This window comes from Onychomys torridus, chromosome 9, assembly GCF_903995425.1.
Source record: "Onychomys torridus chromosome 9, mOncTor1.1, whole genome shotgun sequence".
NCBI lineage: Eukaryota > Metazoa > Chordata > Mammalia > Rodentia > Cricetidae > Onychomys > Onychomys torridus.
This window is the reverse complement of record NC_050451.1, coordinates 5,854,762-5,998,940: the sequence shown is the minus strand read 5'-3', so window position 1 is coordinate 5,998,940 and position 144,179 is coordinate 5,854,762. Positions and strand designations below refer to the sequence as shown.

General features: G+C 45.6%; 2 protein-coding genes across 2 annotated transcripts; both read right to left on the bottom strand.

The window, feature by feature from the left end:
• Nucleotides 1-8,359: 8,359 nt before the first annotated feature.
• Drgx (dorsal root ganglia homeobox) lies at nucleotides 8,360-37,409 on the bottom strand. The gene is made up of 7 exons (XM_036199956.1): nucleotides 37,356-37,409; nucleotides 37,021-37,139; nucleotides 33,234-33,331; nucleotides 31,895-31,996; nucleotides 28,891-29,069; nucleotides 28,692-28,804; nucleotides 8,360-9,306 (listed from the first exon to the last, which is right to left on the bottom strand). Exons 2-7 carry the CDS (start codon nucleotides 37,052-37,054, stop codon nucleotides 9,041-9,043), a joined length of 792 nt encoding a protein of 263 aa, XP_036055849.1. The 5' UTR covers nucleotides 37,055-37,139; nucleotides 37,356-37,409; the 3' UTR covers nucleotides 8,360-9,040.
• A 27,295-nt stretch (nucleotides 37,410-64,704) lies between these two features.
• On the bottom strand, nucleotides 64,705-140,596 carry Ercc6 (ERCC excision repair 6, chromatin remodeling factor). The gene is made up of 21 exons (XM_036199750.1): nucleotides 140,531-140,596; nucleotides 134,742-135,174; nucleotides 133,042-133,162; nucleotides 130,583-130,694; nucleotides 123,980-124,709; nucleotides 108,167-108,295; nucleotides 102,268-102,426; nucleotides 96,352-96,487; nucleotides 87,170-87,340; nucleotides 86,372-86,548; nucleotides 82,545-82,661; nucleotides 80,080-80,175; nucleotides 77,145-77,360; nucleotides 76,712-76,822; nucleotides 75,995-76,114; nucleotides 75,484-75,578; nucleotides 73,832-73,977; nucleotides 73,063-73,752; nucleotides 66,811-67,015; nucleotides 66,189-66,261; nucleotides 64,705-65,227 (listed from the first exon to the last, which is right to left on the bottom strand). The coding sequence occupies exons 2-21, from the start codon at nucleotides 135,158-135,160 to the stop codon at nucleotides 64,811-64,813; spliced, it is 4,440 nt and encodes a 1,479-aa protein (XP_036055643.1). The 5' UTR covers nucleotides 135,161-135,174; nucleotides 140,531-140,596; the 3' UTR covers nucleotides 64,705-64,810.
• Between the last annotated feature and the right edge of the window lie 3,583 nt (nucleotides 140,597-144,179).

Here is a 144,179-nt window from a genome sequence, read left to right as displayed (position 1 = left end):
GACAGGGGACTCTTCCCAGATTATATACTTTAGAGGGGAAAAAAAGCAAAGACCAGAGGACATATCGGCACACACATCTCTGACAGCATGCAGATTCTGAGAAGAGGGGCAGAGAAGAGGAGCCTGGCTATACCCTTCCTTACTGTGTGAGTAGATGGGAGCAAGAGGTCCGGGTTCAGAGAAAGTTCATGTGCCCTTATGTTACGCTCCAACATGCTCCAGATTGCCTTGAAGGCAAGCAGGCTGGCATTCCTTCTCCTCTTGATAAATTGTTCCAAAACGTTAATAAGACATTGCCACAGTCAATGTCACATTCTTCTGCTTCACACTTTCAGGATCCCCATTCGCTTAGCTTTTTCCACTTTGAAAATAATTTCCTCCAATCAACATCACTAATCATTATGGAAATACCAATCAAAGTCACACCCACTAGCATGCTCACTTTAGAAATGAAACAAATGCCGAGTGTGAAAAGCGTACTGAGAGCCTGGAACCCTTACGCACTGCCAGGAGAGATGGAGGAGGGTGTGACCAAATGGAATGCAATACGGTACCCTCACAGGAGTAAAAGAAGAGCTTCCGTGAGGTTGACAATCCCACTCGTGGGTATACACCCAAAAGATGTGAAAGCAAAACCCTAAACAAATAGTAGTACAACTGTCTTCCTAACAGTGCTATACACAAAAGACAGAGGTAACCCAGGACCCAGCAGCAGGTGAATTCATAAGCTACATCTGGCACCTAGCTATAGTAAAATATTCTTGAATGTTTATCTCTTCAAAAAGATGTATGTTGAAGCCTTAACCCCCAAGTCTAGCAGCATTGAGAGATGGGGGTTCTAAGGGCAAAGTGAAGATGAAATAGAGCCCAGATCTGATAGAACAAATGTCCCTGTAACAGACAGTGGAGACAGTGCTCCCCCCATCCTCTCTGCCCTCACCTCACTCATTGTCATTCATGCACAAGGAGGACAAGCCACATGGAGACCATAAGAAGATCGTCTACAAGCTATAAAGGGATCAACCCACTGGTGCCCTCATCCTAGACCTCCAAACCTAAATCTCTGTTGCTTAAGCCACCCAGCTTGTGGTGTGATGTTTCAGCAGCCTGAACTAATAAATGTCTGGTCTGGTTAATGCCAACTTGCCATGTCTGATGTCTTAAATCGCCACGAGTAACAAATCACGCTCAACACTTTTAAAAACTAGTTGATACCTGCTTCAGAATTCCATGTATAAAAGTCTCAAAATGAAACAGATTGATGAGGAACAGACCTAGTTGCTAGAAGTGGGGTTGTCATGCAGCAGTTCTGCACCGCCGCTGAAGAACAGTGAACATGAACCTGCACACGCAGGTGGGACACCATCCAGCTGTTGCCTGACCCACAAAATGAGCTGAAGTAAAAAGTGACGTCCTAAAGATGTACAGATCGCCAGTGCCAGTGCCAGCATCTTGCCCAAGCCTATGCAGTCTGCTTTGAGGGAACATGGGTGAAAAGAACACGGGAACACTGTACCATGTCTGCAAGTTTTATGAGTCTAAAATTATTCCCAAACAAAAAGCTGTTTTTCTATTGGATTTATTTCTGGGAAGTCCTTGCCTGAGCCTATGTTCTGAAGTGCTTTACCTATGTTTTTCCTTTAGTGGCTTCAGAGTCTTGGGTCTTACATGAAGGTCTGTGGGTCCTTTTGAATTGAAGTTTGTGAAGAGCGGGAGACACGGGTCTAGTTTTGTTCCGCTAACTGTGGTAATACAGTTTTCTGACATTGTTTGTTGGTGAGGCTGGCCTTTCTCCAAAACATGTTTTTGACACCTTTGTCAAAATCAGCAGTGTGGCCTCTAGTCTGATAAGATCAGGTTTGTTTGGGGACCAGAGAGATGGCTCAGCAGTTAAGAGTACTGACTGCTCTTGCAGAGGACCCAGGTTCAACTCCCAGCACCCACATGGTGGCTCACAACTGTCTGTAACTATAGTTCCAGGAGACCCAACACCCTTCCACAGGCAAAAGAGAACACCAATGCACATGGGGGGGGGGGGGAGGAGGAGAACAGAGCTGCAGGAAGAAGAAACCAGCTGGGGGAGACAGGGTATGGAGGAGGGCCAGGGGGTGGTAAGAAGGAATGAAAACAGTCTAAGGACCTGTGTGAGAAGGTGCCTGATGGCATCCATTACTTGTATGCTAACCTAAAAAGTAATTTCAAAAGGAAAGAAAATTGTGACATTTGCAGGAAAATAGATGTAACTAGAAATCGTTGAATAAGTCAGACTCAGAAAGACAAACAGCACACTGTCTCTTATTTACAGAACTTAGCTTTTAAAGTACGCGTGTTCGAGAAGAGAGGCAGCATTCTTTTTTTGAGACAGGGTTTCTCTGTGTAGTTTTGGTGCCTGTCCTGGATCTCACTCTGTAGACCAGGCTGGCCTCGAACTCGCAGAAATCTGCCTCCTGAGTGCTGGGATTAAAGGCGTGCACCACCACCGCCCAGCCTGAGAGGCAGCATTCTTAAGGGAATGAGAAAGTGAGATGGGGAGGGAATACACAGAATATGAGAAAAAGCAGAGGGAGTACTCCTCTGGAAAAGTGGGGGAACCCGCAGGCTGGGGGAGGGGCATAGAGGAGGAGGGGGGGGCAGGATAATTAAGGAAAAGTATACAAACAGCAATGCCATAATGAAACCAGTTTCTTCATATGCTAACCCAAAAGGCTATTAAATACCGGGCCAGTGAGACAGCTCAGCGGGTAGAGACATGTGCTGCCAAGCCTGAGGACCTGAGTTCAATCCCCAGAACTCCTGCCAATTGTCCTCGGCACTCATACATGAGCAGCGGCATGTGTATGTGCACACAAAATAAAATTAAATTTGAAAAAACTATGAAATAACTAAAAATATTTTTGTTTTGTTTTAGTATATTCAATCCTTGGAAAAGTAGCCATTTTTTTGTAACCCTTGGCGACAGAGCCCACTGCATAATGTGTTGGCATGCTGTTTCCATGCACAGAGTCAGCACAGCTCCAGACACGTTCCAGGAGAACACTCAATGAGTCCATCTCACAGATGGGAAAACTGAGGCTTGGAGAGGTCAAGGGACTTGTCAAAGACGCACAGTCAAGGGATGATGTGGAATCCTTGTTCCCTGGGTAGAGCTGGATCACCCCCTATTAGCCACCTTGACTGCCACCTGCAGGCTGCCCTCTGGCCGCAGGTGTGAGACAAGCTGATAGGAACAGGGAGCTAATTCGAGGCTGGGAGCAGAGCAGCTGTTCCCAAGTCCCAGCAGCCTGCAGCCTGCAGCCACGCTGCTCTAACGTTCTTGTAGATAAAGTGCTCCACTTAGGAAAAGCGATCACCCGCTCTCCCGCTGCAGAGTCATTAGCTCACTGACTCCTGGAAAAACCATTTGGCCCTTGCTGACAGATGCGGCCATTACATGATCACTTAGTCCCTCTCCCTGCCCCTCCCAACCTTGGGGGAGGAGGGGAGCTCAAAGCAGGCAAAGCCCTGGGGACAGTCCGGGCCCGTTCACTTCCTGCCTCTGCCTCCTCCCCAGTCCTAGGCTGGCTGCATCTCACCAGGCCACACTAAAGCAGGAGGAGGTAGCTCCAGACGCTGCAGGAAGCGGCCAATGACCTTGGCCTCCTGAGACCCACTCCGAAGCTGCCTGCACCTTTGCTTCTCCTTGCCTTGCTGGAAATGAGGGTTATAACAGTCACTCCACAGGTATTGGAGAGGAGCGGGGAGTTGAGCTGCCCCAGGTCACACAGGTAGTCATGTCAAAGCTCAGATTCCCAGACCTGTCCTGCCTCCCCAGCCCCAGGCGGCCGGCCAGTCCTATAGGGATGCTAATGTCTATGGGGACTCCAGTGGGGGAGTCCAGGCTAGGGCTAGAGCAAGGGCCATTTATCAGAATCCAACAGATGGAATGAGCTGCTGGGCCTGGTTCTGGAGGGAGAACAGCTCATACTGGGAGGGAGAATGCGGCCACAGTCAGGACAGAGAAAATGCAGGCCCGGGGTATGTCACACATCATTTCTTTGGAACAGCTGTTGGTGGTGCTGCGGCTCCATTGGTCCATCCCCCCATGCAAGAGCTTTGTTGTCACTGGAAGGGCCATCTGGAGGCAGGTGGGAGCAGCTGGGTGCTGTGTGGCCACAGAGTCCAGGAGCCTCCTGGATTTGAGCAGACATGTTACACGTTTCATGCTTCTGTGTGGATCTGAAGCAGTGGCCGAGTCCTGCTATGAATTATGAGGAAGTGGATTTCCTGTGTCCTAGAGTGGACCCTGGGTTGGGGCTGTGCTGCCTTACTTTTTTAAGTGGAGGCGGGTCAAACAGCCCAGACTGGCCTTGAACTTGCTGTGTAGTAGAGGACAACCTTGGAGCCCTGATCCTTTGCTGGCACTTCTTGAGAGCCAGGACAGGCAAGCATCACCACGCCTACTTTTATGTGGTCCTGGGAATCACCCCCAGGTCATCATCATGACCACAAGGCACACACTCGGAGCTTCACCCGGAGCCCTCAATGGCCATTTTATAAGTGAATCTCTCAAATCACTCTTTAAGGAATGTATCATCCATATGATGGTTCTTTCCACCACATCTACCCTTCCCTGCCTCTAACGCAGCCTGCCCTGAGAGGCTCTATCTAGATCCCGAGGATCTGTCTCCCTCAGGTAGGGCAAAACCTGGGCAGCCCTGATTGGCCACACTCCTTTGGACCAGGAGTATCTGCTGGGCCCTGTTTGGATTGATCAGTTCCACTACCCAAGCGGTCCAGATGAAGCCCCACAACTACCATGAACCAATCAATGTCCAGGTGAATGAGACAGAGTAGAGGTGAAACAGGGGCTGTGTGGCCCACAGCAGATATCAGAGGCCTCTCTGCAGAGAGCCACAGAAAGAAATAGGGAGACCCCAACAACTTCCTGGTTCTTGAAACCTGCCCCCCTAAAATCCACGATGAGTCTGAGACATATGAAGTTACCTGGTATCTCTTTGACTTACTGGTTTCAACTTAGCACGAAACTAAGAACCTGTACTAGGGCTTCCTCATTGCTCCCAGAACCCTGCTTCTACCTGGCTCAGTGCTGAGGGTCAAGTGCAAGCCCGAACATATGCCTCCTTCTAGGTGGAAGTCCTGCTCTTCCATGAATTTTGCTGGAAAAGGGGTCTGGTGAGCTCCTTCATCCCCTTTCCCCCCTTTCCTTCTTGAGGACATGAAGTTTCCAACTAAGAAACAATTTCCAGACCCTGCTACCTACGAGATGTGGTGGGAAGAGAACCAGCCTTCACACTGTGCTTTCTCTGCACCAGGTGCCATTCAGAAATGGATCCAATCATCATCTTCAAAATAACCCCAAGAGTCTGTTGCCATGGTTACAGAAGAGCTACAGCACAGAGAGGTGAGATGTCTTGTCAGAACCACAGAGCCAAAAGAGCTGGGATTTCAAACACGTCAAATGGGTGCCTTGGCAAGACTCTGAACTGGCAAAAGTTTTATTGTTTCTAGTGAAGCCAGAAAGTTTCATTGTGTGCATTGGTTGAGTCCCAGCCTGACTGGTGGTAAACACCCTAGAAAAACCATCTGAGGTGCCCAGGAGCTCTCATACCATCCTGGCTGGGAATCCCTGCTGGGTATGTCCCCAAACAGACTTGCACACACCAGGAGGCTAGTGCTCTGGCCCAGAGGCAAACCAAGAGGGAACAGGCTGGCCTCTGCTCTGCTAGGCTGAACCCAGGGAGGCCTCCTCCCTTCCCACAAGCCTTCAGGCCAGAGTCCATAGACAGCAAGCAAAGCAACAAAGCAGCCCCACTTGCCATCTGTCAGATTTCTGCTACTCACCTGCTCTCAGAGGCCACCTGTGCCCCAGTGTAGGAGCAGGGCCACTAAGCACTGCTGTGTGCTCAGCAGTGAGCCCCTGTTCCTCCACTGAACCTCACCAGGCAATGCCACTCTAGAGACGCTAGTCAACCTTCCTGCCCTCAATTTTTATATCCATTAAATGGGTATAGGAATGTCTCAGATGCTTGTGGCCAGAAGCGTTTGAGATTTGAGACGTCTTCAGATACTGGAATGTTTTTTTTTTTTTTTCATAAATATAATGAGATGCTTTGGGGAAAGGACCCAAACGAAACCACAGGTTTGGTGCTCATAAACTCTTTACATAGACCATACATAGCTGTTTCAATGATTTTGGGTACGAAGTGTGGAATGGAAATTTTCCACTTCGGTATTGTCAGCACTCAAGAGCTTTTGGGTTTTGGAACATTTTGGACTTTGGATTTTCAGAGAGGGTTGTACTGGAGCAGGAGCAGTACGTACCTTATGGGTGGATTGTGATGGTGTAATGCATTAACCCCTGTTGTGTTCCCAGCCAATGGGACAGTGGTGTCTAACAAAGCTCTTGCTACCCAGTTGAGAGACCCACTGCACTGGATAGTCCTAAATAAATGCAAACTGAGAGAGGGAGGAAGCCTCCTGGGAATGGCCCAGTGCCTTGTACCACGTCACCCACTATGATACCCCTGGGGCCCAGCTATTGCTCCTCGGCCCAGAACCATCACCCTGACCAAGGCTGGCCACTACCCATGTCATGGCTATAGTGGCTTCTAAGCTCTATTACCATAACCCGCCCTCCATTAAGATATGCTCTTTGGAATGTTTCAACTAATAAATTAATAATAGTTATTAATCAATCATCAATCAATCCCTAGAGCCTGAATCTCCTTCCCAGACCAAAGCTGGATGTCTTTTTATAGTCACATTATGAACTTGTGCAGACAGGGCAGCCCACAGGGGCTCCATCTATAACTGCCCCAAAGAGCACTTCGCCAATGATGGCCCTGATTAGGACAAGGTGGGGCAGGTGGCCTGAGTCCTGAAGACCTGAGGGAGAACTCTGGATTGCACAGGGGCTTCAACCTGCTCCAGCATCTGCTAAAAGGTTCTTGTGCCCGAGGCTTCCAAGTCCTCCTCCTGCAAGCTTCAAGAACATTTCCATTTGCACGGGGGCCAACTGGAGTATCAGAGAGCAGACTCCACCCAGCCCGGAAGCTTAGGGATCAGGGACCAGGAAGGAGAAAGAGAAGTCAAGGGAGGTCTTTAAAGTCTAAATTTATTCAGGTGTTTAAACGAACAGAAACAGTATCATGCATCGGTTACCTTTTCCCTTTGTACAGCAAAACTAAGTGCTCAGATATCTCTGCAGAGGTTTGGCGCTCACTTTTTTCCCTTTCTTTCCAGAACGTCAGGCAGACTTTTCAATGTTATCCAGTTTTGCACAGTCACTGGAGTGTCGCGTCATGAATTATTAAATCAGTGCTTCGTGGTAATACATAATTTCTTATCAATTATTCATGCTAATGTGTGTGTAGTTTACTTAATTGTGTTATTGACGATCAAAAGTAATTTCCTGAAAGTCCTCAAGGACACAAAATTTAATCAGCATAACTACTTTTCGGATGCAATGCTGTTAAGTATTCTTAATTTGCCCAACAGTTCACTTATTTATGTACCTTTCTGGAGGAAATACGAGTTTAATCAAACAATTAGATTGAAGAGTTAGTGCGCATAAGGGCTGGAGCATACATTGCTCAACCAAACCTTCGTAACTACAGGCAAATGGAAGCAACTTGGCCGCTTTTTGGCAAATCACTTCATCTTTGTACTCAACAAGCAAAATACAGCAGGAACAAGGATCTGGCTTTTTTTTTTCTTTTTCTTTTTCTTTTTTTAAAGGAGACAGTGTGTTCTAACAAATGCATTGCAGTAATTGTAAGTGAGGTACGGTACACTTAGGAGGCTTATAGGGGTAGGGGCTCCTGAAGAATCAAGGGGAGGCAGAGGGCCTTTCAATGATGACAACTGAAATGAAACCAGCAACTGTTTGCATGGAAATGTCATCAGCAAAAGCTGCTGTGCTGCAGACCACCACCCTTCCAGGACCGGAGGGGGCGGGGCTCACACTATTGCACTTCTCCCTCTGATCTCTTCCGGGTCACCACCCATGTGAAAGAACACAGGCACACCAGACTGAGGCAGAAATCTCTATGCAATGTGGCCTTTGGAATCCATTCTCTTCCACCACAAGGAATCATCTTCCTGGGTTTCCTGTCTGCACATTGACACATCGGCCTGTCTCATCGGCCCCTGCAGACCCCCTCCACATGAAGAAGAGCTGTTGACTTGTGCGTGAGTATTTCAGGAGACTTCCTGGGGCTCTCTTCCCTCTTCAGGGGCTCTTGGCCTTTCACAGGCCACAAAGCTCCTTTCTGGTTGGTGACCTACCCAGCATTCTTTACCATTCTTCTGAAGAGACACAGGGCCTGGAGGTGGACACTCGAATTGCAGGGGACCCACATTTGCCCACACCCGCAGTATGGAGATAGCAGGCCCCTGGTCACAGAACCGACAGGCTGTGTGACTGGGACCAGCCAGATGTGTCCAGGGAACCCTGCCAGAGTCAAGACCACTGTGCAGTCACCCCACAACCTATCACTTCCTACCCAAAACCTTCAAACAAGAGAAAGGGGGTTGTTGCCAGTCTTGGCTGAGGGAGTGAGAACCGGTAGATGTTCTACTAGTTCTGTGGTTCTGGAACAATATGAGTGACTGTCTCCTTTCCTATCATGAGATGTCACTTCTTGGTGTCTTTCAGAGGTGATCTATGCCACAGTCCTCGGAGTTGACAAGAACTCCCCAGACAGCTCAAGAAGAGTGCTGAGGGGAACGAACATACTTTGTCCCAATGCTGCTTGGCCTGGAAAACAACAAACAAACAAGCAAACACCCAAGAGCCTCACCATAGAGCAGTCTCCAGAGCCACTCAGTGCCATTGGGAACTGTCACCAAGAAAAGCCACAACAACGCAGCCCACCAGCAGAACTCTAGAGTGACTCTCTCCGGGTGTCAAATGGCTGCAGGCCCCACTTTCCCTGCCAGATCCATGAGGAGGTGGCCACTCCTTGTGGTTCAGAGAGTTGCAGGGCTGAGGCTGAGAAGCAGGAGGTGGGCAGGGCTCCAGGCTGGGTACTTTGGACCCTCATACACTCTTCTCTCCCTCACTCTGTTCCTTGGTTGGGGGGGTCTTGTCCTGGCTGCCTTCTGGAGGTGCCTGCTTGGAGGCGGGGCTGGGGCTGCTGCTGGTCGACGGCAGGAGATTGGCTGACTGCAGAACCGCTTCTGAATGCTCGCGGGCCTTCATGCGCAGGGCAGCCACGCTGGCTGTGCGGTTGCTCTGGCAGCCGTAAGTGGGGAGGAAGGAGAGCCCCATGGGGTCTGGAACACAGCAAGAGCACAGTGGGCCTCCTAGAGGAAAGAAAACAATAGGCTCCATCAGTGTCCACACCCTGTTTCTTAGGGCTGGGGAGGGGCTGGGCCCCAAAAGAGGGACATTAATTCCTTTTGGTTCCAGACACTAGACTGAGGACAAAACCCCAGGTCACCAAGGATGCATGGCTCTAGGCATCCAGTTGGTTGTCCAAAGCATCAGGAGACCTGATCAGTCTTGGTCCTCTCTCTCACCAGCCATCTGTGTTGTCTTATTCCAGCATTGGCTTCTCTGAACCTTAGCTCCTACTTTGGTGAGGTGGAAATACATACATACATACATACACACACACACACACACACACACACACACACACACACATATGTATGTGTATATATATATATATCCAGGATTGTTATGAGGGTCTGATGAAGTCATCCCACACTCCCAAACTGTGTGACAAGTCACCCATGACAGCTCAGTGTGAGGCTTTGCTGGGTACCCAGCCACTGTGCCAGCTGCTAGCTCGAAACCATTCACAGCTTCCATGTGAGACCAGAAAACAACCCATCCAAGAAGATCAAATCTTTGTGAACCATGACTTTGCAGGGACCACACGGGGGTTGGGGGAACCACATGGGATATAAAATGAAATGGTGGTATGGTCTGCCTGCAATGTTGGAGAAGCTCACCATGTGCACCAGCTCATTACAGGTGTCAACTGCTTAAACTGATTATCTTTCCAGTTATAAGAATTCTTCTCCAAATGCCTGCAAAGTTGCTGAGAAGACATAATGCTCACTAAGTCAGTTGGATCTGGCCATTCGATGAAAAGAACTGTTGGCTATTGCTTATGGCCCCAGGGCTGAAAGGACTGAGCTCTGGGGCTCTGAAGTAGTTGGTGGAAACACATTTAGCACAAACCCATGCCATGGGTTATTATTCTTCCTCACTTGTGGCCTATTGGCTGGCAAAGATGAGACATACTGCACTGGGATTCCTGAAGGGTCCCAAGCCAGAGCTGAGAACCATGGAAAGACTAGAACCCCCTGTGGCCCTGTCCCCCACCATCTGGGACATGCCCATAAGTGCTTGTGGCTGATTTTCCACTCTCTGAGCATGGCTTGAAATACCCTCTTCAGGCCACCTCAGAGCAATAATCCAAATATAATTCCAGTGCCCACTTAGCCTTCAAAGTCATGAAGGGGTGTATCTCAGAGAGACCAGCCTCTGGGGGTGACCTCAGCAGTAGGCATCTGGAAGGCCTCCACCCTCCTTTCCAAGGGACAAGCTTTGTCTCTCAATGCCAGGGCTGGGCAACCCTCCTCCTCTTCAGCATATTCAAGGATTTGCCCTTCTTTGCCCATCCTGCTCAAAAGCAGCAAGAAGATCCCCTTGGCCCTGCTCCCCATCGCCTCTCATCATCAGTATGGCCCTGAGAGGAATGAGTATTCTTCCTTGCTCTCTCCAAATGAAGACTCAGAATCTCCATGCTTTATAGAGGTGGGAACAGCCGATTCTGGCGCCTTGGTTTTTAAATGAGGACCTGCTACACAGGCAGCAGCTACCAAGATGAGGGGGACACATACCACCAAGGCCAAGAGCACAAGGGAATTCTGAGAACCATTTTCCAAACCCTGACTGCTTGGCTGGAATCTAACCCGAGGTGCGTTTGATCAAGCTCTGAGCCCTGCCTGTTGCCTATTCCCAGGGGCTTCACACAAAGTGGTATGCTGACACATGCCATAGTGAGATGTCACTGCAGAGACTCCGTCTTCGGTGGGAAGGATGTCTGTGCTGGCGCCATGATCTGGGGACCTCCCTTAGGAGGCCTTCTCCCCTCCAAGTTCCCTTCCCAACAAGGTACTTGTTGTCTAAGAAGGTGTGAAGAACCAAAGTTGTGAAGAGACCAAAATACTAAGAATTTTGATCGCTTTGGGCAGAAGGGATAACAAAGAATTTGTGGTTTTCTCAGTTTGGAATGTTACACTGTTTTTTTTTAAGCTTTATTTATTTATTATGTATACAGCATGTCTGCCTGCAGGCCAGAAGAGGGCGCCAGATCTCATTACAGGTGGTTGTGAGCCACCATGTCCTTGCTGGGAATTGAACTCAGGACCTCTGGAAGAGCTCCTCTTAACCTCTGAGCCATCTCTCCAGCCCCACACTTTTCTATAAAGATCACAAACTTCATTTAAACCTAGAAACCTTTGTTAACGACTAGTAAAAAGAGAGAAGACTGGAGAAGATCCAGCCTTCCGAGAGGAGGCCAAGCGGCATGGAGCCCAGGGTCGCACACAAGCTGAAAGTCCCCGAGAGTGAGCTGGGGACCTGGAAGAGGCCATAACTTCAGGCTTAACAGGCTCAGCCCTAAGCAGCCACTGTTTTGAGCTACTTAAGGAAGGCTAGTTTTGCCACAGAACAGGACTTGCTCCAGCGTGTCATGTGAGATAGACGCTCTGTGACTCAGGTGACAATTTCCTTCTGTAGAATACAGAAGTGACAAAGCTTCTCCTGAGGCCACAGTCTCCATGCCCTAGGTGACACCAACAACGGTCTCAACAGTCTCCAATAACTTCAGTCCTGGCCCTCTGGCCCCAGATTTAGAGGTGAATAAAAATAATTCAGAACATAGTTTGTGGCCCAGTTCTCATCCCACCCCCACCCTAGACAGATGGGGAAACTGAGGACCAAATGAAGTCAAAGGCTCTAGGGGACCCTATGATTAAAAACTGTAAGTGCTACACACTATGGAGTGATGTTCTTCTTTGGAAGGAGACACTGACCCATGTCACAACAAGAAGGGACCCCAAGGACTTGATGAGTGAAATTAGCCATTAGGAAGACGGTGTTCCAGGATTCCAGTCACAGGGCATGCTAAAGACAATCGACAAATCGCTCTGGGACTGGGGCAAGGAGGGACAGGGGCTACTGTCTAATTGACACAGGTCTAGTTTTCTGAGAGGAAAAGACTTCAAAGATCTCACAAAGTAAACAGTCATCCCTCAGCATTCATGTCAGACTACCTCAACACCAAAACCCAAGGATGCCTTAGGCCCTTATAAGAAAGTGATAGTGTTTGCACAGAACCCATGAGCATCCTCTCACACACCTCCTCTCATCTCTGGATGATACAAGCGTTAGGCAAGTAGCCATCATACTGTATTGTTTAGGCAATAATCACAAGAAAAACGTGTGCCTAGGTCTGCATAGATCCAAGTTTCTACCTGCAGGTGGTTGAATTGAGGAATGTGGAACTCTGTACATCCAGGTATGGTTGCATATTTGACAACATTGAAATGTACACTTAAAAGTGATGAAGGTGTTGGAGATCTGACTCCACAGTTAAAAGCAAAAAATGCTCTTGCAGAGGACCCAAGTTCAGTTCCCAGAACCCACATGAGGTGGCTAACAACCACCTGGAACTCCAACTCCAGAGGATCTGACACACTCTGGCCTCCAAGAGCATAGCACTCAAATGCATATACCCCTCCTGTAGACATACATACATATATACATACATACATACATACATACATACACATCATTAAATTAATTAAAATAAATCTTTTTAATGTGGCTAAGACAATAAAATTAGTTAAATGCACTTTTCCATAACTAAAATAAATTTTAAAAATTGACAGGTTCAAAGGATGGGTCCAACTAGTAGTCCAGGAAGATAAGGACCACAAGAGACTCTTTTCAAATTCCTACAGTGACTGAGGACTTCTAAAGTCCCTGGGGCAACCCCACACTGGCCTAGCCATACATCTTCACACCCACTGGCTAATTCCCTCAACCCTGAAGGCTTGGTGGGTCTTTGACTAAAGCAGCATTGCAGGGTTGTAAACCTCGTCAAGCTGGTACATGCCTACAGATGAGACTGTGAAGCAGGGCACCGATTCTCAGATGGACACTGACCACTGGGTTCCTAAGGCATCCATCAATGGTCAGGGTATCTAAATTAACTCACAAATGCCTGAACCCCCATCCAGGAAAGCTGAAGCATGAAGCCTCGGCAGAGGAAGAATGTCCAGTGGGGTATCCAAAAGGGTCTTCCCCTTGTCCTGCCCTGCCCTGCCCTGAATAAAATCATGGAAGATGTGACTAGCCAGGATGGAAATGTGTATGAGACAGACAGGAGACTGTCTATGTGATAGCATCAAAAGCAAGCAGAAGACAATGGAGTCAGGATGGGATTTAACAGGGAGAAGTGTAGAATCTGTGATCTGTGACCAATGATCCAGTTGTCCAAAGTGAAACCTGGTTTGTCCCTGAGTACGTTGTCAATGTGACTTTATGGGAAACTTGTTGTGACCACATAATGTTATAAGCTGCCTTAATAGAGGCAGAATCCACAGGAATGAGGATGGCAAAATCTTCTTCCTCTCGGGTGGCTATACTTTGCCTTTAGTCCTCCATCAACAGATTCCTGCCATCACTCTAGGAAAAGGGGGTGACACTCCATATTGCTGGGTACACACACACATATTCATTTAAGTTGCCATCAGCCAACATCTCCCTTAAATTTCACAGCCATTTTTAAACAAAGAAAACAATGACTTCCACGTAGAATCCCTATAAAACTAACTCTTGATTTCTCAGTAATCTTGCAAATGAGGACAGGCCACCAGATGTCTCCACAAGTCATCATCCCAAATAGCTTCCATGGCCAAAACACTCCCGAGAACTTGAGACAACAATGGTGAACTTCATCCTCCCTGTTCCCAGAGCAGGTGGTCATCAAAGAGCTAAAGTGGAAACACTCAGGCCAAGACTCAATGCCCATGAGAAGTCCATTCAAAGCCTTTCCCCGGTGCTTCTGGGTTCTTGTATATGCATTTCTGGCTACAATTGTCTGATTTAGAAAGCTATCACAAACAGGGGGAAAAAATGTGACTGTTGACAGCAAACATGTAGGTGGGTAATATAGAAGAGACAAGATTATATAAACAGCCTTAAAAAAAAAAAAAAAAAAAACTCAACACATAGAAACCTAAGGCTCTTTAGTCCTAGAAAAGTCTACAAAAGATTATCTGAGGACGAGGGAGGGAGCCCGTGGGTAACATGCTTGCTGAGTAGGAATAGGGACCTGAGTTCAGATCCCCATGACCCACAGACATACACATAGAAAAACATGTGACATCGATTTGGCCAGAAGAGAGGCTCAGCGTTCTTCTCTAGTGCATCAAAGAAGTAACAAAGGCATTCAGAAAATGCACACAGCAAAATCAAGTCATCATTGGAGTTCAGAAGCTCAAGGATAAAAGGATGTCTCTCGGCCTGTCGAATTAGAAGAAGGTAGTTTTTGAAGTATGACCCTTGCCCAGTGATGCAGCCAGGACCACAAAGGTTCCCCTGTTTGTGATGGGGTCGCACACCAATGAACCCAGCACCAGGGAAAAATAACACAAGTTGAAAATGCACCTAATAGAGCCAACAACCTAGCTCAGCCTGACACCTGCACATGCCCAGAACATGTGCCATAGTTGGGCAAAAACATTCAGCACGCGGCCTATCAGAAAGTGTTTAGTCCTTCAGACAGTTTCATGAATACCATACAGAAGATGAGAATGAAATCATGACTCCAAGACCTTCCATCATTCAAGCTTCTTAATTCATTCCTACTTCATAAGTTACCACTGAGATCTAGTCTAGAAAGTAGGGTGCTAAGTCCTCAAACAACTATAACTTCCATAAATCCTGAACAAAGTAGAGGGCAAGTGAAAGTCCCAGCTCACAGCTTCCTCCAGTTTTCTGTTCTAATCGGCCTGACTTGTTCCGAGTATCCAGAGGATGGCCCCAAGAACAGGAGATGGGCATCAAGATGCTCCACTGAAGTGACATTCCCATCTATAATTTCCCTACCTGTCATGGGGACAATTCCTGCACTCTTTCGGCCATGTATATTCCTCCACCAAATTTTCCATCTGCCCCAGAAACAGAATATTCATTCTGTTATGAGAAGTTTGAGAAGATAAACAGATGTTCAAAGCTCCTGATTTCTAGACCCGGGGAGTCAGAAGGGATTAGCTAGAGAAGTTATCATTCAATCTTTTTTTTTCCCTTCTTCTTCCCATCTTGTTTTGGTCTTAGTTTACCGAAATCCAGCATCGTGATTGGGCCAAAAATTAAATTCTCTACAAAAGAAGACATTCTGGTGTGACACACGGCAATGAGAACTGTGAGTGGCCTACTGGTCAATACTATATCCAGAACATGCTGCTGCTGTGTTGAACTTGCACTGTAGGAGAATGGCTAGTGCCATGGAAAAGACAAGAACTAAATATCAAGCTAAAAGCAGGTTTAGGGACAGGAAGTCAGAGTGTTCCAGCTTTGACATATATGTGAGCCCCCCCAAATCTGTATATTGAGGTCCTAATCCTCACAGTGATGTCACAGGGAAGCAGAGCCTTTGAAAAAATGATTAATTCACAAGGGAAGCATTCTCCCTGTAGAATCTCAAAGGACTTGAAAGGTGATGGGTAGATGATAGATAGATGATAGATAGATAGATAGATAGATAGATAGATAGATAGATAGAAGATACATACATACATACATAGATGATTAATAGACAGAAGGAAGGAAGGGAGGAAGGAAGGAAGGAAGGAGGGAAGGGGGAAGGAAGGAAGGAAGGAAGGAAGGAAGGAAGGAAGGAAAGGAAGGAAGGAAGGAGGGAAGGAAGGAAGGAAAAAGAAAAAAGAGCACACACAGCTGTGCACAGTATCTATGGGGATTGGTACCAGGACCCCTGAGGATAGGAAAACCCATGGATGCTCAAGACCTTTAAATAAAGTGGCATAATGTTTGTTATTTTTCACACTCCTCCCCTAAACTGTAAATCATTGCTAAACCGTTTATAACAAATACCTAACAAAATGAAAGTGCTGGGAAGAGAATTGTGCTGTATTCTGTACATACAACAAGAAAAAAGTCTATGCATGCTAGTATAGAGACAATTTTCTATTTCTTCCTCTGTGGGGTTGAATCTGTGGGTGTAGAACTCTCAGTTACAGGAATCCAATAACATGCATATAGAATATTTAAAATTATATACAGCATGTTGACTTTGTATCACAGGTATATATAAATTTAGAACATTTAAAAAATTTTAGAAATATAACATTTATTAATTTTAATAATAAATTTAAATGTATAAATAAGTTACAGGGTAAAAAAAAAAATGTTGCACAAATACCAAAACAAAGAGGTTGGTTCTTTTTGCTGGTTATGTATCATCTTTTATTTGCGTTGTATTGTATTTTCTAAGCTAACCAGGTATTGCTCTCATCAACAGCATGTCTGGTACTTCTTGTGGCCTCTGCTTTCCGGCCTGCTCCCATGCAGACAATGGGACAGATGTTGCTCCAGTCCCCCCTGAAGCTGCAAAGGAGTAAAGACTGTCCTCAGCTCCCAGCAAAGACTCTGAATGGCTAATGGCCTCCAGCTGCACCAGACTATTAGTACAGACATGAAATAAAGCTGAGGATGCACCATGAGAATCACCCAGGAACACTCCATACATCTCCCACTCGGTGAGAATTGATATACCTAAGTCCTGTCACATGGGACCCAAGCAGCCCCCAAGCCTGCGACACCCCCCAACCTCCTCCCTCTAGCCCACCAACTTCTGCCATCATGCAAATACGTGGTCCTTACACACAGCCTGAGAATTGTTTTGTTTGGGAAAATACTACCTCCTGGACACTAAATTAAAACATACAATTAGATTTCCATTAAGTTACAGCAAATTCTGCTGAACTGCTCTAATCGGCCTCTATCCCTATATGACATCATGCTTTAAAGGCTTGGCCTGAACATAAATACTTAATGTAATAAATACAGTCTGAAATATTTGATCTTCTTGGCAGCTTAATTGATCTACTACAGAGACTGACAGGAAAAATTAAGTTAGCGCTGTCTGGTCTCTGCCAATAGCACAGTTTCCTCCTAAAGGGCCATGTGACCCATGTGGGTGGCAGGTAGTGCTCTGCTACACTGTTTCCTTGTTGAACATTCCAGTTAAATGTAAAGTCGAAAGAAAGCAGAGATGCACCGACTAGTGAGACATTCCTTACCAATGCTGTAGTCCCTTTTGTTCCTAACCAGATAAATAAATGAAGAACCATATTTCTGAGCCCCATTACCTATTCCCTGAATTCTCGAGGAGAATCTGTATGGGTCTGTGAGTAGATGCCCGTGATATTTTCAGCCTGGTTTTAGCAGCTGTGGCTAGGTGTGTTTGTCATAACCAGCTACACTGCAAAGCCAAATTCATGCTCAGCCACTGTCTCCTACTATAGACCCCTGATTTTGTGTTCCTGGTCCTGCCCTGTAGTGTTTCAGCCTTTGCACCGTGAGATATTTGCTTGTGTGTTTTCATCACGCTTCCAAGCTTGCTGTAATACCCTTCTCCACCCCGTGATCCCAGAACCAAAGGGTCCCATTTTCATACAAAGTAAACACTCGGGGAATATTTAGGGGATGGAGAAAGCGAGGAACAATCTGTCCTTTCTAGTGAGTTGGCCCATGTCAGTCTCTCAAGATTTCTATGGTCCAGGTTCCAAGTCTCCTCATGGAAGGAAACCCCGTGGCTACAGCAGAGTCACACACTGTGATTGATACCAAGAGCACAAAGCTACTTTGGCAAGTTCCTATAGTGCTACTAACTCTGAATCACACACTACCTTGATGCCCTCTACCACATATAAATCCAAAGTCTCCACATTCACTCATCATTCAGAAAACATTTGTAGACAGGGGCCAATTCTACTCCCAATCGCCATCAGGTTTTTGATGCTGTTCCAGAGTTAATGAAGGCATCCTATTTCTACCTGAATGCTTTTCCAGAGGTTTTGTTGTTGTTCTTGTTTTTGTTGTTTTGTTTTTTGTTTGTTTATTTGTTTTTCTTTTAAATACATGAGCAGCTCCCAGATCTGAGAACCCCTAGCTAGAGCATGTATAGGCTGTTTTTTTCTGGCTGCCTCTCTCAGCCTCTGGCACCAGCTGAACACTTCCTCTCAGCTCCCTGCACTCCTGGGCCCCATTGATTAGCAGGAAGGGCAAACCCATCAGCACCCATAGGAAATGACTTCCAGAAAATGAACTGTAGGTTTTAAGCTAGAAGATGACAGCAGGTGCCTGACAAAGAAACAGAATCAATCCGAGAGCCTGGCCTGGGGTCTCAGAGAGGGACACTCGGGTGTCCCTCTGACTTGGCTTGCCACTAGCAGATGTACTCTGTGACCTTGAGCAGTCCCATTGCTTCTGCTGGCCTCAATTTCCCCCACTGCTACATGGAGAGATGTTCACCAAGGAGGTTCCTTACAAATCATGAGTGTCAGGTTCTCTACCCCTCCAGAATTTGAATGTGCACCCCGCCACACACCGCAGCAAAGGTCCATGTATTAGTAAAAGTTGGTCCCCAGCCTGTGGCACTGTTGAGATGGTGGGAATTTTAGGGGGTGAGACTATGAGAAGAAGTTAGGCCATTGGGGACATGTCTTTGAAAGGCAGATTGAAATGCTTACCCCCTGCTCTCCCATCCCTTTGCTTCTCAGCTGCCATGAGGCACAGGCCTCCTTCACCACATGCCCTTGCTGAGACGTTCAATGCAGCCAAAGGCTCAAAACAATAGTACAAAAGGACCAAAACTTCAGAAACCAGGGGCTGAAACAGACTTCTCTTCCTTTTAAGTTTAGTGTCTCAGATATCTGCTCACAATCCCAGGAGCTAGCACTGATATAAATAATGAACAATAGCCAGGCAGAGAGGGAGCTAGGGCTGACCCAATCACTTTCCTCATGAAGAATGACCATGTTCTGTCCCTCAGGTTTCCCCGTTCCCCTAAACTCTTGTACTAGGGAATCCTGCAGGGCGGCAACTTTCCCAGGGCATTGTGCACTGCCCAAGCACCATGGGCCTCTCTCACTGCCTCCTGGGGGCCAGGAGGCCCTTCCTTGGGTGAGCAAATATTTGTGGGGTGTAAGTTCCTCTGCCCCAGACATCTAAACCCAAGCTCTTATCAGACCCAAAGTGACCTCTGCTCCTTGTCATCTTGACTCTAAAGGCAATTGCTATTACTAACTGGAATTGCTGTACCAGGCTTGGAGACATGCCCACTTACCATAGCACCGCTATGTGTGGCCATGATGACCTCCTTTCACAGGTGACCCAGTAACGAGAAGGAGGAGCTGCTGCTAGTCCATGTGTCCCAGGAAGCCCTCACCCCCAGGAATCTCCTGTAGCTCTTTCAAACCTCCCTTACTCCTCTGCAGAACAAGTTCTTGTCATTTGCATATCTCTCTTTGCATATCTTTGTTTAAATCTGTCACCTGACTCAAGGATTCCTAGCCAACTTAACTCCCTCTGCACCTCCAGGCCCCTAGCCTAGGATACGCCTAAGCCATTGCTGGATGCTTAGCCCTTAGAGTGGTCTGTGGTGTCCTGCTGATGATACTGGATGATGAAGGCTCAGGGGTTTGGAGGAACACAGACAGCCTACAGTACAGGCTAGGATCAATATCCCTAGACCTTCCTAAAGAGCCTTTCTCCACTCCTGGAGTACCTTGGGCTTCTCTCCTGCTTTACCCAAGCTTCATTACCTTCCACTCTGCAAAGATTATGCTGGGGCAGAGGTGAGTGTCTTAGAAGGATCTAGAGCAGTGGTTCTCAACCCCTTCCACAGGGGTTGCCTAAGACCATTGGAAAACACAGATATTTACATCATGATTTGTAACAGCACCAAATTACAGTTATGAAGTAGTAACAGAAATACTTTTATGGTTGGGGGTCACCACAGCATGACGAACTGTACTTAAGGGTTGCAGCGTTAGTATGGTTGACAACGCCTGATCTAGAAATTAGTCCAGTATAACCAACACCTTCAAAGTGTGTATAGTAAGGACTGGGAAGTGAGCTGAGTTTAAAAACAAATGTCCCTAATTCATGTCACAAGATCAATGTATCCCTTATAGCTATGGTTGTTGGTCTCCAAAGAAAGCTTTCAATGAAACATAGCTCCAGTACTGAAGCCCTGGGAAATTCCCTCCCCCAAGGCTGAGCTGGCCCTGGGATTGGTTTCCATCACTACAATATAGCAAAGACAGTACCCATCCAGTGTGTGGGCCAGGTGTGGAAGGCTCGGCAACTCCTGCTTTTACACTCTTGGAATCTTACTACCACCGAATTTAAGCCCAGCCTAGAATGAGAGGAACCTCAGAGAGAAAGAAAGGGTGCCCCTGCTCCCCCCTGGAAGATGCCAAGTAAAAGCAGCAGAACCACCCATCAGAGCCCAGCCTGTCCTCAGGACTCGGGGAGAATGAAGCAGGTTTATTATGCAATAGGCCCACTGTATCTGTTCCTGGATTCATCAGAGGAAACATATTCTCTGCTGAACACATCCAGACATTTTTCTTATAATCACTCCCCACACAATTTGACAAGCATTCAAATTGCACTAAGGACCAGCATAAGTAACCTAATGATGGTTTAATGCAGATAGGAAGGTAGTATAGGTTATAAACAGACACAACACCGTTTTATTTAAGGGACTTCGCATCTACAAACTGTGATGTTCATGGAGGATACTGGAACAATCCTCATCAGAAACCAAACAAATGTGCTAAGATTTGGGGTAATCATGACTAAGCAAAGCTAAACCAAAACCTAGATTAGAGATTCTAAGAAAATAAAACCAGCCAATGCTGGTGAAAATTCAGGAAAAGCAGAACAAATATTCCTTGCCCGTGAGAATGTAAACTGGTGAAGCCACTGTGGAAGTCAGTACAGATGCGCTAAAAGAAACAAAATAGAAAGATCATAGGAGAGGGTCCACCGGAAGGACTCTGTGTGAAAATGCCAAAGGAAACCCACTACTCTGTACGCTAATGGGAAAGAAACGGCGAGGCACAGAGCAACCTCTCCATGATAATAAATGCAGAAAGCCTAAAGAAAATATTAGCAAATCAAATCTAGCAATCTATAAAAAGGATAACATGCCACATCTAATTTGGGTTTACTTTGGGAATGTGAAGTTGATTTAACATTTTAAAAGCCAATCAACATAATTCATCATATTAATGCAAAGAAAAAGAAAAACCACGGGACCATTTCAGCAGCTGCTGAAAAAACATCTGATGAAGCTCTGCGTCCACTCACAGCACTGGTTTTTAAATAATAAGTTAGGACAAGAAGGGGAGTAGCCATCTTTGGTAAGAGGCTTCTTGAAAAAGTAAACACAAGCCAGGCACAGTGGCACATTCCTGTAATTCCGGTATTTGGGAAGCTGAGGCAGGAGGAATTTGAGCAATAGCATATGTGAAACTTTTTTCTTGAAAAATCAAGGGCTGAGACCATAGCTTTGTGGTCAATCACGTGGTTAGTGTGGGAGACCCTGAGTTCCCGTCTTAAGCACTACAAATAGTTAAGCAAATAAGGATCATAGACAGGCTTGTAAGGCCTTGAGAGCTTTTCCAGGGGAGCAAGAATAGGCAAGACAGGTAACATCAACAGGACAGGAAGTTGGAGTTGAGTGTGATGGTGCACGACTTTAATCCCAACACCAGGGAGGCAGGAGGGAGGAGCTCTGTGAATTCAAGGCCAGTTTGGTACATAGTGACTGCAGAGTGAGATCCTGTCTCCAAAACAGAGATGTAATATTGAATGAGTTTGTTGATTTTAAAGGTCTACAATAGCAATCTCAAAATGTCTACATCTAAGTGGACAGGGAGTCTCGGAAGTGAGGAAACCAGGACGTGACCGCCAGAGGAGCTGGGAAGATGGTTACAGTGAAGGCTGGGTAGCTCAACTAGTTAGCTGTATCTCAACAAAACTTAATTAGGAAGTCAGTCCAGCACAGGACTGCCTGATAGGATCACTTCTACTCAAGATTATTTGAGAAGCAAAGACAGGAGGGGAACATAAGCCCAGGAGTTCAAGGTGGTGGAGGCAACATAGCAAGACTCTATCTAGAAATAAAACAAGAGATTAATATACCAGGAATTCTAACCAGCAAATGCAGATGAGAAAAGGAGGAGTATATGATTGTGAAAAAAGAAACAAACTATATGCTTAGAGATGACCTTCCCAAGTGTATGACCTGTCACGAAGAATCTACAGCTAAACCTAATTACCCAGCGCAACACTGAGCCTGAGAAAGCAGACTCCCCCAAATGCACACTGTATGATTCATGTTCAGTAACATGCCACTTGAAGATGGGGAATTTATTCTGAGAAACACACAGAAAATTTCACCATGGTGTGAATGAACATCATGTGATGCACCTGTGATATGGTGTGTGTGTGTGTGCGTGTGCACAATTCAAATGGCAAAAACTACAGTATTCCAGAATGCCCACTTCAATGGGAAAGCTATCTCATCCTAAAAATCAGCAGGTTGACTGTATTTAGCGTGAAGCAAGGTGATGTGACTTCCTTGAGGGAAGGTCTCCTGTAATGCCACTGGCCAGCCCAGAGCAAGCTTGCTGGACAGAGCACAATGTGAGTCCTGAAAACTCCCTCCTGGCACACTCTATTCTGTGAATCACAGGTTAGAGGCATAGAGCTAAGCAGTTCAGTCCTCCAGGGAGCTCCTCCCTCTGCTGCCCTAAGCCCTCTAGCCCCGAGCAGGGGCTAGTTCACCTGCAGCCAGCACTTCCCCAGAACAAACCCAAGTGCCACTGTGGCCATTAATAACCTCTTCTACACATGAATCCTGATCCCAAGGCTGTCTGTCCGTTAAGACAACACAGAAAAATTCTTGCTGTTGTCCTGAACAGAACCCATTGCTGTTCTGTCGACCTTCCCTGTCCACGCAGGGTCCTGTGACTTTCTAAACTGACAATTTCCATCAAGAGCCACACTATGTGTGAGCCAGGCCAGCTACCTGACCCATGTGAGTCCTCTCGAAGCATTCTGTAGGCAAAGCTCCATGACACCGTACAAGGGTTGTTAAAGACTTTTGACATTGTCAAAACTTAGAGTTATGGAAGATGTGAGGCAAGGATTGGTGGGAGGGGCATCCCAAGGAGAGCAAAGCTCCAGGACATTGAAGTCTTGGGAGCAGACTTTTCTGAGGGTCTGTGAGAGATGACCAGGCATGCCACAGGGTGAAATCACAGGACTCTGAGCAGTAGTGGCAGGCAGTATTCAGTGAGTACCTCCCACATGCTGCCAATCATCCTCACGCATGGCCTCCACATTCCATCCCATGTACACACTCCCCTACTCTACTAACACACACACACACACACACACACACACACACACACACACACAAGTTTGGTTTTTTGGTTTTTGTTTTGTTTTGTTTTGTTTTGTTTTTAATTTTATTTTAAGGACTTACAAAAAAAGGCCAGAGAAAGGGAAAGCCCAGGCTGCACCGGCCAGGCCATTCCAGAGCTCTTACTTGGAATCCGTGCTATCCTCTGCACACTGATTAAGGAGGAACATGCCTGGGTACAGTTTTCTGACTCTGTCCCTGGTGAACAGTTTCCCGGCCAAGAAAGCCAGCTGCTTCACTCTCTCATGGTGGCTACTCAGTGAGCCTGGAAGCTGGTCTCCCACATCCCCTCTGCACATTCCTCAAAACTGCCACACTAGAGCGTCCACAAGCACCTCCTACCAAAGGCTGTCATCGAGCACTTTCTATATGCCTTCTGTTTCCATCGCCAGCGTCCCCCAGCTGACCAGCACAACTGTGTCCTAGTGCCCTACATCATCCCTAAGGTCACAACACCAAGCCTCCCCTGTATGCATTGTAGCCCAGAAGCCTGCCTGGCTCCAGACAGCTCCGCCAGCGCCAGAGGACAGAGCGGGAGGCATGGGATGCTTTCTGCCCTCACCTCTGGGCCTGAGACAGGGCCATCAAGTCCAACCTTCAGCACATGCACAGAAATGATGAGATGTAGGGATTTTTCAGACAGTGGCCAATGTTGGCTTTTCCAGCCTTCTGGCCAAGTTCCAGGCTCTACCCTCAACAGGAATTTCCAAAGAAGCAAAATTGGTCCCTCTGATTTTCTAAGGAAGCTACCATCTAGAATTACCTGCTACTGGCTGCTTAGACTGAACACAGCCCAGAGGATGACTAGAAGTCCCTCTGACCTACATACTTTCTGGACCATCCCTTCCCTCAATGACCTTAACTTTCAAGAATCAGGTGGAGATATATCCCCATGGAATTTTCCACAGGATCAATGAAAATGCTCAGGACTATGGACACTAAGCTGCTGGGGTCCAGCCTGCCTTTCTTACTCACCAGGGAGGGATGCTTGATAATGGCTTTGCCTTAAAAGTGCCCTTTGCCCACTTCTGCTAGAGCCAAACATCTGCCCCAACACTGCCAGTTATGAACAACTGACTTCCCAACCCTGAACTTGAGTTTTCTGTTTCTAGAAAGCTGAGACGGGTTCCCTGAGCTCCTGTATACTCAATGGTCTTCTCAACTGACTGATGCAGTCTCTTGCTGGCCAGGACCCTCGTTCACTGAGTTCAAGCCCAAGAGAAGGAGACAGTGGACCCAGCCAGTATCTGGGGGTACAGGCAGTAATGGAAACTGAGTCACAGACCAGGGCTCCTAGAACTCAACCAGGCCCTAGAAAGTGGGGCTCCTCTCCTGAGTCCACATGCTGCTACTCACTTCATTTTTGAAGATTGGGAAAAGTCTGGGAAGAAAGGGGATGGTCTTTTGAGAGGTGGGAATCTGACCTCTCTCCAAAGCATTTAACACACGTCCCACAAAAGAACTGAGTGTTGAATCTCAAGAGTGTTCAGAAACCAACTTAAAACAGAAAGACACATCTCACTCTGTATCCTAGCCAAACAAATCTCAGGAGCTGCAGAGCCCACCTGGATTTACAGCAGACGGTGGTGCAGCCCTGGGGATTTCCAGACCAAACCGGTCCTATCTGGAAGAGCCGTCACAGGGTGGAGTGACAAACCGGCCATTATCTCAGCCATCCTAGCACCAGCACATGAGTAATCTGTCCGAATCCCCTCCTTGCAGGATGCTGACTGTGTCACTACAAGAACTTAGCCGACAAGACTAAGTCGTGAGACTGCCTGGCCAACACAGAGACTTTCAATAATTGTTCATTTCCCTCCTTCTCCCAGGTGCCTTAGCTTGCAGGAGGTGAAAAGGCCAGATGCTCAGTGGGGCCTCAGAGGGTGGCCAGGGAGGGCCGAAGGAAGGGGCTTTGCTGGGGAGGAATCTGCGGAGGAGAGAAGAATAGGAACACAGGAGAAGAATTCAGAAAGCAGACAGAGAAGACAGAAAGGAAAAGCCTTCTCAGCTCAGCAGGGACGACAGAAGGGCAGGTCCCTAGTACTGCTCATGGATGTTCTGTGTTGACCCCAAAACTCTGGAGACAACATTTGAAACACAAACTATTGTGGACTGAGTGATTGTATTCCCCCACATTCAGGTGCTGACATCTTCACCCACCAGCTGACAATGTTAGGAGGTAGGGCTCTGGGAGGGACAAGGACTGGCGCAGAGCCCTCCTGAGAAGAATGGAGTCCTGAGAACTAGCTCTCTTATCCTTTCTGCTGTGTATGTAGCCCAGAGCCAGGCCTCAGTGCTGCACGAACCCTAACTTCCAAGCTTCTAGAACAATAAGAAACAAGTGTCTCTTATCTATCCGTCATGGTCTACATCAGTGGTTCTCAACCTTCCTAAGGTTTTGACCCTTTAACATAGTTCCTCATGTCATGGTGACCCCACAACCACAAAATTATTTTTGTTGCTATTTTATAACTGTAAATTTTCTACTCTCATGAATCATATTGTAAATATCTGTGTTGTCCAATGGTCTTAGGAGGCCCCTGCAAAAGGGGTCATTATCCACAGGTTGAGAACCACTGGTCTATGTGCTTCTTTATAGTTGTCCAAAAAGAATAAGGCATGAATATTCCAAATAAAAACACATTTCCAACTTCTATAGAGAATTCAGAAATTCTAGCAAAACTGTCCACTCTCGAATTTGCCATCACTGGCTGGCTTGGTAGGCCACTGGCTCTTTGTAGGCAAAGCCTCCTGATCTTTCTAACCCCACCCCACCTCTGCCCAGGCCAAATCTTAGAGTTCCTCAGCGTCGTTCCTGCATTCACCGTCTCTAGGAATACAGAAGGCTGTGCTTTACTCATGCCTGTCTTGACGCAGGAAAATGGCAAATCAAAAGAGCCCTCTGCTTCCAGAACAGTAGGCAAGGGCTCGCTTGTCTCTAGGGAGGCAGAGTGTAACTACACTGCTGTTTTCTCACTTTTTTCCTCCTCCCTCTAGATCAGTGGTTCTCAACCTGTGGGCCTTGACCCCTTTGACAAAGCCCTATCGCCAAAAATATTTATATTACGATTCATAACAGTAGCAAAATTACAGTTGTGGAGTAGCAATGAAATAGTTTTACGGTTGGCGGGGGACACACCACAACATGGGGAACTGTATTAGAGGGTCTCAGCATTATAAGGTTGAGAACCACCACTCTAGAAACATCCCAGCATGCTGTGGGTCCCCATAGGTCTTATTGTCCACCCTCTCTCCCTACCTAATCCTGACCTGCTCAGAGCAGTGTATATACGGAGGACACTGTAGGCTACCAGGCAGGCTCCTGCAATGTGCAGAGATGTGTCCGTGCCTGGTGAGTACACTGTGATTCCTGACTCCTCTGTAAGGCCCTGCCCATCCCTGATCCCCCAAAGCAATGTCCTATCAAAGAAATTCAGTTCCTAAGAAGGCAGACACAGGACAGCCTCTGGGGGTGCACAGCCCAGTCAAAGGGGATTAATGAAGGGGTGGGAGGGGAAACAGAGGGAGGGAAAGCAGGGAGGTAGGCAGATGTGTATAAGCAGCTGGCCCAATCAGCAGCCCTCTACCAGCCCCGCCCTCTACCTTAGGACACCATCAGGGTGGATGCTCCCTAAGACACAGAGAACACAAACCTCAGCTGACCCCTCCCTCCCTGCCCACCCACTGTGTTGGACTCCTCTGCCCTTCCTGTCCCAAAGTTTAGCTCTTGTCTGCCCCACCCTCCCTCCAGCCACTGCAGGCAAAGCTCCACTGAAGGGTCCCATCTCTACTTCCCAAAGAGAGAGACACCCCGAGAACTGCAAGAAAGGAGAAATGTGCAATCGCTCCCACTTAGACGGCTGGTGTGGAGTGAGTGAAGCATGTTTATTAGAGTTGGCCATTTGCTGCTGAACTGCCCCTCACCACAGCTGATAGTGTTTTATAGACAGATGGATGAGGCTTGCTCCTTTATCAGGACCAGCCCCTTGGATAATGCCAAGCTCCTCTGGGACCTTGATTTGGCTAAGCAGCCGATCTCTGTGCAGATTGCACATCCCTTATCTGAAATGCCTGAGACCAGAAATGTTTCTGATCTGGGATTTTTTTTTTTTAGATATAGGGAATATTTGAATATACATAATAAGGTATCTTGGGGTTGAGCCAGAAGTCCAAACACGAAGTTTGTGTAGGTTTGCTGGGCATTTACACATTGAGCAGGAAGGGAATTTTGCACAATAATGTTAGTTCCTCTGCCTTTTGACAACCTCCTGTCACAGGAGGCCGGTGTGGAGTTCCCACGCATTGCATCACCTCTATATTCAAGTCTGTGGTTTTGGAGCATAGCATACTTCACAACTTAGAATTGGGGTGCGAGGCCGGTGCGGATATCCTAGGAGGCTGATTCTCTAGGAGAAACCTACAGCCCACCCCCACATGCCCATCCCCCAGGCCTAATGTGACAAACAACAGTCTCCCAGATCCACTGTAGAGCCCTCCCTTGTTCCCAGCCAGTGCAGTCACAGGCCTGACTAAACATCTCCAGTAGGGTTTTGTTTCCCGTGCTGTTTGGTTTTTGTGGACTAGAATTGAAAGACACTAGATAAGCCCTTACTTCTGGGGACAGTGCCCAGAAATCCCCAAGGAACAGCCCAGCAAAACCCTTTGCTCTGGACCTGACCAAGCAACTACAGTAGGTTTCTCCCCTCTCAGAATACCAGCCACTGACCAGACATCAAAAGTCCTAGGGATTCAGACCTCTGTCCTGAGGAATCCCTGAGGAGCGCAAATAAGCAAGATGCACAGTACAGGTCCTTGGAAGCTGAGACGGCCATCCCTCCCAGACCTCCCCATGAGCTCCAGATCAGCGCCTTCCACGATGACCCGGGTGAGGGAGGAGACTGTGGAAAGATGGCTGCTTCTGAGAGGGCTGCCTCTAAGAAAAGCCCTCGGTTGGGTGGGACGAAGTAACATTCACCTACATTCTCAGGCTGTTCGAAATCAAACAGGACAACAAATGTGGTAGTGGCTGTGACTGACAGGAACAGAAGGCTGCCCAGCAGAGACAGCAGGGGGGCCAGGCAGTCTCCACCCTCTCTACCATCCCCACCCTCTGCACCTGTCCCGCCCAGCAAATCTTACCTTTCAGAGATGCCACATGTGACAGGGCCTGGGCATAAGTGGCTGTGTTCAGGAGGGTCCCTGGCAAGCAGGAGGGGAAGAAAGGCCCAGCAGGACCCACTGTTCGTCCCAGGCTGGCAAAAACAGAACATTCCATTGAGTTCCTGCCTGTCTACAGAGCTACCCCCAGACCCATCATCACTGGCCCAGATAATCTTACCTCTGCTGGGCCTCCAGGGCTTCCTTCTTGCTCCGGGCCTGGTCCCCTGGGGGCGGGGAATTGATGTTCCTCACTGGTGGTGGTGTTACCTCTGCCATGGGCTCCTTGGCCCCTGGTTCCTGGTCAGAGGCCCCTCTCTCTGTCTTCCTCCATTTGGCTCTTCGGTTCTGGAACCAAACCTGAATCCCACAGGAAACATACCCAAGGGAGGCAGACAGTCAGCCAGGAGCAGCCATCCATGACCCAAGCATGACCCCCAGGAGGCCCATGCTGACACCCTCAGTTCTCTGCCTCTGAAATTCAGACCGCAGATGGATCAGCTGAACTGCCTCTGACAGGCACTTTTCAGCGACTAGTAAGGAGCAGAAAACATCAAGGGCATTGCCCACAGGAAGGGATAGCATCATCCTGTAGGAGTCCACAATGTTCGGCTGCCTGTGAGAATGTGAATTTGATGTGAAGTTTTCCCTACAGGGAACACGGTGAAAGCAATTTGCAAAATGCTGTTCCGGGGCTTCTCATCAAAGAAGACACCTTCCAGTCAGCTCACACCTGGGCTCTGAAGAATCGTTGTCCAGGAACCTGTTCCTGACCAGCCACCCACAGCACCCAGGAGAAACCCCCTCTGGAGCCAGCGTGGCTTAGAAATTCTGAATCTTAATAAATGTGGGCTGGGGTCCTCAGCAACCCTCAGAGATAAATGGTCCTGTCATCCCATTTCACAGACAGGGAGGTTCACTGACCTGCTGAAGTTCACCCAAGTGGCAAACTGAAAAGCCACAACAAGAAGCCCAGTGGCTTGGCTCAGGACTATGGGCCACACTTTTGGGAAAGAGGGCAATGCTACCACCCCTAAGCATTGTTAGAAAGACTGACATACATGTAAACTATTTCACAGTGCCTAGCGTACGGCAACTGGACACTCAGTAAAGAGGGATTGCTGTCCCAGGTCAGGAGAAAGTTTGTGTCTAACCTTGACCTTGGTTTGGTAGCCCCTTAGAAATCGGTGTCAGGTAATTCATAAGTCTTGGGAGATTATACACACACACACACACACACACACACACACACACACACACACACACACACATTTGCCTGATAGAATCCTGGAGTCCCAGCTCAAGACGTTCACAGAAGGCAACAGAAGCCCACGGATCTTTTCCCAGGGAAACCACCCCTCACCTTATCTCTTCTCAGAGATAATTTCTGTCTAAAATCTAGGTTTGGCCAAGCTTCTCTCCAACTCCCAGGGACAACATCCCACCCGCTCTGGCCATGGAACACTGGAATGCGGGAAGAGCCTGGGTCCTTGAGGCTGAGCCCTCTGCCAGCCCACCCTATCTCTTAATTTTCTTTCTCCTTCAACTGAGTTTCTTTCTTTCTTTTTTTAATCGTGTTGGCTTTTAATTGCACGTATCAGCAACCATTGAATAATGATTTTATCTATATTCTAAATTTAGGGCAGTTAAATGCAAAGCAAAATGCAGACACTTTCTTGTGTCTTAATTGAATGAAGGTCACAGCTATAACAACATTTAATTGAGCTATTTTTCATTATCATATTTTAATGGCTTTTCACTGACAGCTCGCCTGCTTCTGAGGAAGGAGCATGATGGAGTCGTTTATTTCCCTATTTAGTTATTGTTGGACAACATCAGCTTCGATTAAGACCCTGCTTTATAGAACATTAATCATATTTGAATGAGCAAGTGGTATAAGTGTAAACACATCTCCCTTCCCGCCACCAAGGCTCTTGTCCCCACATGGAAGCCGGCTAAGCACGAGCTTGGCTGCCATTGTCTGCCTGCATAATAGCCAACAACAGCCTGGACAACAATTCTCAGCTCTAATTGTCACCACCCCTATCTTACCCTTGCACCTTTCAGGGAGAAGTTATGATCTGCTACTTCTGAATGCTCAATAATTGTGTCATTTATCTCAATTTGCAGTTCAGTCTTTAGGCAGCTATTGGCAAGCTGGCATTAAAAAAAGAAACTATAGACGGGGTCCGGGCCAAAGAACATTTTCATTCCCAAATAATAATCAGTTTAATTTGCCCGCATATGACCAATGATTCATGTTCAGATTTAATAATCAGGATCACATAATCTGATTATAGGGGAAATAATTTGTTTACAACCCCCAATTTACTGCTCAGAATTCCATTATCTCTCTTCAGCCATTGGTTTTTAAGAGATACTAACATGACCCAGGGGAACAGAAAGCAAACTATTATATTTCCTACAATTAGATCTTTGCATAGTCTTAACCCCAAGCTCCTACATAAAAAAGAACAGAAACAGCATGGAGGAAACCCCATAAATAAAATGAATATATAATTGTGCTTACAGAATAACTGGCCTGGAGAGGCAGCCCTGTGAGTCTGCCTCCCATACTCACTAGGGCACGGCTGCTGGGCTTGGCACTTAAAAGCAGCTTCCAGAAAAGGATTGTAGCTTAGTGGCCGCCACCCCAGCCCTCCAGCCCATATCTGCTCAGCCCTTTCGCTGCTGCTGTTTAAAGATTTTTAAATTGCACGTGTTTTCCAGGTCCACTTTGCTCAAAGAGTCTGTGCAGGGGAAAAGTTGGGCATGATGCAATTTCTGGAAAGCAGATCCTGCCCTGTTTCCCATCTGAAAACGCGGTTCTCTGCAATTGACCGGCCTCACCCCGGAGCGGTCAGATTTGCTTTTCGAATAGCATCTCAGCTTTTTTTTTTTTTTTCCAAAGCAAGGAAATGGATGTGCATTGATGTAATTTAGTACCTTAGAGACGCGGACAAATTAGTGTAGAACATTATCACTAGTTAATTATGAATGACCGATTAATCAACCTAATCTAATATTCCACATTATGTTGATGTTATTAAAGTGCATCATGAAAATGACAGATAGTCCTCATTTGCTTTCTTTGGCCAAATGTGCACTCTGCAGTCATGATGTCAAAAAAAAAAAGTTTGCCAGTTTTAATATTAGAGAGTTAAATAATTTAAAAGAAGGTTTACCTGCACTCTGGCTTCTGTGAGGTTTATTTTCATGGCTAGCTCTTCTCTGGTGAAGACATCAGGGTAGTGTGTTTGGGCAAAGACTGCCTCCAGCGCTTCCAGCTGGTAAGAGAGAAAATGTTTATTGGTGAAAGGCCGGGGCTAGACGAGGGAGAGGATGTTGCCAGGGTGGTGAGAAAGCAACTTTGAAGATCAAATCCAGGAAGAAAATGAGGAAAAGAGCTGTCTGAAAAGATTCCACAAAGGCCTGGAAGGAGGCTCAGACCGTCAAGGCGCTCGCTCGCTCGCCCCGAGCCTGACGAAGGAGCCTGATCCCAGAGACATGGCGGAAGGAGAGAACCGACCGACTCCTGCAAGTTGTTCTCGGACCTCCACATGTACACAATGGCATGCATGTGCACATAGGTGCATGCATGCGCACACACGTACAACACATATACAATAAATAAATAAAAATAAATTTTAAAAGATAAGGAAACTTCCACAGAATGACGATTTAAATCCCAGTTGATTTCATAGCCCAGGCTACTGACAACCACAGTGTGCCCTCCCTGAGACATAGAAATAGGCAATAGACCTTTCTGTGTGTTTACATTTCAAGTTTATCATAGGAATAAAGAGTTGAGGGTAGCCTCATGAATAGAGTAATTCCCATGGTGCCACCATGGGAATAGAAAAGACTGTCCACGTATGGAAGCGCCGCTGAGTCAGCCCCACAGAAGCTTATAGGAATGTGGGAGTCACCTCCGCTCTGCTCAGCAAGGAAGCTGCTCTTGGAACACTCGGGAAACCGGGAAGAAAAGTTTCAGCTGTGGCCCCTCTACTTCCAGCCAGCCACAGTGTCTGCTCATGAGTCAACCTTATAGGTCAGTTTCCCCATCTGTCTATTTGGGGATAAGAATGCCCAACCTGAGGCAGGGCGTGGTGGTGCACACTTTTAATCTCAGTACCCGGGAGGCAGAGGCAGGCAGGTCTCTGTAAATTCAAAGCCAGCCTGGTCTACAGAGCAAGTTCCAGGACAGCCAGGGCTACACAGAGAAACCCTGTCTTGCGGGGGGGGGGGGGGGGGGGCAACCAGCATTCTGCTGACAGGGAAATGTGCCTCAGATCATCCATCAAAGATACGTGGAAAATTTCATACCTGCTTCTTTTACTGATTGTCCAGGTTACAAGTCGCAGGTTAACTATCCTTTCCCCAGGCACTAAGTTATTCAAGAAAACAAAGACCTAGTTAACTCAACAGTTGGTCTTCTTTTAAAAGACAAGGGAGAAGTGGCCCATCTGGGACGTGGGGGGAGGCAGGAGAAAACCGGTTCTCGCGTGGGGAGTCTGTACTCACCTGCTGAAGAGTGAAGGTTGTCCGGTTCCTGCGCTGTTTTCTTCGAAGAAACCCATCGTCGAAATCCCCTGTGGAGTGGTTGCCAAACGGAGCAGTGCCTGCAAGGGGTAATGGGATCAGTATGGACAGAGAGACCAGGTCTTCAGACCCTCACACACACAGTAACCCCCTTCCACCCTCCTCCCCAGAGAGCCCATCCTTCCAACGTGTTTCTCTATGTTCTCTTAGTAAGACCCTTCTTCTTGCTATCCCCTGCTCTGGTGTTTCCACAAAACCTTGGACTGCAGAAGCAGGCTTCCCTACTGCATAGGACAATGGTGACCTTAATACCCAAGACAGTGAAGTCCACTCCCAGTGAAATTGTGCTCTAAGTCAGGAGGGGTCAGTGGCTTGAGTGAACTTTGGTCCTCACCTGCCTTCCTCCTCCCAGCTGCCCCTCTATCCCCTATCTGCTCACCTCCTACCTTGGCCCCTCCCACAGAAGCCTGAATTCCTCCCTTGCTACTATAACCGCCAAGGGCTATGGCATGGGGAAGAAAGAAAGCACCAAGAGCTGTTCACACCACTTTCCTTCTGCAAGTGAAGAATTCAAGGAGGTAGGGCATCTATAAATGATTATTAATTACTGCTAGTCCCAGCTCATCAGCACCATGGTGGATCTATTACATAGACCCATTAACGAAAGGCCTGCGCCAAGAGAATGCCAAGCCAACTTGCTAGGGCCACTCTCCAAGGTCACTTCACCAGGTAACCAGGCCTCACACAACATCCCGCTGTCCCCACTTCCCTGGAAAAAGGAAGATATTGTTCTTGACAGCAGCCTCCCGTGCTCACGATAAAGCCAGAACAGAGTCTGGCCCCAAACGTGCATTTGGATCATTTTCCAAATGTGCACTATTTACTTGATAGTCCACAATGGCTTCTTAGGAAAACAAATGAGTAGGTTTCCATTAACCAGTGCGCCTTTCACCTGCCATGGGCACTGCTGCCAGAATCACCCAGTGCTCGGGACCAGCTCTCAGGCCACAGCATCCAAGCAGCATTCCTCCCCAGAACCTCAGCCCTAGAAGGCCAAGTCCTCCAGGCCTTTTCATATTCTGTCCACTACAGAGAGTCCCACTGAGTGATACTTAACCCTACCTGACCACAGGTCTTGTCAAAGCACTGCCCCCCTTCTCCACTAGAGCTTTCTCCTGCCATCGTCCTATCCAAATAGTGTTCTTTCTCCAAACCCTAGTAATTATTTCTCTTCATCTTGGTAGACCCTGAAAGGGACTGCTTCAAAGCAGTCTTGTTTCCATCACTTTGCAGAAGGCCATGCTGTCTCTTTTTGAAGTGATGTATTTGACTGGTAGGCACGGAGCACTCTCTCAGACTTCCTGGTCACTGTCTCCCCTAGTCTCCTCACTTACACCTTGCTCCAATTTTGCTCACAATGCTTCCCAGATGAAGCCTGCAAAGCTGACTGCACCAAGCCAGGAAGAAAAAGACTGACCACCTAAGAATAAAGAAAAAGAGATGAGAGTGGCCTTCTTGAAAAGAACTAGACTCCTCAATAAACTTACGCGTAGCTCCTCAAATAGAATATAAGAGGACAATGAAAAATAAGCTCATTGCTTTGTCCAAAAAAGTGCATAATGATACTCAGAACCGATAAATTGTAATAAATTGTGCATGTTCATTTATTATTCATTTGAGTATCAATTGGTGAAAGTGTATTAGAAGGCAACTATATAGTAAGTCAAAAATTTAACTGCACAGGTTTTTAATCTATGACTATAGCTATAAAGTATGCTGAAAGAGAGAGAGAAGAATGCTCTTGGAGATGTTGCAATTAAGAAATAAACGAGAAACACAAAGCATCCATCAGTGGATAGATCCTGCAAAACAAATACTGGAATACTACACAGCAGTCTAAAAGAAAATAAGTAGATCCATATACATACGCATGGAAAAAAATCTCAAAGATGTATTATAAAGTAAAAACAACACTGAATCCAGGATGATGAGACAGTATAATCTCAGTGCAAATAAGACATAACAGACGTGAAACAAAAGGCTTATGTGACAGAATCACAAGAACCACACAGTATCAGACGCCTTTCAGGGAGGAGAGGAGGGTTTTGCTAGCCCGTGTGTGGGTTCTTGTTCTGAAAAAACCTTGAGACCCATGCAGCACTCTCTAAATGAATCTGAACAAAGTGTCTGAGAAGTAAGGTTGCATTCACACTTTGCTTCCTCCTTTGTATCTCCCTAGGTCTGTCCTTGGCCAGTCTCAACTTTCCCATCTTCAGAGCATCATCCTGCTCCAGCAACACTGAAAAACTGGCACAGATCTCTATCTAGAAAAGTCTGAAAGGTGCTTAAAGCTTCCCTCTCCTTCTGGTCACATCATTTGGAGTCAGCGTCAAGGTTGGACCTGCAAAGAGCATGAACAGCAAATGCAAGCCCCCCTCCGCAAGCAAGTCAGAGAGAGCCTAGGCTAGGGTGGTCTCTAAGTCACCCTTACAAAGGAGTTCCCCATTAGGTCACCAGAATGTACACAGCTTGCTAAATGCCCAAACCTCTTCCTTTTTCATTTGACAGTAGCCTGGGCTGGGAACTGGCAATCAGTGCTGAGGTTGGAGTCAACAGCACATAGAAACTACACACCACAAACCAGTAGGGTCTCCTCCAGTCCTGGGCTGTAGTTATCCAGGACTGCACCTTTCTGACTTTAAAGCCTCTCTGCTTGGGTCTTTCCTGGTGTTGAAATGCAGGCGCGCAGAGCTTAAACACCGCTTCCCAGTAGCTTTCCTTAGCAAGCTCTGCTGGATGCTTAAGGGCTTTTATAGGGAAAATGAAAACAAACTCCCAAATCGTGGCTGAGACTGGAAACTGCTTAAGGTAGTCTACAGCAAGGTGGACAAGTGTCCCAGGGATATAAAAGTTTCAGGGTCTCAGGACCACAGCATAAGCCAGACTGTGAGGCAGGGAGCATTCACCCTTGGGTCCCCCAGGCCCTGGCTTAGGGACACCCAGAGATTCAAGCTCTTCACTTCCCACCATCTCTGTCCCACCTAACAACTGGGAGCAGAGACCACACACGGAATAGGGAAGGTCTTTTTTTTTTTTTTTTTCTAAAGTCTAAAGACCTTAAACAAACAGACCCTGGTCCTGGGGGCTTTCGAGAGTGGGCATTTGTGGTCAGAAATTCAGTGAGTCGCTGAGATGAAGCTATACTTAGACACTCCTGAGCAGGTAACCATCAGGGAGCTTGCCTCCAGGGACAGCTTTGCCTCTAGGAACTGACATTAAGTTGTCCAGAATTTTGTGTGAGATCCCGGAGAACTCTCGCCAACGCCCAGGGTGAGGGCAGCCTAGCAATCGGGCTCTTCCTGGCGTGTGGTGGAGCCCAGGACGCAGCGGGCAGTTCAACTTGCTTTGGCTTTCTGGGATGTTAGCAAAACACCGTGAAAGATTGATGCGGGCCCCCTGGGTGGAGGAGCCCCGATTAGAGGCGTGACACCAGCATCTGTGCTGGGAGGACCAGGCGTCCCCGAGGCACCCATAGCCCGGGGCAGCGCACGATCCAAGCGGAGAGGGAGGTGGGAGGCAGGTGGCACCCGGGCGAAGGGATGGAGCTGGGTGTAGGGAGGGGGCTAAGGGCGCCCCTAAGCACCACCATGCGGCTGCCACCTCGCGGGGCGAAGACCCCAACACCCATCAGTCCTGCCTCGGTCCCAGCCGCTTTTGCCTGGCTTGGCCTGGCCGAACAGTCCGGAAAAGGAAAGCGGCATTTACTCACCCTCAAGCTGTGGCGGGCAGTGGAAATAAAACATCGCCGACGGTCGGATGGGCCCTGACGGCTGGACCAGGGCTGGTGGTGGCCTGGTAGACTTGTGCCTGTGCGTGGCTCCGGCCTGGCTGCAAAGCAAACAGCAGTAGAGCCTGAGTCTCCTGCCCGCGCACCCCGAGGATCACAGGGAGTGCCCCTCCTACAAAGCCCTTCCACGAGCCCTTGGCCCCCTGGGGCCACCGCACGGGAGTGGGGGGGTGGAGTGGTTGCACCTCCAGTCCCAAGCCGTGACCCTACAGTCAGCCTTTCACGTAGGTCCGGCTGCTGGGCAACCGCGCCCTCACCAAGCTGGCCACAGTCTGGCTTCTGGTTCTCAGGGGTCCCGGCCGCAAGCCCTGCACTTGGCCACCGCAGCGAGGTCAGGCGATCGCGCAAGGCCATCTGCACACGCAGCAGCTCGGGCCAAGAAGCTGGTGGAGCCCCAAGGCCCAGAGCAGGGAGCCGGGGGAGCGGATCGGGAACCCTGCCTACCTCCGCGGGAGGCGGGCGAGAAGGCCCGAGTGTGATCGCCTCTGGTCCGCACGCGGGGCTCGGCTGGCGGCGGGCGGGGCTTGGCGCTGCTGGCGCCCGCAGGACCAGAGAAGTGACTGGGGAAGTGGCCAGATGTCTTGCTGTCTGTCTACAGCGCGCGCCGCCGCTCAGCACTCGCCTTTATAATCTCACGCATAATTGGCCTTAATCTGATTATTTCCAGCGCTGTCTACAGCGAGTAACTTGGATAGGTCTATTGGGCCTTACAAATGGCCCACGTGGTGTAAAAAAAAAAAAAAAAAATCCGTCACTTCTCAGCAAACATCAGGAATCTTTTTTCCTCTTTTCTTTTAAAAGAAGCTAGAAACAACAGCTACTAATATCATCTCTCCCTAAAGAGATTATGTTCTAAACACTCGCCCCCAACCCCACCCTCTGGGTCCCTTCACACTCAAACCTTCTTTCTCTGAGTGATATTGGATTTGGGCTCGCCCTTGTCAGAGGCCTGGCGACTCCTGAACTACAAAATTACCAAAGCGCTGCTAATTGTCGCCGCCGGATGGGTTTTGGGGGTACTCTTTGCACACGGCTTTCCTTTCCAAGCGATCGTACAAAAGGAAAGTTTGATTTTGTTCTCAGCAAGGGGTCCCTGAATTTATGTTCGCTTCTCCCTGCAAATGATATGCGGTGGGACCCTTCGCAATTACTTTTAAAATGCATCCGAGGCAGACACTCAGCGGAGAGAGACCGCCCTTCTCTCTGCCTGGGTGAAAATTAAACTCTAAAGTACCGGGTTGAAATTTTCAAGTCAGGGGCGCGGGATTGGATCAAATCACATAAACTGCAAAAAAAGCAAGTCTAATGGCGCATAATTGGTTCTGTAATAGCATTACACCAGGATAATAGCCCGTTACGGCCCCCTGCACTATTAAGTGCTTCCCTGGCGGAAAGCCTTTATGATATTAAAGGGGGAATATAATGATATTTTGGTTATTAAATGCGTGTAATTAATTTATGCACCACTGAAAATAAAGTTGGTATTATGACCCACTCAAGATGCATCAGAAAATGCGAGTCAGACAACTGTTGATAAGTTCTGGTGTCTGTGTTCCGTCTAGACTGCCGATTTTATTTTGGGACGATGGCTTCTTGCATAAATTGAATATTTTATAAACATTCTAATGCTGCGTTTGAGAGCCTTGGCGAAGTGGTGGGTCGGATCCCTGCCCGTCCTGGGATCCAGCCTTGATCTTAAAGACACAGAGCTTTGGAAACAAAAGGCCTGGCGGGCCCACGCGTGGACAAGCGCCCGGGACGAAGAGCGCGGAGCTGAAGAACTGAGTGCGGAGGCTCCGGCCGGGCGGTGGACACCCCAGGGACAACAGGCAAGAAGAAACGCTGCACCTCTGTGGCCCATGCAAGTCGAACCTCTTTCCCAGAAGCGGCCCTTTCTCGGCTCAACCGCCCCTGACCAGAACCGGCCCTGCTAGGAGCAAGGAAAGGCTGGCAATTCCTTCTCAGCTTGGAGCGGCCAGACACCGCCGCGCCAGCTCTCCTCTAGGGCCACAGACTCCGAGAGTCCCGGCAGCGGGCCCGGGTGGAGAGCGCGGGCGAGTCGGGTGGGCCCCCGCGGTGGATGGAGCGGCCGGCGGGGCAGTGCACAGCTTCGAGGCCGGGAGCAGACCTTTTCTCCGTCCCAGGCCACTGCTGGCTCGCGGGCGCCGGCTTCCCTCCAGGTCCGGCTCAGGGAGCATCCCTGCTCTCTGCAACCAGTTCCATGTGCCAAAGGCCCCCTGAACTCCGGAGTCTGCCAAGAACCCCCTCGGATGCCCTCCTGCCCTGGGCTGCAGCTTCCGTGGGCGCCCAGTGCGCTCTGGGAGTCGAGAGCCGGGGAAGCGAGGGTTCCCCGCTAGCTCGGCTCAGCGCGCACTTGCGTTATCCGAGGGAGCCTCGGCCCCAGAAATCTAACGCCGGCTACGGCGTTGGCCCCAGAAAACAGTGACTTTCAAGCTTCAGGTCAGCTCCCAGTTGCTGACATCGAGCCGCAGAGGTTCCTGTGAAGCCCTGACCTGTCCCAGGTCTGATCAGACTCGTCCCGAGTTGAGCCTCGCTCCAAATCTGCCGACTGATCAGAACCTTGGACAGCGGCAAGCGTCCCCACCCTGCCCGGCATTCTGCGGGCCAAAGAAGCCACCAGTCCCCAAGGCCCCTGTAGGGTCCTGCACTGCGCAGCATCAAAGGCCCAGGCAACCGATTCCAGGCGATCCTAATTCTCTCCCAGTCCAAACCTTCGAAAGTTATTTGAGACGCGCACTTAGCGCTGGGAGCAGGAAGAGAACTCCCCCGACTCTGCAGTCTCAAATGCACGGCTCCTACCCGGTGGCTACAGCTGAGAAACAACCTATGACCCCCTTGTCTCCCCGCCCAGCCCTCCCAGCGCCCCTTGACGCCAGCCTGGCCACGTCCTTGACTGGACAACCAACCCAGCTCCAGGAAAACACCTACCTTGCGAGAGGCTCCAAGCCAGCTCGGGACCCTCAACCTCAATTCGCCCGACGTCCCTTTTCCATGTCTACTAGGCTGGGCTCGTTCCTATGGCAAAACAGAGAATAAACAACTAACCAAACAACTGCAGAAACGAAAAAGCTACAGTAAACTTTGATGACGTGAACCCCTTTCCCCCAATTGCCTCTGATACTCGGGGCCCTGGAGAAGGTGACTGACAGATATTCGTTATGACCTCCCCTCACCAAAAAAGGAGGGGGTGGGGGTATAAGCTAGGAAACTCTTTATTTTTCCTTAATTCTTGTGCAGAAAAATGTATTTCCCAATTAACCAAATTTGCCGATCTGTCCCGCTTGGACTCTCTGATAATTTACAACCTAAAAGTGTACTTTCTTTATCTAAAGACCAAGGTGACTGCTTTTAATTTTCTCTAACCTCTTTACACTTGATGTTCACCAGACTCATAATGTTAATTGGCTTCATATACGGATCATCAGTTTAATGAAGAAATAAATCCTGTGTTGCTTTATGTTTTAACAGTGATTGCTTTAATGAGGAATGTGACGTGTTCCAAAATCAAAGCTGCAGGAGACATTAGATGGGGCTTCTATTAGGACAGAAATGCTTATTTAAAGTTGAAACACAGGGTCATATTTCAACATTTTTCTACTGGGGCCCTCCCCACCCCCACCTGCCTGGGTTGCTTCCAGCCTCTACAAGGAGACAGACATTTCTGTGGTCCTAGAGGCTCCTTCTCATAATATTTAACTCCATCAGCTTCAAGCTGCATTCCCTATAAGAATCATATTCTGGTCATTGCATAGGGCATGCTAGCTTACCTCTTGTCCAGCAGGGCATAGAGAAGCCAGAATAGAGTGGGGAGTTCAACTTTCAAGGTTGTACATGGTTTTTAAGTAAAGGAGGAAGAGAGTAACACACACACACACACACACACACACACACACACACACACATGACTTGTGTGCAGAAGTGTTGCAGAGGCAGCTTCCCAGTGCAAGTCATAGCACTTGAAGCCCATGTCTGAATTCCAAAAGGCAGACAGCTCCCAGATTAGAGGAGTGGGCTGCTGCTGACCAGGGCTCTGCAGGGGCAGTGCTCGCCCCACCCAGAGGGTGGGAGCTTTACATCCCCTATCAATTAGTATAAGAGCAAACCTGCTTTCTCTAATGTGTGTTTGATTTTTCAAATTTTAAATTGGTTCTATTGAAGGGAAAACTGTCGTTGCAGAAACACTGAGAACAGCAATAACATGCTGGAAATGGGAGCCTCCTACCTGCAAGCCCTCGACTGTTTGCAGCTACGTCGTGAGTCATTTTAAATTGATTCCTGGAAAGAATCCCATATCCCTAGAAAATGGAGGAGTTCAGGATGCTGGCTTGAGCTCTCCAACACCATACACAGCTGTGCTTCTTCCCCTGTGCCCCGTTGAAGGAAATTCAGGGAAAGCACTTCTGTGCACATCTTGTACTACCTAATCCATGAGTATATACTGGACCTGTATACTGGACCTGGTCACGTGCAACTGTGCTCAGGAGGAATATTCCCAGTTTTCCTTTGAAATTTTGCCTTTAGCAAAACCAATTTCAGTAGACACTGCTTAAATCCATAACAACGGGGGGGGGCAAATAAAAATACTTCAATAAACCAGGAGAAAGAGAGAACACTCTGAACTCCTAACTACTTATTTTTGGAGAGTTCAAGATATTTGTGTTGTTATTTGGATGATAGTTTTAGAAACTGTGTTTCGGTGCTATTCCGAGTGGGCATGCTGCACTCCGGAAAGGAAAGAAAGCTCTGGGTGTGTGTGTGTGTGTGTGTGTGTGTGTGTGTGTGTGTGTGTGTGTGTGTGTTTCCTTGTGTATTTAGAGAGAATGTGTCCTTCTTTCTACTTATAGGCAAAGGTGGGTCGTTTTGTAGTTTTGGAAATGGTCAATAAAGCTTGGGTTCACTACACATGGTAGAATACACTTTTTAAAACAGTGCCTAATTGAAATTCTGAATGAACAGTTAACTTTTGAACAGGATGTGTGTGTAAAGGAAAGGATTAGTTATGCTTTTATTATCTTAGATATTCTTTGTAACTCACACATTTATCTGTCATGTGAGAGCAATAAAGCTGTTCACATGCAAACCAGGTTCTAATAACCTCCTTTGCCACGGTCCAGGACCACAGGACCACAGTGATGTTATACGGTTCCCAGGAATCTCACAGCTCAGCTTCAGCTCTTGGCCTTGGCCTTGCTGCTGATTAGAGGGGAGACCAAGGCCTCCAGTCTTCAAATGGAAGAAATAGGTCCTTGGCTAGTTCCATTGGCTCTGGTCTTCAGAAGCTGAGGGAACTCGTTCTCTGACCTCCGAGGCACATTCTGTGAGTGGGATAGCAAGCAGTGCCTACCTCCAGTGCTGACGAGAAGACTGAGAGGCCATACTGGAATACTTTCAGAACCTTCAAACTATTCTGTGTAATTCTGTAGGGTGGAAATATGCCATTTGACATTTATACAAACCCTACAGGATGTCTCGCACCGAGCACGAACTGTGTTGTAAACCCTGCACCTGGATGATAAAGATGGGTCACCAAAGCGGCAAATAGATCCTTCCAGTGTTAGGTATCAATTATAGCAGAAAATATTTGTCAGGGCAAGGGGGGCATAAGGGAATGCTCTTCAGTTTCTGTTTAATTTTGCCACTTGTAGAAAATAGCTCTAAAAGAATAAAGACCGTTTTTTAAAGTTTTGAAAACACAAATTATACGTAACACCCAGCACCCGGCAATCACTCAGTGAACTACATCATTGTAACTGTCATCATTTGTTATTACCCTGCTCCAATGACAGTGTCTAACTTTCCAGGCTACGAGGGGCCATGCTTCTAGAAAAAGCTACACAGCTTTGGGTGGTCAAGATGACTCCTGCGTCTTCTGTGGTCTCCAAGATGAGTTCCCCAGGGGCCAAGGCAGCAGTCTCCTGGGAGAGTGCTGCTGTAGCCTCCCAGCCATGCCCTTTGCTTGTCTGCCATGCTGGATCCCTCTATGTCCTACTTCCACACTTAATTACATTTGTCCAGGTTTGCTTGGCACATCTATTTGGCTAGAAAATCCAAGCAAGGGCCTTTGTGTTAGGTTCAAGATGTTCTATTTGGCAACAGAAGTGTTGTTCTAGAAGTATGCATTGATGCCCTTGACCTAAGTATCACACCTATTTAGATACAGACTTCGCTGTTTTGTAGGCCTCTGCTCCAGCATATGACCTCCTTACAGACCATGGGATGCTCATGATTTCCATACTAATAGTGACCTCTTGTCAAATGTTAGGGTAGGAATTGATTATGTTGAGGGAGACCAAGTATATAGCTTCTGGTGCTTTAAGGTCTATCTGGGAACAGGGAACATCCATTTGAGCTCATGATGGCCTCAGGTTCCAGATGCTGGAGGATCTGGACTTTGAGAAGTGATAATCAGGGAGAAAGAATTTGTCACCAAGAAAGCATTGTGTCCATTGCACGGGCCAGCCCTCGGGAGGGCAGCATCAGAAGTCAGTGCACCTCTTCTAGGAGGCCCTCTCACCTTCACATTAGCTCCTGCCACTCCGAATGGAGATCACCCAGTCTTTCTGGCAAGTCAAAAGAGCTCGGCAGACATCCGTCAGTTACCCACAGTGAAGTTTTTGAGATTGGGCTGCATCCTTCTGGGGTATATCCTAGGACTTCACTTATAGTCAAAAGCTCAGTGTTCACATCCCAACATTTAGAGCATCCCTCATGGATCTGCTGGGCTCTGGATTAGAACAATATTGCTCCATAAACATTTAGTTGACAGGTCTCAACTGTTATTAAAACATAGTTAGAAACGCTAGGAGGAAATGCAATCAATCCAGGGAAATCTCAAACCCAATCCAGCCAAGCACAGGAAACAGCTCACCCTCAGAAACCAGTCACCTGGAGTCAGCTCCTGGAAACAAAGCAGGGACAGCCTTGGGAAATGTGGAATTGGAATGGCTATCAGAGGTGGTAAGGAACAGAAGCAGGCTAGAGCTGCGCTTCCAAAGCCAAGGCCCACACTCCCCACCACACCTCTTAAATAAGACATGTTTCTCCTAAAACATAAGTGCAGTCAATTGCCCATGCTAAGTGCTCAATAAATGGGCAGTGTTTAATTGAAATGACTATTGAACAAATGAAGTAAGTTTACTACATGAATGATTAGTAAACACAATGAGGCTTTCCCATTTCTGAGAGATTTAAATTATGTAAACTGTGGTAGGGGGAGGGGCAGATTTCCAATCAGGCACACTTGGGGTCAAATCTGGCTTCTCAAACCTCCTTTATTAGAAATGCTTTGCTGTTCAGTATCTGACTCAGCATTTCCCTCACCACCACCACCTCCCTCTCCTGTCTCTCTCTCCTACACCCAGACATACATCACACACACACACACACACACACACACACACACACACACACACGGGGGAGGAAGGATTTTGGGAGAGTTCTCCATAGCTCTGACTTTCTGTGGTGCTCATGAAAACCCAGACCTGAAGACCCTCCTTTGTACCCTACTACCAGCTTGCTGCACTGTTCCCATTTGATGTTAGGCAAACCATGAGCATGTAGCCACTCCCCATGCTCCACTATCTGCTTCCCCTGAGGGTCTCTCTTGATGTTGTGGTACACATGTGCTTGCCTACTATAGCCATACCATGACAGAACCTCTTAGTGCACCCCAGAGGTGGTAACCACATCCCTCCCAACCCAGTGGCCTCATGGGACAGCAGTGTCTGCGGAGCACATGTGGACCCCAGTAAAAATACCAAGTGAGACTGCCGGTATCTGGGCCAGGCTGGGTCAGTCATTCACCACTCTCAGCCCTTCAGCAGTTATCTCCCAGCCCCAACTGACCAGGATGGAGAGAAATTAGGCCCGACGTGACCATGCCTATGGGGAGCATTCCTTTATATCCATCTCGCTAATTTCAAAGAGCTGGGTACCAGCCTGTGTTGCTGCATAGCATCTCAGAGATGCTCTGGTGGACTCTGAGGATCCAGAGAGGCTAGAGTTCCAGCTCATTGTATGATCAAACCCAGATGTCAAGTTGTAGATGCCGGTTCTGGTGTATGCCCCTGGAGACTGTGACCCCAGCTAACCTGAGTAGGGAAGATGAGGTTCATCCTAGGACCCACCCATTCTTCCTTTCCTTCACCTTCTCATTTCTTCAGCAGATGCATGCCAAGCGCCATGTCCATGCCAGCTGTGGCAGTTTGAATGAGAATGGACCCCATAGGCCCATGTGTTTGAATACTTGGTCCCCAGGTGGAACTGTTTGGGAAGGAGGCATGGCCTTGTTAGAGGAGGTGTGTCACTGGGGGTGGGCTTTGAGGTTTCAAAAGTCCATTCCCAGTACGCTTTCTCTGCTTCCTGCTTACGGTTCAAGATGTGGGCTCTCAAGCTGTTACTCTAGCCCCCTCTCACCATGCCTCCATGCTGCCATCATAGATGCTGGAACCACAATCCCAATTAACCTCTTTCTTTTATGAGTTGGCCAAGGTGTCTTTATCGCAGCAACAGGAAAGGAACTGAGATAGAAGTTGGTACCAGGGAGTAGGCTATTGCTGTGACAGACCTGACCATGCTGCTTTTGAGGGGAATGTGGAAGACTTTGGGGCTTTGGACTAGGAAAGCAGTTGAACACTTTAAGTAGAGCTTACTTACTATCCTAGGATCTTGGAAGACAGTAGCACAGAGGACTATGCCGACTGTAGAGGCTCAGCTCAAGAGGCTTTGGGGGAACAATATAAACAACTGGGCTAGAAAACACTCTTGGGATATTTTGGCTAAGAGTGTAGCTGTCTCATGCTCATTTCGTAAGAACTTTCCTGAGGTTAAATTGAAAAATAATGGGCTAATTTCTTCAGTGGAGAAGATTTTAAGATGGCTCAATATTGGCTCTATCACATTGTTATTAGTAGTCACTACTATTCAGGTCTACAATGGCAAAGAGCAGGCAGGGCAAACAGAAACGCAAGATGTACAGTTCGAAGAGGAAAAAAGCACCGGGAAATTTATGATGTTGGACCCAAGGCATGTGCTGGACGAGATAAAGAGATTAAGAAGAAAACTGACTTGAAATAAAGGGAGGGTGCCCTGTAAGGCAAAGGCCGCCCAGCAAAGCTTCCATCTTGTGAAAGGAAGAGGCCCAAGGATGCTTCTACAACAAAAACAAAGTCTGCTACAAATATGATTCAAGGGGGCTCCGCTCCACGCCAATGGTAGCCAAACTTGGCAGTGCTGTTCACATGGTTCTGGCTTTAGAATCATGAAGGCCTAGTGAGCAGAGGGCTTATGGAATCTTCCTCTGGGATCAAAGGGAGCTGCTGAAGCCAGGTATGTGGAGGGGAGTTCTTGCAGGGAAGCCCTGAAAGGCCGTTGAGTGGAGCTGTGAAAGTGGAGCTCAGATTGTGTCGGAGCCCCACAAAATGTTAGAGGTGACAGAGCCATGGGATATCCACCAAGAACTGCACACACAGTGGGATAAACCCCAGGAGAGTTTGTTGCCATCAACAAAGTTGGAAGGGAAGTGCCATCCAAGCCCTTTGATGTTGGGCATGGAGTGACAGGATTTGGAGTTTGCCTTGGTGGGTTTTGGTCTTGCTTTTGGTCCAGTAGTTCCTTATTGTGCCCAACTCCTTTATGAATGGTAATGTATAGTCTGTGCCATTTTATGTTGCAAATATGTAATTTGCTTTTTTATTTTACAGGGGCTTACAATTAAGAGACGGCCTTGAGTCTCAGAAAAGACTTTGAACTTTCAACTTTTAAACAGTGCTGAGACTGAAAGACTATGGGAGACTTTTGAATTTGGACTAAATGCATTTTACACTATGATATGGCCACCAGCCTATGGGGGCCAGGAAGTGTAATGTGATCGTTTGAATGTGAATGGAGAGCCCCCAAAGGCCCATGTGTCTATGTACTAGGTCCTTACTGGTGGTACTGTTCAGGGAGGATTGGGAGGCATGGGCCTTATTGGAGGAGCAGCATCACTGGCTCTGAGGTTTCAAAAGGCTTATGTCATTCCCAGTGTGCGCTCTGCCTCCTGCTTATGGACCAAGATGTGACTCTCAGCTGCTGCTCCAGCCACCTGCTGCTGAGCCTCCCTCCACCACCATAGACTCTAACCCTATGGAACCGTGGCCACACTAACCTCTTCCTTTTGTAAGTTTCCTTGGTTATGGTGTCTTGTCACAGCTACAGAAAAGAAACTAATACACCAGGTGTATTATGCCAAGTGCAACAGAAAGACCCATCTTTTTTTTTTTCCACAGTAATTTTCTACAACACTATGTGTGTGCATGTAATATGTACATATTCACATGTATGGGCATGTATGTATGCAGGTGCGCTCATCCACATATCCATGTGTGGTGGCCAGAAGTCAATATCAGGTGTCTTCTTCTATCATTCTCCACCTAATTTTTTGAAGCAGGGTCTCTCGATGTACCTGGAGTTCATCAATTTGACTAGACATCCCCCTAGTGCTGGGGTGAAGCACATCTAAAGAGGACTGTGTCTGGCATTTTGTGAGGGAGCTCAGATTCTCAAGGTTGTGCAGTAGGCACTTTACTGACGGAGCCAACTCCTTAGTCTCCTTCTAACAATTGTGTGTGGTTCTTCCTTAATATTAGATTTTAAAGGTCATGAAGGAGGGAAGCAGGGCAGCCTGGGTTCATCAGTGCCTGTACCTGGTAGGTACACAGTAAAGATATATAGATTACCCAGGAAGACTCTCTGGCCTCAAGTCACAGAGAATGGGGACATAAACAAAGCATGTGTCTGCAAGTGCCTCCCAGCATGACTACCCCCTGCCCTTTCCTGCTCCCCAGGCCACACCATGGCTTTAACATACTTACATAATAAAGAGACACCTTCAGCCAAACATCTCTTTCCTGTGCCTATTGCTAATTGTGGCAAAGGCTTTGGAATAATCACAAGGTGATGCCTCAAGGTGGCTTAAAGGACACTCAGTTCACAAACACAGGGACACCTGTCTGGTCTTTCGAGAAAGGCAGGGAGTACTTCCCTCCTCCCATTTCCCCAACTTTCCCACAAGCCACCCAGGTATTCCTTCCCGGACCCCACAGCCTTCGGTGAGAAGATGGATCTGGAACCTCGTGGTCAATGCCCCTGTGGCTGTTTCCAGTCTGGGCTCATCTTAACTTCCTGAGAATCACTCTCCCCACCTGAAAATGAGAAATGATTCCCATCCAGGAAGAAGCTCTTCATGAAATGGGAAATGATCTCCCACAGTGGCCACGTTAGCTAGTGTCGACTCGCATTCTGAAAACCAAAAGAGGTGAAGGCCCATGATACCGACAGCCCATCACTTCTGTAACCCCTGCCCGCACAACCCGAGTAAGAGACTGCCACTCCTCACTTCCCCTGGATTCCTCCTCTCCTCCCCCACCCCCAGCTTTCCTCATGTTCTCACCTACCCCACCTACCTCAACACAGTGTCCACCCGGCAATGCCCGTGCTAAGCCCAGCTGTAGCTCAGTGATCCGTGTCCTCTTGTCTCTGCTGTCCCGGGAGTGCGCGCTTGGCCCTCTTGTCTTCACTTTGAGTCGGGATATTGCTGAGAGGGGAGAAGGAGCAATGGAGAGCAAAGAGAAAGGAGGCTAAGCCCTCTGCTGTGCAGCAGAGAAGATGGCCCTCTTGTTCTGGCTGGATTCAGCATTGGCTTTGTCTTACACCTGCGTAGTTTCAAGTCTACAGTATGAAACAGTCGCACAGTGCACGCAGGCCATGGTTCACACGCTGCCCCTGTGCAGCATTTCACCCCTCATGCAGCGCTGATTGCTCTCTGATGTCTGAAAACTTGAACTTACAATCCTTGAATAGACTTTAAGCACTGGGCTCATGGTTGACTTTCCTTTTATTGTGCTCTTTTGGAGAGGGTTTCTAAAGCAAAATGAGTCAATCAATGAATTAACCCATTCACACCTTACACCCAAAGATAAATATCACTAGTGCGCTAACAAGTAACTTGCCAATATTTTATATTAATTTATCACATGCATCATTTTAAATGAGAAGGCAGCACCACCTGCTCCTATTGGACACTTCTCCATTTAAGGCCATATTTGCAAATATCTTTCTGTGTTACTAACTTATAGAACTGCACATGTTCTGAGTGTTCCTATGTGTAGGTAGGATATACATCCAATTGCTGTAACAGAGGCCATAACAATGGCTTAAACACAGCTGTTTATGACCCTCTGAAGTGGATGCCAATGGCACCATAGTTCTGCTCTACCTTGTGAGACTGTTCAACCTACCTGTAACCTTCTCTCTACCATCCCTATCCATGTGGTCTAATAGTTCACATCCAATCCGCATTGTAGTCCCCAGAGAGATGGGAAAGGGGCCCCAAAGGACATAGCCATCCTTAAAGAATACACTCTTTCCAAGCTGAAGCTGTTCTCTCTGTTTTCATCCCATTAGCCACGGTGATGACCACACCCCATTGGAAGGGAAGCTGAGAAACCATGTGTTGGCATGCACACGCTCTGATACAGATAGGCAGACAGACAGAACAGCACAGGTCAGCAGTCCAGACAGAAGCTGCCAAGCACCCAAATACCTGGAAGCTGACTAGGGAGGGCCAGGAGGCAGCAGTCAGCAGTCCAAGGCCAAAGGACTCCTAGTAGGGCGTTAGAAGGCTACGGAGATAAGCAAGGTCAAATGCCACAGGAGTTAGGAGCCCAGGCCACTTCTCTTCCAGGCAAAGTCAAATAGCATGAGCTCAGCAAGCAGTAGACTGGGCTTCTGAGCCTGTCAGTGCCTGTCCTAGGTCCAGGGAGCTGTTACCAGCAGATGGGGCTGTCTGCCTATAGTCCTGAAGAAAGCTCCCTCGGTGACCAGCGTTTTTGGGTGACTATAACGTAAGTCCTACAAAGTCTTAGTTCAGAATAGCAGCTGGTGCCAAGCGGGGAGGGGACAGGCATCTAGCTAGCTCTATGCTGGGAAGCACAGGGGTGGAGGCAGACAGTGATTTCTCCATCCCCAGCATTTTCTCAGCTCTATGTCCCCAAATGGTACCAAGACAAAGGCACGAACTGACCGTGCAAAACTCTGGAACAGACAGCGCTGCAACCCTGAAGTGGAGAGTCACCCAGCTCAGAATCCCGCCCATCTGTTTCATTCGTCACCATCAGCTGCCGCTAGGTGGCACCAAAACGTAAAGGGGAGCAGTTCCTTAGTCTTAGCTGCAATGGCTCCTTCAGGGCAAGGCAGGAGCTGCTTTGTTTAGGTATCCCTGGCTCCTGTCCTGGCCCTGGCGCAGAGTGGAGCTCAGACAATGTGCACATGTCTATGGATTGGAGGGAGGGTGGAAGGATGGGTGGGTGGGTGGATGGATGGATGAATGGATGGAGAAGCAAGTGAACAGAGTTGATTTTTCTCCCTGAGGGACTGGACACTACTTCTTCTTTACAGTAGACACTATAATGAAGCTGTCTATGTGCCCAGGCCTTTCTAGATGTCTTATTCTCTCACTTCACAGGGGTGCTGTGATCGGGAAGACAGGGTCATGGTTGCACAAACTGGTGGGGACCGGGTCTTCTACCCTGTTCCAGAGGATAGAGAGCAAGAGGGCACTGGGCATGTCTCACACTGCATCTATGTCCCCTGGGGCAATCAGAGAGAAGGCTTCCCTGCAGCCACTCAGCCGCCCAGCTGGCCAGCCCTGTTGAGGACCCTTCCTTCCCCACCCCATCATTACAGAAGATCACCCGTTTTGACTGGCCTTCAAGACTCAGGCCATTGGTCTCACTTCATCTTGTCTCAGCTCCAAGTCATTTCCTTAAGATTTCCTGGACCTTGCCTTCCAACATTCTGGAGCCTTTTCCTGCTTTGAGTTCCTTCTTGGGAATTCTTTTGCATGTTTTGTTGATACATACTGAGAGCTCTTCCCTGGTGACTTGCCAGCCGCATGGTGTACCCTGACATCTACATCAGAATCCTGCACACTGAAATTTGTCATCTAAATCAACCCTGAAGCTCTCTCTGACAGGGCCAGCACCAGGAAGCCCCTGGTCCTCTCAACCTTCCTTAACCAGAACTCCCACCACAAGGTGAGCATTTGGGTTTTTGTTTGCTTTGAAGAAAGAATTTCTAGGGGCTGGAGAGATGGCTCATCAGTTAAGGGTACTGGATTGTCTGCCAGAGGTCCTGAGTTCAATTCCCAGCAACCACATGGTGGCTCACAACCATCCATAATGATATCTGGTGCCCTCTTCTGACCTGCAGGCAGAACACTGTATACATAATAAATAAATAAACCTTTTTTTAAAAAAGAAGAAGAAGAAAGAAAGAATTTCTAACTTTATTGAGGCCTGATTGACAAAAAGTGACTTATATTGAAGGTACATAGTATGTTGCATGTATATACATTGTGAGTTAATTAACATAGCTATCATTTTACAAGTTCCTTTTTTTTTTTTTTTAGATTTATTTATTTATTATGTATACAGAAGAGGGCACCAGATCTCATTACAGATGGTTGTGAGCCACCATGTGTTTGCTGGGAATTGAACTCAGCACCTCTTGAAGAGCAGTGCTCTTAACCTCTGAGCCATCTCTCCAGCCCCATAAGTTCCTTTTTTAATAAAAATGGTTAGCATACTTATGATACCCTCACTCCTGAAATGTCAAACATCTGATACAATGTTTTGACCTACAGTCACCATGCTGTGCATTACAGCTCCAGAATTTGGTGGCTCTGCACACAAAAATGGGCCCCTGAGCTGACAGGCCCCATTTCTCCAAACCCCAGATGCTGCCAAACCTACAGTGCCACCTGTACCTGAGTGTGGCTTTTTGAAATACCAGAAGTAAGCAAGCCTTCCCAGCACACACATCCCCAGTGATCCTGCCAACCTTGAGTCTGTAATCTTCAATCTCCATTTTACAGTGGCTAGAATAAACAGACCAAATATAGTTGTAGTTTCATTTTCTCCATTCAACGAGCCGTTATGAAAGTGGACAGAAAGATGACCTTCAGCGACACCTCCAGGGCCAAGGCCAATAGTGTGGGACCAGGCAGGGTCTCTGCTGATAGGAACCTCGAGATTCAGGTTTCATTAACTGTAATTCTGGCTGGCTCTGCCCAGAAATCCCATCATTTATTCATTCCTTTGTCTTTGGCGCTAAGCCTGCCACCCTGGCCGGATGGTTGCCCTTCTGGAGAGTCACCAGGAGCCCAGGGACAGGGACAATGGAAATTTCCCAAGGGCCAGGTACCTGGAGCTGTTGGCCATCTTCACAGACAACATTCACAGTAAACTCAGAAAGCCAACAAGCCATGTAAAAGGCACCTCCCTTTTCTCATGGTTCTTTTTCCCCCAAGGTTTTTTGTTGTTGTTTTGTTTTGTTTAAAGATTTATTTATTATGTATACAGTGTTCTGCCTGCATGCCAGAAGAGGGCACCAGATCTTATTACAGATGGTTGTGAGCCACCATGTGGTTGCTGGGAAATGAACTCAGGACCTCTGGAAGAACAGCTCTTAACCAGTAAGCCATCTCTCCAGCCCCTTTTTCAAGTTTTTATGAGTTTATTTAGTTTATTGTTTCTGTAGTTTATAATATATTTGGAGGAAACTTTTTTGCAGAATAAGAAGTCTTCTCACCCATTTTCTGTTGACGTTTTCACAGTGTGTCAGAACTCCTCATGCAAATACTCCACCACTGTATGTAAGGGACTTGAACATCCATGGATTTTTGGCATTTGTGTACATCTGGGAATCCAACGAGTCCTGAAAGGTAAATGCACACAAATAAAATCCACAGACTGCCCCTGCAATCACCCAGCATGATGGCTTACCTTCTCTTACAGCCTTTTATTCTTCCGAGACTTCTGCACACTGTGGTGGCCTGTGGTTTGTGAGGAGAGGGTTGAGGTGGGAGCTCCTGGAGGCCTCTGCCATCCAGTGAGATTTGTGGAGGCTGTACCAGATGCAGAGAAGGTGGGAAAGTGCAGGCCACGGGTGACACTGGACTCTGAAATGGCACTCATAGCTCATCCCAGAGAGCCCAAGCCCCAGAAGAAGAGCCAACCTCTCTGTGTGGGTTTTCTGGCTCCGCCGAAGGGTGGTCTTAGGCTTATGAAAACTTGGAGAATGCTTTGGCAAGCAGAGACTTACCTGACTCCTCATAACAGTCGAGGGGCACTGCACATGGTTCTAGCCATTGGATCGGCAAGCTGTAATCACATCCAAAGGGTGCAGATACAGCAAGGTATCTGCAGGGCACATCTCCAGTGGGTGGCAGGGTCTTTGTAAGGCTGCTAAAGAAGCCGTCCCCATTTGTTGTGGAATAGAGAAGGTTCTCTCTGGGTACACTGGTGGCCAGGAGCCTAGGAACCTGTAGGCCAGAGCAACTGACTGTCACTAAGATCCCAGAGCTCCAGAGCCTCACAGAAGGTAGGTGAGGCAGGTAAACCATAGAGCAACAGAGGGACAGTGCTGGGGCAGGGACCAGACATGCCACCCCTTCCCCAACCACTACTATCAATTCCTGGGTATATACACAGAAATGACTGAGCTTGGGCTGTCAGCTCAGGAACTCTGCCTTCAGTGAGGCGCTAGCTATAGTTCACTGCTGGGGAGCTGAACTGAGAGAGAGGGCAGAGCCAAGGGGGAAGTGGGAAGGGTATGAGCCAAGTCCCTTCTCTATCAGGGTAGATGAGGGGCAAGAATGTTGTTACAATGCAGAGAGCATCCCCTCTTCCCAACAAAAGGTCATCACCCAGATGCAAGAGCCAATGGGAAGCTGGGCTCCAGGCCCATTCACTCACTCACTCATTCACACACATTGCCTGGGTGCCAGCTCTCAGGTCCTCTCTGCTACCTGTTTCCCCTGCCCCGGGCGCACACACAGGGTACCCTTCTCACAGCCCTATTCTGCCCCTCCCCAACCTCGTTAAGTAGAAGCCCTATCCCAATGCAGCTCTCCGCCAGGCCTGTCTGCAGGGCTTCTGCTTCAGCACACACCATCTTCCTTACCTGTGAGCTGTTGACCCCTCCTTTGCTGGAGTTGAGGGTCAATTTCCCTTCTGTTCACTCAACAGCACCTTGCTCCTCTGGAGCCACTGAGAGACGCAGTATTCCACACTCTATACCTGCAATGTGCTGGTCACTCAGAGAGGCAAAGGAATTTCCCTAAGACCACAAGGCTGGTTGAAAGGTACAGTGAGACTCAAACATAAGACTTTGACCTTGTCCTCCGTGTAGGAGGTCTGAGACATCACTGCCTTCACTTAAGGGTAGAGAGGACCTGGGAGACAGTCTTCAAATGGCATCTTAGGTTGGTTTGGGAACCAGAAAATTGAGTGGCCTTATGTGAAAAGTGCCCTGGAGGAACTGGTAGAGCCTCCATCATGTATTTTTTTGTTTTGTTTTGTTTTCTGTTTTTTGAGACAAGGTTTCTCTGTGTAGCCCTAGCTGTCCTGGAATTCGCTCTGTAAAGCAGGCTGACTTCAAACTCAGCTCTGCCTCTTGAGTGCTGAGATAAATGATGTGTGCCACCAGCCACTATCACCCAGCTTGCTTTTCCTTTCAAAACTGTACACGCAGTAAAGAGTATTAGAAAGAATGAAATCCTGTCATTGGTGGCTGCAGGGACAGAACTGGAGCATTTTGTTTAGTGAAATAAGCCAGGCACAGAAAACCAAGTACTGCCGTGTGCTCGTCCCTCTGTGAAAGCCAGAAGCCTGATCTCACAGAAGTAGAGAGCAGAATAGCAGTTACCTGAGGCTGGAAAGGGATGGGTGAGAGAGACAGAGGAAGGCTGGGTGACAGGCACCAGAAATGTAGCTGCGTAAGTGGAACACACTCCAGTGGGTGGGGGGCAACACTGTGATGTGACCTCAGCTCGCAACTCACTCAGAAGTTTATAAAACATATAGAAAGGAAGAGCTCACAGCTTCCTAAGTGAAAGGGAAACATTCACTGCCCTGACTTGACCTATACATACTATGTATCAAGTGGCCCCACTCTATCCCACAACTACTTTCATTATCGTGTGTTAATTTAATAATATGATAGAAAGAGGCAAGTAAAAAGCCTTTAATGGCAACCAGTTCATCTTAAGGCAAACTGAACGGCGAGTCATGGCGAGCCTCAGCAGACCCAAGCCCATGCACATATATATGATGGAAATGCAACCCGATGCACACTTCCTTCATCTCTGCACATCAATGATGCAGAAGACCTTCAGTTTGTGCTGCCCAACAGAAAGCCAGGGGTCAGCACTCCTGGACACCATTACTGATAAGTCCCTGTGGCATCAAGGGGCCCTGTCTCACTGTGTGGCCTGTGCCTCAGTTTCTCCATTTGTACAATAGCACTTGCGCTGCTTAATTTTTGTCAACTCGATACAAACTAGAAGTACCTGGGAAGAGACAACCTCAACTGAGGAATTGCCTCCATCAGATTGGCTTGTGAACATGTCTGTTGGACATTTTCTTGAGTAATCATTGATGTAGGAGGGCCCAGCCCAATATAGGCAGTGTCACCCCTGGGCAGGTAGGGTTGAGTTGTATAAGAGAGCAGATTAACAGAGCAAGCTATGGGGAACAGGCTATTAAGCAGTGTTCCCTCATGGTCTCTGCTTCAGTTCCTGCCTTGAGTTCTTGCCCTGACTTCCAACAATGAACTGTAACCTGTGAGCCAAATAAACCCTTTCCTTCCAAGCTGCTTTTAGTTAGAGTTTTATCACAGCAATTAAATACTAACCAGGATAGTGATAATGATGTATATACCTGCTAGGCCTGTGGAGAGTACTAGACTCGTGTGTTCTGACAGGAATGTGCTAAATCTCTTAGCCCATGTCAGCTTTCCCAACACCTGGACATATGCTGCTGTAGGAAGATACTAAAGTGCCTCTCCACATTAAAAAAAAAAAAAAAAATGAGTCCAAACTGGGAGGTGGTGGTGACACATGCCTTTATTCCCAGAACTCATGAGGCAGAGGCAAGTGGATCTTTGTGAGTTCGAGGCCAGCCTGGGCTACAAAGTGAGTTCCAGGACAGGCTCCAAAGCTACACAGAGAACCCCTGTCTTGAAAAACCAAAATCCAACAAATAAAATAACAAGTCCAGCCACACAGGGCGCATGGCTTCCCTGGTGTTCTGTCTCCTCCCCAGATGCCGAGGCCTCCTGTCCCACTGTGGCAGCTTTATCGCATCCATGCTCTGTTCTGACTGCACGTTTTTTCTTCCAATTCCTTCCACTGGTCATCAAACACTTACTTTAAATGACAGATGTTCTAGAACAAGATCATAAACTCAGTGTCCATAGATTCATGAGAATAGACACAAAATAAACACAGAGGTGATATTCCAATGGCAGGCAGTACACAGGGCAGAGTTTCTGAATACCATTCTCCACTGAATCAGGAGCCAGTCTTGCAAAGGTTATACAAGTTTAAAATCATTCCGGAATAAACAGTTTAAAATGAGGACAGGAAAGGGTAAAAGGAAGAGGAGAAGACACAGCTCCTTAGAGAGATGACCGACCGCTCCTTACAGAGATGACCGACCGCTCCTTACAGAGATGACCGACCGCTCCTCAGAGAGATGGCGGACGGCTGGTTCCAGCTAGGGTAGATAAGTGACAAAGAACCAGTGCCAGGAAGAAAGGAGGCAGCCCATGAGGCGCATCAAAGTCTGCCAGAGCCAGCTCAGAGTAGCCATAGCCACAATTGGGTCTGTCTGAACCTCAAAATAAAAGACAGCACCAATGGATTATAATCTACCAAATAACATAGGATGCTATTCGTCCATTGTGATGTAAGTACATAAATAATAGAGCCAGCTCCTCCTTCCAGTAAATGCCAATAAATGTGAATGATGGAGTCAAAGGATGCTTTGGCAGGCACCATGGTCATAATGGATTTAGGAAAAAAGCACCAATGAAGGTTAAAACAGTGGGTAAAAGTCCGATGAGGAACAAAATACTCATTTATTTAAAGAAAAATTCCCCACGTGTCACCTACTAAGCTCAGAGGGAAGAAGAATTGCTGATGGTGAAGGAGTCCTGAGGAGCCCACCATACACAGGACATCCAACAGGAGCATCAGCCGTGTGGGGACAGACGGACACTGCACTGGAGGCACCTCTTCAGGTCAGTTCACCCGATGACAAGGACACACTGTACAGCTTCATCCTGTGATGGGCACAAGGGATGAGGCCAGCAGGTGCTGTCTTAGCCACAGGTGGCTGCAGATGGCGACCAAACCCAGTGCTGTGGTTCTGAGCAGACAGGAAAGCAGCTGCAGAGGATGGAGTCCGGATGGCCAGGGAAAGCTGCCTGTGGCCGCATCTCAAATGCTAGGATTTGATGTTCAGTGTGCTTGCCGCTAACTACTGTGGCTGCTCAAGAGACTGCCTTGTTCTTGAGGAAAACAGACACAATGAAAGGTTAAGACGCATGGGAAGCAGTCAGGTATGGAGCTATGACTTAGCTCCAAGACTCAGGGGGAGTGGGCTGTGGAGAGAGGAAGGAAGAAAAGGAGAGAGAGAAAGTAGAAGGAGAGAAGCAGGAAGGGAGGGGAGAGGAGAGAGAAGCTGACACATCTGGATCTGTTTTTAAAAAGACTTTGGGGGATATCTTTTGTTATTCTTTGACATTTCATCCAGGTATACAATGTATCTTGGCCACCTCTACCCCCATTTTTTTCTTTCCCACTTCACCCACACCCACAAACAGGTCCCCTACCTTCACATCTTTCTCTCTCCTTCTCTTGGCCTCTTTTACAGGTGGTTTTTGTTGTTGTTTTGTTTTGCAGTGAGTAATACCTTCTAATACAACATTTTAAGTTCATTAATGACTTTTCCACTGTATCTCTGTCATCATTTTCTTAGTGGTTGTTCCAGGGCTTGGGACACACACACACACACACACACACACACCAGAATCTCCTGCAAACTTACACCATGTACAAAAACATCACTTCCATAATGATCTCTCTCTTCCCCCACTTTATATATTATTATGTTAAAAACAATACATTTTGATAATTATGACTTCATCAGTCATCATTTAACCAAGGCACTTCATCAGCTTTGCCCCGCCCACCTCCTTTGTGATATTCTAGTGGACATGTTAAACATGTATTACATTTCTGCGTATCTGAGGACAGCAAAGCACTAGCTACCCGTTAGTTTGTACAGCTCCCTTTAACAGTTTAGAGAGGCAAAGAGAAATATACACCGTATGGCATTCCCTATCGTTCTATCGTATACTCCCTTGCAAGTGTTCTCTGTGTGGCCTTGAATTGTTTCAGATGGAGTCCTGGACAGCAGCATTTAGTTTTTCTTGCTAGCTCTATTAATGACTTCTACTTGGGTTTTGCTTAAAAAGTCTATTGCGATTTTACAATAGAACATGATCTTCTGGGACAAATGCTGGCTTGATTGTTGTTGTTATTCCTTTGTCTGTTGTCAACTGGCCTCCACTGATGCTTTTTCCTGAGAAACAACGTGTGTGCTTCTCTTTTCGGCTCTGCATGTAGACATGTTGATCACTGAGAACTGTTTTACCCAAGACTGTCATAGAGTTTCCTTGACCTAAACTTGCCTTGTCTCTCTCTTCCCAGTTCAAGGCTAACGACTGACACTCACCAGCTGCCACAACCAGAAACAACAGACCAGGAAAGAAAAGAAGTAGCGGTGGAGTTCCTGGAAGGTTCCAACCCATTTCTCATTGTTCCTCATTTATTAGCACCCCTCTCCACTTCATTTCTGCTGTGTGTCTGTAACCCTACACCCCGGAGCTGAAACAACTCCCATTTCATCCTTTGGTCACTGACTAGTCTTTCTTTCTCCCCAGTAGTGGTCTCTTGGGCATTGTTTTTCACATGGAACAAGCTCTGTGTGCAGACATGACTCTGATAACACTTGGTGTTCTGTCATCTGTTGTGGGGTATTTGTACACTGTGGGACGATGTGTTGCTGTGATTGGTGTAATAAAAAGCTGAACAATAGCTAGGCAGGAGGTATATGCAGGATTTCCGGGAGAGAAAGGAAGAAATGAATCTAGGTGCAAATGAGACCCAGAATGAGTTGGACACACAGAATGGAAAGAAAGGTAAAAAGCCATGAGGCAAAACATAGATTAATATGAACGGGTTAATTTAAGTTATAGGAGCTAGTGGGACAAGCCTAAGATAAGACCAAGCCTTTATAATTAATAAGCCTCCGTGTTGTTATTTGGGAGCTGGCAACCCAAAGAAAAATATGACTACTGTCATCACACTGAGGGTCTATGGTTCACTTCAGACTCACTGTTCTCACCAAGAATTCATAGGTTAGCTTGCATGATACTCATTTTCTATGTGCTCTAAGGACAATTTCCAAAGGCATTATGTGGTTTCATTTGGGAGGGGTTATTCTTCCAGTTTTCCCAGTGATGGTGATTTTTGGCTAGTGTACATCACTCCCACCCCACTTCCAAACTGATAGAAATTTAAGAGCAGTTTTGATGTTGGAAGATTTGACTGTGTACTTCTCCAAACTAGGAAAGGTGTTAAAGAACATTTAGCAAAGCAGAAGCAACATTTAATAAAATTCAGTGCTGGATTCAAAACTGAGAAGAACATTCCCTTAACCCAATTTAACCATCTATTAGAAAATGGAAGCAGCTGTAGGTTTTAAAGCCTCTCTTCAATGGCAGGAAAAAGAGATGGCTAACGAGGATGCCAACTGTGAGTATGTATACTCCTTATCATAGATCACAGATCAGAAGAGCTGAAACACAGTCATCATTATTATAGCTGACCCCAGTGTTACAGAACAACTTACAGGTCATCAGAGAACAAGTTCAGTAAAGTTGCTAGATACATACAGCATCAGTCAGCAAAGCCAACTTACAGAGAACCAGGAGACACGCCTTTGTAAATGAGAACATGTACAGTTTTAGAAGGTATCCTTCCCTATGGGGACAAAATCAGGGTCAGGACTAAGTCTAAGTTATACATGACTCTACTGCAAAATATGAGATATAATGCAATTATTTCTTTATTAAACAGGTAGTAAAAATAAGTAGCTGTGACTTATTCAGAGATGCATGAAACTCAGCATCATAAATAATCTTCAGCCAGTCCCCACATTTGCTATAATCACAAAATACAAATGACAGGATGATCCATATATACAGAACAAAGATCTAAGAGCTGTTCTACAGTTTCTGACAACCAATTAGAAACCCACATGGTTAGAAGTGGCTTATTGGTAAAGATGAATGAACAAAGCTAACAAAATATAGAGCCCAGAAACATTCCCATAATTACAAGGACATGGGACATGATGGCAGTGGTGGCTTTATAAATGAATAAATCAGGGAGCAAGGGATGATCAGTTTTCCAAATGTTAGGGAAATAACTCTCTATATAATTGTATTTAATCACTTTCCTTATTGCTGACAAATAGACAGAAGAACCTAAGGAAAGAAGGGTTCACTTCGGCTCACAGTTGCAGATGGTAGTCCCTCATGGCAGCCTGCCAGAGGTCCTCTGGTGCATAGCACTGGCAATCGGAAGGGAGCAGAGGGAACAGAAAATGGGGCTGGACTGTGAACTCAAGGCCCACACTCAGAGACCCAACTCCTCCAGCAAGACTCTACCTCCAGTTTTTCCACAACTTTCCAAAAGAGTGCCACCGGCTTGGACCCGGCATTCAAACACAGGAGACTATGGTAGGGCACACCTCACAGTCAAACCACATAGGTAACTAACAAGGGCATTTATGAGACTGTATTTGTGACCTTGTTTTCTGAGATGGGTTTCTCTGTGTAGCCCTGGCTGTCCCGGAACTCAGAAAGATCCACCTGCCTCTGCCTCCCAGTGCTGGGATTAAAGGCGTGGGCCACCAGTGCAGAGCTAAGTAGTGGCTTCTTAATAAGGGCACAAAACTGAACAAACTAAATGTAGACACTTCCGGGTGATAAGTGACATAAAGTTGATCAAGGAATGTTCCAATTATCCAGATTTTTATGTGAAAGTAAATGATCCTTAACCTAAACTGAAATTTTGTAAAACATCTAGAACAAAGATAATAATATAAAATGTGCAAGATCCTTATGAGGAATGTTACCCAAGTATATAAAGGACTTAAATAAAATGAGGCCTATCATAATACTAATGGAAAATTATATTAGTTATGAAGAAGTCTATTATCCTCCAATTAATGGGTAAAGTAATGCAATCTTGGCCAAAAGAGCAACACGACTTTAGTGGAACTTAATAAGCTAATTCTATCATTTGCTTGGAACAGAAAATGCACAAAAATAAGACCCAGAAGACGAGAGAAAAAGGAAGACATTCCCAGTCGGCAAAATGGTAAAAACCAAACGGTAGCATGTGGAGTGTGAAGAAAAAAAACAGACATGGGGTTCTACGTCAGCTGTGCAGCCCAGTGTGACCATCAGCTGAGCAGCCCAGTGTGATCACCAGTTGTGCAGCCCAGTGTGACCATCAGCTGTGCAGTGCAGTGTGGTTATCAGCTGTGCAGTGCAGTGTGACCATCATCTGTGCAGCCCAGTGTGATCATCAGCTGTGCAGTGCAGTGTGACCATCAGCTGTGCAGCGCAATGTGATCATCAGCTGTGCAGTGCAGGGTGGTTATCAGCTATGCAGTGCAGTGTGACCATCAGCTGTGCAGCCCAGTGTGATCATCAGCTGTGCAGCCCAGTGTGACCATCACCTGTGCAGTCCAGTGTGATCATCAGCTGTGCAGCCCAGTGTGACCATCAGCTGTGCAGTGCAGTGTGGTTATCAGCTATGCAGTGCAGTGTGACCATCAGTTATGCAGCCCAGTGTGATCATCAGCTGTGCAGTGCAGGGTGGTTATCAGCTATGCAGTGCAGTGTGACCATCAGCTGTGCAATGTAACATGAATTCTAAATGGTCTTCTAATAAAAAAACCTGGGAGCCTGATATTGAAAGATCAGAGAGACAAAGGAATAAGCCACTGCCACGTCTTGCCTCACCAATTCCACAAATCCTCTGACTGAAATCCTCTGATATCTCACTCAAAAGGCTCCAGCCAAAAAAGCCTCTAGCTGAAAGGGATGCTTCTGCTGAAAAGCCTTTAGTTCCTGTCTCCTCATGCCTTACATCTTTCTCCACCTAGCCATCACTTCCTGGGATTAAAGGTGTGCTTCCCAGTACTGGGATTAAAGGTGTGTGCCACCACTGCCTGGCTGTTTCTCTCCTAGTCTGAATCATTCTAATAGAGTCCAGAGTGGCTTTGAACTCACGGAGATCTAGACAGATCTCTGCCTCCCAGAGTGCTAGGATTAAAGGTGTGTGCCACCACTGCCTGGCCTCTATGTTTAATCTAGTGGCTTGTTCTGTTCTCTGATCTTCAGGCAAATTTATTATGGTACACAATATATCACAATACAGTGCAGAGTGATGAATCAAAAGTTGGTGTTTCCAGTGGGTGGGGGATGGACTATTCCATAATGACTTTTCTTGTTTGCCTATGTCATAACTGCCCTTCATTTCTGTTTAGAAAACTAAGTGAATATGGTATGAATAAGCAAGATACAATAAAAATCTGCACATAACCAACAAACATGGGAATGTGTGGTGTTCAAGAAGTTGGGGAAATTCAGGTTAAAATAAGGTCATTTTAAATCACAAGATGGACTTTAAAATAGTCTACCAAGATGGAAACTAGCTGTTGTGGGCAAGTATGGGGAAAGTGAGCCTGTAATGGGTTTAGAGTTGAAAGTAGAGTTGTATCTCAAGAGTGAAAAGGCCTATATAATGTGAAAGTATGTGACATACATTAAATAAATTAGGTACTAAAACCATCTCTAAAACAGTGTTAAAAAGTATTCATTTATTTCACTCTTAGGTTAACAGACCAAAGACAGACATTCTTGACTGGAAGGCAAACTACTCAAACCTCAACACACACCCTCTCCTCAAACTCCAGGAGCCCCCGAGGCTCTCAAGCAGAACAGGGGCCTTTCAGGGAGTGCACACCGTGACCCTCTATGTAGACTTCAAGCTGGAAGCTTTCCACCTCACTACCTACAACTGTCATGTGGTCACAGTTACCTGCCAGGGAGTCTGAGAAGCAATTATTAGCTGAGCAGTCACATGTCCAGGTAAAAGTCAGAGATGACACTGGAAGGAGCTGCCCGCGCCAGCTGTGGAAATGCCCGGGCAGCTGCACAGGGCTCTGGAACAGCAGCAAGACCGGAGTTGGGTGGGAAGGTGGGGCCTGCTTGGAGGCTTTTAACAGTGACAATACAGTAAAAAGCTGGTATCTTTGAAAACCCTTTATTTGTAATTATATAACATGTTCAATAATTTAATCTATTTACACTGCACAAAATATTTAATGTTCAAAAATCCAGGTTACAGCACAATGTATAAAGGTGCTGTATGTTATTAAAAACTATTCTAACTCAGAGCTGGTCTCTAAGTTCTCCCGGGTTGGCTGGATGACCATGTTTACAGAGCACTACCCTGAGAGAGACTCAACCCACCCAGGATGGGCAGGGCAGTGGCAGAGCTGAAACATGGATTCCTTGCCTTACTGCACAATAAGAAGCTTTCAACAGCTATTTTTAATTAAAGGGATATCTATGCCTTCTCTAGCTCGATATAACTTAGATCTCAGACATTCCAGGCATAATGTACTAATGCTTCACACTAATGAGTTAGGTCAGTACTTCAGCCCAAGTACAAGGACATCATCAATTCATTGTAGGCTAATCACTAGAAGAAAAAATAAACAAAGAGCCCCCAGAAACAAACAGGCATTGGGACTTCCTTCTGAGCCAGGTACAAATGTTTAGAACTTATGACCGAGTTAAACCACCTCTTCTACGATCTTTAGATAATGATGACAAAGAACAGAAAACAGACTCTTCTTTGAGATACATAAATATGTGTGTGTATGTGTGTATGTATGTATGTATGTATGTATGTATATGTATATGAATATGGAACTGGGGTGGAACTTGGTGGAAAAGCACAGGCTTAGCACGCACAAGGCACCAGTCTGTCTCCAGAACCATTGAAAACAAACAAACAACAAAAACCAAATCCCCTAGTTTAACAGTGCTGTAAAGAATTATTTATAGGTAGTTAATGATCTGATAGATAACCAACCTCTTTCTGTATGTGGCCAGTGGGACAGAAACATTTACAGTTCTATATCAAGGTACCGAGGTGACCAGATACTGATGAAGTGACTTATGGGCTAAGGTGGGATAAACAGAAGACATGTTCCCAGCACCAGTAAGAACCAAGGAAGGACTCTATTCTTAAGTAGTATGCTCTCTGACAGCATCTTTTGGATTAAGAAATATATTTGCTCCAATTAGTAACTCTTAGGTCCCTGGTTTTATGACATAATTCATAATGTCACCAGAATAAAAAACAAAACAAAAAATTCTCCAAGTATTTTCTTCTTCAAGTTTTAGTTTTGAGGTAGATGATACAGTGAACACTGACTGCAGCCATGCCCTTACACACAGACACACAGAGACATAGACACACAGAGACACACACACACAGACAGACAGACAGACAGACAGACACACAGACACACACACACACACACACACACACACACACACACACACACACACACACACACACACACACGATCACTCATCCAGGATTGGTGAGCCGAGGTTCCCATTTGAAAAGGTCTAGGGGCACTGCTGTTCAGCAGTATTCTGGCTTCAGTTTCCAAATCCCTTCACCACCAGGAGTCCTATGAAAACTGCACAGATTTCTCAGCAGTTCTCGGAAGACACAGGACTGTGCCGCAGACAACTTGGATTCGAACTCCTGTAGGATCTCCTGAGTGCTGGCCTGGCCATCCACCTGGGCCTGGAAAGCAATGAAGTTCCTCATCTCTACCAGAAGGTCGTCATGTTCTGTGCTGGAGGGAGGCAAGGCAGCAGCCTCAGGGAGGTGCCCGTTGTCACTCTCCAGGCGCTCCGGCAGGATGAGATGGTTTCTTGCTCGCATTCTGGCCAAGAGTGAGGAGGAACTGGGGGCTCCAGACAAAGACGCTCCATCTTCTTGGCCACTGAAGTGCTCAGGGGCAGGAGCCTTCCCCTCCTTTTTCACATTGTTCTGGAAAGAAGACCACACATTAACAAACTGAACCTCCAGCTCATTCCCCTCCCTATTTCCCCAAAGGACCCACAGTATAACGTAAATGCCATGTGGTGAGATGTGGGAGAAAGATCGGGACCCCATCTAATGCCAAGGTAAAGGATGTGGACATGAATCTACCTATTTGTAAAGGGCATTTCCTAAAGACATAAGCAGTAAGGAAGAGCAGTGAAGTCATCTCCTGGATACCACAGCGGGAGAGCACAGGGGCTGAGGAGAGCCGCCTTGCAGGCCCGGCCTGAGCAGATCTTCTAGAGGCCTAGGACAGCTTCTGATGGCCACTGACCTGTCCTGTGCTGTCTCCCACATGGACCCTGACCCGCACAGTGGGACAACCGCGGGCACTCTCTTCACTTTTCACCCTCCTTCCTTTTTCCCACCTGCATCTCACATTTCCTTAAAACACCACAGATCTCACCTGGAAAGGGCCTCAAGCTCCTGCTGCTAAAAGCACAGAACACGGAGTCTGGACAGGGTCTGTGTTCCTAAAGGAATTCACATGGACCTAAAACTAGAGTGTTAACCTGGGAGTTGTCAAGTTTGAGCATTACCACGTCCTTCATCAAAAGGCAGAGTGGCGCCCATCCAGCTCTGCCACTGCTGCAGTGTGGTGAAGGATGGGTGCTGTGTCCAACATTCAAGAAGGCTCTGTGGCCATTCGGTGTAGACAGTGGTCTCTCTAGAGCTGACACGTCCCCTCCAGATAGGTGCATATTAATTTTCTAAGCACCAAACAGAGAATCTGCGAGCTTTTGTGCTCTAGGAAGTTAGCTGGCCTTAGATTTAAATGAAGTACACTACAACTCCGAGTCTATATTATCAGCTGTCACTATGTCAGTTAGAACCATTTTCTTTACATCTAAATGACATCCTCCTGGCCATCCAGGATGCAGGAGAGGCAGCCAGGCGACGCTGTTACCTGAGACTTTTCTGTACGTGAAGAAGGACGCTGCACAGAGAGGCTGGAGTTCCTCTTCTTACCGAACCTATTCCTAAGTAAGGAAGAGAGGCAGGGAGCTAGGTTAGGTGCTGTGACGCAGAGGGCAGAGGACTTGCAACAACAGCTAAACCCCTCCTGGGAAAACTGCTGCCTTTGGGTCCCCCCGCACTCCCGCACTACCAGTCTTGACTGCTACACTGCTCTTGTGGGGTGTGAGCACTTCCGCTCAGAGTGAGATCTACTCAGCATCCTCACTCAACACTGGACAGAGAGCATCCTGGGTAATAACTACAGACTAATATGCTAATATTATGATTAGCATAATAATTACTGATGGCTATAAACTAGCTAATTGTCTTACTAACATTTAGTCGTTATTTATATTTCTCACTACTTTAAACATCATCTCTTAAGCAAAACTGATCGATTCTTCTCCTGAAAGCAGAAATAAATGAAAGAGAAGAAAGACAACAGGACTTTCCCAAGTCACTCAAACCTGACCCACACGATCCTCCCCAGGGAACTTCTTGTCCCACAGAGACAAGCCTGTCTGCCTCAACTGCTGGGGCTCCCTGGGAGCATGTGGGGGCTGGTCTCTTACTTCATTCCTGCTGGTGCGCCAGAACTACCCCTGTGGCCAGTCCAGGTGGGGACACCAGATGCTGCCCCCAGGCACTGCTGGCGAGAGAACTTGAGAGCTTTCAAGGCGTCCTGAGCCACTCGGCTGGCTTCTGCCTCCACCAGCACATAATCCGGGTTGGTCCCATCCATGATGGCATCATGTTTCACGACGCTGTGCACACCCACTAACCAGAGTGAGGAAAGAAGACAGTGGTAACTTAGCTTGCACACTGTAATTCCAGTGTCCCGGGAGAAAAAAACCCACAGCACTCTCAGCTGCTATTTTCTGGGTGGCAGTTATGACTTGAAAACTTCACAGATGCTTTCTGTTCACGCTTACCACTACCCTACGAGGGACAGTTATGAATTATCCTTGCTTTAAAATACCTGAAGCAAAATGCTTTTAATCATAATTTTAACATTTAATTCTTCCTAGCTGTACTGTGAGAAAATTAAAATATTAATAAACTCTTCAGTGGAGGGAAAACATAAAGCAGAAATAGAGAATTTCAAAAATTAACATTCAGTAAGAGCGCTACATATCAGAACCATCAAAATACACTTAATAATCAGTGGGAAGTTCATAATCCTGAGTGTTTGCATCAGTGAAAACGAAACAGCGATGCAAGGTGATGCATGCCTACAATCCCAGTGCCCCAGAGGCTCCAGCAGAAGGGCCAGAGATTCAAGGCCGGCAAGGGATACTCAGAGATACTCTCAAAAACAAACAAACAAATAAACTGAAATTAAGTGAGGATAAAAATGAAATAAATTTCTAACTAGACACAAATACAAGAAAATAACTATGCTAAAGCCTCTCACCAAAATATAATTAAAATAAAAACACTAGAAGAAAATTACAAAACAAAATAATGAAGTTGAGAATATGGACCTATTTACCTGTTAATAAATAATAATCCTGGATTACTAGAAAAAAGCAGCAAAATGACTAACTTAAGCTTAAAGAAAAGAAAATTTTATGGAATAAAGATGAAAGAGGTAAGTTATCTTTGTAAAAAGGCAAATCTTAAAACTCCATTATAGACATAGTATGTACACCCATGTGCCAATTTAAAAACTACACAAAATAAGTAACTTTCCAGGAAAACAGACAAGTACTGTATACAGAAAAAATAAAGTTACTAACAATAAAGCTACAGACCAATATTATTATGAACATCAGTGAGAAAATACTAAGCACAACATGAAAACACAGGAACCAACAGCCATAGAAATAGAGAACCTCAGGTAAGAGTCATGGGAATCCAACGCTGACTAATGTTAAGAAATCCACCATCTAAAAAGCTTCACAGTGCTCTTTTCAATGCCATCCATGACAAACTTCATTACTCAGGCCTGTAAAGCCATTCTCCAAATCAGGAATTTCCTTAATCAAACATGTGCCTTACCCTAACTCCACAATCTTATTCAATGAGTAAACACTACAGGTTATTTCTACTAGTCATGTCTAGCACCTCTAACATTTATGTAACATTCTGCTAGCATTGTTGGCTACTAAAATAATAATAATAGAAAATCAATAGAAAGTGAGAAACACTATTTTCCTTTTTGGGATTAGTTCTTCCTTACCCTCACCACCCCACTTCAAGTGTTCTGCCATTGATCAATACACAACTCCAGTCCCTTTCTCTTTTGAGGTTTTTAATGGATACAAACCTAGAGGGCTCTAGATAATCAATGATAAATCAAAACAGTAAAACCATTCAGGAAAGAATGAGATATAAAATAAACCTATAACCTTCCAATTAAAAAGTAGTTAAAGAACATAATGTTAGGGAAACTCCATATACAATAACAATGAACATAATTCACGTGGAGGGGGGAGGCTGGGAGGAGAAGAGGATAGGGAACAACAGTCAGTATGTAAAATAAATGAAAAACTGTTCTTTAAATAAAATTTTTATAAAAGCTTAGAAAGCAGAAGATAAAACTTAAAAAAATTCATGAGAACAAAAAGACATGAATCAATGTATTACTTTTATTCCATTTCAATAATAAAAATAAATGCAAAGTAAAATAAAATGAGATGACACTTAAGAGTCAGGACAGAAGGAAAGGGGACTTAGAGGAACACAGAAGAGAAAGGAGCCTCCCCACTCTAGATTTGACTGTAGAGAGGCAAGAGCCCCAGATAATCCACTCTTGCCTTAAAGGCTGCTGCTGGCACAATGAGTGTTCCTTTGGTGCAAATCTACTTTATGACAAATAATACAGACCCCAGCTTGAGGCTAGATGTGTCAGACCTCTTGGTTGGGGGCCCATTCCTCTCAATAGACATTCAGGAGCATCTCAAACAAAATTGTTACCTTTGTTTACAGGAAGACATCCTCACCTTCTTGTCAGCAACTGCAATCTGACAGCGGCCCCCAGGAAGCGCCTGGTGGTCTCATTTGGGTTTTTCTTTCTTTCTTTCTTTTTTTGGAGCTGAGGACCGAACCCAGTGCCTTGCACTCACTAAGCTAAATCCCCAACCCCTCATTTGGGTTTCTTAACGACTCTCTGAAGTTACTAATTCAAACCCTATCGAAATCCTACACATCACTATCATTTAAGATGAGACAGAGGCTGTGACCCTCGAAGCCCGCATCTGTGCTCTCCAGTACCTTTTCTTCTGAGCAAACCCCTTTCTCATAAACCTCGATTAAAATAGCTTTATTAAATCCCAACTCTCCTTTATACTGGCTAGAACTCAAAACTCTTTTGCATTGAAGCCACCAATGAAGCTGAATCTGTGTCAAGGTCCCTAAAAGATTAAGGGAACTCCCCAGGCTGCTGTGGTTGCCAGATTTCCTACCTCTGCCCATCAGACATGGACTTCTACCTGTCTGTCTTGTCTATCCGCCCTTCAGACATGGACAACTTATCTGTCTGTCTGTCTGTCTGTCTATCTATCTATCTATCTACCTACCAACCAACCAACCAACCAACCAGAAATGGAGTCTCTCTGCAGCTCTGGCTGGCCTGGAACTCACAGTCTGTTAGTTACTCTGCCTCTCAAGTGCTGGGATTAGTGGGATGTGCCACACAGCTCCTGTCTGTCTGTCTGTCTGTCTGTCTGTCTATCTACCTACCTACCTACCTACCTACCTACCTACCTACCAACCAACCAACCAACCAGAAATGGAGCCTCTCTGTAGCTCTGGCTGGCCTGGAACTCACAGTCTGTTAGTTAGTCTTTGCCTTTCAAGTGCTGGGATTAATGGGATGTGCCACAGCTCCTGGCTTCATATATTTATACTGGCAGAAAATGAAGATGTAACACACAGTCCTGACATGGCTATGGAGACTGCTGAGGACAAATACTAATTATAAATTCCTTTTTTTGGGGGGGAGCATCATTTCAAAAACCTAAAAACATCTTCTGATGTAGTGACCTTACTTCTGGGAATTTTCAAGAAGCTGTGTCTAGCAGCAGAATAACACATGGACACAAGGTTATTCATCAAGATCCTATGACTGAAAAAAGCTTAGTGGTCTAAGTGCTCAACGTGAAGAAACTACGGTGTGCCCATGTAACAGCCACAGAAAGGGAGAAGGGTCTCCATGAACTGTTAGGAAGGAACTAACCGGACAGACAAGACTCTTAAAAGGAGGACACACAGTGGATAGCCTTTTGAGTCTGAGTAAGAAAAACACCAACAAAAAGGAACACGGGAAGGAAATGCCATGAGTTCGTGGGATAATCAAGGGAGGGATGGGGGTAGCTGGCAAGTCTTGATTTTTGTAAATGTATGTTATAGACCAAAAGTAAAATACAATAACATCAAGAAGCGTGAGGGAAATACTGAAACAGACACAAATAAATGAATCTAACTGTACTATAAAAGAGAGAGAAAAAAAACCCCAAGAAACTTTTGAATAGTGTTTTGACTAAAAACTTAAGATTGGAGATAAAAACTATATAAATATTAACTTTTGTTAGATGCTTTTGTTGTGGTGGTGGTGGTATGGGCTGTATACTCTAATACTGTGCGTGGTACGATTGTACAACTATGTTATCATGCTGAGAATAAGGTCGAGAATTCTAGCGCTCTGGAAGAAGGGAGTCTGACACATGGGAAGGACTCGACAATGTTGATGGAAACAAGACAGAGCAGTGTCAGTGCCTTTGCTTTGCTGCATGGGATTTACTGAGGTACATGATGTACCATGAGGCACACCTACTTAAAAGGTACAATATGACAAGCTCTGACCTGGATACACCAGGGAGCTACACCATCAAGGCAAAGATATCATGACTTGCAAAATGCTCTTCACAGCAATGGGCACATGGGACCCTGCCCTCCTACATCCTACCCCACTGTAGAGAAGAAGATCATGTGGATTCTGTCCTTTATTCTATTGAGGTGACTTCTCATCATCTCGGTTTTCAAAGTTCACAATTGTTTCTTCTAAACTCTTCCCCACTTACAGCATTTCACATTTCATTGTTTCTCTTTGCCATCTTTGGCCACTTTATTATTATGGTATGGTTTTCTTTCATATCTAGGCTTGGATTTTATTAAGTTTCTTGAATGTATGGATATACAGCTTTCATCTAATTTAGAATATTCTTTACCAGTATTTCTTCAGACTGATATATCTCCTCTCTCTTCTTGGTCAGGACCTTAATTACTATTATTATAACAGGCTGTTGACATCTCATGGCCTTTTGGATTCTGTAAATTTACTGTGTTCCTCTCTGCATAGCTTCTCCTGCTCTGTATTCAAGTTCACTAATCTTTTCTTCTGCTACATCTAATATGCCTTCATCTCCTAGCAGGCATTTTTCACACTAGATACTGCATTTTCACCTAAGTTCACTTTCAATATATGTGTGCATTTTTCATGCCTCTTTTTGAATATATGGAACAGTTACAAGTATTTAATGCCTGTACTAATTCCCAATTTACTTCCTTATTGTAAGTCACATTTTCCTGCTTATTGCTGTGCCCAATAATTTTTGTATTTGATGCAAAACATCATAAGTTTTATCTATACAGTCCTGTAAGGATTCAGGTGAGGCTGAAACAGTGCTAACTCTGAGGCAATACTAAACTTTCTTATGTAATACAAGAGGCTAGCTGGTATGCACAGGCATCGCCCCCTGCTATGAGTGTGCACAGAAATGTTTCTGCTAATCCTTTTGAGTGGTACTTTCTGCAGCCTCAAATAGCTTCCTTGAAGAATGTACTTATCAGCATCCAGCTGAGTTCTAAAGGAGCCCCTCTGTAGATGAAAGCAGAATCCTTTCTCTGTACTGCTCTTACTTATCACTCTCTTTTGCATAAACTCCAGCACCTGGGTCTCCCTGGATGCTTAAGGCAGTCTGTCCAGGATTCCATCTCCTCTCATGTCACTCAAGGCAACAAGCCCAAGTCCAGTCTGTTTCCCATCTCGGAGAGATCACCACTCTTTGGTGCCCTCTTGGGACCACCGCTTCACACATGGTGTCAACAATTTAGCTGTTGCACTGTGGGAGGTAAACATCACTCCACCCTTAGTGGAATCGAAGTCCATGGTTCTTATCCACAGACACAGAAAGAGGTAAAGGAATGCATGCATATTTATTTGTACACAAACATGCATGTATATTTGCAGGCGTGTTTACATATGCATGTGAATGAAACAGCAAATGCTGGAAAATGTGAATGGTGGCATTAAAGGCTACAGTAGAGTTCGTATACTCTTCATGGTAATTTCTCTTAAGGACTTTCTGAAGCAGTACATGAACCTGCCTTCTCAAACACAGCGCCTTGCCCCCATCCTTGGTAACTATGGCCATCCCACCGAACATAACGCAGCAAAGGACAAGACAAGGACACTCGGGAGACACCAAAGCTGAGCAGGGCAGTCTTCAGCAACTGTTAGCTGATTTCTCTAATGCCTTCTCTTTAATCCTGGCCATCAGCTTCTCTTTCTGCCTGTGCCTAGCCACAGCCCCACCTCTCTCCCATGATCTGTTCCTCTAACCTCCTGTAGTTGGAAAAGCGTGTAAGGAAACTGCCTATTAACATTCAGGCAGCACAAGTCTATTTGTGGTTTCTGATCTGTTGTAAGTGGTCATATATTAAGTATTATTTTTCCTAAAGTTTCAAATTCGTTCAGGTCTTCAGAAAGGGGGATAAATACAACTTTCAGAATGTCAGCACCATTAGGAAAGACCACAGTCTAGGAATGACTCCCACATTCGTTCCTAGCACCCGGATGAGAGATTCGTCAACATCATTACCTGATTTTTTGAAAAGCTTTTCCAAGACATAGTCATCACTGCTTCGTCCCTTGGCCGCGCTCTCCTGCTCAGGGTTCTGCTGGCGGTATCGCCTTTTCTTCACCAGGTATGGAACTCGGGTGCCCTCAAACTTGGCATCTCTGCAATGCTTGGAGTTCTTGGCCTTTTGCTTGGGCTGCAGACATTTCTCTGGGGCCTCTTCCTTTGCTGCGTCATGTTTCCTTTTTGATTTGTGCTTACAAAAATGACCTTCTGTTTGTTCACTCATGAGAGCAGGTCCCGTCTGAACCTGGCAGCATTCCCCTTTGGAAGAAGGACCCTGCTTCTCACTGGTGCTCGGCTCACCAGACGGCCTGGATGTCTGGTCCACTATTGGACAATCTGAACGCTTCCCATCTCCACTCCTCTCTGAGAGCTGCTCCAGGTGGGACCCTGCACCTGTCCCTTCTCCAAAGGCAACGCCGCTAGTTCCGCTCCCACTATGGTGACAGTCGCCCTGCACAGGGCCACTTTCTGTAGAAGGTGCACTTCCTGCAGCTCCCATTGCCTCAGACTCTTCTTCAGTCAGGATGGCGCCATTTGCAGATGTGTCAGAAACGGGGAACTTCCTGCCTTTGGAATTTGTTCCTGGGGCTGGTGGAGTCTTTTTTTTCAAATGGCGTTTGGGAGTCTGAACATCGGAGCCTGTTCCTAAAACAGGGAAAACACGGCTAACGTTACACTGCAGAATTCTTATGCAATTGGTTAATTAAGTGACTTAATGTAATACCTGCAAAAATAGCACTTGTTTCAGTGCTCTGGGATGAGTCAGGACTACTCAGAGTAAACAGCTCGTAAAGGTCATTGGATTTGAAGAAGCGTCTCTGTTTGGGGTCTTTTAGCACTCTGTTTGTCAAAAACTGCTTGAAGATTTGTCTAAAAAGATAAAATCACACTGGTATGAAACAATGTTTAGATGTAATTTAAAATTCCACTTATAAAACATGAGAGACGGGGCTGGAGAAATTGCTCAGCAGTTAAGAGCACTGGCTACTTTTCCAGAGGACCTGGGTTCAATTCCCAGCACCCACAGGGCAGCTCACAACCTCCTATAACTCCAGTTCCAGGGAATGCAATGCCCTCTCTTTTGGCCTCTGTAGGCATTCCATGAACATCGTACATAGACATACATGCATGCAGGACACCTATACATAAAGATAAAGGTTAATTTTTGTTTTAAATGTGAGAGAGATGCTAACAGCAGATCTATGAATGATTAAAAAGCACTCCCCCAAACTTTCAGCCATGGAAAATTACAACTTGACATATATAACATCAGGTGGTCTACAAGTTTTATAAATTTTAAATGATACCTTATTATTCATGCCCAATGAGTTGTTTGTTTTTTAACCTCTAAGACCTATGACATTTCAAACCCACTTTTCACATTTAGGTGCCCCAACCTCTCTCTACAAGCTGTAAGAAGCAGTCTCCCTGATCATGGCTCAAGGCCCGCCTTGCCCTACTTGGTTCCCTCTTGTGATGGGTTCCGGGCTTTGCATAGCCCTCACCTCCCTGCTCCCCAGCCCCCCACCTGCTGGTCCACACTCTGTGCTTAAGGTCATACACTGTTGTCCTTTCCACACAGCATTACCAAAAGGAATGCCATCCCCTCCTATCCACTTGTGTTTCAGCCTAAAGCTTTCTTTTCACAAGACTCACATCATCTCCTGGCCGGACAAGAAGCCCCTAAGAACACAAAATGTTTCTGGAACAGCCCAGTGTTGGTGTATTGGAGATGGGACAAGAATGAAGTCTGAGGGGCACAGGAGAAGCTGTCAATGTCTGAACTCTCCCTGTAGTTACCATAGCCTCAAGCTGTCTAGTTACAAGAAAAAGGCAGACAAAGAAACACATGCTGCCCCCTCTCCAAGGTCACCTGAATGTCCCGGCTTCACCTCTGCCACTTCTCAGTTTTTCTAAAAGCAAGCAGCACACTATAGTAAGCTGGGATGTTCCCCCCCAGAAAACAGCATCAAATTTACCTGTAAAGAGTCCCTGATTTAGATTACGACTCAATAATTCCCAGGTTCAGATACTTTAAAAAACAGTAAGGTTGGCTGGCTGTGGTGGCCACGTATTTAACAGGCTGATCTCTGAGTTGAGGCCAGCCTGGTCTACAGAGTGAGTTGCAGGCCAGCCAAAGATACACAGTGAGAATCTGCCTCAACAAAACAAAGAAACAAAAAAGTAATGGCTCAAAATATGTTTTAAAGGCAAAGACAAAATAAAACCACAAAACTGTCCGTGACACCCCTTAGGTTATAGAAATTACTCCTCTAAAATGAAAGACTCTTTCGAACCAACACCTGAAATAGTAACAACCCTTCTTGGTGAAAGCTCTAGGTTAGGAGCTTGAGGCTCCGAGTCATGTGTACTGACCGGTGGTAGATCTTTTCCTCAATGGTGCCAGCTGTCAGAAGCCTGTAGACAGTTACCTGCTTCTTCTGACCTATCCTCCACGCTCGCTCCCGGGCCTGAGGCAGAGAGAGGTACATTAACAAGGGCCCTTCCAGACCAAGGGCCAACAAGAGAAAGCAGCAGCTGATGACTGCCTTCCAGCCCCCAGTTCAAATCCCATCTGAGAAGAAACGTCCACTTGAGGCCTATGTAGGTGGACGAACAGTCAGGCTACAAAGAGAGAACCAAAATGGCGTGACTGAAAGGTCATCCGACGGTGTGTGAGCCCCTTTCACAGCACGGCTCACATGGTGCTGTGGGTAAACAGCTGAGGACTCTCCCATCCGGATGAGTGACTGTGTGTTCCTTCACTCCAGACAACAGAATGGGACCAAAATGCAGATGTACTTAAGCCCGGTATAACATTAGAGCTACTGATGAAAACAGCAAGCTGCCTTTCTGCAGGCACCTTCTCTTCGTGGAAATGACAGACCTGTGTGTCGGTGCTTGGGTTCCAGTCAGGGTCGTAGATGATGACTCTGTTGGCCCCGGTCAGGTTCACTCCTATGCCACCCACCCGTGTGGTCAGAAGAAAGACAAAGATGGATGTGTCCTACAGGAAAGATCCAAACAGTGGGCACAGTTGAGAACTGCTACAGCTCTGCACTCCCCACACAGTCCTACCACAGGCTCTGGTGGTTACCAACACACCCAAACTTCATGTCCCAGAATCCTCTGGGACACAAGCTCTCATCTCAGAGCTCCTACTTGACACTTTTTAATAACTGTGTCAAGTGCAGACATATGCAGACACTCTCACTGCCATGTTTCAGCAGATCTCAGATCTCAACATTTCATTTCTAAATCTCATATGCCCACTTCTCAAGCCCTAAAGTGCACAGTCAAAGGCAAAATGTCACCAGGCCTGGTGGCACACACCTTTAATCCCAACATTTGGAAGGCAGAAGCAGGTGGATCTCTGTGAGTTTGAGGGCAGCCTGGTCTACCTAGTAAGCTCCACGCCAGCCAGAGATACATAGTTAGACCATGTCTCAAAGAAAACTAACAAACAAAACAAAACACTCAAGAGGATGATGTCCCCCTTCCCTTTAGGCAGACAAAGATCTCTCAGGGGCTGTGAGGGTGGACATGCGCATTCCTTCCCCTCCACACAGTCACCCCCTGCCTCCTCGGCCACACCCCTCGTTACCTCGTTGTATCTTGTAATCAGTGGTTGTCTTGATGCTACGGTAGTGGTCCCATCCATTTTGAGATAGGAATACTTGTGGGCTCTCAGGAACATTTCCAGTATGTGCAGCATCTGTTGAGGGATGAAGGAGACAGTCTGCAAACCAAATGTGCCCCAAGCGAGTGCTTCTCCTGTGTAGGTCTGCCTTCCCCAGTGGGCCTGTACTCAAGGTGTTTCTTGCTTTGAGGAAGAGAAATAATACTGCTACAAAAGAATTTTTGCTAAGTCCTTATGATGTCAGTATTCCAACCTGACTAGGATGCCAGACTCCCATGGCCAGACTCCCACAGTCCTGAAGTGACCTGTGGGCTGTCACCTCGGCATCGTGGCAGATGGCCACTGTCAGGGACATCCTATCTGTGGCACTGTTTGCTGGATGCAGCTTGTCACTCACCTGCCTCGACTGGGAGAACAGCAGCACTCGCTGGCCCTGCTTGTGCCATATTTTCAGCAAAGACTCAACCACAATCATTTTCCCAGAACGTTTCCAGTAACCAAACTCATCTTCCTCTAGCTCGTCCCCTGGAAGACTACTGAGATTCTTGGGACCCCCAGAAAAGAGGTCAGGGTGGTTGCAGATCTTCCTCAGAGCTACCAGTCCAGAGAAAATCTGTGATTAAAACAACAAGGACACACGAGCTCAGATTACCCTGTGTAAACAACAGGAAGGGAGGAAGACATGTTACATGGAGTCATGTTTACCAGCTTGTTGATTTCCTCTCTAATGTCAACACTATGAGAAAAAGTCTGGGCCTTAAATGTCCTGTACTGAAGGCTTGGTCCCCAGTGTGGCGGTGTTCAGATATGGGGCTTTTCGGAAGTGACTGGCCCAGGAAGGCTCTGACCTGCTCAATAGACTGACGATCCATTGACAGGACTGGTTGAAGGAAGTGGCCTGTGGAGGTAGGCCTTGTCCCCAGCTCCCTTTCTGAGAGCCCAAATTCCCAGCCACCACAAGGTGAGCAGCTTTACCTTCACATGTGCTTCCTGCAATGACCTGCAGCTCCACCAAGGGCCAGAAACAACAGCCAGGTGACCATAGGCTAGAACCCTGGCCCTGTGAGCCCTAAACCTTCCTTCCTTTAAGCTGACTTCCCAAGCATGTTGTCATAGTGGCAGAAAACTGACTAACACAAGCTGTAGGAACTATCTTTCACTCATGTTCTTACCCTGACTGGACAACTTCCCTGGAAGAAAACAACTTCAGTGGACTGAACTGTCCCCAGAGCTCATGTCCATTGGTGATAATTCAATTTCCTCACTAGAAAAAAAGGGCATTTAGTTCACAGCACTGTAAATCTGACATAAAAAACTAAGTTACCTTAGAAACACAGGCCAGAAATGTCATACCAATCCGTGCCTTATCAAATATCTCCTAATCTTACATACCTAAGTACCCTAAAGCCCTGTGGCTAAGTGTGTGAGGCAGAGGCTGAAGTTCCCTACTGCTACTGCATCAGAAAGCAAGTATGTATGACAAATACACGATCAGAAGAGATGTGCAGGGTTGGGTCCAGCAACCGAAAGGTACTCGAGGCTGAGGTTTGCTCGCCCCAGCCCCCAGGTCTGGCCCCTGCCACAGGGTGCTTATGAAAGTGTAACAATGATTCAGGCAGAGGCCACCCTGGCCTACAGAGTGAGTTCCAGGACAACCAGGGATACACACAGAAACCCTGTCTTGGGAGTGGGGTAAGATTCAGGCTGTGACTGGTTTGCAAGTTTAAGTAAAATGGAAAAATCATAAATTAAGCCAATTTTCAGAGAGTATAGTAGATTTAACTAAACAACAGTCATACTAACAATAGAAGATCTGAGCAAGTCAGGAACATGGTCAAAACTCTCTAAAGAGTCACAAAACAAAGAAAGAAAGAAACTGCTGAGAAATGATTAATAGGACAAAACATCTAAATCTCAAAGTCCAGGCACCTGAGTGTAAGGATAGCAGGTGGCCACAGCAAAGCCTGGGGCAGGCACATGGTGTGAGTCCCTCTCTGTCTACCTCAAAGCCTGGGAGTAGGACAGAGTGGACTTGTGAACACACTCACATGTACCTACATTGGGGCAGAGGAAGGATTATAGTTGCAAGGCTCAGTATATACATTTAAGGGCATGCAAACATGCACCTGCTAGGGGAAAGGCACAATACCCAAATGCACTGGACTGCTAAGGCTTGTTTGGAAAGCACTCATGGAAACTGCGTTGTCTGGATAAATAGAAAGAAGAACTTGTCTACTTGGCCCTAGGAAAGTTACATGTCAAGTCAGTGAAACTATGTAAGGGTACAAGGGTATTTGCAGCTTTAATCTATTATAAACCTACCACTCACTGAACAGATGCACACTCCATGCTGAATGTTGACAATGCCACTATAGATATGTGTGAAAAGGTCCTCTTCAGTATGCCCCTATACTCCAACGGGCTGGCTTTCCCCCTACACTCTGCATAGAATTCCTAGTCCTGCAGGGTCCATTCCCAGTGTTCTTCCCAACTAGACCACAGTGCTGGATTCAAGTACACCAGGCCTGTAATCCATGGCAGAGATGAGCAGCATGCTCTCCGGTGTAATGAGCTCTCTCACTTCAGGAAGGGCTGCAGATTCAGTTAAAGTTCTCCCAAAATGTCTTCACAAAGGACACAGAAAACACCTGACTCAGTGGCAGCATGTTCCAGCTAGGTACAATTCGGACACCCGGCTTCCAGTACTCATGACTCAACTGGTCCATGATGTTCCTGCCATTGTGCAGGCACAGCATCACATTCTCATGTCAAGTGCTTGGGGACACACCACAGTGACAAGGAATTCTAGAAAGCCAAACTCCATATCTGTATGATTTACATAAATTGTCAAATTCTGGACAGTACTAGGAAGTGCTTTCACAGTACCAAAGAGGAGAATGAATAAATAAATTCCTTCCATACACTGGGAACAGTCGGGTTAGAACCTGAGAAATCTGGTTTCGAAGATGGCAGTACTCTGCATGAGACTCACTGAGAAGCTGATACAATCTACAAATCTTCATGACCATGCCCTGGTAATGTAATTTTGGTCACAATTTCTGGGAAAACCCAGCACAGTGCTGGACACCCTCCTGTCAGGTTAAGAGCCTTAGGTAGCAGGACTCACAGTCACATCCCCACCTTGGGTCCAGCTTCCTAGCTCAGGGCTCCACCCTCGTACCAGTGACCCTGTAGCCACTCCACAGATGGCAGGGGAGTGAACCAAGGTGGCATGACATAAGAAGCCTGGCACATTCTAAACTGCAGCTTCTCTTCCTGCCCCACCCTCCTTGGTAACAACTTAGATCTCTGGTGTCTGCTCTTTGGCTGACCTGATTCTCTCCATTGAGAATCCTGTAAACTTCCTTGGAATCAATGAAATTCTGGTAGACTTTATGCTGCTCATCAGTTAGACGACAAAATAAGACCTGTAAGGGAAAGGAAAGAAACATAAATAAACTATCAGTAAGATTCCCTAGAAAAACAGTACAATGTACACAATTTTAACTACAACTATACATCTCTCAGCTAAAGAGACTTCTCCCTTTTCCATATCATCCATTTAGGTCCAGCCTGTCACTCAGCAGCCCCTCTAGACCAGCTTCCTGCTCATAGGCAGTCTCAGGACCCAGGTGGCAGCCATGTTTCATTTCAGCTCAATGTGACGAGAGACTCTCCCCGAGGTCAGCTGCTTGGCTGACTTTGCAGAAGTCTTGACCTCACCTGGAACCACATTTACCGGGCCCTAACAGCAGCCCTTACCCTCCCAGCCCACTGGGTTTGATTATTCCACGCCATCACATTGCCCACTTCCTGCCTTTCAGTCCCTTCTCTCTAAGTCTACCACTTCCACCTCAAGACTGACTTTCTTCCCAGCCCACCATGCTCCCACGGGATGTTTTTCTAACTATCCTTGTACTACCATGTGCACCATCATCCCCATCTGCCCCACAAGCTCCCAGAGCCAATCAAGTCACCCGCCCACCTTGACTGCTTTACAGCCCGTGCCCAGCAGCAGTCCCAATCCCACAGCAGCCTACCACTGTCTGCCCCAAGAGACACCTCTCACACACTGTCTAACACCATCTAAAAGCCCAAATAGCGGTGCCAATGCCCTGGGGCTTCCTAAGCCACTCATCTACCGGCCATCTTTGTCCCAACATCTACACACAAACAAGCAGACAAATCAAAAACAACAAAACCAAACTTGAAGCTACCAGAATCCATATCCATAGGGGTTTGGTTCCCATCCCTAAAATGGCTCTACTTTTGCATCTACCTCATCAAAGTGAACAAGACAGTCCAATGCAGGGCCAATCCTTCAACCTTAGCACTGGATCTGAACACCTACCTGTCACATCTACCTGCCTTCCTCAGGATATCCCCTACCCACAGGCTCTCTACAGAAAAGGGGGACATCCTGAGAAAACATGGGACAGCTTTACCTGCCAGGCTCTGCCCATGGCAGCATCTGGTGCAAGCCACTGGAAATGCCCCAGAGCATCGGAATTGACTTCAGAGCTGCTAAGTGCACCAGGCCCTTGCCAGTTCAGCTATCTGTCCTCCACTCTGCAGCTCCAGCCCTGCCTCCTAGCTCACTTCGGCCTGTTGGCCTGGGCTTCTATCTTCCTAGCTAGCTGCTTTTTTTTTTCCTGCGCTCTCTTCTGATGCTGCTGAGGAGAGCAGCTGCTTCTCTGCTTGGTCTCCACATGCTCTTTGGGCAAACCAGTCTCTGCTCAGAACTGAAACATCTTCCCAGCTCACTGTTAACTACGACCAGCCTAGAACCTTCTCCCATCTTTCAACTTCTGATGTCAGTGGACCTTGCCTAAGTACTTCAGCATATGCTAAATTCAACTCATCAACTGGCTGTCCTCTGGAAGCCTGTATCACAGCAGACCCATCTCACTGTCTAAGGGCTTGGGAAGACACAAAGATAAAATAAGCTGAGATATGGGGGAAGAAAGAAGCAGGGATGAAAGTGGCCTTGGTGACAGATGTCTGGGATCCTTCAACATAAAAATCTACAATTCGTTTAACTTGAAGGCCCTGAGCAGTCATCTATTAAGATAACACCATGATATGGATTCAGTGTCATGCTTGTAACACCAACTCAGATGCCATCAACCTCTTCCATAGTATATTCTCAGGAATATATTCATAAAGAGTAAAACCGGTCCTTCTCATGACCAGCAGAACCCCAAATCTGACCTCTAAGTGGCCATGTGACTACCTCCTTAGCTACACTCTTTCTTGCTTCTAGCTTCAGCCACCCTGGCACCCCTGCTGGCCCACAAGTATCAATACACTGCCCTACCCATCACCTGCAATGTTCTTTCTCTAGATCCCAAACAACTCGTTCTTTGACCTTCCTTAGGCCTCAGCACGATTAGAGGGTCAAAGGTCTCCTCTGACCATCCATTAGAAAAAGCCTACTCCTTCAATGTGTCTTCTCCCCGACTTAGTGAAAACACCCACATAATCCCCACCTTACTTATTTGTGACCCTACGAGGTTTATGGTAACGAGACTGCCCTTCCCATTGCTGTGTCCCAGGAATGCATCAAGGGCTTAAAAAAACATGGAAATATTTTCAAGTAGTTGTAGGGTTAGGCCCACGTGTTAACAGAGGGAAACCAAAGCCTGTGAACTAGAGCAACGTAAAGCCAGGAAGATACCAAAAATGGGTACAGTGATTAGCAGACCAGGCTGTCCACAGCCCAGAGCTATAGACCTGGTAAGTTACACAGACACACACATGCTTGAGTAATGCTTGGTCACCTCCTAAATTCACAGACCTGTTCATTTTTATCTGGCAAAGAAAGGCTCATCTTGACATCTGATTTCATTCTCCGCAGTAGGTAGGGGTTAATGGTGTCTCTTAAGACACATGCACACTTATAGGCAGTTTTAACCTTTAATAGAAGAAAGAAAGATATTAGCTTAGGGAATCCATTTGTTTTTCCCAATTGATTCCATGTCTTAAAAGTTAAAGAATGATCAACAGGTATAATTCAACTTAGAAAAAGCCAAGTTAGTTAGTTCTACATGCTCCAGGGGTGACATCTCTCAAATTAACATCAGAAAAAAAAATTACCTCATTAGCCAAAATAACACAAGAGAAAACCTGTTTAACCATGCTTTAGCTCCTCTTCTATACTTGTTTTAATTATTACTGTACTATTTAGCTAGGTCTGAAAGTAGAGATTTATTTGGTTACTGACCATCCTCTAGGGGAAAAACTAGTTTCAAACAAATCCCTATTTATAATCTTGTATTCTCCAAAAGCTACAAGGGAACTGGCCTCTCACAAGGGCAGAGATCAAAAGCTAAGTGTGGGGAGGCTAGAGCAGTGAGAGCCCCAGCTAATAAGGGGCGATTAGGCTTCGGGGAATAAGTTCAAGAGGAGTCCTATGATCCTGGAAATGAAAGGTCACTCTGGCCTAAAATGGAGCATATGGCTCCATAATGGACATGGCCACATGAGAGGGTATTAACTGTGCACAGAAAAACAAAGACCCACAGCTCAGGAAGCCACACCCTCTGTAATTCACTTACAGGCAAGCAAAGGCTTCAATTAATTATTGATACTTTAAAAAATTCAAAATAGGTTTAACAATTTAGTAAAGTATCATTTCATAGAAGAAGCAAAATCTAAAATTTAAAGGTAAGAAATTTATCTTTAGGAGAAGACTGGGCATAGTAAACACTGAAAAGTTCAAGTTAACATTAACTGTTAAAAACATCTGGAAAGACCCTAAGCACTCCTCACTCACATCTGCATCGCGTGTGTACCTGTCTTCATGCAGGTGCTGTGTGAACAGGCATGAGTAATTTAAAACACAGGCAATACCGAGGACACCAACAGTCTAAACTGACAACTTCTGCTCTCAGAGCTGGATATGACATCTCCTATAGTGACAGCCTCACTGCCTTGTTCTAGATGTCCCTTACCACATTCTCCTTGTGGTATGCCCCTGGATTTCTAGGGAGGCTTCTAGTCTCCAGTCACCTCCCATCATGTTAGCCCCAGCCTGACCCATAATTACCTGTGAGCAGACTATCTTCACAGGAGGCAACAGCATATAGAAAACATGGCCTTAAGCAAGAAGAGTAAATAAAAGCAATGCCCCTTTCACATTCAGAGCTTGCCATTCAGAACTAAGAACAACATGCTCAGCAATTTCCTCTTACCCAGTTTTGCTTTCTGTAAAGCCAACTGCTACTCAAAAATATTACATGGAAAATTACAGAAGGAAAACAATTCACTAGTTTTAGTTCTGCGTTCTTTACATAGTTTAATAAAATCTTGTATAGCTCTGCTCTGTTCCATCCAAGACACGAACCATTCCTCTGCCCAGTGTATCCCACTGTGTATGACACCCACCCATCAGTCATCAGCAGTGAGTTCAGTTATCAGACTGCCTGTCCTGTACCATGGGGCTCAAAGAAGAGACAGGTAGTCTTCATAATTCCAGGCACTTGCCAGATGTCTTTGAATGTATCTCCTATACACAAGGAAGTATTATTGCATACAAACTTCTGAGATTTCAAGAAACACACTATATGCTCTTGTTCTCAGGATATCTTTCCACAAAAGACTTGTTAATTCCCAATCAGAAATATTAAATCCAGAGTTTAGAAATCTGGCCTAAACAACTTTACCAAGCAGTCTTCAGTAATAGGACAAAGCAAGAGACTCTACATACTGAGAAATATGTAGCTTGAACCCGATGTGGAAGCCATGTGAGACAAACCCAAGAGGAGGGTATAGTTCACAAGTAACAGGCCTATAGCCTTCATAACTATCAAGGCAACGATGCTTAGAAATGTTCCTCATTAAGAACAGATAAAGGGGCAGAGAGACTGGACACCACTGGCATAATGTGAAGAACAGGCTAGAAACTGAACACTGTCCTGCCTCCTGATGGGTGTCATCATTGTGGGCATGTAAGTGGCTGCCACTGCTTTTAAAAGGCTTGCTGAAGGGCTGGAGAGATGGCTCAGCACCTAACAGACACTGGCTGCCCTTCCACAAGCCCCTGGTTTAAATCCTAGTAGTCATACAATGGTTTACAACTGTCTATAGCTTTGGTTCCAGGGGATCCAATGCCTTCTTCCAGCCCCTTTGGACACTTGCACACAGGTGAAATACATTCACGCAGGCAAAAACTCATACAGATAAAATTAAAACCTCAAAAGAACAAAACAAAATAGATCCACCCCAAAACCCACACTGAAGGAGTTGGAGAATAGATACCATGCTTGAACGTATTCTCAAGTGATCCATTTCTAAAAAGAATTCATTTGTATACTAGTGTATGTATTGCGGGGCAAGGTTAAGGCAAATGCTCTGAAACATTAGTGAGATGCTACATCTGGGTGAAGTACATGGAGGGATTCTTTATGACAGTTCTTCCAACTTCATCTTCAGTTTAAAATAATAACAACAACATAAACAAAGGACACAGCACAGATTCAGGGAAGGGAGCACTTACAAGTTCATTAATAGCCATTTAGTGACAAAAGATAAAGAGATTATTGGTTTAGACAAGCCTCTTGTTTTAAAGGAAGAAACTGTTTTTGTAATTACATACTTTAAAACACAAGCTCATGTATCTTTGGAGGAGGACTTTATTCTTGGCCCAGCCAGGACCCAGGAGGTGCACCCTATCTGAACAGGCATGCCCAGGTACCCTATCTCACTCCAAGGCTGGAGCCTGCTCCCATAGGTCACAGACTGCCCTCAGGAGAGCACCACCCCCTGAGAGTCTATAATAACCCAAACTACTTGTGGCCTAGGCATAAAGCCTCAGCCGGGCACAGAAGCCCAAGCCTGTTTCCTTTATCCCATCAGCATCTTGCTTACCCTGCCTAAAATGCCACCTGGAGCTCCTATCCCTACCACATTGTTCTCTGACCACACCTAAGTCTTGGTCTAGTTCCTCACTTCCATCTCAAAAGCCCCAAGTCCTCTAACGCCAGCCTCCTCATGACTCCTTGCAGCCCAAGCAACTCCGAGAACTGCCATCTTCTATCTGCTGGCCCAAATACCTTCTTGTTGCCCCTCAGCAACCACTAACTCCCTTTAACTAACTAAGGCCCCGAGTTCCAGCTTTCCCACCCCCAGCTAAGGAGACGAAGAACAAAACCCTCCAGCACAATCCAGCAGGCTCTTCCCCTGGCCCAGCCATAGAGCACCGCAGTGCTCACCGTCAGCCCTGACCCGGACAGAACGCCTGTGTCTTTCCCACTGTGAAAGGCACACTGCCCTGGTGGGCACTGCAGTGCACACCGCCCAGAACTGATCCATCTTTTTCATAATTTCTCACTGCTCTTATGATCACTTCCAAACTATTTTCAAACTTCCCATCTGAGAGCCACTTCCCAGGAAAAGCCAACAGTGAAACCATTTCATTCCTACTGTGAAAAGAGAAATTTTAGCCTACTGCTTTCATTTAGTAAATGGTGTATTTGATATTTTTAAAACCTTATCTGCAAAAATACAATCTAATGAGTAAAGACAATTTTTTATTTTTATTAGACACCAATTTATAAGCCAACCCATTTCCCTCACATTGTCAATGTGGGGAAATGCCAAAGGTGTCACCGCCTAGCATACTACCTGTACAGGGGAAGCATTGGAATAGCCCCCCATAGTGATGGGGACAGAGAACTGCTCCATAAACACAGGCAATGTGCCTAGCTTTCCCGGGAAGATGAAGTCGAAGAGTGACCACAGCTCTCGGAGGTTATTCTGCATCGGTGAGCCAGACAAGACGATCCGATGAGGCGTGCGGAACTAGTGGGGAAATGAGACAGCCTTTTACGAACCCAACTTTGTTAACACACGAATACCATCCAACCCAAAGCACTCCCAAATAATAGTGACTTAGCACATTTAGTCGTCACTTCTGTTTGTCCATTATTTTGGTCCTCCCAAATGGTGGATATTTTGTCCAATTTTCTAACTGCATATGAATGAAAACACTGGAAGAATTCTTTCTTACTGTTCAAGACAAACACCATGTTAGTGTTGGGTGTGGCTACATTCTAACAACTGAGCCTTATTTGGTTTTTGGTTGTTTTTTTTTTTTAAGATTTATTTATTTACTATGTATACAGTGTTCTGCCTGCCAGAAGAGGGGGCCAGATCTCATTACAAATGGTTGTGAGTCACCATGTGGTTGCTAGGAATTGAACTCAAGACCCCTGGAAGAATAGCCAGGGCTCTTAATCGCTGAGCCATCTCTCCAGCCCACAACTGAGCCTTATAAAAGAGCTAAACAATGAAAATCACAAAGGACAGGCATAAAGAATTTTCTGCATTAAGGCAGAATTCAGTAAGTGTGTTCATAAAGCAAACAGCCTATTCTAAAATTAAGTACCACCGCCCGTCTAAACCCCCACATAAGCACCACACCTGTTTGCAAGCAAGGGTGACGGCAGCATTTGGATTTCGGATCTTGTGTCCCTCATCTAAGATCACATAGTGCCAGTCATGTCTGCTAATGTCATCTTGCATCAGTCGGATGTAGGAATAAGAGGTTATCAAAACTCCATGACAATGAACAATATCTCGGATCAACTTCTCCTATAACGACAACATCAGAAGGGCAGATTTAAGTAAGAAGCAAAAAAGAAAAAAAGAAAAAGAAAAAAGGAAAAACAAACATGACCTAAAATGACAATCTAAAGGTTAGATTTGGATTAGCATGAGACCACCTAAACCACACTATAAGAATATACAACCACACATACCATCTACTAACACACATCAGTGCTTTGCATTTGGTTAACCTGCAAAACAGTAAACACACTGAAGTGGAGCCCTCAAAAAAGGTAGCTTGTAATAATGTAACCATTTACTCAGTTGTTACTTTTCTACATTATTCTTTGTGTCTGTCCCTGTTACATGTTAAAAACAAAGTTGATGAAGAATGATTATTTTTATAAGAAAAGCAAGAAAATGAAGGAAAACACTGAACACAAAAGACATACTGAATGGTATGAGGTGAGGCAGAAAAGATGTAAGGGCAATAACTTAGAAGAATAATAGAAAAAAATCCCACATAACTAGACCTGAATCTGTGGAGAAAAGCATTCCAAATGTCAAGCAAAAACACGAAAAGGCCTTATTCCAAACACACCTGCCTAGATGACGGAACCCTAAAAGGAAAGAATAATAGAGAGAAAGTCTAGGCATGAGAACATAAGGAAAAGATTTCCTTCCGAGGAAACAGTCCACAACAAACATCGCTTCTGAGACCTACAAAGGTCAGAAAACAGAGAGATACATAACTCTTAGCAGGGAAAGGTCAAAACCTGGAGACCTGCTTGATCTGGGCTTGAGTCAGGTCACTTGGAAGCCAGGCACACTGCTAAAGATGGGGTATCTCACAGAAACCTGCTAGGGCAGAGGGGCCAGGGTGGTGCTCCCTACAGAAAGCATGCTCACACCGCTCCCGGAGCAAGGACAGTGACCACCATGAACTCTCCTCTACACATGGAAACTCTGGCGGGGATCTGGTCCCGCAGATCTGGGTGTCGGAAGGACAAGCACTCCACAGCAACACCAGCCAGATCCAGGCTGCACTGCTGCTTACCATATCACAAAAGAAAACTTAAGGGTGAAAATTCTGTACTACATGCATATCATTTCCTTAAAAAAACCATTAATACATGAAGTATAATACAGAATACTTTTAAATAATGAAAAGGGGTATATTTTAAGTATTACTGTAATTCCTGTTTAATTTATAAAACCTGGAGGGAAATCAGGGGAATGAATATAAAAGTGGACCCAAACCCAAACCTCCACCCTTTCCAGACACTGCCGTGTGTGTGTGTGTGTGTGTGTGTGTGTGTCCACACAATATGGAGGCCAGAAGACAACTTCCAGTGTTGTTCTTCAGGCACTGTCTACCTTTTCTTTCTTTTTTTTTTAATTAAGAAAATTTTTATTCTTTTTACATACCAATCACAAGTCCCCCCTCTTCCCTCCTCCCACTCCTCCAGCCTCCCCAACCCCCCCCCCCCCATTCCCTCTTACAAAAAGGCAAGGTCTCCAATGTGGAGTCAGCAGAGCCTGGTACATTCAGTAGAAGCAGGTTCAAGCCCCTCCCCCCACATCAAGGCTGTGCAAGGTAATGGGCTCCAAAGCGCCAGCCCATGCACCAAGAATGGATCTTGATGCTATTGCCAGGGGAGCCCTTAAGCAGATCAAGCTACCCAACTGTCTCACTTATGCAGAGGCCCTAGTCCGGTCCCATGAAGACTCCATAGCTCTTGGTCTAAAGTTCATGAGTTCCCACTAGCTTGATTTGGTTGTCTCTGTGGGTGTCCCCATCATGATCTTGATGCCCCTTGCTCATAGAATCCCTCTTCTCTCTCTTTGACTGGACTCCTGGAGCTCAGCCTGGTGTTTGGCTGTGGATCTCTGCATCTGCTTCCATCAGTTACTAGATGAAGGCTCTATGAAGACAGTTAGGGGGTTTGCCAATCTGATTACCTGGGTAAGCCAGCTCAGGTATCCTCTCCACTACTGCTAGTAGTCTAAGCTGGGGTCATCCTTGTGGATTCCTGGGAACTTTGCTAACACCCAGTTTCTCCCTATCCCCATGATGTCTCCTTCTATCGTGGTATCTCTTTCATTGCTCTCCTACTCCGTCCCTTATGTTCTCATCTCCTATCCCCTACCCTCCATTGCCCACCCCTCACCCCCAGTTTACTCAGGAGATCTCATCTATTTCCCCTTCCCAGGCTATCCATGCATCCCTCTCTGGGTCCTCCTTGTTAGCTAGTATCCACCTTTTCTTTAAAGACAAGGTCTTGGGCTAGTGAGGCAACTCAGTGAGTAAAGACGCTTGCCAACAAGCCTAGTGACTTGAGTGTGACCCCCACCCCGGTGGAAGGAGAGCTGTGTCGTCTGACGAGTAATTATTCTCTGCCCTCCATGTGCCTCTCATGCATGCGCACACTTGAGGAAGGATGACAAAAACACAGCCTGGAGCTTAAAGGACACCTAAACCAGATGACACGGGACACCTGGGACTTAGTAAAGACACGCCAAGGAAATGCAAATAAAAGAGGACAGAACTTGCAATAAAATAACTGATACCATTTATTTTATCTCTTAAAAGGGAAGGACACATTAAAAAAGAAGACTACAAAACTTTCCCTACATAAAACACTGTAACAAATATGGACAGAGCCCCCAAAGCAACCAGGACAGCTCCTGGAATCCCTGGTCTGGAACCTTCTCACAGACAAGCAATGAGCCAAGCAAACGGAAGCTTCAAACGGAGGACAGGAGAGCTGAGCATGCTGTCCGGCTCCTTGTCATAGCCAGCACGGCAGCTCAGACACACAGAGCACCCCATCCTTCACGTGCACACTCCTGGAAAACACAAACTCGGATGCATGGGCAACTCAGTGGGCAAGGGACAGAAAATGACAGCAAAGAGGAAAAGCCAGTGACTGGTAGAGAAAATACCGGGGACAGACAGAGCTAGCTGGGTGTGACAGCATACACCTTCAGCCCAACACTCAGAGTGCAGAGGGTTTACATAGGAAGTCCCAGGCCAGCCAGACGTACAGAATCAGATCCTGTTTCCAAGAAAGCCAAAATAACAATGGACAGAACAAACAAGTAACTCTTTGAAAAGACAAACCAAAGAACGGACTCAGTTTGCAGCTTAAAAAAATGTCACTTGTGGAAAGAATGCAACACCACTAACAGCATACCAGAAAACCTCAAAATGAGTCACAAAAATGAATGATTCAAAAGAGAATGGGCACAAGAAAAATCAGACTAGCTCGGGAGCAGAAGGACTGCAAATTACCTCACACAGGGCGTCCCAAGTGCCACAGGTTCTTCACACTGGTCCGACTGGTGCTGTAAGCAGCAGAACCCAGCTCTCCAAACCGACAGAACTGCAGATAGACCCCAAGCTACAGCTATTACTTTACAGATAAAGATAAGCCGAGCAAGATGCCACCCTCATAGGATTTCTCACAGGAATACATCAATAGCTGAATATGAGAAAGTCTAATAACACTCACACCTTGTTTATAATTCAAAAATCTTCCAAAAGAGCTAATTTTATTAATGTCATTTTAAGAAACTGGGAATTTACAATTTCTTAGGCCAGGCATGATGGCACACATCTGTAATCTCAACTCTTAGGAGACTGAGGCATGATGCTCACAAGTTCAAGTCCAGCCTGCACTGTATAGCAAAACCCTTGCTCAAACAAAGGGAAGAGGATGGCTCAGTGGGTAAAGGTGCTTGCTACTAAGACTGACACCCTGAGTTCAATTCCCCAAATCCACAAGGCAGAAAGAGAACTCCCACAAGTTGTCCTCACCTCCACACACAGCACCAAGGCACAGGTGCAAGCTCACTCTCTCTCACACACACACACACACACGCAAATGAAAACAATTTATGTGGGGTGGGCAAGTAGTTCGGCTGGTGGGTGCTTGCCTAACATACACAAAGCCCTGGGTTCAAGTTCCAAAACTGAATAAACTGGGCTTGGTTGGTGCACACCAGTAATCTCAGCACTGGGGATGGAGGCTGGAGAGTCAGAAGTTCAAGACCATCCTCAGCTGCACAGTGAGACCTAGTTTCAAACAAGGTATGTAGATAATACATATGTGTGTTCATGTGTGTCTGGTAAAGTGTAAAAGAGTACAGAGGACTGAAGAGAAACTGAAGTGGGAAATTATCTGCTCATGTGCCATAACTTACAAGGCATTCAAGGAGCTGAAAAAATTGCTTTTTAGACTATAAGCCAAAGACACAGTAAGGGCTCAAGAGTGTGACCCATATTATTATCGTGACTACTGCTTTGCCACATTGAAAAGTTCAATGTCTAATGTACAATACTACACCACTTTATTGAAACAGTTCCCTAGTTTGATATTCTGATGAATAAGTCAATTATCGCGGTGGACAGCCTTGAAAACATGGGCAGAGAACTAAGACTCACCCTGGTCCCACCTCCTTGACAAGAGGGCCCCTCCTTCAGCTGCTAGTGCTCAGTGCAGAAAAGGAACCATGGAAGGAGCAGACACCACTTCCCAGCCTCACCATGAACCCAGTAACTCTGAGACCTGAGAGCTAACTCCCTCAGTTCCTCCAAATCCACATTTTCTACTCTGGGCAGGCAGGCACCCCAGGTCTATCCCTGCATCACTCTAGGAGGGAGAGCAGGAAGAGCATGGGGTGACAGCAGTGGATACTCTGTGACTGACTGCCATCCAGGTGTCAGCCATATACACAGAGAGACAGGAAAGAAAACCATTACAGTTGCCTGGGGCTTGAAATAGGCGTGGGAGCTGAACCACCACTCACATTTATGAAACATTCATTGACTCTGTTTGACTAAACCAGCAAAGGCAGGTTCACAGGCTCACCACAGTCACCCAAAAACTGCCCAATCCCAAAACCGAGTTCTTGGAATCACTTGATGCAGCTAGAAGCTTTATCATAGTTAAGCTAACGAGACATTGAGCCTGCTAAATGTATGCCACTGGAGCAGTGTGTAGCTTCTTGTGATTGTTTAAGAACTTATGTGGGGCATTCTACATGTTACCTATAGAGCCACAGAATTCCTACTTCTACTGTGTTCACAAAGATGTATAATAATTATAAAGAATTAAGAAGATGCTTTACAGAAAGAACAAGGCGTACAAAATGTCCACAATGAAAACACACTCTCCACTGCATAACAATCCATTTATGACTACTGATGTTCACCTGATTCACTCTCAGAATTCTGCAACTGCCTGGACTGGAGTTTCAATAGTGGTGAATTGTTGAATATTATGGACGTCTCAATCCAAACACTTAAGACAAATCATCTCGGGCGGTTTCAAATTAAAAGCTTGTAAAATATGTAACCTCTCCTAGTTTTTGCAATTAATAGGGTACATCTGCAATTAGCCTGACTTACTGAATGTAGTGCTGTTGTCATTAAAAGATGTCTGAGGAAGTGCTGCCGTTATTATGGAGGCTCAGGAGACCAATCCCTCCTAGAGGGCAAACAGTGGACTGGTAGAAACAACAGCCATAAATCACACTGTCAGGCAGCGGGGAGAACAGTGCAGCACAGGCACATGAAGGCCATTCACAGTAAACACGGTGCGGCAGCTTCCCAGGCAGGATTTACTGCACCTGTAATTAATTAAAATTTCCTTCAAGCTAAATCTTTAATAAACAAGGATTTGTGCTGACAATGAAGAAAAAAGGGCTCCAGCAACGTAATTTTACAGTACACCTCACAGAACCAACCGAGCATCCGTGGCTTCTCGGATCAGGTGCTACAGCAACTCAGAAGTTCACAGGAAACACCACGCTTTGCTTTATAATCATGTACTTCGAAGGGGTCTGAAATGTTCAGCATGCTTGAAGGGGCACATGGCCACTCTTCCCATTCTTACGCATTCCTTTGATTTTTCCTTCTTTTTGCACAGTTAATGGTCTCATTATATGTGTGTGTGTGTGTGTGTGTGTGTGTGTGTGTCTGTGTCTGTGTCTGTCTGTCTGTCTGTCTATATAGTTGAATGTGTTGCCACAGCATGCATGTAGCAGTAAGGGGACACCTCTCTGGAGTTGGTTTTCTCCTGCCACCTTGTGAGGTCCAGGGATGGACCCTGATCACTAACCCTGTATGGACTCACTCTACCCACTGAACTCTCTCAGCAGCCTCCCTTCCCACTTTTTAAATCCAAGGTCTGGGTCCAGATGACAGGTCTTTTTAAAGAATGCCAGTCAGCAGTTTCATCCGATGGCCAAGTACAGCTGCAATTTGCTTTTGAACCAGCCCTAACCTTGTACTTTCCAAGAAGAACAGTAACATCCTAATTCATTCTTTCTATGTAGGACATGAGAAAAAAAATCCAGACATTGGCCGTGAACATTATGATAAGAAAAGTATGAATTTTCCTATCTAGAATGTATACTGAATGGTCTGCAGGGCCATCTTTCACAACCATAAGATCTAAACCTGAGATATGCTATGTTCCTATCAAGAAAATAACTGAGTAACTGTTATCAAGGAACATACAATGTCCTTCATGCATGTATATCAACCCAATACACCTTCATAAAATCATCAGAACTCCCACTCTACAGATCACCAGGCTCAGAGAAGCCAAATAAACAAGCAATTTCAATTCCACGACAGCAGGTGTGCAGCTCAAACCCTGCTGTGGTAAACAAACCTTATCTTCCTGAAACTTTAGGAGATGGGTGTTTGGTTTTTGTTTTTGCATTCCTAGGACTCTGGTGGCATGAGTTGATCAAAATGAGACAAAACTCTGGATTATCTAAAATGTCCACAAATCTCTAGACCCTACCAGTCAGGAGAAGGTGGGAGACAGTGATAGTTATTCCAGAATACAGGCAATGTCTCATTACACATCTTCCAGCAAACTGAAAGGAAGCTCCTTAATCGTTAAATAAGCTTTTCAGCACAGCGCTAATTACGCCACCACCCACTGTGCGTTTTGTGTGTGTGGGGGGGGGGGGGGAGGGGATAAGCACCACAAACTGCCTTCTTTCATTATCTTTCATGGATGTTCTTTCCCCAAGAAAAGAGTTAGCTTTTCAAGGTTAATTAAAAACATCACAGCCTCTTTTTTCCTGAGACCTAACAATATGAAACACCTGGAATACAACATTTATAGTTGTTCCACAAATAAATATTTACTAACTCATCTACAATTGTTTTCTGTTAGAAAAAAAAAAAAAAAAAAAGAGAACCATAAACTGTAATGAAAAGCAATGAAGAAAAAAAAAAAAAAAGAGCAACAGCCATGTGCATGCCCATGAATGTGGGTAAAACTCCCTTAGCAGGGAAAACCCCAGCATGAAGGAGGGAAAGCAGGGAGGTCACAGGTTCGAGCCAGCCAAGGCTTCAAAACAAGACTCTATCTCAAAAAACCACACCACAAAGGAAACCAGCAAAGAAGCTGCAACTACTGTGAGCCAAGGTGAACATTACCCCTAAGGTTCTGCCCAGCAGACAAATAGGGGACCCAAGCTTTTCCAACAGGCATGTTTCCACTAGTTAGTCAATATATGTGGTGTGCATGAAGACTACTACTCTTTATACGAGTTTGCAGCATATGACATTAAGAGATGTCAAGTTGGGTTGGCGATTTAGCTCAGTGGTAGAGTGCTTGCCTAGCAAGCACAAGGTCCTGGGTTCGATCCTCAGTTCAAAAAAAAAGAGATGTCAAGTAAGAGGAAAACGACAAAGGAGAAACGTTTCACGTGGGGGAACTAGTTAGCAGCTGAGAGTTTGACTAGACAACAACTTAAACCATTTCCGTTTTCCTACTGCTAAAATCGTTTCTTTTAAAGCACAGCACTTGCCCTATTTTCCTAATTCTCTCAACTCAATTTGTTTTCTACTTATCTTTTGAAATCCTGGGCAAAGGGAGTTGGCTACAGTAAGCGAGGTTCCAACTCAGCTTATCTGAGGGACTCCATCATAGATATTTCTGATCTACTTCTATCAAACACTCTGCTTCGCCAAAATCCTGAGTGCATGGAAAAAGAAGAACACAGAGCAAAATTACAGAGGCCCAGGAGTTCTGTGGTTGCAGAGTGTCTCTCAGTGAGGAGAAACCTCCGTGGCCCATGGCCTGCACGCATGGTTGTAGTGCAGGGGAGCTCGCTCAGGAGCTGAGCACAGAGGAGAATAGATGGGGTAAGAAGGTGTCGCTTGCTCCTGGAGCCGGGAGGTGCGCGGTGGCAGGTGTTTTCACAGTCACTTGTAATTTGCCTCAGGTTTTTATCTTTGATATTTGTCCACGAATTTTGTTTTTAATAAATGGTAAAAGAAATCCCTTCGATGTCCAGTACACTGTGATCCAGGAGGACCATGTAAGAATATTAAACTATCTGTATCTAGGAAAGTCTCAAAGTATCAGGCTTTCTTTCCTGCATCAGAAACATAATTACAGATGCATTTTATCAATCAAGGGTAAATATTTCTTACTCAGGATGCATTGGGACCAGGGGTATGTCAGATTTTGGAGTGTCTGCATATATGTGCTAAGGGACCTTGGAGACAGAGCCCAGCCTAAACACAAAATTCATTACATCTCATACAGATTTTCTACATGTGACCCGCTGGCAGTTTTTAAACACAAAGATTTTTCATGGTGTCACGTGAGTCAGGCATGGACTCTTCCAGTCGTAGTGTCACTGCTCAGAGTTTCAGATTTTGGAGCATTTCCAATTTCTGATTAGGGATGCTCAATCTGTGTGTTACTTTTCTCAGATTGTTTGACAAAAATCCCTCCAGCCAGCTGCCATGTAGACCACCTTATTTGTGATCCTGTGCACACAATCAGCCTTGTGGTCCCTGTCTGTGCCCAGCTATGTTTTGTTGGACATCAAAAGAAATCACATCACTATTTAGACTAATAGACAAGAAAGCCTTTGTTCATATCTATTTGATGATATGGAGCGTCAAGTCAATAATTAAATAAACCAAGATCAAACAAACATATGTGGATGCATTTGAGAAATGCATGGTCAAAAAAAAAAAAAAAAAGCCAGATAGCCAAGCATTGTAACATTACCTTTTTGTGGGCATAGGAGCCTGTTTCATGCAGAACTGCCACTCGGAATGGAGGCCACCATGTGTGGAATTCTTTCACCCACTGATGCATCACTGTCGTTGGGCAAACAATTATAGTGGGGCCCAGTCCCTCGAACCTGCACCCAAAAGTCCAAGAAAACATAACCATGAGAAACAGTAGAGAAAGTGACCAACAGCCAAAACCAAAAACCCTGAATGGTTCAAAAAAGAAAATAACCTATAAAAATGTACTGATGCTTTCTTTAAGGAGAAAAGCTGCTGAGGTTCACGGTCACTAGAGTCTGTATGAATCTGTTCATTACTTAGTGGATGCAGGAATTAACAGCAGTAAATGACATACTTGGAACTCAACATTTATAGTAAAGGGAAAAACAAAGAATACACAGCAAAACACTTTCTCCCTCCGTTAGATGTTAAGGCAGCTAACATCTGTGAAACGTTTACAACGGTGTCAGTTAGTAAATGTTAATACTAAAAGAGTTATTGAATGAGACAGAATACCAGATAAACATTAAAACTAAAACCATTTAAAATTTCCAGTTTTTGATAATTATTTAGTAGCCTGGGAAAATGCTTACAATAAACTTAAATAACAAAGCCTTACAGATCACTGCAGTTTCCTAACACCTGGGCAGTGGGAGGCAGGAGGAGGCACTGGTCCACATGGTATTCCTCTCTCCTGCCTTGCTTCCTTCAGCCTCACTGGAAGCAGACGGAACTCTGGCTCCCAGAGGGATTTATTTTATGGGGTCCTAAGCACTGGTTGCAATGAAGTGGGGATCCCATCCATCCACAGCCCAACATGCCCTGAAACTCCTGACTCAGGAAGAACCCGCACTCCAGGTTAAGGGAGCCATTTTTTCTTGCTCTATCCTGTGTGTGTATGGATGCTATTTAGTGCTTACGATGAACACAAGTCAAAAATCAATAGTGACATCCCCACATGCCACCCCTCCCTTGTGGCTTTCCAATTCAAAGGACAGAACTGTATTCCATTCTTCAGGGTACCAAACCAGAAGTCCATTTTGTTCTCTGATCAATCTTCTTGCTTCCCACCATAAGACACCTGTATAAATGCACATCCCTTTTACCTCCTAAGTCTACAAGTCACCATCACCTTCCCTGGACAGTGTCACTGTTCCAGTTGCAGCAACTATCATCTCATCTATGTTCTGGCATCTTCTGTTACTTTCTGGAAATAAAAACTGGGTGTCCCAGGTCCTCCCTCAAGGCCTCCAATGGCTGCACACTGCTCTTGGAACAGCATCTACACCTTGGCCTGGCCATGAGGCCATGTAGATCTGGCTCCTGCCTCACCTGTCTTACTACTGGCACCGTTAGCACCTGACCCTGAACCCTGCCAGCTTGCACTGTCCTCAGGCCCTATGTAGCACACACTCTGTCTTCTAGACCCTTCTGTCTTCTCCCTTCTCTCACCGCCTTATCCTTGTTAGAGCTGCCCTTCCTCTCCAGACAGGTAGAGGAGGTCTCCTTGACACACCATGGTAACCCTGTATGACGTACGGTGTTCCTCTTCAGCTCTTTATAAGTCTGGACAGTCTCTGTGGGGTGACCTCAGGGCCTAGCCCACAGCATGGGAAAGACGAACAAGACAACATGTATTTAAAGACTGGAAGGAAATGTGGAAGGCATTATTTTTAAGTTGGAATGACATGCATAATTTTTGTTTTCTTCTTATAGCTTAGGAAATGATTCCTAAACTTAAAATGCTTAAAATTTCATTGTGAACCACACAGAATGTGAAATTTCAAAAATCATCTATATAACTGAAAGAAAACTGATCTGGTGGGAAAGTAAGAACTGACCAACTATAAGCCTTACCCCTATACTCCACCACGATGGAATGCTTCTGTCCACTTGTGAACCCTTCACCTCCTGTTGTATGTGCTCAGTGAACCCTGGCCCTCAAGGTTGGATCAGAGAATCCAGGGGTCATAACAAACTCAACCCTTCCCACCAAGCCATGCTGTCACCAAAGGCAGGGCCCAGGTGGGTGTCTCTCCTCACCCTTGGGAGAGCAGAACTCTGCCCTGGCCCCTGGCCCCTTCCATGGCAGCATTCCTCCCCCTCCTCCTCCTCCTCCTCCTCCTCCTCCTTTTTTTTTTTTTTTTTTAAGATTTATTATATGTACACAGTGTTCTGCCTGCACACCAGAAGAGGGCGTCAGATCTCATTACAGATGGTTGTGAGCCACCATGTGGTTGCTGGGAATTGAACTCAGGACCTCTGCAAGAACAGCCAGTGCTCTTAACCTCTAAGCCATCTCTCCAGCCCGCATTCCTTCTTAAAACGATTAAATGTGCCAGCTTCGTTATATCCTCCAGTGAGAATAAAAAGGAGTTTTCATCAATATGCTCTCAGCATGGATTAGGAAACAGCCAATCAACAGCTGTCTTAAGTAGTCTAAACAAGCTCCCTTTCAAATGAGTCTGAATGTATATACATATATGCCTTTTCAGGCTGTATGCCTTTTTCTCTCCTTTATAATAGACCTTCTATAAACTGCTATGTCCATGACATACTTGCTCACTTAAGATGACTATTTAATCCCAGTTGAACTGCTCCCTGGCATTACTGTGTCCTTTAATTTCTATTATTTCCCTCTGTTAGATAACAGGGAGGTTTTCAAGCTGGGTTGAAATCCCACAGCCGAGGCAGACTATTCCTGGACCAGAGAAGGGGCAATCAAACCCATTAGCAGGCAAGTGCACCACTTTCCTAGCCTCAATACCAGTGAGATGATACAAAATGGCTAAATGTACTAGAGTGATTAGCATCAATTACCAAACATACTACAGCTCCTTTCATCTTTGATTATCATTGATTACTTAATGAATTTAGGACAAGTCAATAGCTCCATGGTCAAATACTCAACTTATGTGTGGGAAGCCTACTAGTTATAGCCTAGAGCTTACTGGGAATTACAAATTGTAACATATACCTTCCAAAGTTTGTTAGCTTTTTTAGAACATTAACTCTTCATTAGAAATTAATTAAATAAGCCAGGTGGTAGTGGCGCACACCTTTAATCCCAAGCACTCGGGAGGCAGAGCCAGGCGGATCTCTGTGAGTTTGAGGCCAGCCTGGGCTACCAAGTGAGTTCCAGGAAAGGCACAAAGCTACACCCAGAAACCCTGTCTCGAAAAACAAAACAAAACAAAACAAATTAATTAAATGACAACCAAGTCAAGTATTAACTGAAATGTGAGAGGTACATTTACATCTTCCCCATTATAAAGTCAGAGGGCCTATCCCTATAAGAATGGCCAAATAAAAAGTCAGTGTATCCACTGGGCACTGGGAACATAGCTGCCAGTTTTCACTTACTCATCCATGTAATATGCTTCTTCTCTTCCTCTTCTAAAAGCAGTTCTTCAACCTCCATCAAAACATAAATTGACACAACACACTGCTTTTACCACAGGTTTCTTGATATCACAGAGACTTGCAGTTTCACAACGTCCACAGACCTTAAAACTAGGTCACCACCTCCAACGAGGACTCCAACATCTCTAGCTTGCAAGAATTATTTTAAAATAGTACACAGCTAACAATGCAATACCCGCTTACACAGATGGTCCTGTTGCTCTAAGGGCGATTGTTCTTTAAGACGTAAGTTCGCCTAGTGCAGAAAGTCATGTTACATCATTCCTCACGGAGCCCTCAGCACAACCCTCCTCGGTCAGCGCTGTAGTTTGGCCGATACATTGCCACATTCTCAGCAGCCAGTTCCACCAATACTATTTTAATAAAGATGATGCGGGCGCCAGTCCAATATGCCACACTATTTCATTACGGAAAGAGAATATGAGCATTGATAGCTAATTGATTGCAGCTCATGCTCATTACAAGCCCTGACTTCACTCCTCACAGGACTGCCACCACTCAAGAGAACGTGTTTTAATTTTTAGATCAAAAGTGCACTGCAGGGATGAGCAGAGGTCTCCTATGCCGGGATGTAAGACTCCACACGAGGTTCATGATAACAGACCAGGAGGAGGAGAAAGAAGGGGAAGCAAGAACACTGCAGAAATCATTTCAGGAGAGAAAGCCCTAGAAACATCTGGGACAGTCAGGGCATTCTAGTTACCAGAAACCTAAGAGCTGTGGAGACCATGCCCACTGGGGACAGAAAAAGTCATTTTTAAATGCTAAATGACAGTCACAGATAGGAAAACCTCAGGTGCCCATTTTCAGCTGACTTTTTTCTTAGGCTAGAATATTTTCGTGTTTCCAGGCAAAATCTATCCTACATCAGAAAAAGTATTCTGATATTACAGAAATTCTCCTGCTTCAATACAGCTTCCCCTAAGAACAAAATCTATGCTACATCAGAAGTATTCTGACAGCTACAGAAATTCTCCTGCTTCAATACAGCTTCCCCATAACAACAACACAATGCTTGGTTTCTAAAACTTTCTTGAACATATTTCCTCCTCCTTCAGGGGGCTTTCAAAATTATCTAGGGGTGAGACATGGCTCAGTGGTTAAAAGCACACACTGCTTTTACAAGGACCTGAATTCCATTCCCAGCACCCACTCACATGGCTCACAACCTATGACTCTAGCTCCAGTGAAGGCAACATCCTCTTCTGGACTTCTAGGTACCTGCAGTCATATGCGCGTGCGTGCGCGCGCGCGCACACACACACACACACACACACACACACACACACACACACACACACCACTAAAAAGAAATCTTTTCTTAAAAACTCTGAAAACTTGAAACAGTCCTCACAAGAAGTACTGACCTACTGACTGAGCAAAAGAGTAAACGACTTTGAAGACAGAGTAAGGACTGCAGGCAAAGCAGGATGCTTGTGAGACTCAGCAGCAGCCTTCAGTCAGGAGCCTGCAGTCCACACATGTTCTCTACTGCACATTTTGTGCCAGTTCCTTAGAATGTGGGCAGTAATGTTCTGCAGTTGACTTTGAACACATCAACACTGTTTGCCTCAAGTCACAGGACACAGAACCACTTGGTAACTCCATCACTGCTATGCACTAGATAAACCTACTGATACAGGTAGGGAGTTCTTGGTTCACGTGTGTCCAAGACGAAACAGCCTACGTAATTTATCTAGCAACATTTTTACCAATATAAATTTCCATGAAGCTAATTTAAATTTAAACAAGGCCATGCTCATAGCTCTTTATTGCAAGAACAAACATTTCATTGCCGCCTCCAAACATTTATCCTCTTAAAATACTAATGCTTTTAACAGTGTATCACAAAATAAGCAGCAAAAGACTAGAATTACTTCCTATGCTTTCAGGAAGTCACGTAGGTGTTGACCTTGGGGGAGGATTAAGAAACTTCACTCTAAAAGAGTGAGCATGTCTCTAAAAGCTATCATGCACACAGACTCTAAAGGAAACCATAAAGAACGGCTTCTTCAAAGCTCCAACTTTGCCCATGAGCAGACTCATACTGACTGTAATGCTCACCTGGTCTTCTGCCAGAACAAATATTTTAATGTAAAATTTAATAAATGGGACTAAAGGTATTATGTCTAATTTAAAATTCCATATTGTGTAAACTATTGATATTAACATAATTGAGTTTGTAAACAATCCATTTGTAAGAGCTAACCTTAGACATCGTATTGACCCAAAATATCTAGTGGGGCCCATCTGCAAAATGAAGCATCAACGCCTGGAATTCATTACAAGTGTTACATGTTTAATTTCTCCTGCCCTACAGCTCCATTGTCTCGTAAAATTTTTCCTTTGATGTCCCCCACTAAAAGAATTAAAGGAATATTGTAATTGAAATGTCATCAATAATTCACAAGACCTTCCTCCACAGCAATACATCTGATGAAATATTAATTGAGCGCCACAGACTGACAGTCTGCAGAGGAGCACTTGCCTGTAATTTGAACCGCGAGTCCTGATCTTGCTGTAGCTCAGACCTGCCAAGAAGGCAATTATCTGGATGGTCTTGCCCAATCCCATTTCGTCTCCCAGAATTCCTCCTGCCTGCTGGCAGTGCAATTCCCACAGCCACCTAACACCTGTCTGCTGATACCTACAACAACAAACACAAGAAAAGAGAAAATGGCAAATGGTGGCTGACACAGAGTGTAACAGAAAGTACTCATGAATTAGTCATTTGGTTAGGTTCTAGTACCAGTCAGAGAAACATGCCGGATGCGTGTTTTATATGATTATTATATTTATAAGGTCATACATTTTTGATCACTTAGGCATAAAAAAATCGTAATTTTTTGTTATAGAATGTTAACACATTTCTAATTAAACTGATAGATGGGATAATTAAGGACTATTTTATTTCTTTTACAACATTAAATATAGCTTGATAAATAAGCATAAACTTACTAGCTTTAATTTACTCTCTATAAAATAAGAATCTCAAATATTCTAAGTATATAAAGTTCTGTAAGTATTTCTACAAAACAGAAATGCTATTTCATTTAAGTAGCATCAAAAAAGCAGGGCATAGAACACCACAATTTATAGCTTACACAGTTGTAAAGTCACTTTGTAGACATATTATCTTTTTATAGGGAAAATTAAATTAAATTTTAAGGCCATAAACAAGTATGAGTAATAGGGCTGTTCTTAAAATTAATGTGTAATAGATGATTCTGTTGCACGACTCACAGATGTAAAACATTACTGTTTATAAAAGCCAAACAGTGTAAGGGGTCTTTTAATGTTTTAAAGCACAAACTGATTCAAGGATTTTATCAAAGATGTCAAGATCGAAGCTATTCAGTTTTTAAATAAGGAATGCAAAAAAAAAAAAAGAAAGAAAGAAAAAAAGAAAAGAAAAGAAAAAAGAAACAATATTTCCCTCACCTATCTCTCTCTCAAAAAAAGAAAAATATGCAGCTGGTATTTTCCTTTTTCACCAATCTCTCTATCAACCTCTGAGGTTTTTTGTTTATTTGTTTGTGAAGTAAAAAGTATTTTCAGGAGTGAATAATGACCTGATACCATGGACTGGAATGAAGATTATATGCCAAAGTAAATGACTTAAAGGAAAATCCTCCCAAAGGAAACACCACAGGGCTACCCCAAGAGACAGGAGGGTTATTATTCCTGATTGACCACCCCAGAATTCACTACTTGGTATCTGCTCTGCCTACTTAAAATCTTCTGAGCCATGTATGGTAGTATCTATTCATAACCTCAGCACATGGGAGGCTGAGGCAGGAGAATTCCAGGAGTTCTAGGTGTGTCTTGAAAGAAGGAAAGGAGGAAGTGGGGGGTGGAGATAGGTGAGGACAGACAGATGAGTCATCTCACAGTGGACCTCAGCTCCTGGTCTGTTGTCGATGTCCTTCACTAGATGTGCTCGAGTTAACTTACTCTCAGGATTCTGTAAGTCAGTTTTAATAGTGTGACTCCAGGTAGTAACGTCATTGCTCACAGTATAAGGAAAACTTTGGGATGTTTCCTGCTTATTAATTTGGCTAATTATAATAAATACATTAAACAAACACTTTGGATAAAAGGATTAAATATCAAAAGCCAATGTGGTATGAAAATAAGACTGATTAATTTGAAGAGAAAGATAAGCTCTGTAAATGCATGGCATGCCCTAGAGAATAATGGCTCCTACTCAAGAACCCTATTTGCAAGGAGACTCTGGCCCAGGTAGACAGGCCTCACCATTAACCTAGACGGAGAGGGTTTGTGGTATATTTTATAGGCAGGAAGCAAAGGCTCAGGAAAGGAGGACATGAGAGGAGAGTAGGGAAGGGAGGAGAGGAGACAGGGGAGGGGAGAAAACAGATGAGGGGAGGGGGAGGGGACAGGGGAGGGGAGGAGAGGAGAGGAGACAGTGGAGAGGGGTAGGAGATAGGGGAGGGGGGAGACTGGAGGGGGCAGGGGACAGAGGAGAGGGGACAGGGGAGGGGAAGGGAGGAGAAGGGACAGGGGAGGGGAAGGGAGGAGAAGGGACAGGGGAGGGGAGGAGAGGAGACAGTGGAGGGGGCAGGGGAGGGGAGGAGAGGGGACAGGGGAAGGGGGAGGTGACAGGGTACAGGGGAGGGGGGACAGGGGAGGGGAAGGGAGGAGAAGGGACAGGGGAGGGGAGGAGAGGGGACAGGGGAGGGGGAAGGTGATAAGGGGACAGGGGAGGGAGGAGGAGGAGGGGACAGGGGAGGGGGTGATACACAAACAAGAACACAAGCAAACGGAAACCCACAGTGTGCGACTCCAAAGGATCCCCCTTTGCAGATAATCCAGGGATAACCCACTCCCTTGGGCATTTGGCAATGTCTACAGACCTTTTTTTTCAAGTGGAAAGAAGAATTAGGATCTGACAGGCCCAAGCCAGAGATGCTATTCATTCTCCAATGGTGTAGTCAGTCACTACAGAAAACAATTTGGCCCAAATGTCAAGTGCCAAGGCTGAGGCAGCCCTGACTTGGAAGAAAATCTGGTCTCTGAACTGACTCTACACACCTATAATCCCAATAGGCAAGAGGTTTTCAAGCCACCGTGAGCTATATCCCTGTCTCCAAAGAATAAAAATTAAAAATAATGAAAGTAAAGCAAAATAGACTGGATTCTAGCTATCAGCCTTCTCTTACAAAAGCAGAGAAGCCATGGGAGCAGCTCCCAGAAGGCCTTGGACCTCCTTGTGACCACCCTGAAATCAATCCATCCAACACAGGGCCAACATTTAATTAAAATGGAAAGAATTTGGGAATCAGCAATTTGGGATTTATGAAAGGAATACTTATCAGTTCGGTGTCTTTCAGAAAGAATCTGGAAGTGAACTGGACACTGGAGTCCACGTGACCCTGGAGAATCAGCATCAGTGTGCTCCGTGTTTTGACATCTCCTACCCTAAAACTCCAAGGGTTTTCACAAGGTACAGAATGATACACTTACAAAAAGGTGAGAAGTCCTACAACAATCACACAAGGAAAAATACTTATGAGGCCGCCCAGGGACTGTATCTCAACAGCAAACATTGTACAAGGGCTGGGTAAGGTAGCTGGCTCTCCCACCCAACCATAAACAGGCCCTCAGACTTCAGCTGGAAACAGGTAATGGAGGAGCACCGAGCACCCAGCACCCTGGTCAACAGGGGTGTGTGATGTGTGAGGAAGGACAGGCCTGGGCTCTGGCTCCCCCAGAACTAGTAAATGCCCTGGGTTTTACTGCTTTACACTCTGAAGAGTGATCACCTCAAAACAACTCCACAGGTGAGTGAAAACAGGACACAGAATCCAGTTTTGAAATCTTTGAGAAGCATATAAAATGTACTCTTTAGAAAGTGAAGTAGTCTTTTAAGTTGCTCTACAACAGCAAGGAAATTACTAAACTCTTATCCCTGTGGGACAAAGCATCAGAAAATAACCACAGATAATGGTGGATCTTGGCATTGTCACACTAACCCAAGACTGCATTTACTAGTTTGGTGGAAGGTAAGGTCAAAACAAATTGAAGTTTGTCATGAGGCTGTTAAATTATACAGATGAATACATTTTCTGGGCAAACTTTCAAAACTGAAATTTAGAAGTTAAACATTATCTTGCAGAAAATAGCACTTAAATGGAAAACGGTGCCTCCTGACTCCCTGGGGTGCAACTATACCCCATTAATTCAGTTCCACTGAGTGTAGTAAATAGAACAAAAATATATTCACAACTTAAAAGTATACTGGCTTGGGTAAAATTTCACCATTAAAAATGGTAGCGATCAGGGGCTGGAAAGCTGGCTCAGCAGTTAGGAGCACTTGCTGCTCTTGCGGAGGACCTCGGTTTGGTTTCCAGCACCTACCCAGCAGCTCACAACCAGCTGTAATTCCAGTTCCAATGTACCTGGCGCCCTCCTCTGGCCTCTGTGGGCACTAATGCACATGACACACACCCATGTATGTAGGCAAAATATCCATACACATAAAATAAACTTTTTAAAAACAGGGGTTCTCTTAGTTCTTCTTTTTCTTACAATAGAAGATATGGAATCTAATAACATTTGTAAAGTATTTAAATTATTTTTATAGATTTAAAACAGAATACTTTCCAGAAAGGTATAATTAAGACAAACTTAAAACACTAACAAGCATGGATTTATATCAACTCAGTGACTCTTACATCCACTCAATAAAGCAAAGTTTGGTTCTGGTATCTGTGAGACATCTTTGCTACAAGATCTGACTTATACAAAACTGAGCATCCAGCCTGACTCCCGAGGACTAGATCACTCACTAAACACACAGAAGAGGCCTAGGCCTGTCCTTGTTACTTCAGCTTATCCTATAATTTGGGTATTACTTTTTGCTAGTGCAACATGGACACGATTTTACTTGTTCCTTAATAAACAATCACTTCAGAGAAAATAAAAAGAGTTGCCAATAAATGTCGTCTTTATTTCTCTTTCTCCAGTTAATTTTCATTGGGGAGTAGCAATAAACAAACTACTTGCCTTTCTGGGCAATGAACTGACTTCTCTGCAGAAATGATCAGAGATGGAGGCTTTACCTTCTATGTGGTTCCTCGGTTCCTCCTCTAATCTAGTCAGGCCACCCAGCCACGTCAGCTCAGTTAGGACCTGTTTTACTATGTTTAATCGGATAAAATAACTACTCTTAACTGCCCCACCCAAATGTCTTCCAATGCAAAAAGAAATTAAAACTATAACATAAAACTATAATATGGGGGGTGAGTGGTAGAGCACTTCTTGCCCACCATGAGCAAAACCCTGGATTCACAACAATGAAATAAATACTATCTGTAGGTCGTGATCTTGCCTGGTGCTGTCACTCATTAGTACACTGCTTGTCGTGTACACACACATACACACGCTACACACACAGAAAAAAGCTCTTTGAGAGGAAACGGGGAGAGCATGCTGTCTTTAAGTAGATAACTTCCCTAAGTTAAGGTCATGGTGGCAGCTGAATCTATAAAGGACATTAACCTTTGTCATCTCACAGAAAGAAGTTTGCATCCTGCTCCATGAGCTGATGAGGGGAGGGGAGGAAAGAAGCTGTCTGGTGGTTCAGCACCTCTGAGGAAGCCGCCTAAGCATCTGGTTAAGTGGATGGAAATGCCCCTCGGCATGCACATCTGTCACAGGAGTGCTGCCCGGCCACACAGACCAAGCATATGTCTATCATGCAGCATCCAGTCATCACGGCACCTGGCCATTTACACACAGAACTTAAGTCAGCTTCCAACAGCAACTTAAACCCGAGGTGCCGTCTATGTCTTATTTTTTGACATTATGCAGAAAGACATCCACATAAAATATTTAGATGCACATTTGGTCAGCTCAAAAATATTATACCCATAGGTATGATATAAGATCCTCAGAAAACAATCAATAATTTTTATTTCCACATAGAAGTGAAAACAAAAAGCGAAAATCCTCCCCAAGGTTTGAGTTTAATATATAGAACTCCTCTTGTGATTTTAACATAAAAGTCTTCTTAAATAAATTAATCTAATTTTTAAAATGAGAGGTTTGATGCCTTAAAATTACTAAGAGCAAAAACATAATTTGGTGCAGAGGCTTTTAAATGTGTTGCTTTTAGTCTGCTGAGACAAGTCCACACAGATTCATCAGTTTACAAACATACCCAATGCGCACCTTAGTCAATTTATTATCATCTAATTTTAATGAACAGCATGTGGCTAAAATTTCATTTGACAGTGTCTGGATTTGCAATAAATTGCTGCAAGTACCTTAAGGGCCCACAGGTAACTACTGTGTAATTTCTAAATGTTAATTTGTACACAACGGCTCGGTGACAGACAGAGGATGGAGCAAATGGCACGTACTTAAAGAGCTTTTTGAACAGAAAACCTGGCACTCTGAAACCCTCGTCAAATTCGGCGTCACTCTCCTCAGAATCCTCTTCAAGCTTCAGGCGTTTCTCTTTGTCCTGCAGCCTCAGTTTATTCCATCTCCTACAGTGAAAAAGAAGTCACGTTTCCATTATCTTGACGGCAAGGCAGATTAAAATAGACAGCTCTAGATTAGGCACTGGGAAGGAACGGGCAAATCAGGGTGGCCTCTCAGGCCTCCGCGGCCATCATTACCCAACACTAACCGTCAGGAAAACCGACTCTCCCTCCTGCCCCTCAAGTCAGTTCTTCTCACAATTATTACAGCTCCTCTAAAAAGATTCCTGTATTCCTCATTTCATTATCGAAACCACTTACTCCTTTTCAGCATACCCTACGGGGAGACTTCTCTACTAGCTTCTAAGATCCATGGCCTTCGTCCTAGCACACTCAGGAAATTTTCAACATAACTGAGCATTTCCAAATGGTAATACAGTTTAATAAGAGCATATTTGATTTAGAACTAGTATTTTTCATAAAAACAATAGTCACAGGATAAAAGCATACTTTTTTGAAAAGAAAATAAACTTTTGTTCAAGATTGCTATATCTGGTATTTTCTCTAATTACTCAACTGAAGGGGATCAAAGGTGCCATTGTACTGACAAATCATACCACTCAGAATGTGTTAATCAGATAAACTTAAATTTTAAAAAAGATGACCATTTGTATTTCAGAAGCATGATGCCATGTCTGTGCAAGCTATGAAGGTCCTGTGATATAACATAGCTTACAGAGGTTGTGGCCATTAACTAGGCTAATTGTACATTCCCACAATTATAATGAACTCTGATGTTGTGAGCAAAAAACAAAAACAAAAAACAAAAAAAACAACAAAAAACAATTACCAAAGTAAATAACCGTAAATATCCTTGGATTCCATTATTTAAAAAAAAAAAAAAAAGTGTGACTTTCTTGGCACGCATACAGCTGACACTCTAAACGTCACAAAGCGGTAGAAATGGAATAAAGCATGGACTGATAAACGCCTGGAACTGCATCTTAACTTCCAGTGCCTATGCAAGAGGAGAGGAGACTGTCTGAGGGAAGGAAGGCAAAGAGAATGTGAGAGGCTAAGACTGATGGGCAACCCACCCAGGAAGCTGCTAGCAGATGGTAAAGCACATCCTTCCATCCTTCAAAACTTTAGCTCTTCAAAGTAATTAATACTTGTGCTCGGTAAGAAAGCGCTAGATGGTGATGTGGGACTGTTCTCTGCTGTGAGAACTTAGGAAATCCTGTCAGCAGTTCCTAGTGAAGAGCAGCAAACAGAAGAGGCACTACCCAGCCAAGCCTAGGAGAACAGCTGTCACACACCTATGCACAACTATGGTACTTCTCTACATACACACTTCCAAAGACCTGCTCTTCTTCCCCTCTATTACTTTCCTTCCCTAAAAACCCCTTCCATGCAGCTGCCCAGGGAGTTCTCCAGGTGGCCAGAGTCTGCTGTTCTCCCAGTGTCTGTGTTATTTACAACTTAGGTTAGTGCCATGCTGTACTGCAGTGGCTCTCAACAGGAACAACTGTGCCCCTCACCCCCACCCAGGGCAATCTGACAACACCTAGAGACATAGCTGGTCATTATCCAGACCTCCTGCTGGCCTCCTGCAGGTCCAACGCTTTAGCCATGCTACCACGTGTCCTCCTCAGGAGTACAGTGACTATTCCTGCCCATCATGAAGGTGACTGGGGTTCAAGTCTCAGAGGAGGAGACTACAGATAAGTCAAGCCATGATGGCAGACTCCGGACAGGACAATCCTCCAGTAAAAATGTTACCTGCCCCACGTATCAATCATGTCAGAGAGCCTCATGAGCAGGAATGTCCAGAGAACATGCTGGAGAGATGCAGTCACTCTCCTGATGCATAGGTACAGGTAATGAGATAATCCTTCGAACCAAACCCTGAGCATCAGAACAAAGCATCAAATATCTATAAAGATGCCTCTACTCAGCAAATTCTGTGCAAAAGGTGACACTCCAAGGATCACAAAAGCTATCATCACACTTAAGGAGACTTCACCTGGCGTTTTTCTTCAATAACTTGGCAAGGAGGGAAACAGAAATCCCAGAAGTACTGGCTTTAGCAGTTTGGCACGACAAGATGAACAGCAGCTTTTCCGTATTACACAGCACGCTTCACTCCAAGGTGACAGACAGCTCTTTCCTTCCACTCCACCACTGCCTGTCTGTGGCTGTTAAATTTCCCACCACATCACCCCGCACTGACAAGACTGCATCTTCTCCTCCTGTCTTCCTCTCTCTGTCCTAAAATATACAGGCATCATGTTGCCACCGAACTCGGCACCTAGGAAACCACATAAGCCACCACAGAAATGATTACATCCCAGAGCTTTCCGCTTCATAAAGAAAGATGAAAGCCCTTAACATTCATTCAGTTTGGCCAAAGAATGAGTAAAGGTGGTGGGGATAAATCTCTATGGTCGACAAACACCTGAGCCACTGTGAAGACAAATAGCCTGAGAAGAATCTAAAGACAGAGAATACAACCTCATGCACGTGTGGCTCTGGCTGTAGACAGCAGTACTTCCTTGTGCGGCTTGGGGATCACCACCCGAGGAGTACCCAAAAGGACAGGACACACCCAGGAAAGGTAGGAGAGCTGAAGTCACCTAGAGTCAGAAACAGAAACAGAGATGCTACGCAGTGATAGCGTGCTTGTCTGACATGGGGGGGGGGGGGGCTGAGTTCTACACCAGTTCTTCAAAAAAAAAAAAAAAAAGGAGGAAGCAGCGCAGCTTTCCAAGTGAGGTGCTGCCAAGAGCCTTTCTGATATTCTGCATGTGTACATGTAAGTGTAGATACACATGTGCTGTGGTGCAAGCAGGAGTCAGAGACAACCTTCACCCGTGGCTCTCTCCTCCCGCTTTGATGTAGGGTCACACACAGGTGGTCAGGCTGCTGCTGCATTTGTAATGTCTAAGCCATGCCACCAGCCCAAGAACCGTCTGAAGGGTGCCCTTTGTCTCAATGCATGGCTTCAGAGAGTTCACATCATGGTCATGTGGCTCCAGTGTTTCTGGGAAAGGCATGGCGGCCAGGAGCATGAGGTGAAGCAAAGTTACTTATCTCATAGTGAAGGCAGCCAGGAAGCAGAGAAAAGACAGGGAGGAAGGAGGAACAAGGCATAGCTTACTCCCTTCAACTAGATCTCACCTCCTAGGTTCCTCTCAATAACCCATCAAATTATGACCATCAATAGATGAATGTATGGGTGAGACTAGAGCTACCCCAAAACCCCACCTCTGAGCATTGCTAATAGGCATCAAGCTTCTTAATGCATGAACTTCTGGAGAACATTCCAGATCCAACCATGACAGGCACCCTTAACCCTCAACAAGAAACTTAACCTTGCAACTAAGTGTCCCCAAAGAGCCTTAGAAAGAAGTGACGTCTGCTTCACTGGGCTGTGTGAAGGACTGACTGAGGGTGCCACATGCAAAGCAGTCCACACAAGAGTGAGAACCTATGTGCTTAACTAAAACAGAATTGCATATGATCATGTATGCTTGTTGAAATTACCACACTCACTCTGTGACAGGAACTACCACTAGTTCGAGAAGAAGCAGAAGCAACATGCACTTCCACAATCTATATGCAGTAATGCAATGCAATAATATGTAGTAATACAATGGACCTCAACAGTTTCACAGAACTATGAGAAGGAATGTACATCAGCAAAAACTATGACAGCTGATCAAATGGGTGTACAGCTAATTATTATCAATGATGTGACCGAGGAAGGACACCTACCCTTCAGAAGACACCTGCTAGATACCTAAACTAATTTTTTTTGCTATGGACTAGGGATGTAGCTCAGTCGCAGAGCACATTCTTAGAATGCCAAGGCTCTCAATTCAATCTCCAGCACCCAAAACAGAAATAAAAATTTGACCATCAATTTATATACTGTCTGAATTATGGCTGACTTTTATCGGATAGTAACAAAAGGCACATGCAGTAGTACTAAAAATTGGCAATAAATAGTCCAACATCTACGTTTTTCAGAAAAGAATAACTTTTCATGTTCTCCATCCTCTCATTTAAAAAAATCCACACATGTAATAGTCACAGCTGCAGCCACATAAAGCGAAAGTGCCTGGTGTTCCCTGGCAGAGTTTCTAACTCCTCATACAACTGCCATGTTCAGCCCACTGCTGACTCCACTGGCAGCCACTTAGAGGGGAAGCCAGTGACAAACATAAACTTAAACTCTCATCAGATGCAGGCACAGAAAATACCCCTTGGCTTCCCTACATGCCTGCAGGAATGAGCCCTGGCCCAGGCTCTGGGGCCCGGAGCTGATGCTGCAATAATGTCTGTGAGAAGCAACCGAGACCCAGAATAACTGGCTGAACTACACCAAGGCTCAAAGAAGCTACCGGGTGCTTTGTCAATGGAACCCTAAGAAGGCCCCTGCAAGCTAAAGGCCACCATTTACTGTTTGTTTTAGAATTTCTAGCATTCCAAGGACAGTCAAATGGAAGTGGAAAACCACAGCTGGCTACACTCTGCCATGGCTCATCTGTGGCCTCGGTCTCTCCAACTGCACATCCCATGCCCAGCCTCTGGCCTCCAACACGCACATCTTCACGCTTGGCAGAGCCTTCAGATACCATGCTCCCTTCCCTTAGGGGAAGCTTTTCCTGACCAAGTAGTTAGATTACATGTCCTGTCTACCAGAATCCTAGGCTCCCCAGGAGTCTCACCCACAGTGCCCACAGAGAGAATTCCAGCACAGAGAGAAACCCTCCTCTGTCCCCCAGTTCAGGTGGAAGCCAGAGGGCAGAGACTGGCCTAGAGCTCACAGCGCACACTCAATAAATGCTGAGCACTGACTAATGCTCAGAACTGGGCTCAGGATAAGGAAGACAGAGGCAGAGAAGCCTGGTTTGAAAATCATCTAAGTGGGTCATCCAGAAATGTTTCTAGAAACTTCCTGTTCTACCTCATTTAGAGACTTTCTTAATCCTACCCACCTTACTCTGTATCTTACTTACTTTGCCTACTAGATAAGCATGATTACAGTCTGGGACAAAGACTGACACATGGAAGAGGGCAGCTAGCTACATACAATGTCAGAGAAATTCTTTTTTTTTCCTTTCTTTTTTTTGTGGAGCTGAGGATCGAACCTGGAGCCTTGCGCTTGCCAGCAAGTGCTCTACCACTGAGCTAAGTCCCCAACCCCGTCAGAGAAATTCTTAACTTAGAATCTTAGAATAATAATAATAATTTAAAAAGAGGTAAAGGGAAGCTCATTACTTTTAACAATTAAAAACAAAATACATAAAACAAATTTTGTTGTTGTTGTTGTTGTTGTTTTCCGAGACAGGGTTTCTCTGTGTAGTTCTGGAGCCTGTCCTGGATCTCACTCTGTAGACCAGGCTGGCCTCAAACTCACAGAGATTCGCCTGGCTCTGCATCCCAAATGCTGGGATTAAAGGCATGCACCACTGCCGCCCAGCTTCAAAATTTCTTATTTTCAAAACTGAGCTACATTTTCAGAATCCCCAGTGGGTCCACTTGGTAATAAAACTGATTTCTGTACCCCAGACAGTAGGAAGAATCAGGGAACTCAATTTTGGTTCCAAGTTTGTCCAGGATCACCTGAAAAGGATAGGTAAAATATTCCTCTACTTTGAAAAGAATTCTTGGGATAGGAATTGAGTTGCTAGCTCTAACCTATATTTATATGACTAGGAAGGGAATGATGCTTTTGATGAACACATCCTCATGTTTTCCTTTATGCTGTTCTTGTAACAGGTGCTGCTGCAGCAAAGCGAACAATGCGGGTATTGTATTCTCTTGGGGTGGTCCTACTTCCTGTAACCCTGTCAGACTCCAGTGGTGGCCACTAGAGTACAACCCACTGAGATGAGCTCTGAGGAGAGAAAACCAGACACAGACAGCAAGCTGTTTCAGAAGCCTTTAACTGGGAAGGGGAGGCTTGCATTCCAGAAAATATCATTCCCCACTGCTGCATTTATATCCTTGACCAATGAGCCAAACAGTGGTCTGTTACAAAGACTAAATGAGATAGGATGTGTACAAAACATCGAAGAACATACATAGTAGGTGGCATCTGATAATTCTACTCTGTAATCTTTATAAAAGATATAAACTCAAGGGCTAGAGAGATGTCTCAGCAGTTCAGAGCACTTCTTGCTCTTGCAGGAGATCTGGGTTCAGTTCCCAGCACCCACACGGTGGATCACAATCATCTGTAACTCCAGCTCCAGGGGATGGAGCCTTCTTCTGAACTCCATGGGCACCAGGCACATATGTGGTACACATACATTTATTCGGCCAAACAAAACAAATCTTTTTTAAGTTTTTAATTTTTTAAGCCTTTACTTATTTACCTTTATTTTATTTTATGTATCTGGTATTTTGCCTACATTATCTGTCTGTGCACCACTTACAGAAGGGTGTTCTGCTGGGAACTGAATCCAGTCCTCTGGAGCAGCAGCTCTGCTCTTCTGCTTAGCCATCCCTCCAGCTTGCTTTTAATTAAAAAAAAAAAAAAAACAAAAAAAAAACAGTAAAATCAAGAAACTTTAGTTAACTGTAGTTTAAACATGAACAACAAATAAATATCAAAACATCTATTGCAGCTGGGATCACAGTACAGACCCCTAGTCCCAGCACTTAGGAGGTAGAACGGGGATAATCAGGAGTTCAAAGTAGCCTCAAATACATAGTTTAGGGCCATTCTGGTCTACCTGAGCCTGTCTCAACCTCAAATGTGCAGTGTTTGGAACGGTCACCTCAAATGTGCAGTGTTTGGAACGGTCACCTCAAATGTGCAGTGTTTGGAACGGTCACCTCAAATGTGCAGTGTTTGAGAACGGTCACCTCAAATGCGCAGTGTTTGGAACGGTCACCTCAAATGTGTAGTGTTTGAGAACAGTCACCTCAAATGTGCAGTGTTTGGAACGGGCACCTCAAATGCGCAATGTTTGGAACGGTCACCTCAAATGTGTAGTGTTTGAGAACAGTCACCTCAAATGTGCAGTGTTTGGAACGGTCACCTCAAATGCTATGTTTGGAACGGTCACCTCAAATGCGCAGTGTCTGTAATGTCGTCATTGTTCTCTCAGAACATCTCTTCAAGTTCTTCCTAGTTTGACAGTCTTGCCCTCAGTGTTGTCTTGTGGCACAAGAGTTCAGCAGGCAACAACTACAAGCTGCCACTTGTAGTCTTGTCCGCTGCAGTCTTTCCCGTGGGGGGCAGGGTGCTACTTGGATCCCTGTTTTACAGGTGAAACCCAATCTCACAGCTACCAGCTGTGAGCCTGACAAGCTGACTTCATGAGCTATGACTTCCAAGTCAGATGTGGCAGCTGGCCAGCCTTGGACAAGTTTCCTGTTGGCAGTGGTGGGGTTCTTTTGCTTTCGTTTGGTTTCTCTTGGGGGAGTACAGACAACTTTGAGGAGTTGGTTTCTCGGTCTACCTCGTTGAGGACTTGCTTGTGGTTCCCACCACCGTGCAAGAAGGGTACCCTAGGCTAGCCAGCCTGTGAGCTCCCAGCAAATTCTGTCTCTACCTCCCATTTCACTGCAGGAGCACTAGATCACAGACATGCAGCATTCCATGCAGCTTTGGACTTCAGGGAACTAAACTCAGGTCATCAGGACTGTATGACAAGAACTTGTACCCATCTCCCCAGCCTCCTGGACAAATTTTGAGATTACACATACATTTTATATAAAGAGTTATGTACTCAAAAAGGTATTTCTCTATTTCATTACAGCACTCTGAATGGGTGTTTTCCAAACTCCCAGACAAGGGTCACTGACGACCTTTGTAAGGAGGGTAAACCAATGCTCATATCTTCAATGTCTGTCCAAAGGTAAGCAGTACTCAATGACCTTCTGTACAGTTAGCTGTACAGACTTTGGGCCTAGTTAATCACCGTGTGATTTTTTTTTTTTTTTTTTTTTTTACAAAATTTCATGATAAAGTTTATTATTAAAAAAAAATCAGTGTCAGGTGGTGGTGGTGTACACCTTTAATCCCAGCACTTGGGAGGCAGAACCAGGTGGATCTCTGTAAATTCAAGGCCAGCCTGGTCTACAGAGCAAGATCCAGGACAGGCACCAAAACTACACAGAGAAACCCTGTCTCGAAAAAAAAACAAAAAAACAAAAAATCAGCAATACTACAGATTACTTCTGTACTGTCGCGTGATTCCATCCCCACTTATGAATACACAGGGAAAGTGACAAGCCACTGTCACCTGACACCTACAGACCCTTCAACAGAAAAGCTGCCTGGCAGTTCTGACTACAGATGATCTGAGCTGAACCATCCCACGAGACACACTTAACACCAGACAAATCGATGGAGACAACTGCCCACACCAACCCACTAACAGGACAAAGTATGCCTATTAACGGGAACTGGCAAACATGAGGAGCCTGGGGCAATACAGTCAAAACATGAGCAGGCCCCTCCCCGACGCCACTGCCCTCACTGCCCTGAGGCAGCTGCAAGGATCCCTGGGCCTAGCACGGTTTAAGACTGGAAGTGGGGTAAGAACACATACCACACAGTCAAATCACCGTTAATAGTATGAAATTTCAAACCCAAGATCCTTCTCCACTAACTGCAATCTCCAAGAAGGCAATTGTACAATGGCAGCACAAAGGGGACAATGTGATTTTTGAAGGCACAGCCAGACACCAAGCTGGGTATTTAATACTGTTTGCATTTGTGTGCTGCGATGGCTTTTCTGTTTCAGACAGCTAAGACTCCCTTGCAGATTAGCCTCATTTTGAAATTGGGGGACTCAGTGCTTCACTTTTCTTATCTCCCTTTTTACAGTTTATCTGGTGGATTTAATTGGTACATCTGAGCATATGAAATGCCCTCAGTTAGGAGTCCAGACCTCATGGGGTAAATTAAGACTGGTGCAGACAATTATGCCCTGAGCCAAGAATGAAAGGTGTGCACAGAGCAGAAAGCAGAATTAGTCTTCATTTGTGTCTTGGTTCTGTCATTTCAAAGCCAGCATGCTCTCTAAGAAAACATGCCGGGGGCGGGAGGATCAACTTCCTTTTCTCTTTAAAATCTAGATTCCTTGGGGTTGGGGATTTAGCTCAGTGGTAGAGCACCTGCCTAGCAAACGCAAGGCCCTGGGTTCGATCCTCAGCTTCAAAAAAAAAAAAAAAAAAAAAAAAATCTAGATTCCTACAAAGGAAGTTCAAAACAAAACAACCCACTTACTTCCTTAACAAAGAATTGAGCTCCTGGAAACACACAAAGAACAATCTTCAAATTGTTATATTTAGGTTTCTAGAACAAATTGAGATTAAACTTTAATCTTAGACTTCCAGAAATCAAACTTACTTGCACCTTTTTGCAAGTAAAACAACTGGATTTTGCTTAAGTACGTACAGTCTAAAGCTGCTGAATGTCCCCCACATCCGAGCAAGGATCCAACTGAGGAACAAACACAGACAAACTGGAGAAACGGGAGAAAGGACCCACAGCACCAAGGCTGGGAGAGCAGGCCTTCTGAGAGCACTGTCTTCAGCAGAGTACCCAGAGGTTGTACAAAACCAGTCTGTGCTGCTAAGCCCTGCTGCAGCACCTGCTCCTTACTAAGGATGTGCAGGCAGTTCACTGAGCAACTTAAACCACAGCTGGACCCTGGACAGGGTGGAGCTGGCCGCCCCTCATCCCTCTACACTGCCCCCAGTGAAAAGAAAAGCCATCTAGGAGACAAAACTGAGTCCTCTAAAGCAGACGCAGACGTGCTGGCTTTCTCACAGTCTTCCCTTCCGGGGCTCCCGGCGCTGCTGAGGCCGAGTGCTGCTGCTTAGACCCTTCTTATCTCGTCAGATGCTATCCTTTTGAAAACCAGAGAGGACCTCTCAAAGTTCATAGCTTGCTTGAACCCTTTCAGGATCGGATCCTTGGCAGCACGATGTCCATGTGCATATCAAATCTCCATACTAGGATCCAACTCACCGAGTCCGCAGTGAAGGGCAGTGGGGAGCATTAGCTTCCCAAATGATAAAGCCTGAGACAACTAGAAGACATTTTGTAACATTTACACAAGGAATTGAGCCTTTATCAGCCATTCAACTCCAGTTTATTCCCATAAAATAAAGTAAAAAACAGGACACAAGAAGATAAAAATGTAAAATTCTTGAATGCACTAAAGTGAGTTAAATCTGTTTCTGGGCCACCATCTCTCATATTTACTCCGAAATAAACCACCTCTGTTGCTCTTTCGAGGTGAGACTATCTCTTTCACTGACAGTGAGTGAAGTTTAAGAAGCCTTCGCCCTAAACCATCTCCAACTCCCAGATTCCAGGTTTCCTGTTTGCTTTCGTGGTCATCAAAGAGGCAGCTATGCACTGCTTCTTGGCACCACCTTGTGGTCACATGTGGACACTGTACTTTCCACCAACCCCACAAAGGAAGGAAACATTTCCAACATCCCCCAGTTTCCGGCCTCAGCTTAGTGGTGAGACCATGGGCAAGTTGAGTATAACATATTTGTAGGGCCACTATAACCGTAACAAGGCAAAAACAGGTATGTACAAGCTCAAAGACTGGAATAATGAAGAAAAATATGTACAGGGTTTTCCCATCTTAATACTGCTATATATTTACAATTAAAAACAAGTGGAGGAAGAGGGAAGCCTGTAAGGCCAGCAGCAGGATAAACTGGAACCAGTTGCAGGCTGCAGCCCTATCATTCAGCCCTGTGTGCCAGATGGTCTGAGAAGCCCATCACTTGACATAGTGTTTCTGGCCTCTCTTGGGTTTAACTGACTGGAGGTGAGGGCTGGAGGAGGGCTACCTCCAAAGCAATGCCATATTGCTTAGAGTTGAAGACAGAAAGCACTGCATCTCAGACCCCAAGGTCCTTACCAATGTTTTCCAATGGCCTCAAAGGTGGAGACTCTCCTCTACCCCCAGGGCCTCTCTTACATAAGCACAATACCAAGGCATACAAGGAAAGATTTTAGGAAAACCAAACCGGCCAAAAGCTATGGTCTCAGGAGGGAAACAGCAGCCAACATACACAACTTAGCAGTTTCCAACTCAGCCAGTGCCACAGCACACCTGGATAAGCTTTGGGTGGAATTCCCATGCCTAACCTGTACAGTCATCGCTGGGAGCAGAGTACCCAGAGGTTGTGCAAAACCAGTCTGTGCTGCTAAGCCCTGCTGCAGCACCTGCTCCTTACTAAGGATGTGCAGGCAGTTCACTGAGCAACTTAAACCACAGCTGGACGGAACCAGAAGCAAGGGCTTCTGGGTATGAATTAAAGCTAAGGGTAAATGCTAACCATACTCTCACTGACAGAAACCAACAACAGGAAGTCTAGAAATCCATGCCTCTCGGCCCTCCCTATCTGAGCAGTGCTGACTACTGCTGGGGAAGAAGGCCGGAGCCAGGACAGTTCTGTTTTCCCATCTCAAGATCAAAGAGCTGGTGGGAACGCTGTTGACTGATGTCCCTTGCCCACACAGTGGAGCCAGGATGGACATCACTGAGGGACTCTGGTATCCATCCCCAGCCGCAAAGAAGGCCTGGACCTCCTGGAAAACAGACCACTCCCAGAAGCTGGAGCTGGCAGGTTGAGAAGATGCTGAGTTTCTGTTCTGATGGGAGAGCGTGGATGTCAGGCATCTCCACAGATCACCACCATCACCCATATCGCTAAGGCAACACAAATCAGACCCAGAGGAACCGCTGGCCTCCAGAGCACACAGTGAGACAGAAAGAAATAAACTACAAGTTCATGGGACAGGAAAGAAGGCCCTCAGGCTGGGCTCTCAGCCGTCCTTCCCGCTTGGCAGAACCGGGAGTCCCAGGGGCTTGGACCTGCCTCTACTAAATGTACCTCCCATGGGAGGCCTTACCTTCCTGTAGGAGGGAATGGGGGGGGGGGGGGGGGAGGCCGGAGGGGCAGGAGCAGGGAAGAGGGGGATTTTTGATTGGAATGTAAAATGAATTAAAAAATTTCTTAATAAAAAAAGAAAAAGAAAGAGAAGGGAGGACGTCCTACAGAGGAAACTCTACAGTCCCTAAAGATGCTAACAGGGTGGTAAAGGAACAAATAAGCCACGCTTCCTCAAGGCCAGAATGTCTCTAAGTTTTAACTCCTCTCCCATCCTTAAACACGAAAGGCACACCTCATAAAACTAGAGTACAACTTCATTTACAAATGGAAATTCTTTACCATAAACAAATAAACCAATTCATATACTTTTACTTATTTTTAACTATGTAATCTTTTGAACAATGTAATTTAGAAAGCCACAAAATCGCATACATAAAAACTATAGAGACCCTAAGTGCTCCTCTCTATTGTCTCGGGTACATAGGCCCTTGCTAAACATCTCTGTCCGTCATGCTGGAATGTGTCCCATCCCTCATCTTCACTCTAAACATGGTAACTCTGTTGCACTGACTTGTCCTCAAATGCTTTCCTGTGGCATAATCAAGGGTCTGGCTTAACTGAGTGAGGCCCTGAGGGGTAGCAGTGTTGGGCTGCACCTCCTTTTTCGCTGGCATGACACGTGTGAGACGCAGAGGCAATGTTACACATCCCACAAGGACCATGCCAATGTGTCTGAGCTGGTGCACAGACAAGGCCCTGCACTGCAATGCACTTCCTCCAGAAAGTCTCCTCCATCCCGTCTGGGTCCATTGCCACCTTCATTCTTAGGCTCTGTATCAGTTCATGTCCACTAACTAACAAACAGCCTATGGACTCCTTGCCAGAACTCTTGAAGCCAGTCCCAGAATGCAGACATGCACTCAAATGTGGAAGCAAAGACCAAGCAACGGAGTTAACCTCACATCACAACTGGGAAACGAGCACACAGCACCCAGGTAGCAAGTGCCAGGCACAGGTACAGCTGACCTGGCCACTGTGCTGGGAGAGGTTACCATCTGGGGCTAGCTTCCAGCCTTGACTAGCCAAGCAGAGGACCTGTGTCTTGCAAGGACACAGTAATTAAAGCGTGGTCTGTGTATCAGCTTCAGAAAGTCTGGTTAGTGTGGAGCTCTCTGGAGCACCAGCACTGTGTTAAGAAAGACAATGCTAATGGATACCTGCACACACAGCAAAGGAAGGACCCACAAACACTGACTTGGAAGCACCTGCTTAGGAATACTCAAGAGATTTGATCTACAGCAGCTCCTGGGTCCCCCCTGAGGATCTCAGTGCATGAAGGAACGAGAACCACATGGAAGGGGACAGCAGAGGGAGACACAGGTCACAAACAGTCAGAATATCTAAGACTGAGCTGAGAGCCTGGGCCTAATCAGAGAGAGGAGGAGGAATGTGACTGCTGTCGTCCAATCTAGAGAGGTGACAGTGCAGAAATGGCCCACAGATTGCTACAGAGCAGCTGACTAAACCAGCAGCTCTCAACCTGTGGCTGCAACCCCTTCAGGGGTCCAACCACCCCTCACAGGGGGCACGTATCAGATATCCTGCGTATCAGATATTTACATGACAATCCCAACAGTAGCCAAACTACAGTTATGAAGTAGCAGTGGAAACCATTTACGGCTGGGGGTCACCAGCACACGAGGAACTGTGTTAAAAAGTTGCAGCACTAAGGAAGGTGGAGGACCACTGCACTAAACAGAGATACCTTGTAAAGATGAGTTCTGAGCTAGTGAGAAGCCTGTGACTCTCAAGCTGAGAGAACCTAAATCCTAGGATGTTCATTCTAGGAGTTTCCTACCCTCACATTCAACAGTGTAAAAGAGCAGCGTAACGAGCAGGCTATAATCAATATGTACTTGTTAAGTTCTATATAAAGTTCTTAGCCTGGTTACATATGCTGAAACTTTAAACACTTTAAAAAACGTTTTCTATACTGGAAACTATGGATTGCTTCTGGTCATTCTATGATTAACAACCCTGAAGTTCTTTTTCAGTTCAAGGACTACTACTCCAATTCAATCTGTCTAAAAAGATCAGCAACACATAGCAGAATTCGGTGACTGGCAAATTTCAAACATTAATATGCTTCTCAATACTTAGCATTCTATTTTCTTTTAACAGCCCCCAATCAAAAGAGTACCAAAGGAGATGTAATATAAACATTTCAATGTGTATATCTGCAGCTTAACAGCCTTAATAACTAGCTATAAAATTTTAAGAGCTATCGTATTTTGGTGGCAATTAAGAGTTATTGATATTTCTGAAATTCATCTGAGATTTTACTGTAACTTTAGCAAAAAAAATGGATGATATGGCTTTGGAAATAATAAATTGTTTTACAATCTTAACATTATTAAGAAAAACTTATTGCCATGAAATTAAACTATATCCACATTTAAAATTCAATCAAAATAAATTGCTATGTTTAAAATACATTTAATATTGACCCAGTGTAATGAGAAGACTATCTATTGCTCCATTTATAATCAATACGCTATGACTAACACTTCTACTAATTGTCTTCGTAAAGACTGACACTATGCACTGTTTAAAGCACTGAGCAGTACTCAAACATTGCAGCTAGTAGGTGTGCACAACAACTGACGTCACAGTGGGAAAGGACAAACAGAAGCTCCTCCCCGCCAATGTACACCATACAGGAGCTACTAGGATGCAGCATCACTGGGCCTAAGTCATTTTTAAGAAACTGGGCGTGGTGGTGCATACCTTTAATCTCAGCGATGGGAAGGCAGAGGCAGGTCAATCTTTGTGAGCTGGAGGCCAGCCTGGTCTACAAAATGAGTTCCAGGACAGGCAGGGCTGTTACACAGAGAAACCCTGTCTTGAAGAAACAAGGAAACTCTGAAAAGGTTATGCAATGTATGTGGAGCTTGGGCTAGAGTTACAGCGTTTCTGAACTAAAGAAAATCCACCCAGAACGGCCAATGGAAAGCTACTGGAAACACTATCAATCAGGTCTCCTCTCATTGCAAATAAAAGCACTGCTGACTGGCCAAAGCCACCCCAATAATAAATATTTTAGAAGTATTGTGCTTCCTTTCCCCTCTGACCTCTGCAGACCTCTTACAGAGCTCACATAGAAACCTTGTGCCTGTGGTGTGTGGAGTGCTTTTCCTGGCTCACAGAAACTACTCAGAAATGGCGACTGCAACTCCATGCAGACACTCACCTCCCTCTTCTCTCGCACTAAGTGCTGACAAAGTCCTGAAGGTAAAAGCCAACTCAGTCTCAGCAACACCCAATGGCAGCAAGGGGGAACGTGTGCCGAGCACACACTCTATCTTCAGCATTATGGTAGTCTATAACTCTGTAGACAACTATTTTCTCAAAATCAAGGAAGGGAAAATGTGAGAGAGAGCATAGTTGCTTGTATGCCACAGCACAAGCTTCAACTTTTTCCAAAGGAAATTTCTCTAAAATGAATATCCTACCTCGTAAAGGAAAAAAACCAAAGGCACCACCTTTTCCTCTCCTGATACTTGCTGCAGGATGACCATGCTGAGCCAAGTCAACTCAGCTCACTTGTCAGTCCTCTCAGCTCTTGCCCAGCCTTCCCCTCGGCTCCTCATCCCAGACTTGCCTCTGAATTTAGAATAAAGACTCTGAAGTCTTTGGGGCCAGCTCCACTAAGGAGTCCTGTCCAGGTTCTTATGGGCTACGGCAGCAAGTCCAGCTTCTGCACGTGGGTGTCTAGTGCAATGTGGATCTGGAATGCTAAGGTCTTCAAAGGGCTGCCTCCTAATAGTCAGTGAGTGGCACAAGCCCCTGCACACTAACCTTAACCGCTGCTTAAAATAATCTTCATCGCCGTCATCTCGGCACCTCGCTACCTTGCGACCTCCTCCTCTTCCTTCCCTAGCTTCATCTTCTTCCCCAGAACTTGGGAAAAAGTCATCATCGACCTCATGCACTGGGACTTTCTTCTGGTATTTCCGGCCCTTCCGCAGGGGCTTCAGTTCATAGCTGATGTCATCGGAAGACGGGCTGGCCACTGCTTCCTCCTCCTCTTGCTCTTCCTCCTCTTCCCCATCGGTGGGGAAGGACCCAGACTCCTCCCCATGGGTGTCTCCCTCAGCCTCTGGCCTCACAGCAGGCTCCAGACGTTTCCTCCCCCATGGCAATCCCACTTTCCCTTGGAACTGCAGCGCCCTCTTCTGGAGCTTCCTGATATGCTTCTTCAAGCGCTTATCTGCTTGGGAGAGGACTTGGCCTCTCTGGTCGGGTTTGGTGTCATTTGGTCCTGCGCTTGACTCAGATGTGACCGCGGCCTTTCTAGATGCTCTTTTGTTAGAAGTTCGTTTCTTCCTTTCAAAAGACAGTTGTGCCTGGTCTGCCAAATATTTTTCAAAGCCTGATACTTCATTGAGCATTATCTTTCTAGGCTTTTTCTCCTGTTTCTGAGGGGCTGGGGTACCAAATGGTGTCATCTGGCCAGTGCGGATCAGCTCTTCCCAGGCAGCTTCCTGGGCGGGCATGAGCATACTGCCAAGACATGATGGCCCGGTCTCTGAAAAGGAAACAAGGAAGACTCAGGTAAACTCTGAGACAGCACACAGGAAACAACCACTCATTCACAGACAGTAAGAACTTCCAACAACTCACAAAATAATCAGTGGACTGAAGCAGAGCAAAGTTTATTACGGCATTTATATAATATATTCCTGTTTAAAAAGGTAATTTCTCAGTAACTTGTCTCCAAAATATGACACTATGTAACTGTGGTACACGTATGTACCACCGAACACTGTGCAGCCATTTTTTAAAAGATGGAATTATTATACCTGTGACAACACAGAATGGAGACCGACCTGAAACAAGGCGGACACAGGAAGACAAGTACTGTGTGCTCTCCCTCACATGGAGATCTAGAGGAGCTGATCTCACGGAGCTGAGAGTAGAATGTGACCATCAAGAGCTGGGAAGAACATTGGGAGGACAGGCATGCTGACCCATGGGCTAATCCCAGTTGAACAGCAGCGGAAGTCTGTGGTGCCACTCCACAGCAGGAGGAGTGCAGAGACAAGAACTCCTGGGTGCTCCAATAGCTGGAATAAGGGTTGAGATGGTTCACCATAAAATAATGATGATGTTTGGGAAGACAGACATGTTTAACCTAATTTACATATTACACAATACATATCGTTGAAAAAGCACGACGCCTCATAAATACACTAAATGTTTACCTTACTATACACTAGTTCTCTTGTCTACCTTTGAATTTGAGTAAAAATGTGTCAATTATAGTCCTGTTCCCTGTCAAAGGCAGGCTTATCTACACACTATTGATTATAAATAGACAAACTTAGCAGTGTTTCCTCATCAGTTAAGAAGCAGTCCATGAGAAATGATCCCCCAGGTTTCCGTATCATTGCTTTGCCCAACATTCAGATGGACCTCCGTTCACGGAATCAGCTTGCCTAGCTAACAAAGACATGAAGGACTTACTCTGCACTGCCTGCATGTCACTACCAGTCACTTATAGCATGCTCTCTAACCTTCTGACATTGCCCCAAGGCACTGCCATCTACACATGTGTTAGGCTGCATTCATAGCTATCCCAGGACACATGTGGCCCACAGGACACAGATGGCACATGCCTGGTCAGTTCAGATATGGGAAAACTGAATTCCACAGTTCCAATACAGTGAGTACTCAATAGCTAGATGTGACCAATGGCCAGCACACTAAGCAACATGAAGAGATCCCCCTCACTACGGAAAGGTTCATCAGAGAGTTGGGAAGATGGCCTGCTGTGAAACATGAGGATGGAAGTTTAACTCCTCAGAACCCGTGGGAAGCCAGGCATGGTCACAAAGTGCTGTAACCCTAGCATTAGGGGCAAAGGCAAGTAGCTCACTGCCTAGCTAGCCTAGCTGGAACAGCAAGCCCCAGGTTCAATGTAAAGCCCTGTCTCCAGAAAGAGGATAGAGAATGACAGGGGAAAGTCCTGATATCCTCTCTGGTCTACACACACACACACACACACACACACACACACACACACACGCACGCACGCGCGCACACACACGCACGCACGCACGCACGCACGCACGCACGCGCGCACACACGCACATATACACAGATCTACTTAATAACACCATGCTAGACATACGATGTGAATAACATGAAAAGATGAACTAAACATGAAGATATGCCAAGTATAGTCACCCAGAAACACCCCTCTCACTAACTGAAGCTGACCTCCAGTAAAATACTTTATCATGTAATCAGAAAATAAAAGACCTACAAGGCCAATGTCACCAGTTTTTCACTAACCCCTGCACTGAAATAAAATATACTTCAGAGTACACAAGTCATAAGCTCCATGAACATTCACACAAAAACAAGACCTACAATTACAATCAGCACCCAGATCAAGTAATAGAAATTACTATATTCCTGGAACACCCTCCACGCCACTTCTCGGCTTCCAGCCTCCCAAGATAGTAGCAGGCCTGCTTCTAAGGATGACTCATGCCTGGCTGCATTCGTGTCTGCCTGCTATGCCTGGCATTCTGCATGTGAGATCCGTACTGATTTATTAAATTGAGCTGAACATTATTCAATTAATGTTGCTACTATTCTGTTAGTGTACTGCAATTCTCTTTCTACTATTAATGAAGCTTGGGTGCTCTCCAGGTTTGGGCTGCTGGATTTTAGAACAAGGCTGCCATGAATACTCTAGTAGGCATCCTTCGATAATAGCGGGCATCTGACTCTGTAGTATGTTATGCTTTAGCAGACTCTGCTGAATAGATTTGCAGAGTGGTACTAGCTTAAGCTTAAAAGTGTAGGAGTCCCAACTGGTCCATATTCTTGCCATTCCATCATTTTACTGATTCCCACTGAAAACAGAAGGCTTTTCAGATTCACTGGCCTCATGGACTCCTTTTGTGGACAAAACCTAAGCACACTGTTCTTAAGTCTCTGTCTTTACCCTTTTTTTCTGGATATGTGTGTGTGTGTGTGTGTGTGTGTGTGTTCTTTAATGCATTATAATTCAAGCCCTTTGCATGTCCTACAAATTCCTCCCCATCTACTCTGCAGCTCCCCTTCTCCCAGTCAACACACCATCTTGACAAGCAGCTCTTGGCTGTTATTAGAGTCCACTTAACAAACCATTTTCTTCCATGTGCACATTTTTGCTCTTGCTTCAGTCTCTGCCTCCCCTACCCCCAGGATCATGATAATGTCTTCCCTGTGTTATGTTCTCAAAGACTTTTATCATTACATTAAGATCTATGATCTGCTTGAGATATAGTTTTATACACAATGTAACAGATCAAGATTCATTTTATTTTTATGTAGATTAGTATTATGGATCAAAAGACTGTTCATCATAGCACTGCTTACCATCTTTGTCGTAATCAAGTGGTTATTCATAGGTGGACCTGTTTCCTGAGTCATCTCTTCCTGGCCTGTCTGAGTATCCTCGAGCCAACACCACACTGTCTTAATCACTACAGTTTTATAATGGGGCTTGGCATTGTGTTCTTTCTCTTTAAGACTACAGTCTTACTCTGTAGGCTACGCTAGCCTCAAATTCATAGCAATCTTCCTGATTCAGCCTCTCAAGAGCTGGCATGGCAGATTTTAGCATGGGCTTGTTAATGACCTTTACCTTCAGCCTATGTGTCTTAGACATGCCATTTGTCGTTTTTAAACGGCTCAGCTTTGTGTTGGAGCAGCGTTGAAACTATAGCTGTGCTGTGGGATGCCTTTCTGCATGCTGTGAACATGTGTTATTCCATAAGTGAATAAGTAAAGCTGCACTGGCCTATGGCAGGGCAGCATGAAGCCAGGTGGGGAAAGCCAAGAGAACGAAGGAGAAGGCGAGTAAGGGAAGATGCCAGCTGCTGCCCAAGGAGCAGCAAGATGCCAGCAGACCAGTAACGCCATGGCCACATGGCAACTTATACATTAATAGAAATGGGTTGAGTTACATTATAAGAGCTAGCTAGCAAGAAGTCTGACCCATAGGTCATATAATTTGTAATTAATAGTAAGTCTCTGAATGATTATTTTATAAGTGGCTGTGGGACCACAGGGCCAGGGCAGGACCGTAGACATGTTATCACGGAACCAGGTAGGACTGGAGAAACTTAGCTGCACAACTGGCTAGAAATAACATCTTTATAATACTGTATCAACTACAGTATATCTTCCCATTTACTTAGGTTTTTCTTTGTCAATAACATTTTGCAGGTTTTAAATGTATAAGACATCGCAGAACTACCTTTTTTTACTAAGATTTATTTCTACGTATTTAGATTACAACTGGCACCTTTATTAAATTTTATCTTTTATCTTTCCTGGCATACAAAAATGACTAACTTTTGTATTCAATGCTATTCCTAAAAGTCATGGGATGATTCCACATCAGTTCTTTTGACTCTTCTATGTAAGCTATCATACGGCTATGAATAATGATGGATTCTTTCTTTCCCACCTTTTCTCTTGCAGCTTCCCTTCTTCTATCCCTACAGTACCCAGTACGCTGCTGAACAGAGAAGGTGGTAAGCATGCCTGAAACCCTCCAGGTCACACTGGCAAAGCGAGTTCTCACTGTGTTTGTAATCTCTCTTCATACCACCTACATCCAGGAAAAGACTGCTTCTTAACCCTCATAGTCACCACAAGGAAAGGCCTCGGGGAAGCATGTGGATAGCATACTTCCCTGACCCCTGAAGGGCTGAGAGAGGCCCACACTCAGCAATACAGAGCTGGGTCCCCAAAGCCTGGCCACTCTAGCATCAACTCTACGGCCTCTGCAGACAGGACAAGGGCAAAGGACAAAGAGAAGAGCCAGTCAGCAGTGATGGCTACTGGTCAGATGGAAAGTATCCTGCGAACCAAGAGTTCAGAAAAAAAGGGGGCTACAGATTTGTAAGACACCAGATCCATGGGAAATGGATGAGATACTCAGGGAGAGAAAACAGAACAGGAGCACTAAACAAGTCCTAAGCAATATCAGCATTTGAGATACTGCTGGATAAACTAACCAAAATAACTAACCAGAACTAATCAGAGGGCAGAAAAGAAGCCAGGAGGCAGGGAGCATCTGAGGCTCTCTCAAGGCACAGGCAGTACCAGCTGCTGTCAAGAGGCTGACTCAGCAGAGGTGAAAAGAGTCTGCAGGACTTAGGGAGGTACCTATGAACTCTGCACCAAGCTTTACTAAAGCATCAACAGAACTAAAGACCTGCCGGACAAACGGACAGGAATAGATTTCTTTTACTAGTGGGAAAGCCAGAACCCAAGCAGCAGAAAGCACCGATGTAAGATTAACGAATCATACAAGACTGAGCTTTAAAATAAATCTAAAGCCATGAGTGAGAACATGCACATAATGCAGGAAGATCACAATTTTGAGGCTAGCCTGGGTTACAAGTGAGATCTTGTTTTGGGGTAGGGGGAGGAAAAAACATTTATTTTTTTCTGTTGCCCACTGTTACATTCTTCACACTAGTCCTCCAGGCTACATGAAAAAAACATTCTAGGAGCTAAAAGAGAATGTTTGCTTCATCAGCTAAAGTCTAAGAATCTTCAGTCTTTACACTTTAAGCAGGTGCTGGCCATGCAACAGCCAACAGAGTGTAAATACAGGAACAAAGAAAGACTATTTAGTTCCAAAGCTTATACATTTTCCCAAGAGATTTTCCAAAGCACAATCACCCTGTAGAGTACTTTAAAGGAATACTGGCCATGGTCTAACCTGAAAGTCTTTTCTTAACAGAATGAATACTTGGAAAGCCCACCATCTTCCTTAAAGATAAGTGTGAACATCTACAGAGGCTGACTGATGATGCTGGACAGTGAGAGCATCTACAGAGGCTGACTGATGATGCTGGACAGTGAGAGCAGCTACAGAGGCTGACTGATGATGCTGGACAGTGAGAGCATCTACAGAGGCTGACTGATGATGCTGGGATTACAAAATGGACTTAATCACGATGCTAGTTCTCTTTATCAAGTTACATGAATGTTAAAATTTCCAATTTGTTAAACCTAACACTAAATGTGCATCAGTAACTTCCAGAGAACCAGATTAACATTTTATTTCAGTCTCTACAAACCTTGTGTCACTTAAGAGCTCTGGTTCTGCAGGAGGACAAGATTTCCCCAGGTCTATCTGACACTAAGGAAGCAATGTGTTCTACAACACCTCCCCTGAATACCGGCACCAAAAGTATCAATTAAGAGCATGGCGGCCGGGCAGTGGTGGCTTTAATCCCAGTACTCGAGAGGCAGAGGCAGGAGGATCTCTGTGAGTTTGAGGCCAGCCTAGGCTACCAAGTGAGTTCCAGGAAAGGTGCAAAGCTACACAAGGAAACCATGTGGGGGGGGGGGGGCATGGCAAGCTGTCCCCAGCATCCTCACCTGTGTCTTCCTCCTCCAGGCTGGCATGATCCAGTTCTACTTGGACCCCGGCCCCTCCGAGGATGGCCTGGAGACGTTTCTGTTTTGCAGTTATCTTCTTTAGCTGTTGTTCCTTGAATTGTAAACCCCAATACAAGATATAAAATGCAGTGATTTATTGTTAAATACAAAGGATTGTATCACAAAATTTTAAAACTCTAGTCAAGAGTAAAACGAACATGAAATGGAAAGCCCAGAGGTAACACCACCAAGAGCCGTATCTGAGCAGTCCCTTGTCCTGCAGCACACTGGCTTTGCACTCCCGGACAGCCAGCTATGCCCACAGGCTGACCTCGCCCTTGGGCCTGAGCACTTAGGTCACGTGCCCTGATGTGGGAGATGGACATGCTCTCTGGGTTCCCTCTCTACACTCTGGATACATCACTAAACTCAGTTTCTGACCTTGGCAGTCAAATGGCTATGGCAGGCAACAGCCTAGAGTGATAAGAAATAAACATTCAAAACCTTAAATGATTAAAAAGTCATGCCCATTGAGAACGGCCCATGAATAGCATTCTTACAGTACCCTACCCCATCAAAAACTTTGAAAGACATTGTGCCTTTTTCCTCCATGTACCTCAGACTCCTTTTTTGTCTCCCTTGGCATTATCAGAACTCAGATGTGTGGCCTTCCTAAAGCCTCTCGATTAACCAGACCAAAGTGCTTTGACTATCTTCACGGAGAAAAGAGCCCTTGCCTAGCACACAAGGCCCCGGGTTTGATCTTTAGTACTGGAGTGGGGGGCAAAGGGAAACACCGGTGAACACAAACAACAGTAAGCTACCACGACAAGAATATCCTACTTAAAACACGTCCCCCTGAAAATCCCAAACACCGAGGTCTTTCTAAAGAAAGATGGGGAAATATAATTAGTCACGCCATGACCCAGGCACCTGAAGTTTGGTCCTTTCCATCCTTAAAATCCCCATCCCCAGTAAGCCAAATGCCCCTTTTTGATTTATGAAGACTCCTGCGCACTGAACTACCGCCAGCTCTGATGTCTGGGTCAAACAACAGACTAGGACATGGAAAATAAAAGGGAGGCCGCATGAACTGAGTCTCCCCTCAGCCTTCACCTGCACTTAAAAGCACAAGTACCTCATGTGCTGCAATGAGTCAGCCGCAAGCCCAGGACTACACCATCAACGCCGTCCTTCCTCGTTACTGCCCCTACTTCCCACACGGAGGTGTGCAGACCCCAATGCTTCAACCTTCATCAAGTTGTGGGTAAATCCCACTCTCCAAAGTTTCAAGCCTGAGCAAAGCTGGGTCCTAGGTAACAGATCTTCCTCCCCTTGTGTTCTCTGCCTCTACAGGCAGCCTTGACGTGGCTGTGCAACTGCACCCAAAGCAGAGACGGAGCCTGGGAGGGGTGACGGCTGCATCCACAGGAAACAAAGGAGACTCTCGCTAAGCAAGGCCTAAGCAGGACAGCAAAGGCCAGACACAGCAAAGGGACTGAGTGAGAGGCCACATCCCAGTCAGAGGCTGGAATGGCAGAGTAACATGGTGACAGGGAAGACCAGGAAAGAACACAGAAGTGAGGAAGCATGCAAAACTACTCACAAATATGGATGGATGGATGGATGGATACATGCATATGTATACATGGAAGTGTGTCAGTATGTATTATTTTATGGTTATTAAAAATACTATATAGCATAGCTGTCAGATCACATGCATAAAAGACACCCCAAGCCGGGCAGTGGTGGTGCACGCCTTTAATCCCAGCACTCTGTGAATTTGAGGCCAGCCTGGTCTGCCTCCAGAGCAAGATCCAGGAAAGGCACCAAAATTACATGGAGAAACCCTTTCTCAAAAAAACCAAAAAAAAAAAAAAAAAAGCCGGCCGGTGGTGTTGCATGCCTGTAATCCCAGCACTCGGGAGGCAGAGGCAGGTGGATCTCTGTGAGTTCGAGGCCAGCCTAGTCTACAAAGCGAGTTCCAGGCCAGCCTCCAAAGCTACAGAGAAACCCTGTCTCAAAAAATAAATAAATAAATAAATAAATAAATAAAACCAGAAACAAAAAAAAGGCACCCCAAATTTTTCTATTGTGGGGCTAGAGAGGTAGCTCAGCGGTTAAGAGCAATTATTACTCTTACAGATGACCTGGGTTCAGTTCCCAGCATCCATAAGGTGGCTCACAACTATCTATAACTCGAGTTACAAGGGATCCAATGTCCTCTTCTAGCCTCTGCAGGCACCAAGCACACACATGATACACATACATAGATGCTGGTAAAGCACTCATACACTTAAAATAAAAATACACCTTTTTTAAAAAATGTTTTTCTATTATAATATTGTTTCACATAATATAAGTCCTCTCCAGAACACTTCCTAAGCTGGTAAATGATCTTGACTTGTAACTTTGTTTAAATGCAGTACTTAGTACACCATTTAGCCATTTAGCATCACCTTGTTATACTTCTGACGTTTTACAGAATCTAGTTTCCTGTTGACATCTCTGTTGGTGGCAGCTTGAGGGCTAAGTTGCTCTATAATTTTATTGATTTGCCTCAGGGACGTTGTACAGGACCTGAAAAGTAAGAAGAATTGCCTGTTTTTTTCTGTGGTAACAGTTTCATAGCATAAAGTAGAGAAAAATGGTAAAAATGTATCTATTTTACTTCTTAGGCTCTGAAATGTAAACAAAACTAAAGCAGAATGCACTCTTCATAGCTACAATAGATTAGAAGCATAGGATAAGTACTAATGCCGTTCTCTTTGGGTGTTTCACTTCTGACGCCTGCGTGCAAATGACTCATTTCTTCTACAAGCATGTTTTTAGTGTGTGCTTTATTCAAGACAGTGGGGCAAGGACAGAACTCCATCTAAATTTCCTTTATATATGAAGAAATTCATACACATCACAGAAGCCTCCCAAGGTCTAACAAAGTTCTAAAAGTGCTTAATCATTTTCCTTAAGTGAATTGCTTATCTGTGAAAATGTTTTCCTTTCACAGAACTGGAAATTCTTCTACCATAACAGTAAACTTCATGGTGTAAAGAGAAAAGAACAATTGAAAATTAGTTGCTCCTAAAATGCTACAAAATTACTGCTTCTAATTTTTAAAGAAGAAAAACAGTCTCATAATTTGTTGTTTGTATTCTTTACAGATTTCAGAATAACAATGCAAGTCACTAGTTATCTATGGCAGTAACTCCACAGCGTTCTCCTCTGACACCTCTATAGAAAGCAGACACAGTTCCAAGATCAATCACAGAAGGTAGGTCATTGCAGGGAACACTAGCAGTTTCAAAACACTAAGATAAACGATGCACTACTCAGGGGGCCAAAACTAAATCATAACAATAGTAATCATTTGAACTAAAACAAATCAAACAATTAGAGACAGGGAACTGTTAACAGAAAACATGCCCTCTAAGCATCTGTAGACATCTATTCGCAGCCTCTGTAGCTGGGCAGCACCATCAGGCTCACTCACCTGCCTCGCTCCCCAGCCATGCACTGGGGTTGCCTTTTCCTCCCCCAAGCCAGTCCTTAGTTATTCTTGCTTGTGTCTGACCTGCCTAGACATCACCCGGGAGGGTGAGTGAGCCCCCACTCCACCACCTCCCGACTCTTGGCCTCTGCCCCAGGCTGGACTGCCATCTTCCCACCGGAGTACTGCACTCGGCAGAACCCATGTCTTTCTCCTCTACAACACAGAAGAAGTCTCCACAGGACTGAATCTTTCTTTAGAGCCAAAAATCAGAGAAAGGCAATGAAGGGCAGGGAGTTTATTCTCAATATTTTTATAAATGAAAATCTGAAAAGCTGCCAAACGAATAAACATTAAATTTGGGAACAGCAAACTACAAACTACAGGAGAGAGGTGGTGGCGGGTGGCACACGTCTGGTATCTCACGTTGGAGACTCCCATGCACATCTCCAAAGAGCACTCAGCATGTGCGTTCAGGACAGCCTCTCTTCCAGACCCTAGGCAGGTCTGGGCTTGGGGAGCTGCTCTGAGCACCTGTGTCAAAGGACGGGAGCTCAAGCGCAAATGGGGCGGGCTGTCCTAACCAACTGTTTCCCAAATCTCAGCTTTCCGCCACCTGATTTCCCTGTCACATTTCAACTCGAGTTCTGAAAAAACAAGGCCCACACTCACCTGAGGTCATCCAGGACTGACTGATAATCCTTCTCCGCATCAGCAAACTGGGCCACACGGCTGGCCTCATGCATCGCACTGTCCACCTGCTGAAGCACACCCTGCTCCAGGACGGCCTGGTCATAGACATCCACACCCAGGCCCTGCAGCTCCAGGGCCTGAGCACTGGGTTCCACTGAGGGGATCTGGTGCCGATCAATGTGTAGCAGGGTTGGCCCTCGCCTTGTGGCTTCCAACACACAAGCTTCAGCAGACGTGGATGGCCCATACTCACAGGAAGTAGAGAGGCACTCCCCAGCCTCTGAGTCCCCACCACTCCCCTGCCCAACCAGCATGTCTTCATTGGCACTGACATGCTGACTTAGTGAGCAGTCTTGCTCCTGAGGTTGAGGTGAGTCGGGGATTTCCTCATGAGGCATCCTTTACAAAGTATCTAAAAGGAAAAGAAAAACACTGATGAGCCTTTTGGTTATATAGAATTATCAGTATACAATCTCTTAAATATGTTAAATGCATGACTTCTCAAAACATCAATAACCTTCCAATTAAATAAATTCAAGTTTCTAAGTATTAGTTTCTTTAAAGAGTACAAATTATGATAAACAAGAAAAGCTAACCAAAATAAATACAGTAACAGTAGCAAAAGACACATGGACAGCGGCTGAGAAAGTCCAATCCTGACCATTATCCATAGAATGTTCTGGACAGGTGAAATGACCAGCTGCTGGTTTACCAGTTAGCATTTTCCCTGGGCAGCGGCACGAATGCTTCATGTTGCAGTGGCATGGCCAACTGGGCCGCACAGCATCAGTGATGTGAGAACTTCTATGGGAATAACAATAGAAACTTCAAAACTGAGCACCCATCAGTAAACGGAACATATCAGAATCTCAAAGATTAAGTAAAACATCCTCAAAAGAGAATTCCACTTCAGATGTCTTCATCAAATCTCTACCCTCAAGGCTCAGAGATCTATGTGGAAGAAGAGGAGGAAAGACTGATTGGCTCAGAGGTGGTGGAGGACTCCAGGGAAACGGTGTCTCTGGACACAATAGGCCTGACACATATGAACTCAAACTAACAGCATGCACAGGGTCTGCATGGGTGAAAACCAGACAAAACCCCAGCTCTAAGAAGGGAAGCAGACACAAGTCTCACCCCTAACCAAGAAGCTATCTGCAACCATACCTGCTAGGAAGGGGAACTCTGCTTTCCTCAACGGAGTGTCACTGGGACATGAGTCACACTCCGGGCAGGCCCCATGCCCAGGACTAGCTGCTGAGCACACAGCTGACTCCATGGTTTTTTGTGTACTTTTGTTATGTCTTGTTATTGTTTGGTTTCACTGAGTTGTTGTTAGTTTGTCTAGTTTGACTTTTGGTTTTTGTTTCTTATTTTCTGTTGTTTTTCTTGGTTTAATTTTTTGAGAGAGAGAAAAAGAACAAGAAGTTGGGAGGGCAGAGAAGTGGGGATGATGGGGGGAGATGGAGGAGGGAAAAATAGTATCAAAGTATACAAGATTTTAACAAATTTAAATACAAATTGAAAAACTGACTCCATTTCAGTGTACAATATAATTTCTCACCTGTCAGGTTGGCAGGCACAACAGACACTAATGTAAGGAAGAAGGATCCACTTCAAATACTATTAGTGGGGCTATACATTAGTATAGGTCTGTTCAGAGACAACTTAGAAATGTCAGTCAAAAGCTTAAATGTACCTAACCTTTGCTCAGCAATTCCAGTTTCCAACATTTATCCCAAACACAAAATGCTATTTTCAGTTTGTTTCAGCTGGTTTCAGTGATCATGTGACTGACTGGGAACTGCAGTTCGCTGCCACCACCCAGCATCATTAAGAGAGGACTGGGGGTTGGGGGTTTAGCTCAGTGGGTAGAGCGCTCGCCTAGCCCTGGGTTCGGTCCTCAGCTAAAAAAAAAAAAAAAAAAGGAGAGAGAGAGAGAGAGGACTGGACCACATATCACTAGCTTGAGAAGAATCAAATTCAAAAAGCATGCTCTGTGACAGAGACTGTCCCTACTCACACACAGGTCCAAGAATGCCTAGTCTAACATGACAATACCAACTATTTCCTATGGTGTAGATGAAGAGGATGTGCATCTGTGTGGGGGGATGCATACAGAACATCTGAAAAGACCACTCTACACCTGCAACAGCTGGATGATGCCTCAGGAGCAGTGAGGGGGGAAAATGACCTTTCACATCTTATCACATACTCAAACTCACCGTTTTACTGGCATAATACCAAATAGATACATTTAAAAAAACAACCAAGAGACAGCCATACTTTCTATTTAGCTGTAGAAAGACTAAGAAACTTTCTTTAGGCATTGAAACTTTATTTCTAAGAAACGATCAAATTCTGCTCCCACAAGCACAACCCACTCATTCCTCACGGGATAAAATATCTCAGCAATCAAATACTAGAACATAAAATGCCAACAACTGAGTAGCCTCTGCCTTGGCGGCTCACTTTCTATTGGAGAATCCAATCAGTACAAGCCAGTTGGTGGGAGTATGGACTGGACAACACCACATGAGCTCAGGGAAGGGAGCTTCTCCAGGACCCAAGAACAGCAGAGATGAGTTGATCTCTGGTATTGGATCCCCGGCCATAGGTTAATGTGAGGGGACACCCAATATCTGCTGAAAGGAAGACAGGTTTAGAGAGGGCTCCAAAATAAGAGTGGCCTAGGCGACTAAGTCACAGGTGAATTCAATCATAAGAAGACTCTCAGACAGGAAGCTGGGGGGGAGGGTTGCTACTGAGTTTGTTGCAAGTCACAATACCTATACACTGTGTGGTCTGAATGCAAATCTGAGTTCAAGGGGGAAGGGCTGGGTGGGTGTGGACACAGTTCTAAGAGCAAGCAGCCCCAGAAGTCACAAAGCCATGATTGAGGACGTAAGAAGAAACTAACACTAAACACAGAATGGTAAAAGTTAACATCAAAAAGAGACTATTCCTCCCTTTGGAGGCTGCCTGATTATAGTCAGAGGAAAAGTCACCCTCCAACAGAAGGGTGGAATTCTGGTTCAGAGCCTTGTAAGAGCTGGAATTCAAAATACACATACTCAGTGCTTAAAGAAATTTGCTCATCTTTTATGTATAAAGGGATTTGTTTTTAAGTTAAAATATGTCAATTAAACCAAAATTATCAATAGTTTTATTATAGTCAAAGATAAGTTTACAAAATAAAATTTTAAGGAAGCTGATGATTTTTAAACAGAATAAAGTACTGATTAAGAGAAATGAATTGAGTAGATTCCATAAGGAAAGCAGGATCAGTAGATTAGGACATTGGCAGCTCAAGAGGGATGCCAAGAAAAGAAGTTTCTAGTTGGGCATGGTGGCACACACTGGAATCCCAGCACTTAAGATGTTGAAGCAGGAGGACAGTGAGTTTAAGGCCAGCCTGAACTATATATATATATATATATATAAAATGCTGTTAGTGGGAATATATATATATATTTCAGGCTATTTGAAAACCATGAAATATAAATACATATATATCATTTGAAAACAAGAACAAAAGGGGGAAATGAATGAACAAATCAGTGAAGCAACAAACACAAACACTAAACACCAGACTATCCGAGGTCAGCAGGCAATAGGGCCAAGAAGGACAAAGTGGGGCAACCTGCCCTTTAAGGACCTTGGCTACATAAGGGAGAAAGACAGTGATAAAATAATGCATGGTCTGTTGGAAAGTGAAGAGAAAAAATATAACGTGATGGTAGAAAACAATATGTGATGGGTCGAGAGAACATAGGAGATGACTTGAACAGAAAACTGCAGCAACCAGGGATGGTCCTGACCAGAAGTGACCAGAAAGCACAGCTCATGTCTATGTGCCTCTGGCTGGAGAGGGATTCCTGGCGTAACTAAGTCTACAGATGCAAAGGGAAGTTGAGGTGGACTACAGAGAAGAAGCCTGATGTTTCCTCAGTCAGTCACAGTTGGGACAGGGTGAGAGAAGAATGAGAGTCTGGAACAAACGCCTGTAAGGACAGCCAGTGATGAGAAATGAGTACTGCAGGTGCCTGCGGTCCAAAACTGTGGCCGGCCAACAGTTCCAGCACCGTGCAGCCCTCCTCCCGTGTGAGCAGGCCTTGGGAAAGTGTCAGTTCTTGGGATGGTCAGAGGAGTGGGAGAGCAAAGGAATAAAAGCTGAAGAAAAGCAACTGAAGCCGGGTGCCGGGTGCCGGGTGGCGGCGGCAGCAGCACACGCCTTTAATCCCAGCACTAGGGAGGCAGAGCCAGGCAGATCTCTGTAGTTCAAGGCCAGCCTGGTCTACAGAGCAAGATCCAGGACAGGCACCAAAACTACACAGAGAAACCCTGTCTCGAAAAAAATCCAGAAAGAAAAAAGAAAAGAAAAGCAACTGAAGTAACAGCTTGGAGTTCAGGGTGGGGTAGGGGTTTATTTTCTTTTATTTTTAGTCAGAAAGGAACTGGAAGAGGGCACAAGCCATTTAGCTTCTAGTGGAGGGGATGTAAACTTGAAGGCTTTAATCAAAGTGCTATGGTTTCAAGAGGTGAAATAAATCACACACTAACAAACTGTTACTGAGTCAATTACACCAGGCATTAGGCACACTAGTTCCTCTGGGCACAAAGCTTAGTCTCTTGGGAGGTCAGGCATTTTTTTTTTTTAATGACATTAGTATAGATACATAAAAGTGCAATTGTGGTGATGGCTATAAAAAGAAAGTACAGAACGCTACAGTAAAAGAGACCTAAGTGAAACTGTGAAGGGAGGTGTGAGGTAGAGGTGGCCTCTGACAAAGTAACAGTCTAAAGAATGAATGGGATTTAATCAAGGTGGAAAGCAGTTAGTATCTTGCAACGAAATAATGAAAAAGGGATGAGACACCGTTAGAACTTATTTGTAACCAAGTTAGAGATATATAGTCTCGCTCACTATGTAAATCTTACAGAATCGCTTCAGATACATCCAAGACTTTCAAGGCTAGTAAAATAGACTTGCATCTTGGGGTTTCTGTGGCCCACGATCGAGCTGGATGAGGGTCTGTAAAGTTACCTGTAAGTAAGCACCGTTTTGAGAACGGGCAGGCAAGAAGAGCCAAGTTACACAGGTCTGGGAGAAAACGTCCTTGTAAAAAGATTTTAATTCAAGTGTGCACTGAAACGGCTCTCAAAGAGTTTCACGATGGGCGACAACGGCAGGACCCAATTAATGGTCGTAAAAGACGGGTTGGATCACTGTACGGATAATGGAGAAATAGCAATGCAGTGCTAATAGGAGGCGGTCTAGCAAAAGCGGCTAATAGTCAGGAGGAAAACGACGAGCGCTTGGAAGAGGGCGACAGCAGTGAAGATGACACACGAGGGAATCCAGGTCACAGCATTCACATCTCAACCCTTCCCACTCAACTTTGCATCAGTGCGGAAGGCGCCGGGCATGCACCACCCCGACTCAAGGGACGCCATTATCGTAATCCGGACCCAACAGATCCCTGCAGGCCCGGCACGCGGGGCCCCATTCACAAACCCAGAGGCTGGTCCCGCGCCGCGACAGCCCCCCGCCCGCCACGCAGGTGAGAGCGTGCGCCGCGCGTCACTTCCGGCTGCAGGTGAGCCCACCGGAAGACAGCCGGCCCGAGGGCTGGAGAAGCCACGGCCGGCCCTGATGGGCTCCGCGGCAGAAGGCTAGAAGCCCACGGCGCGAGGCCACGGCCGCATGGGGAGCCCGAAGGGCAGGCACCCCCACCGGACCTTCAGCCCGGCTGCCGAACACTCACCCAGGACCACGCGGCTGCCCGGACGAAAGCTTAGTCTCCACAGCCGCTGGGAGCGTTAGTGGGGAGTTTAGCGCACGCGCCCTAGGTCTGTGATAAGCACCGCCCCTAAGGCCGGCGAGGCCAACAGCGCATGCGCTTGGTCGTGCAGTTTGTTTGTAAGCAAGGGCGTGCCACGTGCGTTGACCCCGGGGAGCAGCACAGTGGCCTTTGTCCCCAGGCTGAGTTGGACTGTGTTGGCACAGCTTTAAACAGTAGTAAAATCACTGCTCACCACCACTACACACACACCGGGGCAGGGCACCTGAGTGCGTGCATTTCGGGTACAGTGGACACACATAGATAACTTGGTTGCATTAAGTCATTTAATATTTGTCCCGAAACTCGGTAGTAGGGAGCATTCTTCACCCAACCAAGAATTCTAGCTTGAAGAATTTACAAAGAGGAGGCTTCCCATGAAGTAGCTGTGCTAAACTGGAAATCCCAGGCATGCCAACAATGAAGAAAGTGGAATTGTCGGGGTCCGTGGCACAAAGTCCTGTGTGAAGGGACGTGATTGAGGGAGGGATGTTTGGGACTGGGTAGTGTCAGCAGTGAGAGGCTGCATACTGCCATCCTCAGCAATCCAAGGCACCTAGACTCAGGCTAAACCAAGATTCTTGCCTTCAGTGCTGAAAGGAATTTTAAAACTAGGCAGTTTATGAAGCAGAGTTGAAAGCCTTTATTACAGATATTTTGTAAAGGGCTTAAGCTAAGACTTAAGGAAAGGAGAGGCTCTCAGAAAGCAAGGCACGCATGAGGGCATAAGTGGGCTTCTCAAAGAGCTGTGATTGTCTTAATACTAGCCATATAAATATTACATCTCCAAAGATTGCTACGAATTCTCTCCCCTCCCCCTTTCCTCTTTCACTTAGTACACAAGATTATAGGGTAACTTTGGAAGTGCCTTGGATAGAATCTTAAAGTAAAAACAAGAGTCTGAGCTGGCCAGGAGACCAAAGGAGTAAAGACTCTTGCCACCAAGCCTTAGGACCTGATTTCTGTCTCCAAGCCCCACGTGGGAGAAGCGACTCCCACAACTTGTCCTCTGACCGCCACGTATTAAAATGATCTTTGTTCTCCTCCTCCTGGGCTCTGCCTAATGTTAAGCTATATAAACTTCTGCCTTCTCCTAAAGGGATGGAATCATTTCCCTTGCTCAGCTGGCTCCAATTCCACTTCTCCCGTACTTTTTTCTCTTGCTGTACTCCTCGTGTCTTTACCCAGGCACCAGTCAAGGACTTCCGTGCCTAACTGCCCCAGAATATTCGCACAAATGGAACCACTGATGCACTCATGAGATTCCTTAGATAGGTCTGATGGAGGGGTAACCTGATAACCCTACCCAACATTAAAAAGCAGGAGCTGAGCCAGGCGGTGGTAACATAGGCCTTTAATCCCAGCACTGGGGAGGTAGAGACAGGCAGATCTCTGTGAGTTCAAGGCCAGCTTGGTCTACAGAGCAAGTTCCAGGACAGTCAAGGCTACACAGAGAAACCCTGTCTCAAAAAAACAAAAGAAGAGAAGGAGGATAGTTTATGGTAAGAGGATGAGTCTGTGCCCACCTGAGTACTGCAGACATCTTTGTGCCACCTGTCTGCCAATAAGCAGAGACAGGAATTTAATCTTAAAGTTGTGCTCTATTCAGAGAACCAGCCATCTGAGAAGACAGGAGGTTAGCGTCATAGGGATCTATCCTCCATTACTCTCCAGCCTGAAGATTACATGGGAGTAATGGGGGGTGGGGGAGACAAAGGCAGTTAATGATTCTGGAGCTTGGACTTGCCCCTCTGGCCAGGTGGTGAGCCAGGCTTTTGAGACCTCTGATGTCTCAAAACGAGCAAAGGCTCGTTAGCATCCCTGACACTCTTCCCTCATTCTGGATGTGTGGGCTCAATAGCTTCTTGCAATGAATGCTGTTGGTATCAACCTCGCACTCCTCCAGGGGCCTCTGGCTGAGAGGCAGTTAACTCAGAACTAGTCACTGTGGAAAGTTACGTAGTAGTGTGCTATGAACTGACCGTCGCTTTATGCATATGGTATCCAAGTGTGTCTTTGTAGCACAGAATATGAAAGCGTCCTGTCTGTCCCTCCTAACTGCTAATATCTTCACCCCTGGCCTCTCCGTCAGTCTCACTTGTCATGTCTGGAGTTTGGGCGTCACAGTCGCAGTGTCTGCTCAGGCCTCCTTCACCTGGCATTCATACACGCTCCAGTAGGCATGTCAATCTTTTGTCACTGTGACATGACATTGTTATTTACAAAGTTCGTGAAAGAACAATGTGATCAAGTTACCAAAAAAAGGTCACAAAAATGGGTAATGTTTTAAGTAAGTTTATAATTGTGTCGGGCCACATTCACAGCTAGATTGGAGCTTATGCACTGTAAATGCCGTAGGCTGGACACACCTGTGAGAGCCACATCGAATCCTGTTGCCTGTCACTTAGTGGGAGTCCAAGAACTCTGCCAAAGCCACTCTAGTTGGCATTCTCTGAGGTCCTCATTGACCCCTACTGGTTTTATTGTCTGAGCCCATAGCACTTCTGCATGTATCCTCAGTCCCACAGATCTGTGCCCACCTCTAGCTTCATACACAAAAATGTGTCTCCCACAAGAGAGCTCTACAGGGCAGACACCGTGCCAGTTTCCTCCACAAGCACACACACATATGCACATGTACCCCATAATCCTTTGCTTCTGTGGCAGTTCCTGAGGATCTCACCAATGACACTGTGGGGTCTGAGACCAGGATTTTCTTTCTAGACTTGTCTGATTTCCAATTTAAACCCAGCTTAGGAATCCCTGTCTGGTTTGACAGCTAGCAATACTCACCTTGAATCATGTGTTCTGTCTTCAGACTGCTAACTGCCTGGATACATAGGTGTGTGCTTTGCTCGCTTACACTGAACTTCCTGGGCAGTTTAGGGAGATCCAGGGCCCTTGACTATCCTGAACATGGACTGAGAAAAGTTCATGACTCAGGACCAGGATGCTCAAAGTACCTACAGCTACTAATATTGAGCCTAGAAACCAGAATGGGATAGGCCAGGGGATGTCCAGAGGTCTGCTATTCTTCCACAGTTCCTAAATACACCACTGTGCACTTCTCAGTGGCTTGATGTGTAGATGGATTTTTCTTTGAGCCACCAGCTCAAAAAAAAAAAAAAATGGGCAGGGAGACTTTTTAATTATGAAAGCTCGGCCTTAGCTTGGGCTTGTTCCTAACTAGTTCTTATAACGTAAGTTAACCTATATTTTTTAATCTACATTCTTTTTTGTGACTCAGTTATCTTTACTTGTATTCCCCATTCTGCCTCCTCTCTATCTGGCTGGTGACTCCGCCTTCTTCTTCCCAGCATCCTTTCTGTCGAGAAATCCTGCCTAGCTTTTGGCACTTCAGCTTTTTATTTAACCAATCAGAGTAACACATCTTCACAGTACACAAAAAGACTATTCCACAACATTGCTGGACACGTATTTCTCAAAGTTCTGAAGGCTGAAGAGTCTACGTAGAAAATGCTACCAAGGACCACGAGACAGGACCATAGTGACTAGCTAACTTTTAGTGGATAGCTTGGTTTGTACTGATATGACAGAACCTCTGAGCCTAGAT

What these genes read in the sequence shown, in the direction of transcription:
- Drgx (XM_036199956.1), bottom strand. Translation starts at nt 37,054, where the DNA reads ATGTTTTATTTCCACTGCCCGCCACAGCTTGAGG. An exon ending in CTGCCCGCCACAGCTTGAGG is followed by an intron (nt 33,332 to 37,020) that starts GTGAGTAAATGC and finishes TACCCCTTGCAG; the next exon opens with GCACTGCTCCGTTTGGCAAC. An exon ending in CAACCTTCACTCTTCAGCAG is followed by an intron (nt 31,997 to 33,233) that starts GTGAGTACAGAC and finishes CTCTCTTACCAG; the next exon opens with CTGGAAGCGCTGGAGGCAGT.
- Ercc6 (XM_036199750.1), bottom strand. Translation starts at nt 135,160, where the DNA reads ATGCCTCATGAGGAAATCCCCGACTCACCTCAACCTCAGGAGCAAGAC. An exon ending in TTCTCAATGGAGAGAATCAG is followed by an intron (nt 77,361 to 80,079) that starts GTCAGCCAAAGA and finishes TTTTAATCACAG; the next exon opens with ATTTTCTCTGGACTGGTAGC. An exon ending in TGATTACAAGATACAACGAG is followed by an intron (nt 76,115 to 76,711) that starts GTAACGAGGGGT and finishes TCTTTCCTGTAG; the next exon opens with GACACATCCATCTTTGTCTT.